The following is a 109,674-nucleotide window of genomic DNA, read 5'->3' on the forward strand; positions in this document are numbered from 1 at the left end:
CTGTTACATGAAACGAATCATGACAGTTACTGTGTGGAATATCAAGAAGCATGAAGTAAACTTTTCACCCTTAAGAGATTTATAATTTGTTCACGAAGAAAAGGCTAAAGTATGTTAAAACATAAATTGCAACATAAGAAAACAACACAAGAGCAGATGGTGGCAACACCTGATCAGTGGTCCAATCAGTGGTATAAACTCTAAATAAATGTGATACTTTCATAAAAGGAAGAAATTGCAGAACAAAATTTGGTCTGTGACAATTTCGTTATTTAACCAAGAAACTCTGAAGGACAGGCAAGTCACAGACCAGTGAGGCAAGAGGGTTCCCCTGCTCCAATGCTAAGACCAAACTAGGTCACAGCTATCTGAGTATTTACATGTCTTTAAGGTTGTGAATCAAGATTGTAAATGGGGGAAAGATTGGGGCGAGCAAGCTGTGATTGAAGAACTGAAATGGAGGGAGCCCGTTGCACACCTTCTTGGGAACAGGAAGTGGCTCTGGTGAGAGAACAGAAAGTGAAAACAAGAACGGACATGGTAACCCCTGAGAGCAGATTAAGGGGTGGGCCTGGGTCGGTCTCTGGGGAGACCTACAATATCTACTGCTTGAAATATTGGAAGCATGGTGCCATTAAACTCAGTTAAAAAAATTTTTCTTTTCTCTTTTTTTAGACACAGGTGTAGAGGGCTGAGAGTTCATGGCACACTGTTATAGACCATGCAATGCCCTCTCTTGTTTTTTGTTTTTCATTCATTTACTTATTCCCTTTTATCCCCATATTTCCCTCTTCCCTGGTAGACAGCCATTCTGATGCATTTGATGTGTTTGATGTGTTTGATGTGTAAACATTCACGTGTTCTTAGAAAATGGATATTATTGTTTTGTCTGCATATATTTTTGTAACGCTTTACCAAAATAAAATTCACATACCCTACAACTCGCCCATTTAAAGTATACAGTTCAATGGTTTTTAGTATATTCACAGAGTTGTGCAACCATCTCCACAATTTTACTATATTTTTATCTTCCCCAAAAGAAAATCTGTACCCATTAAGGAGTCACTCCTCATCCTCCCTCTACCCAGCTCCTGGCAACTGCTAATTTGCTTTCTGTCTTGATGGATTTGCCTCTTCTGGACTTTTCACATATGTGGAATTACATAATATGAGGCCTTTTGTGTCCGGCTTCTTTCACTTAGCATAATGTTTTCAAGGTTAATCCATGCTGTAGCATGAACCAGTACTCCATTCCTTTTTATAGCTGAATAATATTTCATTGTATGGATTTACCATATTTAGTTTTGTCCATTCATCAGTTGACGAACATTTGGGCTATTATGAATAATGCTGCTGTGAACATTCAAGCACAAATTTCCGTGTGGACATATGTTTTCAATTCTCCTCAGTATGTATCTAGGAATGGAATTGCTGCATCATACAGTAACCCTAAGGTTAGCATTTTGAGGAACCACCAAACATTTTCAAAGTGGCTGCACGGTTGTACATTCCCACTGGCAATTTCTCCACAATCTCAGCAACACTTGCTGTTATCTGTCTTTTTTATTATAATCATCGTGGTGCATGTGAAGTGGTATTTCATTGTGCTTTTGATTTGCATTTCCCTGATAGTTAATGACATCAGGCATCTTTTCACATACTTGTTGACCACTTGTATATCTTCTTTGAAGAAACGTCTATTCCAATCCTTAATCCATTTTTAAATTGGGTTATCTTTTTATTTTTGAGTTGTAAGAATTCTTTATGTATTCTTGATACAAGTTCCTTGTCAGAGTTGTTTTTTCAATTTCTTGATAGTGTCCTATGAAACAGAAATTTTTCATTTTGGTGAAGTCCAATTTGTCTCTTTTTTCTTTTGCTGCTGGTGCTTTTGGTGTCATATCTAAGAAATAAATACAAAACAGAAGGTCACAAGATTTACCCCTATGTTTTCTTCCAAGAGTTTTATACTTTTAGCTCTTATTTTGGTCTTTTTTTTTTTTTTTTTAAAGATTTTATTTATTTATTTTTTCCCCCCAAAGCCCCAGTAGATAGCTGTGTGTCATAGCTGCACATCCTTCTAGTTGCTGTATGTGGGACGCGGCCTCAGCATGGCCGGAGAAGCAGCGCGTCGGTGCGAGCCCGGGATCCGAACCCGGGTCGCCAGCAGTGGAGCGCGCTCACTTAACCACCAAGCCACGGGGCCGGCCCTCTTATTTTGGTCTTTAATCCATTTTGAGTTAATTTTGTACATGCTATGAGATTGGGATCCAACTTCATTCTTTTGCATGTGGATATCTATCTAGTTGTCCCAGAACCATTTGTTGAATATACTATTCTTTCCCCCATTGAATTGTCTTAGCACTCCTGTCAAAAACCAACCAACCCTAAATGTGAGGGATTATTTCTGGACTCTCAATTCATTCCATTGATCTATGTCTGTCCTTCTGCCAATACCACAATGTCTTGCTTACTGTTGCTTTGTAGTAAGTTTGGAAATCAGGAAGTATGGGTCTTCCAACTTTGCTCTTGAAGATTGTTTTGGTGCATATATTTTTTGATTTATAGTATATTTCATTTTTATTCACATATTCATTTTATAGTTGATTTTGAAATAAGATCCTAGAGATAATTCCATATAAAAGCTGCCTTTTCCTCTCTGTGGAGGAGTCCTGTCCTTCTCTTCTTTGGGTTGACATGTGTCAAGGCTCCTCTTGCTGGAACTGACTGAGGCAGCTCCTGAACAAAGCCTGTCTGTGGAGGTGGCAGTCCTTCCTTCTTCCTCAAAGTTGCTTCTTAGACCAGGTCTCGTGTGTTTGCATTGTTCTTTTAAACATTTGGGACCTTTAGGACAGTTGCTCTATCTCTGATTATTTCAGTTGAACTGCTCAAACTGAAACTGAGTAAAAGCCTTAATAGGCTTTTTTGGGTGTATTTTTAAAATATGTGTCTATAAAACATGCACACAGAGACAAGTACGTCATAATGGTACAGATGTGTCCATATATTTTTAATTTATGCAAATAATATCATGATAGATATAGATATATAGAGATAGAGATAGATATGTCTTACTTTTTTCCACGTAAAGTTCCACACACAACTCCTTTCATGACTGACAAAACGTAAACTTGATTCCACTCCCCCACCAGGCAGAGTATAAATTTTAATTTACAAACAAACAAAAAACTCTCCCTCATAGGGCATTAGGCTATCTCTGTCGACTATTTCTGTGTCTTGAGGAGCACGGGTTCCCTGGTGCCACCACGCTGGCTGTGCCACAACCCCTGACACCAGTGGCCAGCCATTGCCTGACACCATCTATGACTGTCGGCTAAAATTCTGAAAGCAAGTAATGCTGGGTGAGCGGGCTTACCTGGAATGAGAGACTGGTTTATTTTCTTAATTAAATTTTAAATTATCCAATGTATATATCAAAATTATCTGTTTTGAAAAATAGCAAAAAAGACTTCCAAAAAGCCGACAAGATACTGAAAACAGCAGATAACATTCTGCTAATATAAAAATTGTGGTGTAGGGAGAGGACCCCTGTGTCTGTTTTGAACAGACTTTGTAACAATCTCCATGTATCCTTAGCAATGTAAGTGACCAAGGCTATTTAGGTAAAAGTGACAGAAAACTGACATGAGACAAGTCCAAATAAGATGCTATCTATGCACATAATAAATATTTTGTTTTATACCACTTTTGAATACCCTCTTAGTATTTTGAAAATTAATTGAGGCATTCAGTTTTTATTAGTAGAACATTGCTTTTTCTACACTCTCATTAGATGTATATTGACCGAATATTTAAATAATATCTATTGGAAAGGTACTAAATCATTAGCCTGCCAGGGGGTGGGGGTGGGGGGGTTCCATAAATCTCAGTCCAGGACAACTTTCAGCAAAACAAATTTTTTATCTCCCACCAGAGGAGCTGACAAAGCGTTGGAAGAAAGGTTTGATGGGGAACTGGTGAGAACATGAGCAGAGATTTTCAGAAGGTGGCCACTATGGCATGTCACGGGATAGCTACTTGTTGCTAGCACAAGTAGCAGGTTTATGGAAAGGACCAACAAGAGCACATGGATGGGGTTCTCTGATGGCAGGTTCATTGTGAGGCCTGAATTACAAAGCACCTCATGGGTTTCACCTCTGGACAAAGGAGGACATTTGCAGGCGCAGGCCGCCTGGGAATTCTGAGCATGCAAATGCACAGATGGAGTTGCTTCCTTACTTGATCCTTCAGAAGAATACAAGGAAGCAGACATTAATATTTGACAGGGAATGTTATGTTACAGGGATAATCTTGGTGAATACACATTCCTGGGAACAAAACTGCTGTGTCTCTAGGGGTTGGAAGTAAATCCTGAGCTTCTAAACAATGAATTAACAACCACCCCTGAGGAGTAGAACTGGGTTAAGACATTTAGAAGCCCAAAACATAGCAACCACAACAACTTACACTAACTTCAGGGAAAACGACAATTGTTTTTCACGGATTAACTGTGAATAGTGGTCATAATAACGTAAACACTGAGTTCTTAGATAACCCAAATTACAATGTGACCCTGCTGGGAGGACGGGGCACGTAGGATGAGGATGGAGGGACAAAAGGGGACTATATCCTCGTCAGTTCTGGTGGAAAGACAACAGAGAATGCCTAACACGAAATAACGGAGAAGTAGCAATACAGCATGCTGAAAGACACATGAAGATAAACATAAAAACAAGCCGCCAAAAGAGGTGATGGTGGTTGCCTCTGAGGAAAAAAAAAAAAAAAGGAGAAGGAGAAGGGCAGAGAAGTTGGGGAACCACTGAACTCTAAACTCTGATAGAGAGGATGGAAATGGGGGAAAAATGGGAGAGAATTGCAAGTTTCTTAGGAAAACTGGAAAAAGCGTAGTGCCTGAATGTGGAGGAGAGATACTGAGATGGTTGAAATCTCAAGCCAATTTATTGTGAGAATAGTGTGTACCTAGAGAAAAATCAGCTAACGTTATATTGCACAAATCGTCCTTCTTGTGTGATTAACACATTACCGTATAGTGTGTTGTTTTCTAATCATGTAACTGTAGAATTTAGCACTTTCTTTGTACAGGACTGTCATTTTCATAAACTACTTCATGTTCATATCATCATTTTAACTACACCATAAACTACCTCGCTTTAAACCATTTTCAAATGCCCTCCTGGATCCGCGTAGCTAGGGATATAATGGATTCTCTGTAAACAATCTGTGATTAATTGATGATGTTAGGTGGAAAAAGCAGGCTTTAAACGTTGATAGCAGATAAGTGAAAAGAAATGCAAATCTATAAGTACTGAAGTTACTTTATAAGTCCTTTATACATGTTATTTTATATAGAAATCTAATAACTAACATTTATATAGTCTTTGTGTGTTCCAGGCACTATTTTAAGTGCTTTACATATTTTAACTCATTCACTCCTCTCACTGACCCCGCAAGGGAGGTACTACTATTATCCCCATTTTACAGATGAGGAAACCAATGCACATAGAGATTAAGTAATTTGTTCAAGGTTAGATGGCTATAAGTTGCAGAGTCAGGTTCAAACCCAGGCAGTCTTGCTCCAAAGTTTGCATTCACATATATATATCCTGTGTACGTGCCAACGTGATGTGATACTATTATGTGGTATAAATAATTAGAAAAAGCACAGCATATCATAACGTACAGTGTCATTCAGAGAGAGAATGTAAAAGGGACCAGAGAAGAGAGCAGTTCCCATGAAGGAAAATGATTAGAAAAGAATTTCCTAAGGAGAGAGGGTATGAGCATGTCACAAGTCAGTTTGCTCTAAGTCAATTTACCAGATGATTAATTTGACAAGTGATAAATTTGCTGAAATTTGTCAGAAAATTTTTCACAACTGTGTTACCACAAGAGCCATCCACATGGCCAGGGCCAGAAAGGGACAGAGGTCTGTAAATTGTGAGACTGAGAGCCAAAATTGATAGTCATTTGACAAGTCTAACAAACCTCTAGCTGCGGGACTATAGCAAAGCTTCAAGGAAACTAGGAAGTGGGAAAAGTCCCCAGTCAGGAAATGAATTGATGAGGCAGTGAATAGACCATTTGTGGAGCTGAGTTTTGATGAACTGGCTTGTGGCAAGTTCACCGTTAATGAATAGATTTTGCTTCATGGTCCTGATTTAACATCTAGAACCAGAATGTATAAACATAGGTTAGATTCTACAGTCCGCAACCCAATGATCTTGAATCCTTTTTCACTGCAACCTGTGGTATGGAAGACACTTTGCAGTGTGAGTACACACACACACACACACACACACACAAAAAGACTCACTTTTTGCCCTTCCTTCAGGCAATGAACTCTGATATTTTCTATCCTATTTCTTTTTCTTTTTTTTTAAGTACTAGTTTCAACCCAATAACATGATTTCCTAATCATTCAATTGGTTATGGCCTGCAGTTTAGAAAATCTTGTAGCAGAAAACCTATTGTAACTTTGAATATGTAGTACAAGGCTAATAGTCCTAAAGAACCAAACTAACATGTTTAATACCATTTTGGAGAAAATAATGGATATAATTCCAACTTAGTGTTCCAGGATACAATTCCCCACTGCAATGGAACAGGGAACAGTCTATCTAGTCTATATCCTGCTGTGGGACTATAGGGAGATCTTGCAGCTCCAAATCACCGAGATGGCCACCATGACCTGATGGGTCACCAAGGAGCTAGTTAAGGGGCTTGGAGGTATATGCCTTGATCGCCAGATGCCTCACTAGTGAGCCCTTCCTTTTCTTCTACCAACCCTGCCTGTTTCATTTTCCACTGGTAGAACTCGCCATCCGCTGCTCATAGGAATTGCTCTTCCCTTGTTCCACTAATAAACCAAACACCGTCTTAAGCTTTTCTCTTCCTCTGCTGTCCTGGAATCAAGTCACCAATCCTTTGAGCTTTCCTAAGAGGATATAGTGCTGGTATTAAGAAGGTGAGATGGCATGGAAGTTTTCTGCTATATCTGCCTCATGCCTTTCTTTTTCCCTTGGGCCCAGTAGGAAAAGACAGAATTGCACATAGATTCTTGTGGTGAGTTTTCAAGTACAGTAATGTTGATTCATCATCGTTTCAAAAAAAAAAAAATCAGACTTGGGCTGTTCTGACTGGGTGTCATGTCATCTAGCTAAATCTAGGATTTTATGATATTATTTCTAATTCAGTGACATATAAATATTAGAGGGAAAAATGACAAAAACATATGCCATGTGCTGTTGTATAATGTCTCCTCATTTAGCCCTGCATTTAAACAAATTAGATGCTGATTATACTTCAAGTGTAAAATGCTGAGGGCCTAGTCTGCCCTTTTGAATTCAATTAAATTTTTAATTACTTGGAAAAGGGAAGCGTTTCAGGAAGGAGAGGTGACATTTCACCCAAAGACTTTTCTCAAGTTATGAGTTGAAGAACAATGATGTTTTTATCTGCTGTCGTTCACTACCGACCAGCCAGTGATTTTTTTATGAGCCCATTTTGTTCAGTGTTAACCATCTGCATTTGTCCATCTCCAGTGGACCTGTATCAGCCTTACTGGATGCTAATAGAAAAGATTAGAGTCAAAGACGAAGACTCAGTAAAACCCTACCTGTTCAGCATTTGCAAATTTCTGAGATTATATCCTTTGCAGCTGGAGCTGTCCGTTTTGGAGTCAGCCCAAAACTTAATTTAGAGAGAAAGTTTGATTAGCATTGCTTCAGTTCTGAGGCCTTTAATAAAGCGAAGTGTTTTCTTGGCACCTTTGTTAGACTTTTTTTTTTTTTCTTCCTTATCCATGTAAGTATTTTAGAAGAAGAAGAAAGAGCAGAACGTTGAAACAAACTTACTGAGAAGGTGAATGTGAAGTATTCAATTTGCAAAACTGAGAACATACAGAAAACTGAGAGTATTCTATCAGTATTGAAGTATTCTGAATGCCTATTGCACATGTTGGATAATTCCAGTGAAATGCGTAAGAATCTGTTACGAAACTCCAGTCCCCCATTTTCTGGCATGGACCTGAAACCTCAGTGAGTTAGAGGTGACACGGCAGGCCTGGTCCCTGTTTGAGTTACCCAGCATCATTCAAACAAATTTTGTTACTTTTACCACGGACTGAACTTCTAATCCCGGTGAAATGCTGGGAAATTTTGTACTCCTGTTTGACACAGGACTGGTTGAGGACTGTGAGTGATTACACTATCGCTCCTACCTTCAAGTCCCTGGTACCTGATAGGCACTTGGTAAATATTTGTTGACTGATTAAGGGATGCCTGATTGTTATACAAAAAATACATTTATTCTTCCTGGAAGCAGTAACATATAGTGGGAAGAATACCAAATTTAGAACTAGCAGCCTATCCTGCCAATTTGCCAGCTAAGTGTTTTGGGGCAGGATAAAAAACGTCTCCCTCAATCTCCATTTCCAAGTCTGTAAAATGAGAAGAACTGTGTCTGTCTCAAAAAAATTGTGGGAGAATTAAATGGGGTGAGAGTGTGCAAAAACACCAGACACACAGGGGGCCCTCAGCAAATGTTGGTTGAATCGAATCCTAAATTACTCCTTCTCGTGAACGAGTGTGTGCCTAATTTTAGTCTTTCCACCAATAATTTTAATCTATATATTTATTTTGTTCTCTGGATTATCTAACATTCCTCCTCCCTTCAAAATAATCAATTCATTTTTGACAAAGTACGGATGCAAGCAAAAATAATAGGAACATTAAATATTACAATGTCAATAAAAAGGATGAAGACCTCCTCTGAGACAGTTGTAAGCTCACAGAGCAGCCCCAGGCTCCTGGGCGGATGTTGGTAAGGGAAGCAGTGAAGCCAGTAGTAACCTCCCTGGGTAAAGACAACGGCAGCTTTTCACAGAGAACCCAACTGATAGTAATTCTGTGCCATCCTCTCATCAAGAATGGCCTCTTGACAGTTACCTAGGCTGACATTATTATTATTGTTGATTAAATTAATATGAAAAGTTATAACAGATGCTGAGATACTTCCCTTCAAATAAAATGAAAATAGCATCCAAGGAAAAAGAAAGAGATACAAGTGAAGGGGCCAAAAATCAGGTGAGTTAGAAGGCACCACTCTGAACATATGCTCGGCCTCTTAGGAGACTGACAGCTCCAGTATGTGACAGGCCAGACTGTGTGGGAGCTGCCCCTTTTCTCTCCCGCCAGACCAGATGATGATCAGTAACTGTGACATGAATAGGCAGAGCTGGGCCTGGGCCTGAATCTGCAGTGAGGAACACTGGTCCCAGACAACAAGCCTGCAAAGCAGTCGGAGGATAGAAAAATGCAAATGTCCTGGGTCTCCTCAGGCCTCACTGCAGAATCTAAGTACCAACATATGGTCGGCTATTTCAGGAAGATAAAGAATTGCTTTTAGGAAAAGATGGCAATTTAAAAATCAGCTTAGAAATATTCTTCTATTTCAGAGGCTTTTGTTTTTTTTTAAAGATTTTGTTTTATTCATTTTTTCCCCCCAAAGCCCCAGCAGATAGTTGTATGTCATAGGTTCACACCCTTCTAGTTGCTGTACATGGGACTCGGCCTCATGCTGGAGGGAGAAGTGGTGCCTTGGGGCGTGCCCGGGATCCGAACCCGGGCCGCCAGCATCAGAGCGCACGCACTTAACCGCTAAGCCACGGAGCCGGCCCTCAGAGGCTTTTGATTTTCAATGATATTCCTTTGTAATTTTCATCCCTGACCATTTTAATATGTGAAAAATAAAAAAAAAAACCTAAATCTTAGAATTAGTTCAATTCACTTTGTCAATATCCTATTTCTAAAGAGGGAGATGAATCCTCAAACAAAATTTTGAGAGCCTCTGCGATATCAAAAGTGATTTAAAATAAGATTACAAGTTTTTTTCCATGGTCTTACTCTGCCTAGTCCAATGTTTCTTATCTTAAAATGAGTGGGCAGTCCAATGTTTTCATGTACACCAATGAGTTATAACAACAACAAAGAAGACAGTCTTGTGATTTTTCCCACCATTTGAAGCACTTCTCAGAGAAAAGCTGTTCTTAGTTTACCTTCCCTCTCAGACTGGGATAGGATACAACTTGCTTTGAAGTCTACGAAATTGAGGGGAGTCAATGCTTCCGTTTAAGCTTCCACATCTTGCCATATTCTCCTACAGCTTGGCCTAGCAGATTCTCTGCCCACTAAATCATCTGAAACAACAGATGTATCCCACAATTGCCAATAAATACGTGTGAAGAGGAGGGCTCTCTGCAGAGATTTCCTGTGTTTTAGAGCTGTGGCTACAATGACATTTTTACTTTTTCATCTTAGAAATTATTTTTCTTTGTAATTTAATTAGAGATGGAAGTCAATGATAGGTGTCCTCTGAGGAAAGGCAGAGTGGTACTGAACTCAGTCTAAAAATCAAGATTGTTTCCCCCATCTCATGAGTCATATTTCCTTTTTTAGTTTGTTTTTTAACTTAGCAAAAAGACTTTATTTAATAACTTAATGTCCAGAAAACCACGCTGTATCCACAGCATACACTGAATATATTGCAAGATCAATCTCTTCATTCTTATAATTTCAGATGGAAGCACCAAAGCTTCATAACCAACTCAACGTTTCAACACTAAAGTTTGGGGAAAATAAGTAAATAAAATCTGTTGTAAAGTTTTATGTTTCCAGAAGGGAACCTGACATTCTAGCCTTTAAGGTCACCCTATTACCCAACCCAAAATGTAAACTTCATAACATACGTAAATTGTTGGAATTGATATAGAAACACTTTCATTTTCAAAAGTTAGCCAAGTTATGAGTCTAACTAAAACTTAGTCAAAATCACTGAGAATAAGACACATTTTTGGAAAGATTTATTATTTTATATTTGTGTGTATTAAAATTTATTTAGATTTATTATTTACAAAAGGACATACATCTGTTTCAAGATGTACGAACAACATAGAAGTAAAAAGTGAAATTTCCTACATCCAACTCCCAAGAGGTACTATTAACCATCTTAAATATATTTGAAATATACAAAAATTTATATCATATTAGCATCATATATAAGTATATATAAAAATATGCATGTATAGACAAAAATGGAATCATATAATGTTCTACTTGCTTTTTCCACTTTATATCTTAGACACTTTTCTTTGTCAATACAATACATAGGTAAATAGAGCAAGCTATTTTACTCTTCATCACTGAATATTCATTTAGGTAGCATAATTTTTTTAAATCTAACTGCTACTAATTGGCATATGGTTTGTTGTTACTCTTTCATGAATGTAAACACTGCTCTAAATGACGTTCTTGGTTGTCTGTAGAATAGAAATGGTTCCCTGCAGAGTGGCAATGCTGCTTCAAAGCATAGGTTTATTTGAATTTTGAAGGATATTTCCCATGGCCCTCTAGCTACGGCAGCCTATTGGATGCCTCTTGTGCCCACCTCACATCTCGGCCCACCTTTTACTTCCACTGCTGCTGCAGCTCCGGCAGCCGTCTGCAGCCTGAGAGCGCCGTCTCCAGCCTCACCTAATTGTCTCTGCCCTCTGCCCTCTGCCCTCTGCCCTCTGTCCCAGGGCTTCTCAGGCTGCGTGAAGGGTGCCTATAGGACCCTGACCAGCTTTTCCACACGCGCAAACCTTGAAATGTGAAAAGTTAACACCTCCTGGTGCAACCCTTGTCCAGTGAGGACAGACGCTGGTGGGTAAAGGCTCCCCTCCCCCTCCCATTCTTCAGGTGGACAACAGTGAGGCACAATCTACACAGCTCCTCAGAAAGTCCTGGAGGGATCCAGCCCCCATTGTCCTCAGGGTGGTGACCAGCTGGGAAAGGTGCCCCTGGACTGGCTTTCCCCTCCCCTTTTTCACTCCCTCACTCACACCTGTTCTCCTGTCTCTGGGCTCCACTTTCTGGGGGGCCCTCAGCTAACACAGGTACAGATTAAATCCTACCAATGGTGGCTGTTTCTTCTTGTCCTCAGCCATACCAGGCATTATCCATCTTTTTAAATTTTGTAAACCTGATAGGAAATAAATAAACCTCACTGTTTTAATTTGCATGTCTGATTAATAGTAAGTTGAACAGAAAACACACTTTTCAAATTCAGCAAGTCAACAGCAATCAACAAGCAGTCATTTCTTCTAACATTAAAACTCAAAGGAAAAACACTTTGTTGCCTCCTTTTTTTTCCTCAGAGATGAAGATAATTCTTTCTGATGTCCACACAGTAATTGACACAACAAAGACAATAGCAAGAAAACCGTGTGACCAGAAGTCTTTTCCTACTACCTCATAGCCCCTGAAATGTTAAGACAGGACCAGCAAACGATGGCTACAGCATTTGAATTGGGGCCTTTGACCACATGGGTCAGACTTTCATAAAATGTTAGCGCTGAAATAGATGTGAAATATCATCTAGTTCAGGATCCTTACTTTGAAAATGGAGACACTAAGCCCTAGGGAAGGGAAGGGACTGAATGACTCCCCCAATATGACAGGGACAGAGGTAGCAACAACCTGGTTTGCTGCTTTTCCTACCAAATCATCCTGCCCTTTCTTCAGAAACTGATCATTTGGCTTTTCCAGAACATCCTCAGTCCTGGTGTCGGATGAGACCCTGTTTACTATTGAAATATAATAAGGTAAAAAATGTTATTCATAATTTCACCAGAAAGACATCACAAAGGACTATTTTTAAAGAAAAACATCCAGAAAGGTTGTATCTTTGTAAGCAACTTTGTAATGGTGAGCTCCTGAGAGAGCGTTCCAATGGTTCCCAAATTGGAATTTATTACTAAAATACTGGGATGCCGGCATACATCACTGTTCAAAGGCGACATAAAATATGAGGTCAACACAAGTATCTAAAATAAAAAACAAAAAAACCCCGAAACTGACAGTGGCTACCAAAAAAATCAAGATCAATAAATAAAGGGGACAGAGACTCTAAATTTATTAGGAGACTATAGCTACCAGCAACGTAAAGGGAGCCTGGAGATCTATACTTCATAAGACTAGATTCCAGAGTTAACTTTGTAAATCTCTTTGTTACAGATTTACCTAAAGTTTTCATATGTGTAGTTTTTATTTATTATGATAAAACTCTATTTAAAATAATGAAAGTTTCAAAAAGTCATTGAAAGTGGTTCATTAGGACAATTGAGTTTTAAATGCCTACTTTCAATTCCTATTATGGTTAATTAACCTATCATAACTCTGCCGAGTTTGTTTTAGCCATATATAATTTCAGTGTAGGGAAGAGCTAATATTTGTGGAGCACCTACTAAGTGCTATGTGCTTTACATAATTGCAACTTTATTTGTTGCTAGCCCTCCTCCTGGTTTGAGTTCTCCTAAAAGCAGAGCTTGAGACAGGATTCTAATGCAAATAGTTGTTGGGGAGTGGAGAAGGCAGGGGAGTGGAGAAGTGAGACAGGGAAGGAGGGTAATAAAGGTTGTATTTCCAAGCTGGCTACCACTATGGGGCTTAAGCCTGCTAGAAAAAAAAAAACCTAGAAATCATTGTAGAACACACTGCTGAATTATCCCACTCCAAGGGTAAGAAAGCTAGTATGTTGGTCAGTTTTTAACAAACAGCTCTGGGAGAGGGCGAGGAGTTCTGATTCCTAGCATTTGCTAATTCCCCTAGTGTAAATACTCCCATTATGGCCAATTTTAGGCGACCAATCTGACGTCACTGAACTGGGAGTTGGGAAGAGATGTGCACTCCAGCTTCTCATAAACTGGAGCAAACCATCTGCAGTACACCACTGCAACTCCCATCATCGGTCAAGGACTGCCCAGGATGGGGGTGTGGGGCCCTCTTCCAGCCGGCCACATAGTCAGCAAAGTGAGCTTCAGAGGCCAGAGAGATGCCATTGCTGGCATGGAAGTCTGGCTGGTGTGCACCAAAGTAGTGATAAGGGTGAGAGGAAAAGGGTGAGGCTCCAACAGCACGTCTCCATACTGGCAATGACTAAAGTGGCGGACAGCTTGCCAAAGGTCATGTAGCTAATAATAGAAGAGCTGAGATTCACACACAGACCTGGCTGATACCGATGCCCTTTTGTCTCTATGTCATGCTGCTTCTTGTATAGAAAGCTGTAAGTATAAAAATGCATTAGTGAACAAAGAAAATTGTATTGTATTACTTAGGGTAGATTAAACTGCTTTACCAAATAGATGCAAGCAAGCAATGGCACAAGACAATAGAATTTTATTCCTTGACCAACAAAATAGAATTTTATTCCTGAGAAGGAATTCAGGTTGTCTAGAGGGGCTGTCCTCTACCTAGTCATTCAGGGACCCTTTTATTCTGTTGCTCTGCCATCCCATGGGGCATTGTGGTCATCTGTATTCAGCCAGTGCCATTTCTTTAAAGCCATGGCTCACGTTCTATTGGTGAGGACCAGTCAGATGGCCATACCTAGCTGCAAGGCAGGCTGGGAAACATAGTCCCTGGCTGGGCAGCTGCTTCTCAGCTCCAACTGTGTGGTAATGGATGGGGAGACGGAATTTGGTGGGCAGCTGTCTCTACCACACCTTTCCAGAGAATATTTAGGCTGGATATTATTTTCAATTTCTTTGTATAATGAATTTTAAGATCTATTTTTTTTTTTTAAAGATTTTATTTATTTATTTTTCCCCCAAAGCCCCAGTACATAGTTGTCTGTCATAGCTGCACATCCTTCTAGTTGCTGTATGTGGGACGCGGCCTCAGCATGGCTGGAGGAGTGGTGCCTCGGTGCGCACCCGGGATCCGAACCCGGGCCGCCGGCAGCGGAGCGCACGCACTTAACCGCTAAGCCACGGGGCTGGCCCAAGATCTATTAATATACAAAGATTTTTCAAATATAAGATTTGAAACAGCTTGGAACTTTGGGTTAAAAAAATAATACAGCATGTAATATCCTTTTCCCCACTCAAAGCAGTCAGTTAGTCAAGACCCTCACGGTAAAATTTTCACTTGAGATGCTTACAACATTAGGGAATAAAAACTCCATTGAGGTAAGAACTCTGAAAAATCCCATGAATATTTTTACGTTCACTAAGAAAATAAAATCTAACCACTGAAAAACAACAAAAATATTTTTATATGTTATATTAGTAATAAGGATGTATATTGCAGCTTTGAGGTTAAAAGAATGGGCTGTGGAGCCCACCTCCACTACTTCCTGGCTGAATAACCTTGGTTAAGCTAGTTAACCTCTCTGTGCTTCAGTTTCTTCTTCCATAAAATGAAGATGATGACAGTGCCTACTTCATAAGGTTATTGTGTAGATTAAATAATATACATGAAGCACTTATCACTATACTGGCACATAGTACATGCTCAATAAATGTTTATAGTTATTAATAATTTTTAACATGCTTTGCTCCCTAGAAACATTTCAGGATCCTCTTCCCATAAACGTTCAGATTTGTTTCATGTGGTACAGATAGTATACCCCTAGAGACATTTTTTTTTCTTTTTATGGGCTTCTAACCAAATGTTCAATGCCCTTTGATTTTATGAGCCCCAGCACCACCTTGACCCCAGGTCTCTTCTCAGGGTTCCACCTCCTGCCCCTCACCACCAACAGTCCCTTCTTCCTCACCGAGGCCCCTGAAGTGCAGTTTTAAGGCCTGAGTTTACCGCTCTTCATCTTCCTTAAGTTTTCCTGAGGCTTCATTGCAAAACTTCCTGCTTCTTTTCTGCCATTCTCTTCTTCTGCTTTTCAGATTCCCACTCCCCAGTTCTCTTTCTCCTTCTCCTCCCTCCCTCCCCTCCTTCCCCCCTCTTCTCTTCCACCATCCCTCCCCACTGTCCCCAATAACAGACAATTAGAATACATATAGAAATAAATTCTCACACTTTTCTAAAGGGAGTACACAATTAAATTTGCAAATGAAGTAGTGTTATTTTAAGGAAAGAGAACTCCCTGTTAGGGAGGAAATGTTGTGACTGAAGGTCAAATCCTATAGGGTCTTAGACAGTTGGTGTTTTGTAACCACCTAAGTCAACTCCTGTTAACTGAGCATCTACTACATACAAGGCACCAAGCTAGGGACTCTGGGGAGGTGAGAATGATGAAAAGGAGATGGTCGTTCTCTCCAGGGTCTCATAAGCTGAGGGAAGATATGGACAAGCTGTGGACGTGGACAAAAGTGGCTCTAACACAGGCAAGCTCCAGAAGTTCTCTGAGGGAAAGAGCATTGTCTCATCTTCTCTATTCCCAGCACCCAGAACAGTGCCTGCCCATTAGCACGGGCTTAGCAGTACCTCCCTCAGACCTGGGCAGGAGGAGACTCTGTCCTTGGCCCTGTGTTTTACAGTGCACCGTGTGTCACAAATTTGGAAAAACAAATTAATTAAAGAACGCACAGCTGCCCTGGTCACTTGGGTCTGGGGTGCAGTGCTGGCTCAGCATGACCATAACCCTAAACACCTGCCTGGAGACCAGCACCTTTCAGGCCCCAGGGAAACACTGCCTCACACGCCTTGTCCCAGGGCCTTGAAATGTCGAGAAGGTCTGTGGGTGAGCTGCTGCAGACACTGGAGAACAACATTGCTTTAGAGTCAGGGAAGATCTCAGTAGTGGAAGTGTTTAGTAAGAGAAGAGACAAATGAGCTACCTTGTCAAATCTGTCCCTCAGATAAGAGGAATGCAATGGATTCCTGAATGACAACGTGTCATATCCTTGTCATCTGAGTGTCTATGTTCTTGCTTCTCTGTGTCCCATTTCGTGGCTCCCGAGCTGCTCACCCATTAGGGCAGTATCATTTTGCAATATTAAGCAATATATACCACTTAAATTTGTGTTTATGAGGGTATAGACAAATGTGTCAGGTGTGTGTCTATTCCTTATGTTGGCAATTATATGGGTATTGAATGCTAGGATTGCAAATAGTTTTATTATAATAAAATATTTGATATCATTTCATTAAATTTTCAAAAAGTTAAAAAGTTCGGCCTTATTTAAATAATTTTTATTTAAAATTTTGATATTCATCAAATTTGTATTTTAAAACAGAATTCTGCCTTTTAATAATAATAAATAATTGGATTGTTTCAAGCGATCGAACGAACACAAATTATGTGAAAATCTCCATTATAACAGCATAATTAGTAATTTTGTTGAAATAAAAGCTAGAAAATTAATGTAAGTCTTTATTTTATTCTACATTTGATGTCAGCCCATCAATGGGACATCCAGATAGGTGCAATTAAATACAACTGTCTTTGATATTTTATTGTGTCAGTCACGTAAAAACCATAACTTTACATATAGTATTCAATTTTGTCTTTATAAGTATATATTTATCAAGGTAGGGGCCTAGAACGTATTTTATTTACTGTTGGCTTACATTTTAACTTTCAAATAATTTAAAATGTTGTATGGGGCCTCCATCTGGACTCACCTGGGCCCTCCAAATGTTAGGAATGGGCCTGGCCCAGGGGTGGTGGTGGCCAGAGTTTAAGGAAGTGTGTTTAGGAGAAGAGGGCCCACGGGTGAAAACCTGGAGGAAAGAGAGCATGACCTGTTCCTGACCTGGGGGTCAGCTCGCTGGAGCCCAGGTCTCAGGACAGGGTGAACTATGGTGAGAACTGGACAATCCATGATGGAAAGTAGAGGGAGGTGGTAGACTGGGATTTACCCAGGAGGGTAGAAGGCATGTTTACTTTGATCCCTATGGTACTCCTGGACCTTGCACAGTGTCCAGCCCATAGGAGTCAGTACACTTAATATTGATTGAATGGATGAAAGAAGGAATTTGGATTCTATACTCTATGTAATGTGGAACCATTAAAGAGTTTGAGGAGCAGGGAAAGAATCAGAATTGTAGTTTGGAAAGATAACTCTGACAATAGTGCCTAAAATTTATTTGAAATGTTAGTTATTAGAATTAAAAAGATGAATTTACTTAGTTATATGTTACTAATTTATATCTATTGTGCTTCCTTATTTCCTGAACACATAAATGTGGACATTTTATGACACACTAATCTGGCCTAACCAGGCATTTAACAAACCATAAAACTCAAAAGTCTAAGGTACAATGGCTCTAGAGCTGTGCTGTCTGATATACTAGCCACTAGCTGCAGGTACCTTTGGAGCACTTGAAATGTGGCTAGTCCAAAATGATGTTCAAGAGATTCTGAAGTGTAAAATACACCCCAGATTTGAAAGATCTAGTACAAAAATAAATAGTAAAAGATCTCAGTAGTAATATTTTATATACTGATTACATATTGGAATAGCAAAGTTTGGATATATTATGTAAAATAAAACATACTATCGAAACTAATTTCACTTGTTCCTTTTTAGTTTTTTTTTAAAATATGGCTGCTAGAAAATTTTAAATTACATATGTGACTCACGTTTGGGGCTTGCGTTGTATTTTATTGGATGGCACTGCTCTAGGGGATGCCGATTTTGTGTACCTCTTGAGCAGCTTTGACCCCAAAACAATGTAAATCAATTGCAAAGTGAAGGTGGAAATATTGCAAAAGATGCAGAAGTTGACTAAGCCACTGGGCGTGGTACTGAACTTCTCAGATCTCATGTAAAGCCTTGTCAGTGTAGGATTCAGCACAGTTGGACCACTGGACCACAAAGGAAGAGAAAACCAACAAGGATATTGATTCAAAAAAAGTAACTGAATATTACAGGAGGACCTTGGGAAAATGTATGAAGTCTTTAAATATTTTTTGCAAAACTGATAGTCATGATTATGCCAGAAAAGTCAAATGGAAAAAGAATATCTCATCATACATCAAAAAACAGCAACCAACATGGCTCATTCAAAGAATTCAAAGATAAGTGCAGAGTTGTAAAGGTAAGCAGAATTTTGCTAACTGTGAGACAGATCAAATTTCATAAGTTGTAGTTTTATTTTTAAATATAAATCCCAATTCAACTGTTTTCTATTATTCACTACAGAATTCAGTTTTGGATTTTAAGAACGTGCAAATACCCGTAAAATATTTAGGTGGCTGGTTAAAAAAAGGGAATCATAAATATATACATATGTGTATATATAGACACATACATACATATATTTTTACTTTAGCTTAAAACATAAATAACAAGGTTTTGTTTTATATGGTGTGAGGTTTTGTTTTTTTTTTTTTTGTGAGGAAGATCAGCCCTGAGCTAACATCCATGCCAATCCTCCACTTTTTGCTGAGGAAGACCGGCTCTGAGCTAACATCTATTGCCAATCCTCCTCCTTTTTTTCTCCCCAAAGCCCCAGTAGATAGTTGTATGTCATAGTTGCACATCCTTCTTTTTTTTTTTTTTTTTTAAAGATTTTATTTATTCAGTTTTTTCCCCCCAAAGCCCCAGTAGATAGTTGTATGTCATAGGTTCACATCCTTCTAGTTGCTGTACGTGGGACTCGGCCTCACGTTGGACGGAGAAGTGGTGCCTCGGGGCGCTCCCGGGATCCGAACCGGGGCCGCCAGCATCAGAGCGCGTGCACTTAACCGCTAAGCCACGGAGCCGGCCCTGCACATCCTTCTAGTTGCTGTATGTGGGACGCCCCACAACATGGCCAGAAAAGTGGTGCGTCAGTGTATGCCTGGGATCCGAACCCCGGCCGCCAGTAGCGGAGCGCATGCACTGAACCGCTCAGCCACGGGGCCGGTCCCAGTGTGAGGTTTTTTAACCAGTATTTGGCTGTAGGACCTCGGTCTTTTGAGTGTGGGTCCACTATTTAGAGTCCCATGTATCTTTCTCACATATCTCGTTGTCTACAATTTTCACTTTTAATTCCTTTAAAACAAAGTGAAAACTGATGAATGCTTGCAAAGTTCTAATAGATTTGAATGCTTTTTCCCCAATCTTTTACAATCGTCATATCCACAACTAATTTGACAGAGACTTTTTTTAGTGTCTTACTTTCATTCATTCTTTCAAAGCATTTAACTTAGTTTTCATTGGAACAACTTTCTTTTTGCACTCACATACATTTTATTAATCCAATAATCAATTTAATAGTATTTAATTAAACATCATAGGGACAGTTATAATAGGTGTAATCAGGTTTGGGAATAGGTATGATGGTTTCTCTTGGGGCCCATAACTCAGCAGGTGGGAGCAGAAGTGTGTCGGTGCCATGAGCATTCATTGTGCTCTGGCATCCTCTGCATGTTGTATGCCACACCAGGAATGATAGGCATCTGTTACTGGGTGAGTCAGCTAAATGGAGGCTGGTTAAGAAACTTGCTACTATAGTGTCACCTACAGTGTCCTTGTAGGGGGCCAATTATCCCACAAATGATAAGATTTCCTGACTTAGAACTTCTGAAAACATCTGGGAAGTGTGGTGTCTGGAAAGAGCATGGAGAAACCAAGTTCTAGCTCCAACTCTACTGCAAGTATTTCATAATAAGTATTTACAAGCCTGATAGAACACCAGTTTTGGCTCTATTCTCAAGGTTACATTCTTACTCTTTATGTCTACCTAAGACAGATCTCACATACAGAGGCATGAAAACACACACACACACACACAAGTGATGGATCTGAAATTCTACCAGAGTCAGCCCAATAAGTACCCACTAATAAAAATATCTGTAGATGGGAATGTTTTATTTATTTAATTTTGTAAATACAAACACAACAAATAATACTCCCAGAGAAGAAGAAAATTCCTTTCATGTGCATAGCAGGTGCTTAATAAATATATGATGAATGAGGTACAGGCCGTAGAATCTGTTCATTCTAATGTCAGTGGTATTTATGCACAATGAGGAAATGCACCAATATTAAACTGGATCCTCCAAATGAATGTGGTGTAGGAACTGAAGTGTGACTTTGGCACTTCCCAGAAGCACTATGTGGAAGCAGTGATCTGTAAAGCACAGGCATAAAGGTTACTAAAGTTGTCATGGCATAAAGGAAATACTCACTGCAACGTTTCTATCTGAGAGGGGATGGAAATAAAGAGCTTGGAAATAGTAACTGGAGTGTTCAGTGTACAAGCAACCTTTGCGGAGATACAAGTCTCCTGTATGTCATTAAAGAAATCAAATTAAGGCAATTCGACATATGCTTTGTGCAGTAATTTAAAGCAGGACCCAAGAGCACCAAAACCAGAGCTAGGGTTTTAACCATGCTTAAGACACAGAAACTACAACAGCAATCATCTCATGGGTTAATTCTCCTCAAAGAAGACTTTGTATTAACGTATGACACAGGAAGAACACCCCTCTCAGTCAAGGAAATCCTCTATTTTTCTCCTTGAAAAAAAGTCAGTTTGTCAGTGTATAGATGTATAGTGACAACTGGAATATTTACATAAAAGATTAAGGGAAAAATGACTCAAAGCACCAAAAACTAGGTGAAAGACCAGCACTTAGGTTTCTCCATGGCAGTGTGTGGTGGATGGAGGAGGGCAGAGAGCTATGGCTAGTTGATAATGTTGCATTCGGTACCCCTCTCACTTGGTCCCATTTTCATCACTGTGTACAAATACAGAGGCAAAAGTAAGTTTTGCAGGAATCCCTTTCTACTTTGCTACTCTGGCCAAACTTCAAAATTGGAACAAACTTTTGAATGTCTTTTGAAAGGGATCCACTTACTTCTCTCATTCACAGGCACCTGAGTATGTGTATGCACATGTAAAGGTTTTTCGATCTAAATAGGAAACAGGAAAGTTTATCCTTTTCAATTTAGGATTTGGTGGGTGGGGCCATCCGGGAAGACCTGGGAAATAACTACTGTTTGGTTTGGATGGTACACTTGGCTACCATTAAAAGCGCGTATAATTAGAGCCTAAATGTAGACTTAAAATTTTAACAGATTTATCTAAACTTTCAAAATTTGTACCTTTGGATGTAACTATCTTATGGTAGATGTTGCAGCAGTATTTAAAACATTGAGCTAACATGAAATCAGGACAGTTTAAAAAAATCCCTGGGCTATCAACATCCTCCTCAGTTAACATTTACACTCAGGAAGGCGGCTTTCATTTTATCTACCTCCAAGAAGTCAAAGGAATTGTTTTGTAGACAGTGCAGACTTATGTCTAAATATATGAAGTCTGACAAGATACCTCTCTGCTTCCGGTTCTTGAGGAACCCTCCCCCTCTCCCTCCGCCCCGCACGACTTAAAGTTTCACAACGTCAGTCTAGGGACTCTACTCCCGGGTTGCGGGAGATTTCCCATCACAGACAATCTGGCTCGAGGAAAAGAAGGGAGGGGAGAAATAAACTTGACGCAGAAGCTCTACTCGCCTGAAGAAAGGTCGCAAAGCATTAACGCGTAAATGGTGCTTTTCCATTCCAAAGCACCTTATCGCCGAGACGCCCCCGGGGACTGGAAGGGTTGGGAACGCCACGTTAGGCAACGCGGCCACTGCAGGGGTGGGGGCGGAGGCAGCCCCGACCCTGCCGGGAAGAGGGACGTGCCGCACGCCGCATCGGATTCGAGGAGGGCCAGAACCTGGCCGAGGATGACAGCGAGCACTTCCTGGCACAGCGTTGGTTCCTTCCCTAAACGTGCTCTATCTGGTTCTGTATACCGCTGCCTTTCCCAAAGACAGCGGAGCTAAAAATAAAGATCCACAGGGACCCCCGCCCTTCCCTGTCTCTCTAGCCGGGGGCGGGGTAGGGGGTAAGAGAAGCGTCCCAAATCGGTGACTTTAGATTGCGAACAAGACATTCCAGGAAACTTTCAAGTTTTATTTGTAGCACGAGCCGGAGGGAGGGGGGAAAAGACGAGGAAAGCTTTTTTAAAAAACTTTTTTGGTGCGCGGCAGCACGTCTGCTGAACGTTAGGTTTCTTTCGCTTTGCAGCCGACGACAGCCCCGGGCGCCACCTGCGTGTCCCGCGCGGAGTGGGGGTTGGGGGGGTTGGTCCGCGCCCGGGTTCCCCGACGCCCACTGCAAAGGGCAGTGCGAATGACAGACTGCAGGCTCTCTCGCCTGCGTCCCCTTCAACGCACCACACACCTAAGTTCGAACTGCAACTCCCGTTGGGCGAGCTCCGGCCGAGCCGGGCCGAGATTGCGGCGGAGAGGAAGCGGCGCGCTGCCGCCCCGAGGCTCCTCCTCTCGCCGGTGCAGCCCGGGACTACCTGGCGGCGCGGCGGGTGCAGCGCGCAAAGTCCAGGGCGCACCCCCGGCGGCCCTGTCCGAGCCCACCTCTCCGGGCCGCGCGCGGGGCCCAGCGCACAGCTCACTCCCTCCACCTGCCACCCGCCGTCCCCCGCGGCCGAACTCGGTGCGCCACCCGCCCGTCCAGGCCGAGCGCCCGGCGGGCCGCGCTCACGCAGTTGGCGCAGGCGACCCTACGCTGGCGGCGCAGCGCCCGCCCGTCCGCCCGCCCCCTGCACTCTCCCCGCCCCCTCCCTCCCTCGCAGGGGCCGAGCGAATGTAGCCCGCGAGAGAAAATGGCGGCGGCGGCGGGGAATCGCGCCTCGTCGTCGGGATTCCCGGGCGCCGGGGCGGCGAGCCCCGAGGCGGGCGGCGGCGGAGGGGCCCTCAAGGCGGGCAGCGCGCCCGCGGCAGCCGCGGGGCTGCTCCGGGAGACGGGCAGCGGGGGCCGCGAGCGGGCGGACTGGCGGCGGCGGCAGCTGCGCAAAGTGCGGAGTGTGGAGCTGGACCAGCTGCCCGAGCCGCCGCTCTTCCTCGCCGCCTCGCCGCCGTCCTCCTCCACTTCCCCGTCGCCGGAGCCCGCGGACGCGGCGGCGGGCGGCAGCGGTTTCCAGTCTGTGGCGGTGCCGCCGCCCCACGGAGCCGCGAGCCGCGGCGGCACCCACCCTTCGGAGCCGGCGGCCGCCCTGGACAGCGGCGTCCCGAGCCCCGCGGGGGCCGAGCCCGGGGAGAAGCGGACGCCCGCCGCCGAGCCGCCTCCTGCAGCGGCCCCCGCCGGGTGAGCAGCGCGGCCGGGGGCGCGGCGGGGACTTGGGGGGCGGGCGAGCGAGGGCAATGAATGAACCCCGGGCACGGCGCACGGTGTGCCGGGGCTCCGCGCGGAGAAGCTGCGCGCCGCTCTCCGGGACCCGAGTCCCCGGGCACCCCCTTTGACTTCTCCGGGGTCGGGCGGCGCCCCGGACCTGGCCTGAGGGACAGAACGGGGGCCCGGGGCGGCGACGTGCCAGAGAGTTTGTTATTGTTTGCAGACATGTGACAGGCGTGCGAGGCGCGCTGCGGGGACCCGTTGAGATAAGGTGTGGGGGCCTGGGCTGGCTTTGTGGGGCTCCCGGAATCGGGGCTCTCCGAGGAGCCCCGGTGCAGGACCCTGGCGCTGCCCTTGGGGCCGGGCTGGGGGTCGGGCAGCAGCCCGGCGGCGGCCTCTCCTGGCCGAGGGGCGACGGGGATGAGGCCCGAGCCTGCAGGCGGGTGGTAGTCAAAAAAGGGGCGGGGTGGGTGGGGACCCCCAGCCAGAGGCCCGGTGGGGGGGCCGGAGGGCGTTGGAGAAAGCGGCGAGGTCCCCGCGGCCGTGACAGGCAGAGCCCCTCGGCAGGTACTGGGGGCCGGGCGCGGACGGAGGCGGCGCGCCCGCAGGGGGCTCCGGGTGCACGGCTCGGTAACGCCTGTCAAAGCGTTGCGGGCGGACGGCTGCAGACTCGCGGGGGCTTGCAGTCTTTTAGGAGCTGGTTTCTAATTGCGTGCCCCAGGGGGCTCCGGGTGTTCTTGGGAATGAGGACTGCATCGCTGAGACTCGAGTGACTTCTGTTTGGAGTTTGAATTTGGCCTTTGAAGTTTGCATTTGGCGGAGTGGTGTAAGAGCCAGGACCGGATGTGTCAGCCATTCAGTTTCAAAGCGGCGGGGACTGCGCCCCGCAGCCTCTCCGGCGTGGTCGGGGACCGCGGCGCGGGTGCGGTGTTTCCCACTCGGTGCAGCTGCGCGGGCCGCCGCCGCCGACTGCCGGATTCCGGGGGCCACAGCGCGGTGGGCTTCGCCTTAGATAGTCCTGTGGGGTCTGTACATTACGATGTGTGTTAGGTAACTCAGACCAGCGGTTCTTGGCCTGACCCTTTTTTGGCAACTGGAAATGTTCATGTTAAAGGAAATTCTTCTAAGTGTGACAGCCGTAATCCTTGTTTTAAAAAAAATCTGACTACTGTATGCAAAGCACAGTCTCGATGGGTATTTTGAGTTGCTGGAAGTGTTTTTGTGATCGTCACCCATTGCCCTGTAGAATTTTCTGAGTTTTATTCTGAGTATTTTAAAGACCGTGTCTTATGTTTGTTTCCCATGTGAGACGAAGTTGACAGTAGGGATCCTCGGTTTTGGTTAGTTATGTAAAGTGATTTGCCAATTTTTTTGAACTTGATTATTTATTTGTTAAAACTACAGTTCGTTTATTACTTGCAAGTTGCCCCCTCCACTACCCCCCCAACCCTAAAATATATGGTCAGCACCGTGCCATGGCAATATTGAGAGGAAAGGAGATTTGTGGCTGTGATAGTTCTGTGTGCTCTTGTGCGTGTAACTTAGTCTTAAACGAGTTATGTTCCTCTACACTTTCCTGCTTCTGTGCAGATTGGATTAAACCTTCACTAGAATAATTCTTTGGAGGCAATTGTTACTACGAATGAGTTCCAGATAAAAATATTAAATCCCAAATTTGAGAAATTAATTGTATCTATCCTCATGAGACCAAGTTTTTGGATGCAGTAAATAATTTAGCAAGTGTCGTGAATATAGTAGAAGAGCAACCACTGTAAAAATAACGTACAGAAGCTGGTTAGTGTTATCGCCACAGAAAATAAGAGGACTAAAGTGGAGGCACATAGAATTCAGGGACTAATTCATGCTTCATTCAGGAGTAATCCATGCTAAATTTTTGCATTTTAAAACCTAGGTCTTTTTCCCCTCTTTGTTTAAGGGGCGATAATAATCGCACAGTATATGAAATAATGGGCTAGTCAGCATAATCATTTTTTTAAATGAATTTCATGAGCCGCAGTGCTGTTTGTTCACTCCAAATGTCATACCTAAAGATTTCATTGATAGTAAAATGTTGATTCTCTGTCCTTTTGAAATACAGTGAGTTTTTCCCCAATATCCTTGTCAGTGGGGTTGAAGTATTTGGTGTAAACACTTTGATTATAAGCAGTTCAGTAAAATCTCAACTGAAACTTACGTTTTACTTTTTTGACACTATATAGTTACATTCATACTTTCAGGAGGAAAATCTAACATTGAGATTTTGGAATATTTTTATGTTTCTGTGGTAGTATGGGTCTGGAGATTCCTTCTGTCTAGAGACCTATGTTTTTTTTTAAAAGAGAATTCTATGATTTTTTATTTCAGAATTTCCTTCAGTTTTTGATATTTGTAGGTAGAAATTGAAAGTGTAGAAAATACATTTGTAAAGTGTAGATTATATAAATAATATTCATGTTAAAAATAGAAGATTTTAAGTTTGTCCGTCTTCTTCGGGGTAATAACTGAAATCAGTGAGAGTCTTGTGCCTGTAAGTGGCGCCCAAAGATTTGGAATTTTTACTTACATTACAGAATTAGGGGCTTTTTCTTCCTATTTACTGTCTTTGAAGAAAAATTACAGTGTTACTCTTCCATTGAACAGGCTGTTGTGAGTTTGGTAGATATAATTACTCCATCCTATTTTTGTAACTTAAAAAAACCTAACTATCAATTTGCCGGCCCCACGGAAGAACAAGATATGCTGTACTTGTTAATGTTAGTTTTTGTTTAAAACTAAAGCAATTTCATAGGCTGCTTTTATATCCTCATATAGCCCTCAGCTTTCACTTCCTTTTAGAAGCTGCTAGGCTAAAAATGTAATTTAGTGACTGTTAGTAGAAAGAGGAGGTATAGGAACGTTATTACCTAAAAATATGTTTTAAAAAATTAAGTTGGTGATTTTATAAAACAATAGTAGTTACATAAATTAGTCTTACATGAATTTTTAAGTTTTGTAGTTAGGAGTTGTCTCCAAGTTTTATCTTAAATCAGGTAAAAAAATTAATGCATTCTTCAAAGATTAATCTTATTAAATATAATTCTGAAAGAGAAATATTGAGCTAGAGTTGTTGCCAACTTTTGTTTTCTTTTCATATCTGATTTTGGCAAGGGTGACTGGCTAACCAACATTCCTTAATATATGATTTCCAATACACTATAATAACTCCATTTTGTTAGAGACAAAAAACAGGAAGTAGCCCTGTTCATTGATATCTCTCATGTCTTCTGTACCATCTCAAGTATATGTTGCATGTTTTAGAAATGGTCACTGACTTATGGACTTGAAGATTTCAAAATATGGAAAGAAAGGAGTGTTCTTTGCTTTTAACAAGAGCAAAAGGAACCAGCTACAGCTTGCCTAGGCTGTCTGCTGATCTGTCTTGACGCTGGCTGTGAGCATTCCAGAAGAAATGATGGGGTGGCAAGGCAGTTAATGGGGAATGGATTCCCCTGAGGAAAAATATGGGGCATTCAGAAGTGCTCTGAGTTAAAAAGCACAACTTTTGCATTTTGTACCCCATTTTCTTGAGCTGAGGGGTATTTCTCTAAGATGGAAATAGAAAAACATGGCATGCAAAAGTAATTGTCTCCAGAGGCTGCTTAAGAGCTGCAGTATATTGCACCTCTAACCTTAGAATGCTTTGCTTGTATCAGATAGACCAAATGTGTTCCTTAGACTTGGTTGTTTTCCTCAGTCCTGGCCTCTTTTTATATCCTAAGTTGAAAGTTAGAACTACTTAAAAATGTAAATGGGTAGAAGATTAATGTGAGGAAATGTGCAGTATCAGGAACAAACCCAAGTTGTCTTTGAGAAATAACTTAAGAACATTTTTAAATGTGAAAGAAATAATCAGGAACAGAATTAAAGTAAAAGGTTCATTGCAAAGCAGTGAGATTAGTCAGGGGCTCTTCTTATTGCAAGAATATAAGAGGATTTTAGCTGTGGCTAAAACATGTTCATTGAACATATAGATATGTCTTTTTATATAGTTGCTTTCCTTGCATTCTGTGTGTCAGGCAAGTTATACATATATTATCTCATTTCTCATCACTTCAGCCCTCCAAGGCATTGTAATTTCTGGTTTTGAAAGGTGGAAACTCGTCTGCAATGCTTAAGCCCCATGATCACTCAGCTGGAAGACAGAGCTAGAACTCAACCCAAGTCAGTCTGATTCCACAGTCCATTTTCTTTCCACCCTTCTATGCTGCCTCCATTTTCTTTTTCAAATTAATAGATGACTTTTAAGGAGGAAGTTGTTCTGCAGGAGCCATAATAGACTGATAGATCTCTACCCAGTGCCATCTGCCAATACCTTTGTCTCCTGATATGTGTACAATGCATAACTTTCTGTAACCTGGCGTTGTACATGTAATAGAGGTAACTGGTCTTAGATCACCTCATCATGTTAGGCAAGGACAATAGTTGATTAGTGTTGGGTGTTTCTTAGATATCTTGATTTGTGCTGTATTAAATCATAAGTGGAAGGAAATAAAGAAGCTGAAATTAACATCACTCACTCATCTTAATCATCACACATGGAGAGAAACTTCCAGTAATAGCTGGACCCTGCCCCTTTGTTATTGTTTTAGATTTCATTCATCCAACATTTATGAACCTCTACAAGGTGATGATGGTCTGGGTAGAGAAAAAGATCATCAATGCACAGCCTTTGTTTCTCTTTGTAGATTGTTGTATGAACATGTTTCACAATACCATCTTAAGTGCTGTAACAGAGATGGGAGTTTAGAGGGGCACCCAGATTAAAAACTAGTGCTCTGAATCTCATCCACAACGTTCCACACTGTATTCCTGTGGTGAAAGCAATGGTACTTCCCTTCCTTCCTGAGGAATTAATTGGCCATCCAGGTTAGTGGTTAAAGGTGGGAGCTTTGTTCTACTTTTTACTTGTACATTTGATGGTTTTTGCTCTTTTCCTTTGGTCTCTTTCCCTTTTCCTAGGACAGATACATGCTGTAATTTTTCTGTTTCAACAGTAATGGAAAAAGGACTCTAGATACAGGTTAGTTTCATACTGTTTCTGCCTATACTCTTAAGAGCACTATAGATGGAACTGCAAGTTCGGACGTGATTTTTTTCTTTCTTGAAAGAGAAAATTAGAATGGGGGTATAGGGAGGAATAAAATCAGTACATGCCAGTTTTAAAATTGTCCTTAGTAGTAGTAGCAGCAAACTTTGCTTGTTAAGAAAACGTTGGGAAATGTAAAATATGCTCTAGGGCATAAGATAAGACGACATCCTTGTCTTCATTGACTCTATGACACATCACAGTTGGTTTAGGTATGTTTGGTATGGAAGGGAGTTCTGTATTGTTAGTGATTGGGTCCTTTGGAATACCAGTCTGGTTAATTTGGTTTAATAGATTGAGATATTGTCGAGTGCCAAGAACTGTTAAGTTCCTAAGACCTACCAAGTGTGTATTTCTGAAAGTACAGTCTGTCATCTGGGAATTGTTGATGAGACCATTGGACCTCTTGAAGACTGGAGGACGTCCCTGAAGCTTACACAGTGCTCTAGTTAGTAAGTTAGCTAGTTTATGACATGTGAGCATGATGATGAGTGTTTGTGGAGTGCAGAGAGGGGAGATACTGAGCCATGGGTGGAGGCTTTACTCTTGATAAATAGATGTGATCATTGCCTTTCTTTATTGCCTGAATAATCATTTAACTGATATATTATCAGATAATCTTCAAACTGGTCTTACAGCATTCTGAATACTAAATATCAATTATTAACAGACAAGGAATTCTGTCTTATTTCTTTGTAGTATTGCCCAGCACCTAGACTAGTGTCTGGCACCCATGAATATTAGGTGCCCAGGAATGTTAGGATGAATTAATTTTCCCAAAGTGGTTATTTTAAACTTAGTATATCGGAAGGTTACAGTAATTTGCTGCGATGTGATTTTAATCATGGTTTAGCTTAAGGCAAGTTTTAAAGACAAGAACTATTTCTTATGAGTTTTCATACATTGCTTGATACTTAGTAGCAGTAGTTGGTATTTAGCAAGCTGTGTTTGATAATATTGACCAATTTTATATAATGTAAAACTTACAGTAATTAGTTTAATAACTAAGTGTAGTTACAAAGTAATTGGAGCCGTTCTCAAACTGTCAAATATTGAGAAAATCGAGTTTCTGATATTTAAAAGTGTCTTGTTATTTGGGCTGATAGGTAAGCCATCCTGATTTTCTTCTTAACCCTGGCATTTCTTCCTTGATGGCGCATCATCATCTTCTTGAACATTAATATTAGAAGATCCTCGGGGTGGTCCTAGGGCTTCTGTCATTCTGTCTCCTCCACCCCCACCCCAGTCTCATTAATGCCTTTAGATCAGTTATTGGCCATTCACAAATGATTGCCGAGTTTCTTTTCCTAGCCATGACCTCTCCTAAACTCCAGACCTACACCTACCCATCTGCATGACACATCCATACCCAGATAGCTAAAACCAAATTCAGGATTTATCCCTACATCTTGTCCTACAGATATGTTCCCTACTCATGAAGTGGCAGAACGGGAACCAGGGAGTTATTCTTGACAACTGCTTGTGTTCAGTCCATCGTCAGAGGCTAGTGGTTTGACCTGTTACCACATCCCTACTCCAGGCTGCCATAATGTCTCATGTGGACTAATGTAGGAGCCTCCTAACTTCTCCCTATATCCTGTTTTCTCCCTTCCAATCTGTTCTCCATATTATGTGGCCAGAGTAATCATTTAAAAATGTAAATCTGATTATAACAGTTTCCCTCTAGAAAAGTAAATAAAATTAAATTAAGTGAAAAACAAACCTTTCAAATGCTTTCCATTTGGCTAAAGACCAGAGAATCCTTAACATGTCCTACCGAGTCCCTGCCTGGTCTGGCCCCTGCCTGCCTTTCCAGGCCAGTCTCAGATCACACTCGCCCTTGTTCTCCCTGGGATTGCCTTCTTTCATTTCCTCACACTCAGCGCATGCCTCCTGCCATCGGGCCTTTGCTTGTACTGCATGCTCCCTCTGCTGGGAACACTTGCCCCAGTCCCATGTCAGCTCCTCATTTTTCAGATCTTAGTTCGCTCATCTTCTGCAGGGAAGCCTCCCTTCCCTGAGCTCCCTGACTGACTGTGTAGCAGTGTCCCCACTGCTGGCTGTTGTGATTTTACACTTGTTATCTCGTGTGATGAAGGCTGCCTACCACGAAAGACTGTTAGACTTGAGTGGGCAGGGCCTGTGGCTGGGTAGGGACCCAGCACCTAGCAAAATGGTCAGTGTGGTCTAGGACCTAGCTGAGATGGGGTTAAACAGCAAAAGCCTAGATGATTAGTGTTTCCAAATTGTTGGTTTGTGATAGATTCATTGGGAGGTATCTGGACTATTAGACACGCCAAGGACCTCGAATCAAATAGGACAGCTTAATGTGGTATAGAGGAGATAGCTGTACTGCATGATAATCTGCTGTAGGTAAGAAGAGTTTGCTATCTATATGGACTTCTTCTGCACTTATGTGAGTTGAGAATGTGTGTGTGCATGTACATATATTTGAATAAATATACACATAAAGGTGTTATACATTAATATAATGATTACTTTTTTCAGATTCTCAGAATGTTATCTAAACTTAAGATACCGTTTTTAGGATTCTTATTCTAGTGTATTCATATGAATAAATATACTCATAAAGGTGTCATGCATTAATGTAATTTCAGGTACTCAGAATGTTATCTAAACTTCAGATGCCACGTTTAGGATTTTTCTCCCAATAACCCTACTTTGTCCAAAATTTATTAATTTGTAATTGATAATAATTCAACTTAAGATAAATAGAAGTTCACATTTGCATTAAAGAAAAGATTTGCTAGGCAAGTACTATATGAGATTTCAGGAGCCAAGAACCCGTGTAACAGAAAACGTTTTCAAGTTTACTGGTGGTAACTAAACCCTGCAACCTCCCTTATCTAGAACATGGTTTAGCACTAAGAAGTAAGGAAAAAAGGCTCTGAGCCGCCAAAGGGCCTGTAACAAAATCTGTGCTTTGAAGTTCTTTGATTTTATACTTAGAAGAGTTCCAAGGGCATTCGCTCAGGATTAGTTGACACTTATATTTAAGATATTATTCTTGCATCTTGTCCATTTGGTGTCCCTAACATGCAGCAATTAAAAACAGCCAACTAGAAGAGCCAGCAGTGTGACCAGACCCAGGTTCCCTGAAGGCAGCAGTGTAGGCAGAGACCTGACCTCAGAGGAGAGAGGGAGAGAGAAGAGGACGTTAAAACATTGCAATTGGGGGCCACCTGGTGTCGGAACATTCAATTCCACGTACCTGGCTACCTCTAAGATGATAAATTTATTAAATCACAGCACTTTCCAACATTACTTTTTGGGCATCTGTTTCCTTATTTGTAAAATGAGTGTGATCAAGATTATATATGATTTTTTTTTTATAATGGCGACTGTATTACACGGTTGTCATGTTTCTGTCCACTCAGTGAACTAAAGTTAGAAAATTTGTAATTTATTAAGGAAGATTTCCATCCAAGATAGTTGTGGAAAGTATTTTGATCCTTACAGTGGTAAACGTCTGAATTATGTGGAAGAGGTAGTCCTCTAGCCTTGATGATACTGAATAAATGAAGTGTTCTTTAGAATTACATAAAATTGGATGTTGCTCATTAGAAACGTCTTGTGGCTTCTCTATGTGGGAAAATCTTTTTGCCTTATTTGTTGACCTGAGTCATTTTATACCCTGCAACTTCTTTAAAATAATTAATAATTAATCACCACCACCACCAATGTATACTGACCTTTCTCCTACTGAGACTCTGGGGAGTCAGGAAGTAACCTCCAGCTTAGTAACATTGACTAAGTTATTTAATTACTGCAAGGTTTCTGGTTTAATAAAATGGCTACTTGCGAAAGCATTCTTAATGCATGTATGCTCTAAGATGATGAGAGTTTTGAAACAGACATTTCACATTTCTTTTTTTCTCTTTCAAAATAATTAAGTGGCTACATCTGTTATTTTCTGGATTTCTATTGGTATTCTTAAATTCTTGGGTAATAAGTCAAATTATTTTCACTGAACCTTATATTTTAAAAAAGATATGACAGATTAATGCATATATTAATATTCCTGAAAAAGTTTTAGTGTTTTAATCTAAAATTATTTTGAATTTTGAAAATAAATTTCAATTATTCTGACACACTAGCACCTCCCTGATGTTTACAAAGTCCTTATGATGTTTCTGGGATAGAGTTTATAGAATTAAACTTCATTAATAAAATGATTAGAACAGAATGATTTATTTTTAAAAATTTGTATTTTTATCTTTAACAAAAAGGACTATACTATGTAGACAGCTATATAGTTTTCTTTTTTCTTAACACTATTTTGTTAGTTATCTTAATGATGAACATAGAGCTATCTTTTTAATGACTGCATAGTACTCCATCATATGGATGTCTTATTAACCGGTTTCCTATTTTTAGACATTTATATTGTTTATTTTTGGTTGTTCAGGCTTCAGTGACTACCACTGTATATACATTTTCATATATTTGTGCATTTCTGTAAATAAATATTCAGAAGTAGAATTGCTGAGTCAAAGGACATGCATGTTTAAAAATTTGATCATATAGCGTGATCACCCTGTAAAACATTGTGCCAGGTTATATCTACTTCACAGTATGTGAGAGTACCCATTTGCCCCACATTCTTGCCAAGATTGGATATCATCAGTCTTTCATTTTTGCCAATCTGGTGGATGAAGGATGGTTTGTTTTAATTTCCTTTTGTTAGCTTTTTAGCATCGTTGTACAACTGTCATGTTTATTGACAATTTCATATTTCTTTTGTGTATTTCCTTTCACACACGGGAGAGAATTGTTCATTTTTTCTTATTGCTTTGTGGTTTTTTGTGTGTGTGTGTGTGTCAGGAAGACTAGCCCTGAGCTAACATCCTATGCCAATCCTCCTCGTTTTTGCTGAGGAAGACTGGCCCTGGGCTAACATCCGTGCCCATCTTCCTCTACTTTATATGGGACACCGCCACAGCATGGCTTGACAAGCGGTGCGTCAGTGTGCGCCCGGGATCCTAACCCGCGAACCCCAGGCCGCTGAAGCAGAGCACGTGCACTTAACCGCTGCGCCACCGGGCTGGCCCCTCTACATTTCAAGTTTTGTACAAGGATTAAAAGAAAGTCATTGACTAGAGAGAAGAGAACATATCGGTAGATTATTAGCTGTATCTTTGCTGACTTGTTCTTATTGATATTTTGGTGCCTCAAATGTCTTGGTTTCAGTGACAGAACCCTGCATCCAACTGCCTCAAGGATAATTTCTCCAGGAGGTACAGCTCTGCCAGGCACTGCAGCCACCACATGTCCAAACTGAATCCCTGTCCTCCCCAGCCTCTCCATCCTCCCCTCCGATCTCCTGGTCGTTTTGGGTGCCCATTGGTAATCTCTGCTGCCATCTCTCTAATGCTGTGTTCTTACTCCCTGGCTTTCTCACCCTCAGCGTCCAGTCAATCTCCAGTTGTCTTGTTGCCAGTTCTCTGCTAGCCTTGGAATCCATCCCCCCAGCTGCTAGCTCAGGGTCAGGCCCCTGTCACCTCTTCCCAACTCGTGCAAAGCCACCTTCCTCACCAGCCTCTTGCTTTTGGACATGTCCTCCTCTGTCTTTTCTCTCCACTGCAGTTAGAGTGAGGCTTGACATTTCTGTCCATGAAACCTTTTCTTCATCCTCAGGATAAAGCCCAGACTCCTTAATGTAGTTCAGAAGCCCCGGGTGATCAGCTCTCCTCCCCGCTCAGCTCCCCCTTCCAGAACACACTGCTCCATCATTCAGTGCTATGTTCATGTTTTTGTTTCCCCAGCTTGCCTTTCTTTATTATCAATGTGCTAAATGCTGTTTCCTCTGTCTGGAATACTCATTTCATCTCTGCTGTGAGATATTTTCTAAATGTTTTTATTCCCTTTGCAATAAAAAAGACTGTTGTTACTCTACTAAATATAAATGTGGCTATTTGCAGAAGTCAATACTGTATTGTGAATTCGGCTGAACTCTTTGGTTTAAAGTTTCTCAGTATCTGAGTTAGATTTGCCACTTTTAAACCTTTTTAGTTTTCCCTCTGTCATCACATATGCAGTCAGGTCTTACTGAACAACAGTGTTTACAGAGAGTTGTTTGTAAAGTATAAATTATTGTAAAGTGAATCAGATTTTCCTGTTAGTTTGTGTTAAAATTTCAGAGGTGCAGTCTCAGGAAAATATTTTGGCGCCAGGCTATGTATTGTTGTCATCGAGATAATCCGAGACCATCTCAAGTCAAAGAACAAGCGTGCTCAAATGCTTCAAGTGCAGAGCTAGACTGTGGCCTGGGCACGGCCATCACAAGGTTTACATTGGCTGCCTGGCCTCCATTGGCAGGGTTCTGGGGAGCTGATGGGTTGTAGGGAAAAAAGCACATCAAGTGTGGGGTCGTTTCACATCTCCTGTGTCTGGTTAGTGGGTACTCTTTCTAGACGAACCAAAGGGCAGAGTAGTAAACATGCCAGGGGGAATGCCCATCATCAGTGCTGTCATCACTCCTGACACGGGCAGTGTCCATGGCTTCAAGAACACTCTTTGAGTGACTGTTGTGAGACAGGCATCCAGCAGGGAGGAAGCCTGTGAAGGAGTTTAACAAGGTAACAGTCGACCTGATGACAGGGGTGTTGCTGGCCTTAGTCAGCCGGGAGTGAGGGGGCTGTAGGGAGAGTTTTCTGGGAAAGGGGAGGTCCGTGCCAAGTCCTGAAAAATGCAGAGGAGTTAAAACAGGTGAAAGGGACTTGCAGGGAGGTTTCGTGGCCTGGGGGTAGGGGTGGAGGGATGGATGGAGAGCACACACAGGCCCAGAAGTCCACAGTCATGTGCTGACATGGAGAACTGCAAGGATTCAGGTAGCTCCGTCTGGATGGAGAGCAGGCGGCAGAGCAGGCTCAGGAACCGAGCTGGGGACGAGATGCCGGCTCTAGCCAGAGAACCACGCAGAGCTCTCTGCCGCCTTGTTGCTCCCGCTGGCCAATCCTTAGAGCTCCGTGCTTAGGACAAAATAAAAAGCCTTTGTAATTTGACAGGTAACCACAGTGCGCTAGGAATTAGGTCAGGAGGCCCAAAGAAGGACTGAGATCAGAGCTGGTGCAGGGCAGTCTGAGGCCACAAGCCTGGGAGCCGTGGCTCTTGCATTTCCAACAGCTCCCCATAGTTTCAGAGGTTCACGGATGGAGAAGTATTCTCGTGCAAAGCAATTCCATCCATTCTGGTTCTGCATATGGTTTTGGAACTGCACGTTTACATTTCAGAGACAGCACAGTGTAGCGATTAGGAACCTGCGCCCCAGCAGTCAGACCTGTTAGCCACTTTTGCCTGCTGGATTCTGGGGAAGTCACTTAACTTCTCTGAACCTCAAATTTCTCATCTTGAAAATGAGGTGAGTGTTGGTGAGTAGATGAGATAATGAAGCACGATTCTTGACCCAGAAAAACACTCTGTAAACATTAACTATTGATAATATTACTGCAAGTAACCATGAAGACTCGCTACATAAACCTTTGACTGTACAAATGAGGATGAAACTCACTTTTACCTTACTGGTTACCATTACTTAAGCAAAGGCAGTTTATATCGATTATGCATCATCTTGAGAGAGTTTCTTTTTCCTTCTTATTTTGAAATTATTTGGTAGAATAATGGAAAACTGCAACTCTCAGAATTGTGTGCTGTGGGATAGAGCATGTCATCAGCAGTCTGTCCGTCCGAGTTCTCATCACTTTGTGAGGACCTGAGGCCGGTCTCCTGGGTCTTGTTTTCTCATCTGTGAAAGAAGAGGTTGGTTTACGTAATCTCTTGGTTCTCTTCAAGCTCTAGCAACTTGCCAAACATTTAATTTGAAAATTATTTCTTGTGGCTAAATTTAGTTGTAATTACTGAAACAACAATTAGTTTTTTGAACTTATAAACTCTTGGAATTTTAAACCTGGGTACCAACTATAAAGAGAAATACAAATGAAAAGTGATGAAGGGTCAGAAAAGAGAGAAATAATATGTTAACTGACATTAAATGATTGGAAAATATTTTATTTTATTTATTTATTTATTTATTTATTTCATTATTTATTTTTGTGAGGAAGATCAGCCCTGAGCTAACAGCCATGCCAATCCTCCTCTTTTTTTGCTGAGGAAGACTGGCCCTGGGCTAACATCTGTGCCCATCTGCCTCCACTTTATACGGGATGCCGCCATGGCCTAGACATCGGTGCATGCCCGGGATCCGAACCCGGGCCACCAGCAGCGGAGCACGCGCACTTAACCACTACGCCACGTAGCTGGCCCCTATTTTATTTTTTTAAAAGCATATAACTATGCTGGGAGAATAGTATTTTGCAAAGTGGAGAAAATAAATTAGGGCAAAGTAGTTAGCATGTGTTGTTAAACACAAACATGCTAAGGCTAAGAGAGGAGGTTTTTTTTTTTTTTTTTTTTTGCTGAAGAAGAGTCGCCCTGAGCTAACATCTGCTGCCAATCTTCTTCTTTTTGTATGTGGACCACCACCACAGCATGGCCACTGACAGATGAGTGGTGTAGGTCTGCGCCCAGGAACTGAACCCGGGCCGCCGAAGCTGAGTGCTCCAGCCTTAACCGGTAGGCCACTGGGGCTGGCCCTAGAGAGCAGTTTTGAAAATAACTTAAAATCTAAATTTTGGTAACTACTGTTAAAAACTATTTTTTTCCCTTAACTCTAATTGTATAATGAACAGACATTCCCCAGGGATAACTTCTAATAAGCAAAGCAATCCCTTGACTTTTTCTTGTGTTTATAAAGACCTTTTCATAAATACACATATGTATACATTACTTTTTTTTTTTTTTTACCTAAAACTTTTAAAAATGTACTGTTTAGTGACAGTGTTGTTTCCTAATTGTGAAAATTCAGACTTAATTATATTTGGGGGGTTCTTTTCACATAATTTGGACAGAGTTGGCAATTACTGGAAAGTATGAATTTCACTATGAATCTTTTTTTTTTCTTTTTAGTGTAATATTTGGGGCTCATGTTCTGGAAAATTTTGACTTTCAAATAGATTTTGACTAGGACTTTTTAACCTATTTAATCATTGTGATTGTACCAACTTGAAGCATATTCACACAAAACTCTCTTGCTCATTGCTATTCTTCATACACAGATCTGAAGCTGCTCATAATTCATTGCTGAGCACACGGACACCCAACAGAAATTACTGTTAGTCTTAGATTCCTGGTGGTGAAGAATACTTGACCCTTCCTGCTTCCATCACAACCCATGCGGTTCCCTTGTTCTGACTGTTATGAACATTTATTCAGATATTTAGGAGCATTAACTGTATGCTCCCAGCACATGATTTCCAGACAAGGCTGTGATAAGAAATAGAGCGAAGTCCTTTAGAGTCTTGGTTGCCTGAGCACCATTCTTCTAGCCTATTGTGACTGATTGTGATAACTGGGTATAGGTTTTGTCACTAATAAATAAGGCAGCTAGACTATCAGTAATTTGCACAATGCCAACTGAAATCATCCTGCAGTGTTGTAAGTGGATATTAGAACATTCTCTCCTCTGCAAGAAGATTTGCTAGGAGAGTTTTAAGTAGTGCCAAAGACGATGAGAACAAAGCCTTCCCTTTTTGGGCTTAGGTCCATAAAGGCAGTTTTGGCATCAAAGAGAAAAGGTTTATGCTCAAGAACTTGCTTTCTCTTCTCCCTCTTACTTCCTGGGCCAAGTTTTGGTGATAAGATATAAAACCATTAGTGTCTGAAGTCAGTTTATATCTAAATACAGCAGCTTGCAAAAGAAATGTGTTCAGAATTACATTGTGTAATATAATGGTTTATTCTTGTTGAAGTTTTCCCAAAATACTGAATGTTGCAGATTTTAATTACTAAAAAAAAATTAGTAGTAATTTCTTATCTAAGTAGAGAATATGGGCATCTATACACTGAGCCAAGATGAAATTGTTTTTTCTGAGTTCTGTCTCTGTTTCTTACTCCCCCTCCCACACATACATGCCGTCTCCCCTGCATGCTTGCACACACACACACACACAGGTCTTGCCTTTTCACTCCATGCTGGCAAGTTGTTCTGGGACTTGCTGTCACAGGGTCTTTGGTGAGCTGCTTACACTGAATTCTGTGATATAGCAAAGTTCCTATAGTGCCAGTGCACTCGCACTTTTTCCTATATTTCTCAGTTCTTTATTAAAAATAAATCTTATTTTGTAGATCATTTATGGAGCATTGATAGGGTTTGCATTTGTGATCAAGTCTGCTTTACACTTGGGATTGCCTACACCATACTTTTACTCCTAAACTGACTTCCTGTCCTCGCACTGTTGGGTTACCTCTGCCCCTGTGTATCATTTCATGTGAATGTGGAGCACATGAGCTACATTTTGTATTGGCCAAAGCCAGCGAGTTTTTAAATCTGTCACAAAGGTTAGCCCAAAGACATAGAAAACTGGATGCTATTAATTAAAATTGATTTTCTAAATACCTAATCTAGGGTTTTTTTTTTTTTTTTCTTTTTAGTGTAGTATGGGAGATTGCTTATATTAAAAACATTGGGCTGGCCCGGTGGCATAGTGGTTAAGTTCATGTGCTCTACTTCAGCAGCCCGGGGTTCACAGGTTTGGATCCCAGGCGCAGACCTACACACTGCTCATCAAGCCATACTGTGGTGGCGTCCCACATACAAAATAGAGGAAGATTAGCATAGATGTTAGCTCAGGGCCAATCTTCCTCACCAAAAAAAAAAAAGAAAGAAAGAAAATTGATAATACTTTTTGTAAAAAATTTGTTTAAAGAATATATTTAAAATGTTGATTCATTTTTTCCCATATGCTTAGGCAGCCACATGTGTCAAATCTTTTTAAATACAATATTCTGTCTGCTTTCCGTAAACTGTTAAAATATCTTGGAAATTTCATAATTTCAGCATTCCAGCTCTGTCTTCCACAACTCTTTTACCTGTGAAAATGGGATAAAATTTTGTTTCTTAGGATCATGTATGTGAATTTGGGGTTCAGAGGCTCTGGTCACTGTGGAAACCTGACAGTCTTCACCAACTCTCCTCCCGGATTATGTGTCACTTATGATTGTCATGGGGGAAATGATGATGTCAGTGCTCTTGGGGGAAATGATGATGTCAGTGCTCTTAGGTGCTGTGGCTTTCAGATTCTTCCCTGCAGCCCAGTAACAATTTTGAAGTCTCTCCTATAGAAAGAGACATCTTTCTGTAGGAGAAAGGGAAGTGAAGCATCACTAGGTCTCACCTAGGATCCTGGGCAGCAGAGGGATCAGCCGCTGTGCTACAGCTGAATCCAGGGTGGACAGATACCACTAAGAACTGCTCTTCCTGAGTAAGCCTTGCTCAAAAGGATATTGACCCTGTTCTCCAGCCTGCTGGAGCATAGAAGCAGCCGCTGGGACGTTTTAGGAGACCAGATCAGGAATGGGACGGAGAGCAGGAAGGGGTGGTGGCGGCAGCAGTGGCAGCGGTGGTGGTCGTGGGGGCTAGAATCAATCTCTAGAACCAATGAACTACAAAACCTAATCAGGCTTCTTCCAAGGTAGTGAAGACTCTGAGAGAGGAAGATGGGCCACAAAAGACCTAGGCCTAAATTTTTTTTTAAACTCCTGGTTTGTAACTTAATGTTTTCCTAATCGTTCATTTTGTAATTCAAGTTTAATCAGACTAACTACCAGGTGGGCCTTTAGACTGCCGTTTCAAAAATTGGTAGCATGTTAACTTCTGCACTTAACTAAGTGATATTTGGGATCATTGTTTGTTTCTCTTAGAACTTTAGACTTTTTTAAAAAAAACCCTTTTGAACATTCTAGTCTATTTCAAAGTATCTAAGATTGCTTGTGTAGGACTAATAAAAAAATCAGAAACAAGTGAATTCCATGAGAATTCTTCTTTGACCTATGAAGAGTCAAGTAGCCCTACCTAAAGGTGAGAAAGTGTGGATAATAACTTTGTAAATCAAAATGATCCTCATACAAAACTTCAGTTTTCTTCACTATTTCAGTTAAAAATGAAAAGCCTAATCAAATTGTGGTTCAAACTCAAGAGTTCCTTATGGGCATATCTGATTCCTTCTTTCCCTTTTTAGGTATTGACTAGGGAGTTGACAGGTGTCTTTAGCTGAAAGGTATTTACCCTGCTTTCCGATTGCTTATTGTGGTTGACTAAGTCTGAGCATCAGCGCGGGCCGGTCAGGCTTGTCCCCAGTGCTGTCTTACCACTCCTGCAGGACATTGAGTAAGTTACTTTAACCACTTGGAGTTTGACTGTCCTCATCTGTGAACTAGAAATATTGATCCTTTCCTACTTCCAGAATTTGAGAAGATCAAATGAGATGACAGACATGAAAGTGCTTTCAAAGGGTAAAAATAAAGCATTAGGATTTATGGTTACAGCAGTTTAGAATTCAAAAGTGCAACCTCCTGACTCTCTAAGGATTGGAGTGGCATTAGAGAGGGTCAGTCCTTGTCAGGAGGTGGAGCATTGCAGCGCAGTACGGGGCTGGGTGGCAGGGCCTGGGTCACCTTGTTTCACCCTTCATTCCTCACCGTTCTCCTGCTGTGCTTGTCTTATTGGAAACAGCAATAATAGTTAACTTCTTCTGTGCCTGGGCACTGGGTACATTATATAGCTTGTCTCTCTTAGGCCTTGCAGCATCCTTGTGAAGTAAGTGCAGTTTTTATTCCCGTTTTACAAATGAGAAAGCAGAGACCCTAAGTGGTGAGGTAACTTGGCCGCTAGTGGGCAGTGAAGCCTGGATGTGAACCCGGCCGTTTGACTCCAAGACTGTGCTCTTAACCTTTATGGTCACCTTTTAGCGTACTTTTGTATTTTTTATAATCAGGAGATGAGTTTGAGTTACATCAGAGCACAAATTTCATTATCTATTATTCATTTCCTTGTCTTGGCTTTTATTCAAGTAAAAATCAAATCTAGCTATGACTTTAAATTGATGTGAAACATTTTAACATTTTTCATCATTACATGAAGTTCTTATAAAATAAAGCCAGTTGTAAACACAAATAAATTTAGACTTCATTGTGTTTACTGCCAGAGAAGAGATAGGCTCCAGGCTGCATATACAGTTGAATTTCCTTTATGGGCAGACCTTTGCCAGTGGAATTGGAGACGTGCTTGGAGGGCATGGGTATTAAAAGCGGCCATTGTTAATGAACCTTTGTGGAGCCTTCACCCTCTAGAGTGCTTGCACAGACTGTGTCCCACCCTGCCCTGTGACACACGCATCGTTCCCATTTTACAGTTGGTGGGAATACCTCAGGAAGGTTAGGTGGCCTCAGCAAGCCAGGGAAGTAGTAGGAGGCAGAGTGAGACTCCTGCCCCTCTGCTCTGTAGATACACACACTCCCTCCTCTGCCGCTGCTCCGCAGCTCACCCCAGTGTCCTAGTGCCTATTCCCAGGGAGCTGTCTTGGGTGCCTCCGGCATTTTGAAGTTTATTTCTTTACAACTAAACGTAGCTATTAGAGCTCTTTATAAATGGGTCCTGAAAAAAAAATAGCTAGTTTTCATTTCCAGTGGTTTTAAATTAAACCTTAATTCAGACTTCAGCATTTTTTTAGTGTTTTGTTAATTGTGCCTGTTTACTAATTTGAGTAAAGATATTAATATCTAAGGCTAACATCCCATATAGAGTTATACCTAAATGAATTTCAGTACATTTATTCTCTTATTGATGTTTGTTCTCTATTAGTAATATAAGTTAATGAATGCCTGCCTGTCAGGTGTGAGATCTTTATTTTGTGTTCAGCAGGCATCTTCTTTGATAATTAAAAGAGCTTAGTGGCTGTGAGAGAATTCAGTAATCTCCCCGACCCTATGCCTCCCCTACAAACAAAGGAGATTAGCTTTGAGTTTAACTATAGAAAGGTCACTCAGGTAAAACTGAAATCTCCTTCAAAGCAAGATAAATATCTTTGCCCTTAACTGTATCTCTGATATTCCTCTATTTTGTTTTCTTGAATAATAATAATAGTAATGTGTTTGCTGTCCAGTAAATCTTATATATGTGATGCTATGGAAACTTAGACTATCACATCAACTCAATACACGTTTACTGACATCCTGTGTGTATACTGCTGTGCTAGGAACTGAGTTATTCCCAGATAAGAGCTGAGGAGGTAGCAAAATAATTCAGTTCTTGTGTTCTCTAGCTAGTTATTGATTACCGGTAACTAGTTTGATGAGAAACTCTTGGAGAAAACTGAGGAGTAGTTGTAGGTTCTACCTGGATTTGACAGTATTCGTGTATACACTGGATATGAGGACAGCTTCATGAATGCTGCCTATTGATTGTCCTTTTAGGGTACAAATGATGTAGGCAATGATGAAAAAAGATGAAGAAAGAAATACTGTTGTACTTTAAGTCATCTCAATAAAAATGTGAGTTGATACCCCCCCCCAGAGAAACCAAGAATGATTCAATGTCAGACTCCTGAAAATGATTTTACTATGTGTATTTTATATATACACAGCTTTTAAGAAAATAATTTATGGGAAGTAAGATATGCTTAATTTTATATCTTATTACATTGATAGTAATTCCACCTTTGGGATTGACGTTTCATGGCTTCTCACGAGTGTTTCTCTCTAATGATACCTTTGTTCAGTTGAACCCTGGGGTGGTCAGAATCTTTCACAGTTGCAGAGGATTGAGGAATGAATGGGGAGTTCCTGTGGGGAATTTTAATTCCTTGATAGGTAGGCCCAGGCTCATAGCCATACCTCTGGAAGGGTAGTGGGGACAGTGTAGCTCAGATTCCTCCCTCTGAGTAGTGCCTGGATTTCCTGGAAGAGAGCAGAGAAGAACCAGCAAAGGAGCCTGAGACATTGCAGGACAAATGACACCTGAAAGGCAGGAGAGAGGACTTTGTCCAAGGAGAAAATAGTCAGCAGTAGCACTGCCACTGGGCAAGGAATGTAAGGGCGGCAGTGACTGTCTCAAGATGAGCAGTTTCAGTGGAGTGATGGGCGTCAGAGCCACTGTGCTTCGTTAGGGGTGCTTCGTGAGGAAGCACAGGCTCCTCTTGAGAAGCTGGGGGAGGAGAGAGGAGGAGAGAGGCAGAAGCCCAAGGATTTGCAAAGGCAAAGAAGCATTTTGGGGTTGGTTTGGTTGGTTTTTGTTTTAAGGCAAAATGAGGAAAGAATGCTTATAGGCTGAAGAGATGGAGCAAAGAGTGGAGGTTTTTTTTGTTAAAGTAGCGAGGGTGCTTTTCTGAAACACTCATTTCTCAAGAAGGAGGCTTGGAGGGTGCTTGACTGGATGGTGAGTAGGAAGCCAGTCTATAATTAAAAATTTGCCATGGTTATGAAATATGTAGATAGGAGTTTTCTCTTTGTTTAAATTATTGTTGCTCATCGTATAACAAAACATTCATTCACTCAACAAATTTATTAAGAATTGGCTATATGCTGGACACTAGGAATACAGCAGTAATGAAACAGACAAAAATCCCTACTCTCATAGAGATTATGTTCTAACAAAACTATGGTTGTAAGTGTGCTTGGAACCCATTTCGTGGTTTCTACTTGCATGGTTTTTTCATGTCTCGTGGACTTCCCTTAGGATGACATGAACATTTCTTTTAAAGTGACCTTCCCTGCCCCAGGTGTTCAGAGGATTGCTTTCTGTGCAAGCCCTCCTGGTGGCTCTTGCATTTCTCTACCCTCTTCCTGACTGTCGCTTGTAGTTACCTCATAGAAATACTGTCCCAGTCCCATTTTGACTTGGTCAGCATGTGTACCTGACTGTGTATCTGATCAGTCAGATTTTGATGTTGAAGGCGTAGGTGTGGCGACGTACCTGGGGAGGTGATCAAGAGTACTTTCTTGGTACTAATAAAATATCCAAGTTTTAAAATGATTTATTTTTAGAAAAATAATTTAGGACATACTTGGAAATATCCCTGTAAATATTACTTATTGTCATGCGTAACTGATAGGCTTTCTTGGATGGAAAGTGGTAGAGATATGGCTAACACTTGGCAGTTATGCAGTTTCTCTCTACCTCAGGTAGAGGGTGACTTGTCACTTAACATATGGCTAGTTGTTGTGCCATTGATAAATTATGTCCCCTAAACAGTTTTTTGAAGTTCTGTCACATCTTGTATATGTGAACATCAAATTGTGATGGGAACGTTGCTGAGAACAGCTGCTTTAGCTTATTGGTGAACGTTTTGGCCATCCATTCAGCAAACTTCTGTTGAAGAGAAAGGACCCAGGAGTGTCCTATGCAGCCTGCCATAACTGGGAATGCTTACTTAGGACAATGAACAAAATGGATTCAAGTCCCTAGTCTCATTGTTTACCTTAAGTCATTGGAATTTTATATTTTAGTCATGTTTATATTTTTAACACAAAACTATCATTGCACCCCTCTCCCAAATCTTGGAATAAAGTTGACTTTCTAGAAATAGATGCTCTATTTTTCGTTCTTATGCTGTGGTTTCAAATGCATCCTGCCAGCTGTATCCCCCCAAACTAGGAGAATCCAGGTTTGAGGAGCCTGGAATTGGGATTCTAGCACTGCCCGTTCCCTGGACACACCCCATTCATTGACTCCCTCAGCTAGTTCCCTTTCTTCCTATCACGTTGCTTCCTAATAGGATGTAATCTCATGGCTTCTGCCTCTCCCCTCCCAGGCACAAAATCTTTTGGGGTTTTCTTCAAGACATTTTATTTCTGTTAACCACAGGAAAATCAACAGGCATTAACAAAATTAGAGACGTGGACAAGTTCCAAAGTTATGAGAAAGTTTTATTCACTGAAATATAAATGTCTAGGCTTATGGTTCTTAGTTTCTTTCACCAACCATCTCTTAATGTTTTACTGGGGATGCAATAGGTCACTCTTCCCACAACTGGTTCCCAGCTCTTCACTCTTTCTGCAGTGTCCCTAGAACTAATGGTGGTTACTTGGTTTACACAAAGGCCTCAGTGAAGCATATTTACATCTTAGAGATCTTTCTGGTCTGGAGGCTCATACTGGAAAGGCACTGCTTCCTCACAGCCTGCCATGTACAAGTACCAGGCATTTGAGAGTCAGTACCGTTAGAATGGAAGATGAGGAAAACATAGGCCTTGCCCTCAAGTAAAATACAGGCTGAGGGGAAAGATCAATCTGTTCCTTTATTCAGTGTATATTTACTGAGTACTTCCTAGGACAGGGGACATAAAGTTGAGACCCATTTCTGCCCTCAAGAATCTCACAGTCAAGTAAGTGTTGGAGACAGATTAAGTAAAAGGCCATTATAATAGAGTGCTATTTTGCTGAGTGGGGATGGAGGAAGACACCCCCCCCACCACCACCCCAGACTGAGTTAGAGGGGCTGTGACCAGTGTGGGAGGCTGAAGGCAGCATCTGGGACAGTTTCTCAAAGGAGGGGGTGACCCTAGAACTTGACTGATGAGGTAGGAACTACAGAGTATTGACACCAAGAAATATACCTAAGGAAAACTAGACAAATTTTATTTTTATTTTTTGCTCCTTCTATATACAATCACATGCCACATAACGACATTTTGGTAAACGACAGACCACATATATGACGGTGGTCCCATAAGAGTTGTACCATATAGCCTAGCTGTGTAGTAGGCTATACCATCTGGGTTTGTGTAAGTACACTCTATGATGTTCCCACAACGACGAAATCACCTAATGACGCATTTCTCAGGACGTATCCCCGTTGTTAAGCGATGCTCGACTGTACTGGATAAACTCATATTTTATTAATTGTCAGCTGTGTTTCCATTTTTCAACTTAAAAGTTTGAGATTGAGTATCAGCCAGCATGATAATGAATTGAGTCATAGTTATTCTAGGTAAAAAGAATGTCCACATGCATGCTTATGAAAAAGAGTTGCTGTCACATTTTAAAATAGGAATAAAACAGTAATACAATTTATATGTTACAAGTACAGTCCTTTGCCCCATTTCTCTTCAGATTATTCTTTTATGAGTGAATTCATTAAAATTAGAAAATGGTTATGATGAATGTCTTTTGAAGCATCTACCAGGGTAAGTCATAAGTGTAAACCTGCCAGTTTAAAATAAATGCGGTTGTTTGGTTCTACTAAATTGTAGCTTTTGCTACAGTGAAAAGAAATTGGCGAATTTATGAACACCTCCAGAATTGTTGAAATGAGGAAGACCCTATTTAGGTAGACAGAAAGTAATGATTCAGACTATATTTTGGACAGGATGCTGGAATTAATGTGCCTTCTCTTTCAAGTGATTAGCGGGCAGCTGATATCTATATTAATATTTGCCTAAGTTACATTTTTAAGGAAAGAGTGCCACCTACTGAAGGAAGTTTTTTTCCTTCTCTCCCATTCCATTCCTAGAATGTTCTATTTTACTTTGAATTCTTAGTTTCTCCAACTCTGTGCTATATTTAATTCCAGTAGGTAGCTTATGCCAGACAGTGAACCAAGAACTTAGGTTCACTCCTGATCCTGTTGTCCAATGGATTAGGCAGAGTGGGTAGTATTCTTAGAGGGAGTTTGTGCCTCCAAAATCAGTTGTAGAAACAAAACCTAAACATAAGCATGATTCAGCGCTTTGCAAGTTTCAAAACCTTCCCATTATTTTAATGTACTCATTGGCCCAAAGGTTTTTTGTTTGTTTTGTTTTGAGATGGGTATATAGACGCTCAATGAGTATGAATAGGTGAGCAAATGGCTGGGAAGAAATTATTCCAAGGAATAACAGAAGGGGATTGAGGAACATATGACATGGTCAAGATCTACTGGGGATCTTGACTGGGGTCAAGATCTCAGTCTTCTAGGGGATAATATTAGTGTAGGATTGTTTGATCACAACTTGGCCATAGGTCATTTGGGGAGATTCCTGCGGTTGCAAATTGGAATACCTACTTAAGAGTAATTCATATGCTACTTGTTGGTAGTTCTTAACAAGAAGATATTATCTAATCAGTGAAAGGTTGAGAACATGAACTCTAGCAAATGCACCAGTATCAGAATTAAAAGATTTTATTTGAGAATTTTACATGGCCATTATTTGTAGTTTATTGGCATGTTTTTGACGTTTTGGCTTAATTTATTGCTAGGTATCAATCGTCTCCAGCTTTTTCTACTTGTTTATTGGACTGTGTAAGTAGAGAGCGATTTTTTAAAAAGGAGGTGGACTATATGCTAGATTGATTTATACTAGCTGATGTAGACAGATTAAGTGTACAGTCCACTGAAGGATGATATTTTATATTCAAGTCCTGAAGTAAAAAACAAAAAAATATACAGTGTGTAAGGTATTAGAATTCATTCTATATAAAATGTTTGTCGTCTAACCCAAATATGTCAAACTTGTGTCCCAAACACCAGAGGTAATTAACCAAAGGTTAGTCACTTTTCAGTTTAAAGAATAAATTGCATCTAAGAAAGTAGATCTTAAAAGTAGAAGGAGAAAAAAGAACAAATTGCAGTGACATCTGCTCATGTTACTTAAATAAGGAGTATTAACTGTCTGAATGGCAAGCATTCTCTAAAAACATTATAATTTTTAATAATACAAAGCAAAAATATTTTAGCAGTAATTGTGTTTTCAGATTAGCACTCAAAATGACTCATTAAATATTAACACTGTATCCCAGCTTTTCTCCATTTTAAAAAAGTAAACCATCACTTCTGTGATTGGACACAGATTAAGCATTTCTGAAATGGTGATACCAGATTATGAGAAAAGCAGGCTGCGTGCTGCAGAGAGCCCTAGACTGAGGGAGTCAGAATTCAGACTGGGACATTGTAACAACCGGAGCTGAGACTGGGCCAGAGGACCGCCACGCTTCATTTCTCATTTCAGACTACTACTTCACATCTTGTTGACCTATAGCACTTAAATATGCAAAATGGTTGTGTGTCTTTTAAGGAAGAGAAATTTGTGTTTCATTCATTAAAAAAAAAAAGACTGGAAGAGTTAATGTTTTTGGGTGAGATAACCTTAAAATCCATGTTTTGTGGTCTCTCCTTTCTTGAATGTTCCTCCTAACAGTTTGATCTTTCTGAGAGAGCCTTGATGGAGTCCCTTATATATAATACTCACCCCTTTTAGTAATTAGGTTTGAATTCAATTCAAACTTAATTTTTTGACAGTAACTATCAAGGGTACTGAGTCTAAAAGTTTAGTATTTCCGGGCCTGAGTTTTCACAGGGTCTGCAGATCTACATGTGTACCATGTCTGTGGTGACAGTAATGTTAAGAAAGGATTCTCACATTTGAAAACACTGGGAGCGGGCCGGCCCGGTGGCTTGGCGGTTGAGTGCACGCGCTCTGCTGCTGGCGGCCCGGGTTCGGATCCCGGGCGCGCACCGACGCACCGCTTCTCCAGCCATGATGAGGCCGCGTCCCACATACAGCGACTAGAAGGATGTGCAGCTATGACATACAACTATCTACTGGGGCTTTGGGGGAAAAACAAATAAATAAAATCTTTAAAAAAAAAAAAAAAACACTGGGAGCCACTGGATTATAGGAGTAGCAAAGAATATTTTACACAAATACGCTATTGGGAGGTAGTCTCCAGATTTAACAATTAAAGTGAGTTTATGAGTCCTGTTGAGCTTTATATATATATATATATTTGTTTTGTGAGGAAGATCAGCCCTGAGCTAACATCCATACTTATCCTCCTCTTTTTGCTGAGGAAGACTGGCTCTGAGCTAATATCCATTGCCAATCCTCCTCCTTTTTTTCTCCCAAAGCCCCAGTAGATAGTTGTATGTCATAGTTGCACATCCTTCTAGTTGCTGTATGTGGGACGTGGCCTCAGCATGGCCGGAGAATTGGTGCGTCAGTGCGCACCCGGGATCTGAACCCGGGCCGCCAGTAGCGAGCGCACGCACTTAACCGCTAAGCCACGGGGCCGGCCTGAGCTTTATATTTTTTGATGTTTTATCTTCCTCACAGGACTATAGCATTTATATAGTGGCATTAATAAATGAATCACAATGTGCACACTAGACGGCCCTAAAATATCATCTTGTAGTCTGATCTGATTTAGTAAGTTCTTGAATTCCAGAGAGGTTGTGAATTACTTAAGATCATGTAGCTGGTTAATGGCATAGTTAGGACGTGACTCTGAATCTCCCAACTCCCCAGTCCTATTATTTTTCTTTGGTTCCATGAAGCTTTCCACAGTGTAGAGAGTAGCCGTGCGGTTAGCACATGCTTATTTTTATTTTTTATTTATTTGTTTTTTTTTGTGAGGAAGATCAGCCCTGAGTTAACATCCATGCCAATCCTCCTCTTTTTGCTGAGGAAGACCCGCTCTGAGCTAACATCTATTGCCAATCCTCCCCCTTTTTTTCCCTTTTTCTCCCCAAAGCCTCAGTAAATAGTTGTATGTCATAGTTGCACATCCTTCTAGTTGCTGTATGTTACCTCAGCATGGCTGGACAAGTAGTGTGTCGGTGCATGCCCGGGATCCGAACCCCGGGCCGCCAGTAGCGGAGTGCGTGCACTTAACTGCTAAGCCACGGGGCTGGCCCCCAGCATGTGTTTATTTTTAAGGAACTATTTCAGCCATACAGAAAATATTGGAGAACAGCCATAAAACCTTCGCCTGTATTTAATTAATGTTAACATTTTATCATATTTGCTGCAGTTGGGTGCAAAGAAACAAATAGTAAACAAACAGTTGGGGCCTCCTTTGTCCTCCTACCTCTGTCCTGGCACCCCTCAAGTAGTGGACCACATAGTAGCCTTGTACAGCAGTCTTCGCAGTCCAGATGTCTCTAGTCAACATTGTTACCTCCTGAAACTAGAAAAAATAGTTGTATTTTGTTATTTTCATGTTTTTCAACTAACATATTATTAAAAGAAGTTATGAAGCAACGTAGTATAGGAGGAGGAGGACATGGCTTTGAAGCCAGAGAGACCTGGTTTTGAAACTCAGAATTCCCACTTACTGTGGATTCTTAGTAAAGTTACTTAATCTTTCTACAAGAGTTTCTTTATCCACACAATGAAGATGATGTGTGTTACCTTGTGGCCTTGTGTGCGACTTAGAGCCACTGTATGGACCACACCTAGCATAGTACCTAGTTTGGGAGGTGCTCCATAAAGAATAGCTTTAATCATCATCATCACCATAAATAATAATAATAGTAGTAGTTGTAGTCGTGACATTTATCATGTGCTTACCATGTACCTGGCACTGTTTTAAGCTCTTCATCCATGTTCATTGCTTTTAAAACTCTCTGAGGTGAGAACTATATGCAAAGGGCTTAAAACAGTGAAAGACACGTGGGAAGTGCATCATAAATATTAACTATCATCTCCATTTTACAGAAAAAGAAATTAATGAGAGGAAATTAGGGAGGTTAACTTCCTTTTAAGCACTTCACATACATATTAACTTATTTAATTCTAATAGTCACTCTATATGGTAGGTATGATTATCCACATTTTACAGTGAAGAAGTTGAGGTACAGAGAGGTTAAATAACTTGGGCCAAAGCTATATAGCTAGTAAGCGTCAGACCTTGGATTTGAACCCAGGCAGTCTAGCTCCAGAGCTCATGCCCCTGGTCACTGTGTCATACTTCTTGATTATGTTTATGGTATGACTTCTTACTTTATCTACCCTATCCTAGGACTACGTTCTTCAAGTTATGTCATCTCTGTTGAATAAGAAGCCGTTTTGGTTTTGCTGTGTCTACAACCCAGATTTTACTGGTTTGGGTGGCTATTACCCCATCAATACCCCTAATAAACTCCCCCAGTACTTTCTAAACTCTCCAGTGTGTGTCTCACTTGTGTTGGTGAATGAATTTGATCAGTTGCCCTGTAGCCATCTCTGGACAGCCATCGCCTTCACCTCCTTCAGCCATTTTGGTCTCCTTGCCACTGCTGGGCACCGATGCTGCTTCTGCTTAGACCCCCTTCCCACCAGTCACTGCCAGGAACACCGCCATCAGTGCCGGAGACACACAAGTGCTCCCGCTGTGCCAGAGCTCCGGGGGGTTTGCAATGAAGTGAGGACCATGCCTCAGGCCTCTTTTTTTATTTCATATTCTGGGGCTTTCCTCTAGGTGTACAGAGATTTTTGGAGAAAATGGCTTGTCAGAGGTTTTTTTGGCTGATGTCTTCTTTGTCTCCACCCCAGACCTAAGTCCTTGGCAGAGAGTGAGTAGACCGGGCCAGGGGCAGATCTTAGTGACAAACTCTGGCCTCCACTAGTAGGTAGATTGGGCCAAGTTTGAATGTCTGACTCCCACTTCCCTTAGGATGGGTTCATACCAGCTGATTTTACCTGTCTCTCTAGCTGGCTGTCAAATAATCTTTTGCCCCATATTTTGAATTCTTGGAGCCTTAGTTGCACTAAAGAAATGCTGAATTTTGTGATAGCTTGAGAAGTCTAAGATACCTGGCGTTAGTTTCTTCTCTGGATGTTTCTTCTTAGACATATTGACTAATTTGAGCTAGAAGGGACTAAAGAGATTATCTAGTACAGATTTCTCACAATATATCCTAAGGACCACTACTCAAAAGTATTCTGCTAAAAAGGACTTCCGTGCTAAATAAGTGTGAGGAATGCTGCTGCGTTTTTTTCCTCTTGGAGAATTATGTGCATAGGTCTTTAAATAAACCTATTTAACTTCATTTTATCTAGTGTTTCCTAAACAGCAGAATCATAAGCTGTTTAATATTTTACAGAACATTATTTTCACCAAAGCTGTTTCTTTTGTCTAGAAAATCTCCTTTCAGCCTTCATCAGCTCCATGTCTGCCAGTCCTGTTCTTTCCCTTAAAATTATACACGCATTACCTCCTCTGTGGATCTTTCTAGGACTCCCCTAGATAAAATTAAAGATGGAGATCCATTTCATCCTTGCAACTATTTATGATATATTAAAATTTTTCTCTTATAGCAGAGATGGCATTGTATTTTTCTCTATTCTACTAGACTAAGCGCCTGGAGGGATAGAGATCCTGTCTCATTTATCTTTGGTTTCTTGATCCCACTTGGTATTTGTATCTCTGTTGCCTAGCCCAGAGCTTACACTTAGCAGGTGTGCCAACATTCATTGAACGGGGTGGTAGATTTCTAGCATTAAAAGCATAGAGAAGAAAAGCTGCATTTGTCAGGAAGTCGTTCTTCTTCATTCTGAGCATCCCAGTTAACATGCCTTTCTGCAGCTAGAAGGAAGTGCTATAGAAATAGTACTAGCTTTTCCACAGGGTTTGACAGAAATCATTTTCCTAGCAAAGGCTGTAAGAGGGCCTTGTGCTCTAATTCAGCTCTATACCTTCTTATCCGTTAATCTGGGAACATTAAAAACAATCCAAGGGGTTTTAATAACACAGAAGGTACTCACTAAAAATGTTACATTTTTAAGTTTAAATCACTTTTCTTAAACATGGGAGGTGAATATTCCCAATTATTAGCTTTGTTCATTTGATATCTCAGAAGAATACTCAAACTGAGCTACCTTGTTTCTTTAAAGATAATTGACTGGGCCGGCCCCGTGGCTTAGCGGTTAAGTGCACGTGCTCCGCTGCTGGCGGCCCGGGTTCGGATCCCGGGCGTGCATCGACGCGCCGCTTCTCAGGCCATGCTGAGGTCGTGTCCCACGTACAGCAACTAGAAGGATGTGCAGCTATGACGTACAACTATCTACTGGGGCTTTGGGGGGAAAAATAAATAAATAAAATTATAAAAAAAAATAAAGATAATTGACTTAGTAAAAATGTAGTCCCAGACCCACTGGAGAAGGTTTCAAAGAACATACACTAGAGCCTCCCTGTGATACTGAGTTGGGATCTTTTTGATGAAAACCAAAATGGTGGAGTAGTAGCCATCTTTTCCCCCCTGAATACCTGCTTTGTACCAGTGCACTTAGATGGAGGACAGGACACACTGCTTTGTTGAAAACTGCCCCACAGTAGTGGTGCAGGGAGTTTTGATCTACTTCTCTAATGTAGTGTAAAAACTCACTACATTTATGCATCAGTTGTCTTGTAGACAGTCCCAACCCTAGATTTGTCAAGTAGCATGAAAGGGGAATTCTTGAAAGGAAATGCACATTTAGCCAAATACTGTAAAAAATTAGCATCCTTTTCCTTGCTTACTGATCTATGTTCAACAATTAAGGAAGAGGATGCTCATACGTCCCTTTTTTCCCCAAAGGTTTCTAAAGGTTCTTTGTCAAGTATCAAGGACACAACAAAGGAAGGAATAAACAGTGGAATTTTTAGCACTGAAAATCAAAAGAATACTAGCCTACAGGATTAAAAGTATTTGAAGCTTTCATGGGTTTTTGTTGGAAAGAAACAAATGAGAAATGGGACCATATTGGTCTTACACTCCCTCTGTAAACACTGGCTCCCAGAAAATAGTTTTATTAAACCTGGTAGATCTTCCAAGTTCATGCTGAGAAGAAAAGAATAGTGTGGATCTTTCCCTTTGGGAAGATGGGTGGAAGAATAGTAGTATTTAGAAATACTGTTACAAAGGTGATTACTTTGATGAGTAAGAAGAGTGTTTTTAAAAAATATTTAGTTTAAGTAGTAAACATTCCAGTGACCACTAGTACCCTCCAGTCCATTTCTTTTGTCTATCATTGGTAGCAAAACAGCATTCATTGTTTTTCTGTCATTAAGATTTTCATATATTTTGTGAGAGGATGAACCTTACAAAATCACAAAACTCATTTCTGTCCAATTCTGACCATTTTTTACAATTTTCTCTTGTCTACATAAATATTACCATCAAATTTTAGTTCATAATTTGTGATGTCAGTGAATTTCATAGTACTTGAGTCTTAAGTCCGTATAGAACTGACAACGTGTTGGTTTCACTTTAGTCTAATTTGTTTTCTTTTATGCCCGCATATGAGGGGTGTTGAGATGTCTGCCCTTCTCTGTTTTTTCTCAACAGCTTTTTTAAAAATAATATTTCTGATTTTAAGCTGCTCATCTTCTAGGATTTTCATTTCCTTACTAACCCGATTACTAACTTGATTCGTCTTATTTCCTTTTTTCTTTAAAATTCTTATTAATTTTAATGGTCCTTGCATATTCTTGAGTATCTCTGCATAGCTGCTTTCCCCCACCGCCCCCTGAATTTTGCTGTGTATTTGAGCTGTCTGAATTGTCTTTTACTCCTGGCACGTTTTAACTTCCATTACATTTTGACATTTTCTTGACTGGTCAGTTACATGCTTGTCAGTCCTTTTGATTGTTCCCTTGTATATCCCCCAGCTTGATCAAGTATACATAATTAGTTTCACTCTTATATAAATTTGCTGATTTTTATATTCATCTATTAGCCCATTTAGAAGGAAGAATGATTCTTTTTCCAGATTTGGATATCTCAGTTCCATTATTGAGTGATGTCATCAGTAATGTATATTAGACCGATTTGTTTGTGGTACATTAATAACTTGAATGTGGTGGCTTTTAATGGAACTGGTCAGCTACATTTCTGAGAGATATGGATGTAAGGAAACATCCTAACCAACTCTTTGCATTGCTGCTTTATATTCTTTCTGGGACTAGGCAGGTGTTAAGTGGTGATTTAGAAAATTGTTTTGCATTGTATCTTTGTCTTGGTTTATCTGGGTCTCAGCCACAGGAAACATAGCCCCTTTAGTTTGATGATATTTACTCGTACATAAGTATGTGCACCTGAAAGTCTAGCCTTGGTATTTTACCCTAAACTTTAGAAGCTGTTGAAGTCCATCCAAAACAATTGCACGTTAATTTTACAAGATTTACTTTTTCTGCAAGGCAGTTTTATCAAATTCATATTTGAATATTTCTATGAATATGTGTGATCAAGAAAGGTGCCTTTTAATCATAAAATAGTTTTGAGTGAATTTAAACAAAAATGTGATTCATAAAAGAAAACCTAGAATCTTTTTTCTTTCTGCACTTAGTAATGTATCATCTATTCATTATCACTATAATAGTGTCCTAGTTGGTAGTTATCAATATTTTATGTACATTTAAAAATATATTTTAATGGTGTCTGAATTTGTAGCATACTGATTTATAATTACCAGTAATAATTTACTTATCAATCCCTTAAAGTTTTATTCAGTATTCTGTAGAATATCAATTGCTTCAAATATATTCATACATTTCTAGCATACATGCTACATATAGTATAGGAGAACTATACAGTTAAAATACAGTTTTCTTTTTGATTCACTTGTCTTCTCTAAAGGAAGACTTCAAGACATATAGTTTACTCTATAGACTAGGTCAAAGGTAATTTACTGTAAAAAAAAATTCCACATAGTTGCCACCTTTAAGAATGGTTTGATACTGCCTTTTGCAAACTCTGTTATTATATTTGCACAATGATTGCTAAACCAATCTTTTACAAATTACTAATTTAGAAGTAGGAAATCTTTTGAATATTCTTCCTGTTCTCTTTGAAATTGTTTATGTGTCCCAAAGGCACTAATTTGTGGTAGAAGTTATGGGTTAAACGGGCTGTGTGTGTCCGTTATGTGTGCTGGGTGCAACATCTGCACAGTGTTATTTCCTGGATCTTTGTTGATCAGAAGTGATAACCAGCTACTCTGACTCTGAATCAGTGATTGTTTATTAAGCCCCTGGCATCTGTTGCTCAGGGTGCTTTGTTTGTAGCTGCAGGACATGCCAAGGGAAAGGCCCTACCCTCAAAGAACTTGCACTTTCTTTGTCTAGTTGGCCTCGGTCAGCCTAGTGAGTGAGTATTTGCAGTATGATTATCCATTAATACATTATTTTGGTTTAATTTTGGTTAATGCCATACATACTCTTTGTGTTTCTATACCATGTTCTACTTTTCAAAATCCTGTAATTTTTACTGGAGAGTAATTTTAATCTTAAATGGGATGATATTGTAATAGAAACTAATCCACGATGTCAGAGAAATTGATTTTTAGTGACAGTTTAGAATAATTTATAAAAATGAATCAATCAAAATCACTAAGGTGGTATTAAACTGCTTATAAGCATTGTTGGTAATAAGTTATATTGTCTTTGTTATTTGACCTCCGTATTATTTAACTTTTCTTTTTTTTTTTTGCGAGGAAGATCAGCCCTGAGCTAACATCCGTGCTAATCCTCCTCTTTTTTTCCCCCAAAGCCTCAGTAGATAGTTGGATGTCATAGTTGCACATCCTTCTAGTTGCTGTATGTGGGACGCGGCCTCAGCATGGCCAGAGAAGCGGTGCATCGGTGCCCGCCTGGGATCCGAACCCGGGCCGCCAGTAGCGGAGCGCGCGCACTTAACCACTAAGCCACGGGGCCGGCCCTATTTAATTTTTGATGTGGTTAACCAGAACCTGAGCTTTTTGAGGGTGAAATTCTGTGCCTGTATCCCTCAAAGGACTGAATAGGAAGGTTTGCACACAATACTAGAAATAGTTTTTCCCCTCTGATAAAGATTTTTGATAGAGATTCAACATATTATAAAACTGATTATACCATGGCCATACCCATATTAAGAAATCGACAGTCGTCTGTTGTGCTAAAGAGAGGATGTTTACTATGTGTGGGGAAAAAAAATTGCCTGTTTCTCATTGTAAATAAATAGTTGTTGTGCCATCTTTAGTTCTCAGGGTCAAACATTACTAAGCATAACATGGAATAAAATCTTTTGGGGACTAATTTTCATAATGTGAGCCATTTTTATATACTATTATTTCTTATGTCAAATTAGTTATATTGTAAAAGTTGCATGACATAAAGATGGAAGGGGTGCCCTTACCAATGATTTTATGTAATCCTTCTTGATCAGAAGAGGGAAGAGGCCAGCAGTTGCCAGTGACAATATATCTCTGGAGAAAGTTTCTTGACGGGAAAATAGAGTTGTTCCAGTATTGAGATACAGATTTTTTGGCCTCAGATCTAGGTCAGCGAATTTTTAAGCACTTAACAAATACTCATTTTCCTTTTGCCCTGTAGGAAACAAGAGACTGTGGAATCATTCATATCTGAGTTTAAATCCTGTATTTTTCACATATAGACTTTATCACCTTGAACACGTAACTTAACCTACTTGTCTTTTTTATTCCCTGCCAATGGGATAGTAAGAGTCCTATATCATGAGATTTGACTGAGATGACTCATATGGAGCAGTTAGCACAGTGCCTTGACCATGGTAAAGGATTGTTAGCCTTGATGTTTCACCACACACTCTCCCTGTTCTTACCAAAGCCATTCCTTCTCTTGCCTTTTACTGAGAAACTTAACTTTTAAGGGTCCCACAATGGATTAGTTTTGTTTTGGAACGTAGTTCCTCCCTTACTCTCCTCTCCCCTCGGTAACAAAGCTTGTGCGTTTTAGTATGTGAATTCCTGCTGCTAAGAGAACTTCACAAGTGGACCTCAGTTGGGTGGCTCTGAATAGTGCCTGTCCCAAATAATTCAGTGTATTTTCCAAGGTGTCTTGAGATTCCTTGGACCCCGAGAGAATTGAGATTCCCTCTATATAAAGTTATCCATAATCTAAACTGTTCTGGAAATCTTTATGTATACTAAGGTTAAAACCCCGTCAATTTCCAGAAAGGTTTCATATGATCATTTATAGTAAATATACAGTAAATAAATATACAGTAAATCTACGATTTACTGTATATTTCATTGAATCTAAAATCCCATTGGTTGTAAATTGTACTGTTATTTTATATATCATGAAGAAAGGAAATAAGAAAACTCTGCCAATTAAATGACAACAGCATTTGATTGTAAGAAGCGTTCAGATTTCAGAGATAAAAATGTGAAAAAATACACATTTTAGAATTAAAGATATATAGTTATTACGAAGACAGTAGAAAGAACACTTTGGTTTATATTTGCAGATTAATTTAGGAACAATAAAAATTGTTCTGAATAACATCTAAATTGCAAGTTTAGTCTTTTTTTTTTTTTTTTTAAAGATTTTATTTATTTATTTTTCCCCCCAAAGCCCCAGTAGATAGCTGTGTGTCACAGCTGCACATCCTTCTAGTGCTGCATGTGGGACGTGGCCTCAGCATGGCCAGAGAAGCAGCGCGTCGGTGCGAGCCCGGGATCCGAACCCGGGCCGCCAGCAGTGGAGCACGCTCACTCAACCACCAAGCCACGGGGCCGGCCCGCAAGTTTAGTCTTAATTAAATACAGCATTATAAAAAGATTAAATAATATGAGTAGTCATTAAATTTTAAAACTAGGCAGGGTCCTTAGGGCTGCCGAAGATGTTAATAAATGATCATTCATTTAATATATGTTTTAATACCTATTATAAGAAAGACATTGTTAGATGTTGGGTATATAGTGATGGATAAAACACAGGTCCCTGCCCTCGTTGAGCTTACAGTTCATGGGGGGGAGGGGAAATAAGTTGCAAATTGCAATGAGCACTTTAAAGGAAAAGTACCCTGCTGTGAAAGAATGGAACTAGGGACTCCTAATTGAGATTGGAAGCCTCTCTGAGGAGGTGAAGAAAAGCTAAAGAGTGGGTAGAAATTAACGAGGTGAAAAGTAGACAAGTAAGAAATAGCCCCTGCAAAAGCCCTGAGCAGGAAAGGTGTTGGAGTTGTTTAGGCAGTGAAAGAAACAGAAGGGTGGGGTAGGAGTCTGGGTGACTTCAGTTAAGGTAAGACCAGATGGTACAGGGCCTCAGAGGCCCTGTTCAACATTTTGGATTTTGGTCTGACCCTGGGGGGAACCACTGTAGCGTTTTAATGGGGGAAGTGAAGCTGCTCTGTGAAGCTTGGATTGGATAGGAGTAAGATTCAATGTGAGTAGCCCCCTTAGGAGTCAGTTGCTAGTTCAGAGCAGCTAAGTTGGCAGCTTGATCTAGGGGGCTGTGAATGGAAGATATGTTTTCTTGAAAATAATTGGCCAGTATTACCATAGTCTTCATTTGTGTACTTTTTGACTCAGCAATTCCATTTCAGGGCATTTATTCTTAAGAAATAATCTTAGATGTGTGCCCCGCTGCGCCGGCCCGGGGTTCGCCGGTTCAGATCCCAGGCGTGCACCAATGCACCGCTTGTCAAGTCATGCTGTGGCGGCGTCCCATATAAAGTAGAGGAAGATGGGCATGGATGTTAGCCCAGGGCCAATCTTCCTCAGCAAAAAAAGAGGAGGATTGGCAGATGTTAGCTCAGGGCCGATCTTCCTCACACACACACACAAAAAAGTTGAGCCACTAGTATGTTCATCCTCTCTTATTTATAATAAGAAATTGGTTTAAAAGATTATAGTATTTTCAAACAAGTGGAAAGAGGCAAATCATGCCAACTTTAAGGAGGCCACATCATCCAGGAAGATTTGTTTAGACAATCAGAGTCCTCTGCATTTTTGGCTGGCTGCCAGGGAGAGAGAGACTGAAAATACAGAACGGAGAAGAGATACTCATAAAGCATATTTGGGGGAGGAGAGACATCTAGGACCAGAGGGACGATAAGCACCTTTGTCAGGAGTGTAGGAGCTTCTGGTGTAAAAATGCACTGTAGTTCCACAATGTGACTTAATTTTTGAGAACTAGCCTGGGAATCTAGCCTTGCCTTGCAACATTGTTACTGAAGGGGAAAGTGTTTGCTTTAGAAACTAGAGAGTTGTGAGGTTTTGGTATGCAGTCAGCCCATAAATTCTGTTGCCTGTAACTCTAAGCTTCCCTGGGTGAGTATTGACTGAGCAGGATGAATTTTTGGGAAAAACCTCTCTCTCTCGGAAAACCTCTGTCTCTCTACCGTCTCTCCCCATTTCTCTCTCTCCCTCTCCTCTCCCTTTCCCTCTACCTTTGTTTCTTTCATTTATTTATTTATTTTTCTTCTTATATTGCCTCTTTCTTTGTGACAGCTTTTTATACCTGTGTAGTGGAAATATTCTACTACAGTCATGTGCTGCATAACGACGTTTCGGTCAGTGATGGACCACATATACGATGGTGGTCCCATAAGATTAGTACCATATAGCTAAGTGTGTAGTAGGCTATACTATCTAGGTTTGTATGAGTATACTCTATGATGTTCGCACAACGACAAAATTGCTTGACAATGCAATTCTAAGAACATATCCCCATGGTTAAGCGACACATGACTGGATATGGTCTTAATTTGCAAGTTTCAAATGTTATGTGCTCTTTGCATTCCTAAAAATATCTAGGCCAGTCTCTGGCACAGAGATATTTAACATACTGGTTTCCACTCCTCTCACAGTAATGATGTTTCAGTAAAGCCGGTTAACTATTTCCTTTCTAGTGCATATTTAGTTTTAAGTAGATTTTTTGCTTGTTCTCTGAAGATACTGCTGCTTTATAGTTATGATTAGCTGGAAAATTCCTAGATGAGTTTGAATTTGACTTTTTAGTAAGCTTGAGGTTATCACCTCTGGTGTTTCCTTAGTATTTCCTTTTCCTCTCAGTGTAGAAAAAATCACAGTTTTGTAGCTTTATAGAATTTCCAGCTTCATAGAATTTCCAAAATAGTTATTGAATTATTTATAAGTTAGCTATTTTTAAAATTGTTACTTCTTCCAGAGTGCAATTGCTTTAACTGTTTCCATTTGAACCAGAGTTTAAAGATCCGATGCATATGTGTATTATGTGTTGTACACATCCACATGTGGATATGAGTGTATTTTGAAATTAGTGGATGCTTTACGTATTAGGCTTTGTAGAATTAATTCTCAAAAGTTAGCAGCTTACAGATTATTTTATTCTGATAACTCCACACTATATTATGGAGTAAAGGTTAAAATGTTTGTATCAGATAATTTTTACTCTTTCTATATGGAGTACCCCAAATGCTTTGTGGTGGAATTATTGTTCTGAGAATACAAATTTAATCATTTAGGCTTTGAAAAAATAGTGTGGGATCATAGAAGATGTGGTTAGATTTTACCTAGCTTATTAAATATTTATTTAGCTTATTTCAGAAAATGAGGATATCCACCAGATTCTATCTGTATTGACTTAAATTATTGGAAATCCTGGGATAAAGGGTAGTAAAACACTCTTCTAAATATTTGTGTTATATGCTTGAGTATGTTAGAATGGTGTAATTAGAAACAATGCAATCTTCATAGTGTATTTGTTAATGTAGTGCTTAATGTCTTAGGATTCTTTTTAACTACCTAGAAACAAAGATCTGTATTTAATATTATTAGTAAGCCTGCACCTTTTACATAGAGCCTTTCTTTCAAAAGGCATTATTAAACTCATCTTATCAGGCATCATTCAACACTATTATCCACATTATAGATTCAACAGTAGAGTAGTATATGCTTCACAATGATATTTTCATACTTTGCCTAAATCATTTGGGGTTTTTAGCAGTTATCTTTTTAGTTACATGTCCATTGAAAGCATAAAATAGAACCATATTGATTTGTTTGTTCTTGGAAATTATTTTTCATATATAAATCTCATACTCCTTGTTTCTCCCTCCATTTTAGTCGCGAGATGGAGAATAAAGAAACTCTCAAGGGGTTGCACAAGATGGATGATCGCCCAGAAGAACGAATGATCAGGGAGAAACTGAAGGCAACCTGTATGCCAGCTTGGAAGCACGAATGGCTGGAAAGGAGAAACAGGAGAGGCCCTGTGGTGAGTGGCTGTGTGTTACCTTCTGTAAGGAAGAGAGCATAGGAGGAAATGGAAAATTAAGCATAAATAAATTCTCTTGTAAGCTTTTTTTTCCCCTTCATTTTAAATGCAGTAGCTTTATTTGCTTGATATTCTAGCCACTTGGAACAAAACATAGCTAAAACTATGCTTATTAAGTAACTTAAACTGTTCTAGGAACTAAAACTGGTTGGTTGAGTGGGAGAGGTAATGCTTAAAGCAACACTGCCCCCTAATGTCAGTATCTAAAATCCTTTTTTTTTTTAAAGATTTTATTTATTCAGTTTTTCCCCCCAAAGCCCCAGCAGATAGTTGTATGTCATAGGTTCACATCCTTCTAGTTGCTGCATGTGGGACTCGGCCTCACGTTGGACGGAGAAGCGGTGCCTCGGGGCGCGCCCGGGATCCGAACCTGGGCCGCCAGCATCAGAGCGCGCGCACTTAACCGCTAAGCCACGGAGCCGGCCCCTAAAATCCTTTTATTAAAGATTTATATTGTACTTAAAATTTTTTTTAAAAAAAAAGCAGTCTTTCCAATTTTATTTTGATGTTTTATCTCTAAGGTAGGATCCAAGGATCTTAATTCCAGAAATCTTCCAGGAGAGCAGAAAAAATTAAATAGATTCATCGAGTTTGAGATAAATTAGAAAGATGCCGAGGGATTGAGGAAAGAAAACCTAGATTCCTATATTAGGAAAGGCAGACATACTCCATCCTTTGCCATGGTTATTCCTTTTAAAGTATACGAATACTATGAAATGTGCTTCTTCATTCTTATAAAAGAAGAAGTAGATCTCAATTGTTACAGTGGCCCAGTGCCAGTCTGTACCAGCAAGTTTTTGTTCTTTATGAACAGAGATGACAATTTAGGATTCATTAGGAATGTGTGTGTTGTGTGTACATGTGTGTGGTGAGGGGCAAGGGGGGGTGGGTATAATCGTAAAAGTTATTGAGCAAATCACTCATTTGACATTTGAAACCTCTAAACTACACCCCTGCCAAATGATCATCTAGCCCCACATTCATCCCATTTGCCTATTTAAGTTTAAATTTAAATTAATAAATGTGAATAAAAGTAAAAATTTAGTTCCTCAGTCATACTAGTCACATTTCAAATGCTCAACAGCCCCATGTGGCTAATGGCATCTGTAACTGGGCAGTGCAGTTGCAGAACATTTCTATCATCTCAGAAAGTTCTGTTAGATGTCTAATACTAACTAGCCTCTTAAATATCTCAAAAACCCCTGAGATTCTATACATCCCTCATTGTTGAGCTGCAGTCCATCTTGCACATTCTACCTGCTTGTTCTAACCCATGGAGCTAATACAGAATATATCTGATTGTTCCTTTATATACCAGCTTTTTAAACTGCCACATTACCCATGAGTCCTTTACGTTCCAACTAAGCTTCCACATTTCTTCCATTTATTCCTCATATAAAGTAGTATGGTGAGAATCCCTCACCATTTTAGTAATCATGTCAGAGGATGAAGATGAAGAAATTAAGGCTTTATCTTAGAAAAAAGAAAGTTCTATTGAAACTGATAGCAGTAGAAGATGGCAAATTTATACCCAATGAATATAAAGAAGAATTTTTGAACAATTAAACCAATCTGAAGTTTGAACATGCTGTTTTCTGGAGCTCCTTGAGCTGGTGGAGAGTAAATCTTTTATTTATTTATTTATTTTTTGGTGAGGAAGATTGGCCCTGAGCTAACATCTGTGCCAGTCTTCCTCTATTTTGTACATGGAACGCTGCCATAGCATGGCTTGATGCACAGTGTGTGGGTCCACACCCGGGATCCAAACCTGCGAACCCTGGGCCACTGAAGCGGAGCGCGCAAACTTAACCACTATGCCACCAGACCAGCCCCCTAAGTAAATCTTTTGAGAATACCATAGAGCAGAACTTTTTAAAAAGAAGTCAACTCTTTATCCTTTATTTCATATGAACTAAGAACATCCATTTACCTAAGACCATATTTTGTTTTTTCTCACTGTCATTTTTCCAGCAAATACTTAGTTACTTTATCTGTGTAATGTATAGGACAGTGGTGAAGAGGGAAGAGAAGTGTGGAATAAAACACATAACACATAGTTCTTGAGCTCAGTTATACCACTCTACATTTTATAGCTGATAGATTTCATATTATGTATCATATTTTATTTTATCATATTTTATAGTCTACTTGGGAGGTCTGATTTTGTTTTTATTATGTTTTATGTAAGTTACATCAAATCCTTCTTGGAATATAAGTGAGGTATAAATATCTCTGATTGTGAAAGTAAGACTTATGCATAATAAATAAAAATAAAGTAAGGCATGAAATATCACAAAGCAGTTTGTGACTATGCACCAAATGCGTGGGGTAGGCAGAAAAGCAATAAGTACTTAGGAAAGAGGAAGAATGTCAGGCTGGTAGAATTACCTTCATAAAAGGTATTTACGAAGGATTTTGACTGAGTCTTATGTATAAGTTTTCACTGGGTGAAGGTATGCCTGGGGCGCTGCTGGCTGGAGATGTAGATTAGGAGGGAGAGTGTGAATGAAAGCCCAGGAAGAGGACAGGTTAGGCATGTTTGGTGGGCACAGCAACTGGCTAGTAGAACAGTAGTGGGAGAAAGGTCTTCTGAGCTTCCTCTGTGCTAAGGCTATGGAGTTTGGCCTTTTGGGTCATAGCTTAGGTTAGGTCTGAAAGCCCTATTAGTTAAAAAGAGCAGATCTTGTAAACTGCATTTCTGCTTGAGAGACTGATCTTTAAAATTCTAGCTTCTTTTGGTGTTTCTGAAATATATGTCTAAACTATCTATTGTAATATAACATTGCAAAAAAAGGTTTTATATTAGACTATTTGAGCACTTTAAATTATGCCCAGTATTGTTGCCAAGATCCTGCATTTTTTCAATACAAATGAAAAAGAAAACATCTACTTCAATCTTGTTGAATAAATTAACTGTAGAAGTTATAAGTGCTTATTTTTTGCATTTGTTTACTAATCTTTGTTGATTTTGAATATTAAGTGATTTAGGGCACATAATAACAGATAACACCAAATTCTAAAATTATGTACAATAACATTTTAACTAGTGATAAAGCCTAAATGAGTGAAATCCGTGTGGGTAAAAATAGTCTTACATTTATGGCTTAAAGTAATACTAAATAAAAGTTGATATATTGTCTGTTATCTTTGTATAATATTGCATAATAAAAACTCATTGAGTTCATTTCTTAGTTTATTATGTTCAAATTTACTTATTTTTTTATTTTTAAGTAATCAAAATATTGGAATTTTAATTTAGGTGGTAAAACCAATCCCTATTAAAGGAGATGGATCTGAAATTAATAACTTGGCAACTGAATCTCAAGGAGAGGGCCAGGCGAGCACCGCTTCACCAGCTCCCAAAGGCCGACGCAGTCCTTCCCCTGGCAGCTCCCCATCAGGTCGCACAGTGAAATCAGAATCTCCAGGAGTAAGGAGAAAAAGAGTTTCCCCAGTGCCTGTAAGTTAATGTTTCAACAAATATGTTAAGTTTCTACAATTTTTAGACTCATTGATAACAGAAAAGATTGGCTAGCCATCTGTTAGAGCTGCAGTTCTCAAAGTGTGGTCCCTTGGTTGGAGAGAGAAGGCAGGTCCTGAGACCCTTTCTGTGGACCTATTAGGTCAAAACTAATTTTGTAATAAAACTGAGATGTTATTTGCCTCTTTCACTGCATTGACATGTAGAGTGGTAGGTAAAGCTGCTACTGCATTCATGTGAATTAAAGCTATGACAATGGAAATTGTATTCCTTACTTGGGTATTTAGCAGACATTTTCCTTAAGATGAATTAAGTGAAACTCACTTCAAGGAAAACAACTAAATGTTTTTTGCACCAGTGGTAAAATTTGAGACTTCAAGCAAAAATTAGAATTTTGGAAAACATATCTACCACTATAAGCTTGATGGCTTCCCAGTACTTAGACTTTTCTAATGAGATTGGTGATATTATCAAATGTGATTCTTTAAAAATATCTATTACACAATGAAATGTATGAACATTTGGAAGATCTGCATAACTTAGCGAAGCACTATTTTCCAAATCACCAGTGCCTGATGAAACAAAATCATTCTTGGGTAAATGATCCATTCAAAGTGTGTAGGATATACCATCTGGATTTTAATATAACAGGAGGAAAAGTCTGTTGATGTGGTTTCAGATTCCATGATATAGCTTCCTTTATACTTCTTTGGTGTAGTATCAAAGAAGAATATTCATGATTATTTGAAAAGGCTATTAAAATACCTTTTCCAGCTACATGTCTGTGTGAGGCCTGATTTTCTTCATGTACTTTGACCAGAACATCATATCACAGCAGAATGAATGCAGAAGCATCGATGAGAATCCAGCTATCTTCTATATTAAGCCAGACATCAGGGAGATTTGCAAAAAGATAGATGCTAACTTTCTGAGAGAGAGAGAGAGAGAGACTTCTAGTGGCAGAAATGTAGGTTAAAACTTACTTTCTAACCTTGAAGAGCAAATGAGTGAATGGAAAAATGATTGAGATAGTGACCAAAAGGGGAAGATTTGGTTTTCCTGAGATCTGAGGTTGTTAAAGCATATAAATCCTTCCAAAAGTAAATTTTAAGTAAAAATTTTACAGTAAAGCCCAAGATACCCAACAATACTTATTGGCTTTTTGCTGACAGACCTTCGAATTAGCTATTTTTTTTTTTTTTTAACTTACAACAAGAACAATCATTTATTAGCTCATGAATCTGCAAATTTTCCAGGGCTCAGCAGGAGTGGCTTATGTCTGCTCCCCATGGCATTTGTTGAAGCTAGAATATCCAAGACTCCTCCTTCACTCACTTATCTGATGCCTTAGCTGGGATGCTAGAACAGTTGGGGGCTGTTGGCATCTCTTCCTCATAGCATGGAAGTTGGGTTGCAACAAGAAGTGTTTCAAGCTAGGAGACAGCATGGAATAGATTCTCTCTCTCAGCCCTCAGAAGGAAGCAACCCTGATAACAACCTTGATCTTGGACTTCTAGCCTCTGGAACTGTAAGATAATAAATTTCTGTTAAGCAGGAAAAAAAGCGTTTTAAGAGGGCAAGACTCAATATGTGGAAGCTCTTACCAAGCTGCCACTTGCTTATCATGTTTGCTAATGCCTTATTGCCCAAGGCTAGTTACATGCCCACATGTAGAATCCATGTGGTAGGGGACTACACAAGGGTGTATATACTGGAAAGTGTAGTTCATGGGGGCCATCAAAGTAAAAGTTTACCACAAGTGTATACAGAATTGCACACACACCCCCCGCCCACTTTGGGATATATGCTAGACAAAGTTACCCCCTCATTCCTTTTAACAGCTACAGAGCATTTCATTATCTGGATAAATTATAGTTTGTTTAATGAAATACATACTAATGGACATTTATATTCCTTCTTAACCTTTCATTACTAAAAACAATGCCACAAAAATATTTTTTATGCATACATCATTGTGCACATCTGTGAGCATGTCCATAGTCTGAATACTGAGGAGGTCAAATAGCATGTGCATGTGTTGTTTTTGTTTTTTTATTTTTTACTTTTTAGTAACTGCCTACTAAAAAATGATGGCATTATTGAGATATAATTTATATACTATACAATTCACCTGTTTAAATTGTACAATTCATTGGTTTTTGGTATATTTAGAGAGTTGTAGCTATCACTACAATCAATTTTAAAACATTTTCATCACCCCAGAAAGAAACCCCAGACCAATCAGCAGTCTCTCCTCAGCCCTACACAACCACTAATCTGCTTTCTGACTCTCTCTCTCTATATATATAATTTGCCTATGCTGGACATTTCATATAAATGGAATCACATCATATGTGTGGGGTTTTTTTTGACTGGCTTCTTTCACTTAGTGTCATGTTTTCAGGGTTCATCCATGGTATAACTTGAGTCAGTACTCCATTCAATTATAATTGTAGAATAATATTCCATTGTATGGATATACACATTTGTTTATCCCTTCATCAGTTGTTTCCACTTTTTGGCTATTATGAATAATGCTGCTGTGAATATTTGTGTACAAGGTTTTGCGTGGACACGGCTTTTCATTTTTCTTGGGTTTATACCTAGGAATGGAATTGCTAGGTCATATGTTTTCCAAAGCAGCTGCACCATTTTATATTCCCACCAGCAGTGTATGACGGTTCCAATTGCTTCACTTTCTCGCCAACATTTATCATCTTTAACTATTCAGTTAGGCATCAAAAAGAACTAGAGGGCCGGCCTGGTGGCGTAGTGGTTAAGTTCTCACGCTCCACTTCGGCGGCCTGGGGTTCGCAGGTTCGGACCCCGGGCACAGACCTACGCACCACTCATCAAGCTATGCTGTGGCAGCCATCCCACGAATAAAGTAGAGCAAGATGGGCATGGATGTTAGCCCAGGGCCAATCTTCCTCAGCAAAAAAGAGGAGAATTGGGAACAGATGTTAGCTCAGGGCTAATCCTCCTCACCAAAAAAAAAAAACAAAAAAGCCCTAGAATTTCCACTGGGTATTAATGGAAAGACCAAGTTCTAGGGAAGTCAGTGGAGTGGAGTGAGAGTGACATATATCACCCTCACCACAGGAGAGTTTTTGTCAGCCTCCAATGAGATGTCTTTTTTTTTTGGTGAGGAAAATTGGCCCAGAGCTAATATCTGTTGCTAATCTTCCTCTTTTTTCCTGAGGAAGATTGTCCCTGAGCTAACATCTGTGCCAGTCTTCCTCTATTTTGTATATGGGATGCCACCACAGCATGGTTTGATGAATAGTGTGAGTCTGCACCTGGGATCCGAACCCGTGAACCTCAGGCTGCCGAAGCAGAGTGCACGAACTTAACCACTATGCTACCGGGCCAGCCCCCCAGGAGATGTCTTAATCTTGAAAGAGTCACTTGCCATTAGTTCTCTACAGAGTGTATCATGGGAGGAATTCCATGGCAGTGTTTGTAAATAGCAGTTGCAAAAGAGCATTTAGTAATGCCTTAAGTGGAAACCAGGAAATTGGATGTTTAATTTTTATCACTAGCCATGCTGCCTGCTTATGAGGTATATTTTTTATGCTTTTTATTTTGGTTTACATAATACTTTTCAAAGAACTCAAATACTTATGATTTATAACATTACCACATGGGTTGGTATATATATACAATGGAATACTACTCAGCCATAAAAAAAGACAAAAATCATCTCATTTGCAATAACATGGATGGACCTGGAGGGTATTACGTTAAGTGAAATAAGCCAGAAAGTGAAAGACAGACACTGCATGATTTCACCCGTATGTGGAAGATAAACTAACACACGGACAGAAAGAACAGTCTGGTGGTTACCAGGGGGCAGTGGGGGGCACAGGGTGCAAGGATGCATTTATATTGTGACTGACAAACTATAATGTACAACTGGAATCTCACAATGTTATAAACTATTATGACATCAATTAAAAAAAAATTACCACATAGTTGTCTCTCGGCCAAAGATTTATCATTAGTTATAGGGATGACTGAGATTTTAGAAGTTTACTTGTGATAAGTATGTCAGACAAAAGCATTTGCAAAATGCTTTTGTCCCATCATATTATATATTGAGGCATTTTTTCAGAATATAAAATGCCACATGGCCATCTGGTGTGACCTTTTTTCAGTAATTGTTTCTTATTGAGAAGTTAATAAAAAAACAATGTTGTGAAGTTTCAGAGTGGGAGAATCACACCACCTCGAAGAGCCCCTTCACCAGATGGCTTCTCACCGTATAGCCCTGAGGAAACAAACCGCCGTGTAAACAAAGTGATGCGGGCCAGGCTGTACTTACTGCAGCAGATAGGACCCAACTCTTTCCTGATTGGAGGAGACAGCCCAGATAATAAATACCGGGTGTTTATTGGGCCTCAGGTAGGATTTGTTACCATTTATATTTTATTAGTAACTAGTACTAACTCAAATTGAAACACTATAACATTCTTAAATTTAGATCAGTTAATTCTCTTTAGTAAACTAAAGTGAGTTTAAAATATATTTGGGGCTAATATTTTTATTTAATGTATTTATGAAAGTTTTTACTATGACTTAATATACTTCAGACTATAGAATTGATCTATTTTAATAAATTCACCAAAAATAAGATTGAGATTAATTCATGGGGATAGCTATGGACCTTTCTTGTGTATCCTTATATATCTCATTATATAAGGATAATGAAGCAAATTAATAGAAACTTTAGTATAATAAACTTGGAAATATAAAAAAAGTGATCAACTTAGGAATTCTAATAGACGATGGATTTATTAATCCATAGGTTTTCTTTTAACTCTTTAGAACTGCAGCTGCGGACGTGGGACATTTTGTATTCATCTCTTGTTTGTTATGCTCCGGGTGTTTCAACTAGAACCTTCAGACCCAATGTTATGGAGGAAAACTTTAAAGAATTTTGAGGTAATTTTTAATAAATGCTTCAGATTAAAATTGTGAACAAATTTTTATTGTATACTCCTGAAGATTTTCCATGAGCTCTAAATTTAAGTAGACAGTGGACATTTTGAAGGTGTGAAAGTGTATAAGAATTATCTGATGCTTATAAATAGTTCTCCTATAATCTCTTGACTGGTTTTTAGACTGAAAAAAAGTAATCACTTGACCTCCTGTAAAAAGCTAGATGTATTTTTATTTTTGAAGCTCTTAAATTGGCTTTATGAAAAACTTATGAAATAAAAGATAATTCAACCTCTACAACTCTTCATATGTATATTATGGCACAAATATCATTGTTACTGTCTTTTTTCAATGTTAGGTTGAGAGTTTGTTCCAGAAATATCACAGTAGGCGTAGCTCAAGAATCAAAGCTCCATCTCGTAATACCATCCAGAAGTTTGTTTCACGCATGTCAAATTCTCATACATTGTCATCATCTAGTACTTCTACATCTAGTTCAGAAAACAGGTTAGTACTTTTTAAGGAATTAAAAGCATTAACCCAGTGTTACTTTTTAATTTTAGGGGTAATTTTTTATATCTACTTGTTAATTGCTCTAAAGTGATTTAACTATTGGATCTTGGCTTTCAAGTTAAAATCAAGAGTAAAAAATATTAAATGTCATCTAAATATATATGTATGTGTATATATATATTATATGTATTTTGTCCTGAAAACTACAGTGTTGAAAAATAGCACCTTAAATATCAGAATATAATAAATGTCCATTTTAAAAGAAAAATCAGATGGCAGGTATAAAACATTAAGTGGCTGTTGTTTATCAATCATTACTTTGTGCCAAGCAACTAATATGTTGTCTCATTCTGTTCTTACTACAACCTCATTAGATAGGTTTTTATCATTGTTTTGCAGATAATGAAGGTAAGGCATGGTGTAAAGAATGTGTCTATAGTTCTTTTACAAACAAACTATATCCAAGGCAAGGTGGTTTTCCAAAATCACTTTAAAATATAGGATTTTAAAATTGTATGACATCACTACTTCTTTCATAGATACTTTCAGGGAATCCTCATTACAGACTGTTTCACCTGTGAGAACATAAGCATGCTCTTCTAAACAAATAGACTAATCAATTGTAATTGAGATACAGTAGCTGTTAATCATAGTTATTACTTAAAATCTACAGTGCTTCTCAAACTTTTCCATTGCCTAGTTGCTGATAAAAATTTACTGATAACCCTGAAGGATCTGAGATGTAGCCCAAAATGACAGGTATGAAAATTTTTTCACGTCTCTAGTATTATCATAAAAATTCACGTGAATTTTCTTTCTTTTCTAAGATTTCTTTATTGGATTTAATGTAAAAATCAGGTTTTTAAAATTACTCCAGAAAGGAGTGCTGCTTCTCTTATGAGGGCACCTCCTATATGTTCTCAAGATGCCCCAGTTTGAGAAGCACTGCTCTAAGTGATTAAGTCCCATCCTCATTCCAGCAATCTTTTAACTCTTGTAAATACTTCAAAATTCATGAAGAATTGAAAGTGATGATATCAGGACAAGGGCCTGGAGAAGAAGAAAATTGAGGGAGAGGTTTTTTCATCTACGGAAAAAGTAAATGTTTACATTTTCTTATTTTTGATTAAATAAAATTGATTTTAGAATCATAGAATTTTACAAGTTTTTTGGGACATTAGCGATTTTCTAGTTTGCGTGGTTGAATGATGAGTGAAGCTGAAAGAAGTCAAGCAGCTCATTTGAGCAAAGGCAGAACCAGAATCTGAGTATCTTGACTTCTAGTTCAGGACTCTTCCTCTTACCCCTCGTCTCCTCTAAATAGAATGAAAAAATGAGCTTTATTTCTCAAGCTTCCTGACCCAAACTTATTTTAGAACCTTTCTCATTTTGATTGACGTTTCTGTAGCTTTTTATTTTGGAAAAAAATAAATGCTTAAAATCAGGTAGCCAAAGTTAAAATAGAAAGTTTCTCTCTAAGGTAAAGAAAGGCACATTCCAGATACGGGCTGGCCATAATTTGGGGGTTTTATTGATTCATCCGGATTAGTGTATCCGTGGGGGAATCCACAGAAGTTGTAATCTTGATATACTGAGATGATACTGTGTAGGTAAGTCTACCCACAAACTGATTTGATGATCTTAGGCAACTAATTTAATATCCTAGAGCCTTGTCTTTATGTTTCAATGGAGAAATACTGTTACTGATTTTAAAAGCCACTCATCACATCATGAAGGTTCAAACAAAAATTTATGAAATAGGAAACAAAACCCCTCTCTCCAGTTTGTGCTGCATACGAAACAACTACTGTTAACTGCTTAATACAACTTTTAAAAATTATATAGAGCAAGGAAATAAAACTTCTCTGCATTCTGTGCATATGCAGACACATACACACCCTAATACTTAACTCATCTTTGTTTTTTAAACAAACATAGTCATGCCATATATTTTGATCTGCAGCTTGCTTTTTTAAAAAATTTTTTTACTTTATATATCAAGAACATTTTCCTGAGTCGGTACAAAAATACACACTAGTTTCGTTTCATGGCTGTGTAAGATTATGTGGATATGCCACAGTTTGTTTTGCCATTGCCATAATTAATAGATATTTAGTACACCTCTGATTTTTTTGTTTGCCTATTAAATGCAACAAATTTTCTAGTTTTTTATTTACATACATAAAATATTTCTGTAGGATAGCATCCTAGAAAATAGGTTTTTTAGGTCATGGATCTGTACATTTAGTATTTTAAGAAATATTAGCACATTTCTTTCCAAACATTTCAGTTTTTACTCCCACCAGCAGTATATATGAGAACCTGTTTTCCAATGCCATTATCAGGGCCAAGTGTTACCAACCTATTTAATTTTTGTCAATCATATTATCTCCCCCCAAAAATAATAACAATAATAATAATAGTAACACAAAATAAGATATGGCTTTATTAATTTAATATGCATTTTGTACTTCTTTTTTTGTTTATTGGCTATTGGCATTTTTTTTTTTCAATTGCCTTGAGTTATTAGTAATTTTCTTACTGATTTTTAAAAGCATTTTGTATATTAGGAATATTCAAATATATACAATATAATTTAAATAGACACAAAAAAGTTGCAGTTTTGCCATAAGTGGAATCATTTTATATGTTAGAATTTTATCATGGTATCCTCTTTTTTCCACCATATAGTAGATCTTTGTCATTATTTATGGATCTCTTTTTGGTCATTATTTATGGATCTCTTTGATCCTTTTTAAAGGCTTTATAATATCTGTGTATACCAGTTTTTTAACATCCTTTTGATGTTCACTTGGTTGATTTTTTTCACTATGCTAAATAATACTGCAGTGGACATTCTCATACATATATCTTTATTATTTGTCTCTTTATTTCCTTATGATATATTCCTAGTAGTTGAAATGTTGTATACAGTACAAAATGTGACGTGTTCCTAGATTTGTTTTTAGGAAAGTTGGACCACTTTATACACCCACCAAGAGTGTCTGAGATGGGCCTTCAAACTTAGGGTGTGGAGTAGATGAGCTCTAAGGTCCCTTCCAGTACTTGAAATCTTGAAACTGTTGGCATGTAGTGTGTTTGTATATAGTCAAATCTTATAGCAGTTTGTTTATTCAAAAGGTACAATAGCAGAATTTTGGGGATACATAACTCACTTAAGATTGTAGTTCATACATTGAATTGTGGTGATAGCAAGGAACAGTTAACTCATACCCACAATCTGTAAATACATAGTGGTGTGAATCTGATTTAAAAATTACTGTATGTTAATAGAAATAAATATTTTTCAGTTATATATAAGATGCTCCTCAACAAGAACTTCTAATTTTTTCATATTCTAAAGAAGCAAAAATTGCTTTTAGCATATGGCATTAATTCTGTGTTATATTCTTTTGTGCTTAGTGCTTTCATTTCCCCTTCCTTATAGTATAAAAGATGAAGAGGAACAGATGTGTCCTATTTGCTTGTTGGGTATGCTTGATGAAGAAAGTCTCACAGTGTGTGAAGATGGCTGCAGGAACAAGCTGCACCACCACTGCATGTCAATTTGTATGTGGCTCCTTTTTTCTCTATGCTTACTCAACATGGTTACTCTGTGAGCTAACTGTATTATTTAGGATTTTAACATGGCTTTTGGGGAGATTGGTGAGAGAAGAAAAGAAGTATATCTAGGCCCTATGGGAGTTTTTTAACAAAGTGGAATTTAGGATCTATAGGACATGAGCTGTGTGAGCAAAGAAACATAATATAGTATGATACATATGGTAGTGGAAAGAGTGCACAGAATTAGAAACATAATTCTGATCTGGAAGGTGTACATGGAGGGAAGGAGATGGAAGAAGGCCTGGGCAGCCATTACAGAGAGGGTAACATCAAAGCAAGGTTTGGAATAACATTACCAGGTAATCAAGTGGGCAGAATGTTTTGAAAAATAGTAAGCAAAGTACATAACTAATAAAATAGCATTTGCAAAAGTACAAGCATCAGAATAATTTAACCTGCTGTGTTTGCCTGCTTTCAGGTAAATATTATATCAGATTATTTTTTAAGGTTCCTTCCATAGAAATCCTATACTAGCCATTATGAACAATTACTACACATAATTACTTAATGTTAAGCATTTATATTTTTGTAAGTTTTTTTTTTCTTTAATTTTTAGGGGCAGAAGAATGTAGAAGAAATAGAGAACCTTTAATATGTCCCCTTTGTAGGTCTAAGTGGAGATCCCATGATTTCTATAGGTAATAGTTTTGAATTAATGATTTAGATATGTTTAATAAAAAATAAAATGTTCTCAAAGTGTTATTTAAATCTATTAATTATTTTTTAGCAAGCTCTGTTAATTTTTCATTTAGCCACGAGTTGTCAAGCCCTGTGGATTCCCCTTCTTCCCTGCGAGCTGCACAGCAACAAACCATACAGCAGCAGCCTTTGGCTGGATCACAACGAAGGAATCAGGAGAGCAATTTTAACCTTACTCATTATGGAACTCAGCAGATCCCTCCTGCTTATAAAGATTTAGCTGAGCCATGGATTCAGGTAAGTAGTTCTTGTTCTTCATTTCTCAAAGAAACACTTATAGACCAAATAATGTAGTTGTCTCCCCAGTTGTTTATAATTTAAGAAAGTACTTTTGCTTGCCTCCATCATTACTTTTATTCCTTCGAATATTTTAATTTTACCTTTGGTGTTAATACTATGCCACTTATTATAGAGCTTAAACTTAAAAAATTCTTTGTAGTCTCACCTCCCATCTCTAGAAATATCTCTATTCTGAACTAACAGACATAAAAAGTTATCCAAGGATAGACACTAGAACCTTTCAGTGCTAACTTGTTCCAGTGTTTAATCCCATTCCTGCTAAGAATTTGTCATTTTTCTTCTTCGTTGCCATCTGAACTCAGTTTCTCCTTTCTCTATCCTCGTGGCTTATAATAGGTGCTTAATAATTGCTGATTAGATGAATGAAAAAAATTATGTGGTACTTACCTTATATTAGTCATTTGTATTTATAAGACAGTTTCCATTCCTTTACCTTCTCTTCTGATTAAATGCTTTTTTATCCTCAGTAAATTGAAATTTCTGTTGGTTGGTTGGTTGGATTCTAACGATTTTCTTTGTTGTTGTCTGCTTAGTTCATTATTTTTAAAAATGTAGAATCCAAAACCAGACAATGTCTCCAATAGACAATAGTCAAAATATTTTTGATAATCTGTTAAATTCTGTTTAATACTGATTTGTAAACAGATACAGTGACTCATTAAGCTTGTATATCATTAGGATTTGTTTCCTTTTTCTTTTTGTGACGGTTATAGTCCTGCAGCTTTTGAATTCTCTTTTCTCAGCATGTTAGCAGCCTGTTATGAATCTAATAAAAGTTGCAGACATAATAAATAAATCTTATTTCTTTTATCTATTTCATTAATGGCATTTAACATAGGCCCTCACCTGCCCCTTCATGAGTCCTCAAGAGAACTCTCAAGTTGATACTGAGCTACTGCATGCCATTCTTTCAAGGCAGTGGTTTAGTTTGTTCTGCTTAAGCTTTAAGTTGGACTAGGTTATATATTCTTAGTTTTTTATTAAGAATATTAGGTAAGACAGAATTAAGACTTAGACAGTGGTATGATATTTAACAGTGTATATAATAAGTTTACTATATTCTAGTTGATTTATTCTCCTTTACTATCACCTTGTAACAGAACACATGTAAATATGTCATGATTTGTTTTCCCCCAAATTGTTTATTCATCTATAATATTTAGAAATTTTTCATATAAGAAGTTATCTTAGGTATAAAGTTTACTTTTAGCTAATTGGCTCATAATGTCAAGACCAAGTACCCTTTCCTTTCTTTAAGGACTGTATGGCTTTGCAGGCATGGTGATGATGACTCTCATGACATGCAGTTTAATTATAGGTCTATCATTATCCTTTGCTGATTTGAACACAAGAATTTTTTTCTTTAGTCTTTTGATTTTTCCAATCCATTCATTATAGTCTCACCTACTTTGTCTAGCTTTTTTTTTTCCTAACCTTTTTGTACAAGACAAAGATCAAATAAAAGCCTTTGACTTATCACTATCATCTGTAGGGGAAATACTCTATATCTCTTGAACAATCACTCCAGTGCCTTTCTTGATTTGGCTTTTTTTGATCTTGCTTCAGTTTTTTCTCTGTAAACTACCTTAATAGAATACAAAATTGGGGTTCTCCACAGATTTGTTTTGTTTTGTGGTACGCACAGGAGTACAGAAATGAATGTATATCCATCTAATTACTTAATTGAGTTCACTTTTAATTTTACTTAACTAATAAATGTTAAGGACTTTTGATAATTACCAGTTAAACTTGAGTATAAAATTCCTCCTTATGATTTTTAAGTGGCTGGACATATTTGAAATTGTGTAGTACAGTGAAGATTTAAGAAATGTCCAATTTTCCTTTAGTAATCAGAAATCATGCCTAATTCAAAATACTGTAGGTTCATTAGTTTTTCTTCACATTGAATTCATTGTATTTGTTTGATTATAGGTATTTGGAATGGAACTCGTTGGCTGCTTATTTTCTAGAAACTGGAATGTAAGAGAGATGGCTCTCAGGCGTCTTTCCCACGATGTTAGTGGAGCTCTGCTATTGGCAAATGGGGAGAGCACTGGAAATTCTGGGAGCAATGGTGGAAGCAGTCAGAATGTTGGAGCCGCCAGTGGGTCTTCTCACACCAGTATCTCAGGAGATGTGGTGGAGGCGTGCTGCAACGTTTTGTCAATGGTCTGTGCTGACCCTGTCTACAAAGTGTACGTTGCTGCTTTAGTAAGTAGCTTTATTCCATAACCATAGCATTATTGGTTTTTTTCTTTTTGATAGTTTGTAGATATCATTTTTTAAGATCCAGTAAAACTACCTTATCTAATTTAATTTTGGAAAATCCAGATTTTGTTTTAATTCCATAATCCCAGGAAATTGCAATTTTCCATTTAATCTCTTCATTTGGATTTTACTTCCTTTAATCTGTTCAAGTTTTCTTATACAGTCATGTATCACTTAACGATGGGGATATATTTTGAGAAATGTGTCATTAGGCGATTTTGTCAATGTGCAAACATCATAGAGTGTACCTACACAAACCTAGATGGTATAGCCTACTACACACTCAGGCTATATGGTACTGATCTTATGGGACCACTGTCATATATGTGGTCTGTCGTTGACCAAAACATCGTTATGCAGTGCGTGACCGTATACTGTTTTTCTCCCGTCGAGTAGCCATGTCTTGCCGTTCATGTCTTTACATTTTCCTTACATTACACGTGACCAAATTAAAAATGCTTTATAGGATAGCAAAGTGATCAAAGTTACTTTTTTTTTAAATTTGGTATTAGCAGACATTAAGGGGAACTGATTTTTAATAAACGTTGTATGGAAATTCAGGAGCCTTTTCACAGAAGAGGGTTCCATGACATAGATTACTGAGTTATTTTTCTAGTTTAACCTGTAAGAAGTTGCTTTTCATGAGTGGGATGGAATGACAAGGAGGCTGTTCTGTCTTTAATTTTGGAGGCTGATTTGACTTTCTCCATTCTGAGTATACATTTCTTTAGAACAGGGTTTTTCAACCTCAGCACTATTGACATTGAGCCAAATTTGTTGGGGGCAGGGGTGCTGTCTTGTGCATTGTAGAATGTTTAGCAGCATCCCTGGCCTTTACCCACCAGATACCAGTAGCAAATTCCTCCTCCCCCAAGTCATGACAACCAAGAATGTCTCCAGGCATTGCTAAGTGTCCCCTGAGGGTCAAAATCACCCCCAGTTCAGAACCAGTTCTTTAGAATAATTCTTATCTAGTTTGTTTTTTAAACTCAATCTCTCTGCTTCTACTCTCAGTCTTTTTCTAATCCATCCTACAACAACTAAGCCTAATGAATCTTCTTTTTGAGAGGTGGTATAGCATGATGGTTATGAACAGGAGTTTGGAGTCAGAATTGAGTGACCTCATAATTTATCATCCAAACTGGGATACTTGAATAATCTGCTAGTTAAACTGGGACTAGCCTAGGCAATCTGGACAAAAGGTCAAGATTATAGAGACCTTGATTCAACTTTTGGTTCTCCTACTCTCACATGTGACTTTAGGACTCTTAAACTTCAGCTGTCTCACCTATAAAATAATATTTACCTCTTTGGTTTGAAATGAGATTGTATAGAAACCTCTCACCATAATGTCTAGCACATTGTAAAAACACTGAATATATGAGTAGCCATCCTTATTCCTTAAACACCACTTTGATTATTCCCCGGCTCAAAAACCTTTCTGTTTCTGTTTCTGTTGCTTCAGCAGCATTTCCTAAAGCATGTTCTGTGGAAGTTTGGCAGGACTATGAAAAGTTCCCTGAAGAGAGTTCTGTGTTGAGTTAAAATTGACAAACACTGAATTACACGAGGTTGAATGGGTCTGTTCACTGAAAGGCTTCTAGGAACCTTCAATATGCTAATATACATTGGGAATCCATAAGATCAAGAGGCAGGATGCGTTATTTCCCAAATTAATTATTTCCCAAAATTATTAACATAAATGATAAGCCATGGTCTGTTTTTTCATGTAGTATCTTGAGGGATTAGCATACTATAGAATGTTATAGAATAAAGACCAGCATACTGTAGAATAAAGACCAATGTTCTTGGCCTATTTTTTTTTTTTTGTGAGGAAGATCAGGCCTGAGCTAACATCTGTGCTAATCCTCTTTTTTTTTTTTTTTTTTGCTGAGGAAGACCAGCTCTGAGCTAACATCTATTGCCAGTCTTCCTCCTTTTTTTCCCCAAAGCCCCAGTTGATAGTTGTATGTCATAGCTGCACATCCTTCTAGTTGCTTCTAGTATGTGGGACGCAGCCTTAGCATGGCCGGAGAAGCGGTGCATCGGTGCGCACCCAGGACCTGAACCCAGGCCGCCAGTAGCGGAGCATGCGCACTTAACCACTAAGCCACTGGGCCAGCCCCCTATTTTTTTTTTTTTTACCTCTTACTTCTTACTATTTTCCAACACAAACCTTCAGACATACTTGATTGCTCAATATACTGCCTTACTTTCTGGTTGTCTCTTCTTAAGTTCAGATGGTTTCCCTACTAGTTTGTGAGCTCTTAAGAGTGCAGGGACTTTGTGAATGAAACTATATTCTGATTCCTCTACAATTATTTAGTGTGCCAGGCACAGAGGAGACAGAAATCGTTCCTGCCCTTAGAGCTCTCCTTTCCCTTTCTCCACTCCCTCTTGCCCTTCCTTTTTTTTCCCCTTCTCCTTCCTCCCCATATATAATTTTTTGCTGAACCATTTGTTGGGTTAGGGTTAGGGTTAGGGTTGAGAGTTATTTGCAGGCATCATCACACTTCTCAAATACTTTAACGTGCATCTCTTAAGAACAAATACATTCTTCTGTATAACAACGATGCAGTCAGCAGACTCGGGAAATTTAGCATTAATAACAAAACTATTATGAACTATAAAGTCCATATTCAGATATCCCCAATTGTCCAACAATGTCCTTTATAGCTAAGCTGCAGACTTATTCAGATTTCTCCAATTTTTCAATTTTTTTTTCTGATTTAGGATCCAATCTAGGATCTCACATTGTATTTAGTCATCATACCCCTCACTCTCTTCTCATCTGTGACAATTCTTCAGTCTTTCCTTGTCTTTCATAGACCTTGACACTTTTAAAGTGTGCTGGCTAGTTATTTTGAAGAATGCCCTCATTTTGGGTTTATTTGATACTTTCTCATGATTAGACTGAGTTTATATATTTTTCTCAAGAATACCAGAGGTGATGTGCCCTTCTCAGTGCTTCGTCTCGGGGTACATGATGTCGATGCATCTTATTACTGGTGATGCTATCTTTCATCACTTGGTTAAGGTGATGTCTACTGGGTTTCTTGCTGTAATATTATTATCAATAAACGTCTTGGGAGGGATACTTTGAAACTCTGCAAATATCCTGTTTCTCTTCAATATTTTGCCCACTGATTTTAGCATTTGTCAATGGACCTTGCCTACAGCAGTTATTACTGTGGTGTCCTAATGGTGATTTTCTATTTCCTTCATTCCTTCTACATTAATTAATTGGAATTCTTCTATAAAGCATAGCTGTCTCCTCTCTCCCATTTATGTATTTATTCAGTTTTTTTATTTATATCATATAAACTCATGGGTTTTTATTTTATTCTGTGGGTTATAATCCAGTACTATCATCATTTATCTTGTTGCTCAAATTATTCCACCTTTGTTCCACGTTTGACCATTGGGAGCTCTTTGAGGTTGGCACCTGTTCTCATGTTCTTTTTTCTTTTCTTTTCTTTTTTTTTTTGGTGAGGAAGATTGGCCCTGAGCAAACACCTATCGCCAATCTTGCTCTTTTGGTTTGAGGACGATAGTTAAGCTAACATCCATGCCTGTCTTCCTCTACTTTGTTTATGGGACGCTGCCACAGCATGGCTTGATGAGCGGTGTTCAGGTCTGTGCCCGGGATCCGAACCCGCAAACCCTGGGCTGCTGAAGTGAAGTGTGCGAAGCCGATCACTACGCCACTAGGCTGGCCCCTTCATTTTCTTTTTAAAATAATTTTTTTAACTTTTCACTTTGAAATTAACTCAGACTTTTAAATATTGCAGAAATAGTTCAGAAAGTTCCTTTCTACCCCATCTGTATTCATTTATTTGTATCAGTATGGTCTCACGGCTGCTTCTTTTATTTATGGATTATAATCTATTCCTATCATTTATTTTGTTTCTCAGATTATCTCAGATTAGGCCATTGTCTCTGATGCTTTTTAAATGTTGTTAAACTGACCTTCAGTTTTTTTTCCTCCTAGAAAACATTGAGAGCCATGCTAGTATATACTCCTTGCCATAGTTTGGCAGAAAGAATCAGACTGCAGAGACTTCTCCGGCCAGTTGTAGACACCATCCTAGTCAAGTGTGCAGATGCCAATAGGTAAGGTCCTACTGATGAACTGTTTCAAACCCTCTTGTATTAAAAGCCTAGCACCAAGCCTTACACCTAGTGAGTATCTGATACATATTTATTAAGTGAAGCTTTGAATGTTGTTTTCTAATGTGAGATTTAAAATTAAAATGTAACTCTTAAAGCTCTTAAGGACTAGGGAGAACTGATGGCAAGTAAAAACCAGGCTAACAAACCACATGGACCTCCACATTATTGTATTGTGATTGATTCTTATTTTAAAGTAATATTCTTAATCTGGAGTCTAGTTGGTAAGAACAGCAGCTGATGTATATCTGTAAGGCATAATCTCATTTTAGAGAATGAGTTTCACAGGATTACAACCAATAAAATCATTATACCTACTTTGCATTATTATCAGGACCCCCCCCCCCAAAAAAAAACCATTCCATTATTTTCTGTGTAATGGAATTTTACTCAAATTATGACAGTTTATGTCAAAAACAACAACAAAAAATTCCATATTTCCCTGCAACATCCTTAAAAATGAAACATTCAAGAATGACCCTAATTGGAGGGGTAAAGATATGAGGTAGAAAAGTGAGGTATGGTGATAGAAAAAATGAGCACAAGCTATGCTTTTATGAGACCAGGTTCTCTTTTATTTTCCCTTTCCATAAAGTTTTGCCTCTGCCATTACACCCATTTGGAGCTCTCTCAGTCCAACCTTTGTCTTCTCCCTAAGTCATATGATATAGTTTGTAGAGGGTCTCAAAAATTAGGTACTTAGCTTTGACTTGTTTCTTATCTCATGAAGTCTATCTTTTTGCCTCCATTTTTTTCTCTACACAAGCTAACAGATTGAAAGTATTAGAGGTTTTCTTGTTGCTTAGAGAATACTATAATATCTGAAAAACATTAGGCAGATTAACAAATAATTTGCAAAATGCATAGAAAAATCACATAATTTTTCAATATGAGAATAAGTATTTTTCTGAGAACTTCAGTGCTTTTGTGGCATTTGTTGTGTTGTCCACTTTCTGAAATTCCAAAATTAGGTTGTTTACCTGGTCACTTGAATGACTGAACATTAAAAGAAATACTGTAAAGAGATTTTATGATATTTGGAACTCACTCTGGCTATATAAGAGAATATAAAAACAAGGTTTTGGATGGGAATGTTTGTTTTTAATTTAAGAGATTCTTCGTGAACATTCATAAATCAAAATGTCTTAGTCTTCTCTTTTTAATATTTTAATAAGATATGATAATGAAAATAAGCCTTTTACCTGGTTTGATATTTAAATCAATACTTGCTAAGAGCCAGTAGTGAAGATTCTGTGCTTAACATAGAGGATGAGGTAAAATTTATGAAAATAGACCTAATAATATTATTATTTATAGTGACATCATCAATGCAATGTTAGTGGTGGAAAAGCAAACACTCTTGAAAACATTTTTTCCCACGGCATTACGTTACTACTATCTTTTTAATGTATGTTTTATCCAAGATCCAAGCCTGATGTTGCTTCCTTTCATTTTTAGTCGCACAAGTCAGCTGTCTATATCAACACTGTTGGAATTGTGCAAAGGCCAAGCAGGAGAATTGGCAGTTGGCAGAGAAATACTTAAAGCTGGTAATAACTTTTTACTTAAAATTAATATTGCATGTTGTATCATTTTCCTTAGCAGACTGTCTAATCTCATAAACTCTGATAGGGTAGTTACAGGATTTTGAAGTAATTTTATAAACTGATTCAGTCAGCTAACATTAGAAATATGAATTAATCTAAGAAATTCTTGAAGTTAGTATAATTCACAGTATTTTTCTTGGCCTTATGCCATTTGATCATGTTTTGTTTTGGATTTTAATATCACTATTTTTCAATTATTTATTTTTACCTTCGTTTTTGTAGGATCCATTGGTATTGGTGGTGTTGATTATGTCTTAAATTGTATTCTTGGAAACCAAACTGAATCAAACAACTGGCAAGAACTCCTGGGCCGCCTTTGTCTTATAGATAGACTGCTGTTAGAATTTCCTGCTGAATTTTACCCTCATATTGTCAGTACTGATGTTTCACAAGCTGAGCCTGTTGAAGTCAGGTAATTTTTCTTCGAAAATATATTACTTTCCTCTTCCTTCCTACCCCATCCCACCCTCCCTACTCCCCAAGAAGAACACATTTTAGATTCATAAAAGACTCAGAAATTAAAGAGCATATACATGTTACTAATATTTGATTGACATAATATTATGATTTGATTGACACAACCTGAAGTCTAGGCTATTTAAATAACAATTTATATATCCTTCATACTGAAATGATTTTTTATTTTGAAATGTACAAGCTATAAATTAGTACCATTTTCTTTTTATTTGTATATATTTTGCAGTAATTTTAACTTGTCTAGTAACTGAATGTTTTTTTCTTTCAGGTATAAGAAGCTGCTGTCCCTCTTAACTTTTGCTTTGCAGTCTATTGATAATTCCCACTCAATGGTTGGTAAACTCTCCCGAAGGATATATTTGAGTTCTGCGAGAATGGTTACTGCAGTACCCCATGTATTTTCAAAACTGTTAGAAATGCTGAATGTTTCCAGTTCCACTCACTTTACCAGGATGCGTCGTCGTTTGATGGCTATCGCAGATGAGGTGGAAATTGCTGAGGCCATCCAGCTGGGCATAGAAGACACTTTGGATGGTCGACATGACAGCTTTTTGCAGACATCTGTCCCTAACAGCTATCCGGAAACCACAGAAAACAGTTCTCTTGAGCGCACAGACCATTTAGAGAAAACTGGAAAAGTATTGTGTGCTACAAAACTGAATGCCAGTTCAGAGGACATTTCTGACAGACTGGCCAGCATTTCAGTGGGACTTCCTAGTTCAACACCAACAATGGAGCAACCAAAGCCAATGGTTCAAACAAAAGGCAGACCCCACAGTCAGTGTTTGAACTCCTCTCCTTTATCTCATCATTCCCAAGTAATGTTCCCAGGCTTATCAACTCCTTCTTCATCTGCCCCATCTGTCCCAGCTGGCACTGTAACAGATGTCTCTAAGCATAGACCTCAGGGATTTGTTCCCTGCAAAATACCTTCTGCATCTCCTCAAACACAGCGCAAGTTTTCTCTACAGTTCCACAGAAACTGTTCTGAAAACAAAGACTCAGATAAACTTTCCCCAATCTTTACTCAGTCAAGACCCCTGCCCTCCAGTAATATACACAGGCCAAAGCCATCTCGACCTACGCCGGGTAATACAAGTAAACAGGGAGATGCCTCAAAAAATGGCATGACACTTGATCTGAACAGTACTTCCAAATGTGATGACTGCTTTGGCAGTAGCAGCAATAGTAGTAATGCCGTTATACCCAGTGATGAGACAGTGTTCACCCCAGTAGAGGAGAAATGCAGATTAGATGTCAATACAGAGCTCAACTCCAGTATTGAGGACCTTCTTGAAGCATCTATGCCTTCAAGTGACACAACAGTAACTTTTAAGTCAGAAGTTGCTGTTCTCTCTCCTGAAAAGGATGAAAATGATGATACCTACAAAGATGACGTGAATCATAATCAAAAGTGCAAAGAAAAGATGGAAGCTGAAGAAGAAGAAGCTTTAGCAATTGCCATGGCAATGTCAGCGTCTCAGGATGCCCTCCCCATAGTTCCTCAATTACAGGTGGAAAATGGAGAAGATATCATCATTATTCAACAGGATGTAAGTATAGAGTCTTTAAGAGGTTAGAGAGTTTCCTTGGACCATGCTAAAATAAATCTAATTCAGAAATGCTGCTTTTAACATGAATTAATCGTTACAAGCAGGTTTTTCATATAGAATTATAAAACAATGTTTGTATCACTGAACAGACATGATTCCTTGCCTATTTCAAAGGCGTTTCTGGTTGATTCCATAATGGTGATCACTTCTGCATTTGACATTGGTCACCAACAATGTCCATTCAGAAGTCAAGTTTATAGGTGGTTTGGAAAGCCAGACTGAACAAGAGTAATATTTTGCCAGGCTAATTTCACAAACTCTTACCCTTTTAACTTAACAGTAAAAAGATTGCTTTCATTTACTATGTAGACACCAGAGACTCTACCAGGACATACCAAAGCAAAACAACCTTATAGAGAAGACACTGAATGGCTGAAAGGTCAGCAGATAGGCCTTGGAGCATTTTCTTCTTGTTATCAGGCTCAAGATGTGGGAACTGGAACTTTAATGGCTGTTAAACAGGTAAATATCTAGTGAGCATATAAATGATTAAAATTATAAAAATAAAACATGAGCAAATAAAAAGAATGAAGGATATGTCCCTGTATATACATTAGTTTTTTAAGTTTTCAGAAACCTAAATTTCAAAGTAGATGTTGCCAAAGCACCAAAAGCATCATGAATTCTATTTAAAAATTGAAGCATGATTATTGTAAGATGCAACATCAAGATGAGTGTTGTGGGGGCCAGCCCGATGGTGCAGCAGTTAGGTGCGCGTGCTCTGCTTTGGTGGCCCGAGGGTTCGCAGGTTGGGATCCCAGGCACGCATTGACGCAGTGCTTGTCAAGCCATGCTGTGGCGGCATCCCATGTAAAATAGAGGAAGATGGGCACAGATGTTAGCCCAGGGCCAATCTTCCTTAGCAAAAAAGAGGAGGATTGGCATCAGATGTTAGCTCAGAGCTGATCTTCCTCACAAAAAAAAAAAGATGGGCCTTTTGTAGGTTTTTTTTTTTTATTTGTGCTTTTTATAGTTGATAGAAGTATAATTCCATACTCTTTTCAGCAGTGTTACTGGTGCAACGTTATCTTGGGATTTCTGTGGTTTACTTTTTATAATGAATACGCTTATCAAGATATGAAAATGATAAAGCTTTCATTTTTTTTTTTTTTTTTTTGCTGAGGAAGATTCACCCTGAGCCAACATCTATTGCCAATCTTCCTCTTTTTGCTTTAGGAAGATTTGCCATGAGCTAACATCTGTGCCAATCTTCCTCTATTTTGTATGTGGGTCACCACCACAGCATGCCCACTGATGAGTGGTGTAAGTCCGCGCCCAGGAACAGAACCCAGGCTGCCGAAGCAGAGCACGCCCAACTTAACCACTAGGCCACGGGGCCAGCCCTAAAGCTTTCATTTTTAAATCATGTTGATTCTTCTCTCATGATTGGGCTTTTCTCACTTTTTACCATCTTCAGACAGTTTTGGAGGATTGGCTATGTCCCATGTTTTTGTTGTTTTCCTGCTATTTCACTGCTTCTTAAGCTAGATTCTTATTGTCTAAAAGAATTTGACTTGGTTTTTTATTAAGTATCTACATTGCATCCATGAGCATAAATGCCATCTGCTATTAATATATAAGCTAATTTGGATTTGTCCATTTTAAATCAGATTGTAAGTGAAATTAGTGAATAGAAACTCATCAGAATTCAAAACTTTGTAAACACGTTTACTGAAACAGGTGACATATGTCAGAAATACATCTTCTGAGCAAGAAGAAGTAGTGGAAGCACTAAGAGAAGAAATAAGAATGATGAGCCATCTGAATCATCCAAATATCATTAGGATGTTGGGAGCCACATGTGAGAAGAGCAATTATAATCTCTTCATTGAATGGATGGCAGGTATGTTCACATCGTAAATTACAAATAATACTACATGGATTTAACTTTCTGCTTGATATTAAATTTAGGAAAAACAGTTTAATGAACACTTATTTTTATTAAATAGTTTGGATTTCTAAAAGCAAATTGCCCCTAACATAGTAGTATGAACTATAAATACTTTGTTTTGTCTTTCATTTAAAAATAAATAAAATATTCATTACCTCTACCTTTTAAACATTTTCAGTGTTTCTTTTAAAATGATTGTATAACATTGTTTTATAGGAATAATTTTTTTAAACCTACTATGTAGAAGATCCATATTTTTCCAGGTGGTCATCATTAATTGGACAGATTTAGATGTTTTAACGTGAAAATATAAAAATAAAATTAAGATATTACTTGAAAAATTTATTATAGGTAAGCTAGCATTGAAGCATAAAGTTGAACCTTGTCATCTACTTGAACAATAAAGACTGAGTTTTATTTTGTATCATACAGTGTATACAGTAAAAAATGACGGGATGTAATAAATAGATAAGTGCTTGGTTTAAATTCTTAGGTTTTTTTGTGCTTGAAGAGTGTGTCTCTATTTACAAATCAGTTCTTGAGTATACTCTCTGATGTTGGTTGTAGCTGGGTTGATTGTTGTATTTAGGTTGACTATTATAAACACTTTTAAATGAGGCTCATTGAGTTTGTGACTTGTCCCAGGTCAGAGCTAGTAAATAGTAGGATATGAAGCGTAACTCTGGGTCTTCTGGCTCCTTTTGTTCTCGTTACCTTCTGCTAAATAACATGTTAGCAGTGGTTATTTAAGTCATTAAGAAAGGTATTTTGTATATCTTGGTCAAAAAGAGGTGAATTGTACATTTCAGAAATAGTTCCATCCAAAATTGTTAACTTTTAAAGCTTTCTGCAATCTTGACCTTCCAGAAAATTAGTTCATGAGGGTTCCATGAAAATGTCTCCTAATTGATAGGTTTTGAGATTACTGGAATGTGTTAGTTTTTAAATCAGTTTCACTTCTAATGCAGAGTATAAATTTAACATTTCAGATGTGAATGTGAGCTCATGCAGTGCAAGCTTATGTAACCAAAGTGTAATAAACAATTTTAATTATGATAAGTTTATGATAATTATTATTTGTCCATCTTATAGGGGGATCTGTGGCTCATTTGCTCAGTAAATATGGAGCCTTCAAGGAATCAGTAGTTATTAACTATACTGAACAATTACTTCGTGGCCTTTCATATCTCCATGAAAACCAGATCATTCACAGAGATGTCAAAGGTGGGAATTCTTTTAATTATTATCTACAAGCAATAAGTACAAAACAAATGTAATTTTAAAACTTGGACCTTTGTTGATAGTTTCTAACTTGAGATCAACTATAGGATTTTTCTTCTGAGTAATTCAAATCACTAGAATAATTGGAAGTGAAACGAACCTTTGGGGTCATATAACCAGCCTTCCTCAGAAGGGTTGTGACTTTTCCAGTCTTACTGCTAACTGATGGCAAACCAAGTATAGAAGCCAGGGCTCTGATTCCCTGTCTTGGTCTCATGATGTACTGTACCCAAAAGTTCCCGTTCCTGGTTTTATTTAGAATAATTGGGATATTATAAACTTCTTTTAAGAAAAATCCTTTCAAGTCTTTTGCAGTCCAGTTTATTAAGAGCAACTTTGGTTTTCTGACATGATTCAAGTAATTTTATAACATTAATTTTTTATTAAGCTATAATTATGAAATTACAGTATATAGCTTAAATTGGTCTAGGTCAGTATGTTTCAACAGAACTTTGTCTTAAAATGTAAACCACAGTAAAATTGGTACTTGGAGGAAAGATTTTTGTTGAGAATCATTATATTAAAGGTTTTCAACATCTATTATTTAAAGTTTCACTAAATCTCTGCCTTTATCTCCTTATGCCTTGATACTTGGTCCTATTTTCCCTCTGAGGCTTTGGATTTTATTTATTTTGTACTGTAGAGACCCGTGTGCCTTTAGCAATAATGAAATGAATTGAGAGAGAGTGTAGATTTCTCTGAATCTCTGACATGTAGTCCACTTCTTCTCTTGTCGTTGTCCTATTTCACTAGTAGTATTTTACTGAGTTTTTAATCTATCCTTTTGTTTTTAATATACAAGGTCATTTGCTGTTTTTGTTGACAGGTGCCAATTTGCTAATTGACAGCACAGGTCAGAGACTGAGAATTGCAGATTTCGGAGCTGCAGCCAGGTTGGCATCAAAAGGAACTGGTGCAGGAGAGTTTCAGGGACAGTTATTGGGGACAATTGCATTTATGGCACCCGAGGTGAGAAGCAGTTTTGAGTGTGATGAAAGAAAATATTTTAGAGTTCTGTGTGACAGCATGATACCAAATTATTTTGCAGTGTTATCCATTATGTGCTTACCAATTAGAAGTCCATGGCCCTAAAAATAAGGTTTTAATGATATTCTTGATTTCAATCCCTTAATCCTTGTCTTTCCATCTCCGTCTTGAGAAATTTTAAAAGACAGGTTTTAATAGATTTGCTTAAAGGCTATTTCTAACAAAGAATTGTTGGAGAATTGTTGGGTAATTTATAGTAGTTGCTTTCTAGTCAACCCAAAGTACACATAATAGAAATTTTAAAAATTGTTCTCTCTTTATTCCAAAGGCAGATGAGCACACAGAAGCAGGTCTTATTAGCAGTGGAAGAAGTTTAAGTGTTGCTATTCTGAAGTCGGCCTCTTCTGTTGTGTTCAAGAACTCTTCATACTCATATATAGTGATTACTGGTTGTCTTCTTGCCCTGTAGTTTACTAAGTGCACTGGGGCTGCTTTGAAATTCTTTGATGTGACTCTTCTTCAGAATCTCACAATTCTCCAAAATATTTTTTGTGCCACATAGGAGATTAAGCTTGTTAATGAAATAAATGAGACATCAGGTAGTCCATGGAATTGCTATTTGTACCAATGTTTTGCTCTGAAGTAAAAAACTAGAATCCATAAGTACAGAATGGCTTTCTCTTTTTTTTAATGAGTCATATTTCCAAATGAACTCTCTGCTTTATTTTAGGTACTAAGAGGTCAGCAGTATGGTAGGAGCTGTGATGTATGGAGTGTTGGCTGTGCTATTATAGAAATGGCTTGTGCTAAACCACCTTGGAATGCAGAGAAACACTCCAATCATCTTGCTTTGATATTTAAGGTAATTGAGATAAAAATTACTTCTGCTAAAATTGGAGGAGACAAATTTTCACAGGTTCTCTTTAACTGTGATCTAAAATGAAGGCATATCTTCCTTGAAATAAGATATATGTATCTCCAGGAATTTATATGGTATGGTCAATGTTGGCAGCATGTACAGTCAGTTCTCATTATCTTTTAATAGCCATGTGACTAGGAAAATTACTTATTCTGTCTACCCTCTGTTTTCTTGTTTTATAAAATGGGTGTAGAGATAGCATCTACTTCATGGGATTATTATGCAGATAAAATTACCTCTGGGCCTGAGTAAAGCACTTAATACACACAGTCACCTCTGTGCAAAGTGGCTGATATTAGTCCTTTGAGCTGGCCCCCAGCAACTCTAACCTGCAATAATCTCCTCCATTCCTCCCCATGCTTATATAACTTCCTCAATCACCTGAAAAAATCAGTGCACTTGTGTTTCCAGTGTGCTAAATTGACTGGCCAGGTTTAGTCTTTCTCACTCTGAATAGCTCTCTGTGCTGAAAAATAGAAACTGCAGTGAAGCAAAGAGGACAAACCATCTTGGAGAGTGAATATGAGGAAAGCAGAATTCATTTGAGTGAATACTTTACCTGTCTAATCATTTTGATGTACTTAGTTTTGTTATTTGAGACAGTAAGGAAAACTGTAGATGCATCTGATCCGGATGTACTGGATCAAATTCTAAAATCCTAAAATTTGAAGGATTCTTAGAGGAAACCTCCCATCCAGCTAGTGAGATTTTCTGTAGACTCCTTCTTAGCAGAAAGTTCACCCGCTTCTGCTTCAATTCCTCTGTGTACAGGATGCATATATAGAGGTTATGAAATATACATGCATGTATTTCTATACCAAAAGCTCCAATTTTGGAAAGCTTCAGCACTCTGGTGTTTTCTCCTACAGATTGCTAGTGCAACTACTGCTCCATCAATCCCTTCACATTTATCTCCTGGTTTACGAGATGTGGCTCTTCGTTGTTTAGAACTTCAACCTCAGGACAGACCTCCATCAAGAGAGCTACTGAAGCATCCAGTCTTCCGTACTACATGGTAGCCAATTATACAAATAAACTACAATGGAGACAGGATGCTCAATAAGAGAAAAAAACTTTTGTGGGGAACCACGTTGATAATCTGTTGGCCTTCATGCCACTGAACAGCTATGAACAAGAGCAGTGGGGAACCCTAACCTAAGTATGTGATTGACAAATCATGATCTGTACCTAAGCTTAGTATGCAAAAGTCCACAATTTGTGCAGAAACTGTAAACCGTGCCTTTCAAAGAACTGGCCCTAGGTGAACAGGAAAGCAGTGAAGTTTGCATGACTAATTAACAGAAGCATAATTTTTTTTTGGAGCACTTTGCAGCAATATTAGCAGCTGAGGGGCTCAGGATCTATTTTAATGTTCCATTATTCTTCCATTTCATATTGTGGTCAAAAGCAGGGGGTTCTGCAATTCTGTTCAGTTTTTTGTCACTGGCTATAAAAATCAGTATCTGCCTGTTTTAGGTCAGAATATGCTATGAATAGCAGTAAATAAATATATTTTTAAAAGTTGATAACTTCTTTATGACCCACAGTTGACCTTTATTTTTTTTAATGCCTGGGCAGTTGTGGTTCATTGTGCATTTTACTGTTGGCCCATTCATTTCGTTTTTGGAACTTATGGTTCTATATTTTCATTTCACCTTCATTTTTGTTTAATATTCAGGGAAAGGTGATCTTTTCAAACCAGAAAAAAAAAAATAGAACTAGGTGTGAACTAGAGTTTATTAAATATCTTGCTATTGCAAGAGTTTTTTTAAATACAGATTTGTTTTTAAAATTGGAATATAATAAAGTACTACCTTCACTGAGTTAGTCACTGCTCTTCTCGTGCAGGTTAAATATAAATTAAGTGAAAATCAACTATTCTCTGTGATGCAGCTCACAACCAAGATCAAGATTACCTGAAAATTTATTTGAATTTTTTTAATGTATCAGTTTCTCTTGTAGGAAAACTTCACACCATTTAAGTCGTACTCTGTATGTAACAAACCATCATTCATCACCACTGATAACAACATATAACTGCTGTTTTCCTTCTACCATGCATCATCTCTTTGCAGTAGGCCTGGCTGCTAGGTAATTTAAAAAAATTACTTAATCACTCAACTGTCAACGAATAATAGTGTTTTTAAACAATAAATTTGCTTTTAAGTTGGAAAATGTGTTCAGAACGAAAAGTGAAATTGAATTTCATTTACACACTAATTCTTTAGATTTTGCACAGTTATCTAATGGTTTTCGTCTGAGTTGAATTCAGATGCATGGAATCCTGAAGGAAAATGGCAGCTCTTTTATCCTTTTTTTGTGAGTCTTTTAAATCAAGTACTGATTAAGTATTTAATACAACTTCTTGAGATGTTAAGTTTTAACTCTTCAGAAGCCAGTTGAATTATTGCAGAATGAAATAGAATTGGTTATTCTCAAAGACTCAGGATAAACTAAATAAGCTATTATATAAAGTACATTTTAAATGTACAACACAAATTGGAAGTAAAATAAGTTACAAGATAAGTTTACAGGGATATATTGCATATAATTTTTAAAAGGCAGTTTTTTTTTTTTTTTATGTGAATGTGTTCCTTAGTGAAATTTTACATTCCTTTGTTTTGGAAGATTGGCAATATTTGAAGAGTTAAAAATAGTACTGAAATGTGAAGTTTGGTAGCTCTAAATGTGTTGTACTTGACCTTCTTTTTTTTTTTTTTTTTTTTTGACTACTTAGAATTTTCACAGTTCTAATAAGATTGTTTCCAAGTGTCTCATGTGCAAGCTTTAAAGGATGCACTCTTGCCATTTTATGTACTGGAAGATCATTGGTCAGATTAATACTGTGTCTGACAGAAATGTAAACTGTATAAACTGAGGAACCTCAGCTAATCAGTATTACTTTGTAGATCACCATGCCCACCACATTTCAAACTCAAACTGCCTCTAGATGTCAAAATCCATTGTTTGAGTTTGTTTGCAGTTCCCTCAGCTTGCTGGTAATTGTGGTGTTTTGTGTTTTGTTTTTTGTTTTGTTTTGTTTTGTTTTCAATGCAAATGTGATGTAATATTCTTATTTTCTTTGGATCAAAGCTGGACTGAAAATTGTATTGTGTAATTATTTTTGTGTTCTTAATGTTATTTGGTACTCAAGTTGTAAATAACGTCTACTGCTGTTTATTCCAGTTTCTACTACCTCAGGTGTCCTATAGATTTTTCTTCTACCAAAGTTCACTTTCACAATGAAATTATATTTGCTGTGTAACTATGATTCCTAAGACTTCCAGGGCTTAAGGGCTAACTTCTATTAGCACCTTACTGTGTAAGCAAATGTTACAAAAAAAAATCTCTGGGTTAAGAAAATTTGGCTTAAATGTATCCTTTGTTATTTTAAATATATCGAGATATTTTAATTAAAATTTTTACCCCATTGAACCAATTTTATAGTATTTGTACCTATTTTGGTGTTTTGTCTTTATAGTAAATAAAAGTTTTTGGACAAAGGTTGTTACTTTTGTTTATTTTGAAATAATTTCATATTTACAAAAAAGTTCTAAGAACACCACAAAGAACTCCCATATACCCTTCACCCAAAGGCCCAGGTTTTGCCAGCTGCCCAGTTAGTTATGTCCTTTATAGCAAAAAGATCCAAACCAAGATCACGTGTTGCTCTCAGTTGTCGTGTTTCTTCAGTCTCATTCAAACCAGAACCATTCCTTGGTTCTTCCTTGACCTTCATGACCTTAATATTTTTTAAGATTACAGGTTGTTTTATAGAAGTCCCTCAATTTGAGTTTGTCTGGTGCTTCCTCATGATTCGATTCAGTGTATGCATTTGTGACAGGAATATCACAGAGGTGATGCTGTGCTCTTTTCAGTGTGTCATACCAGGAGGCATATGAGGTCAATTTTTCCCAACGCTGGTGATATTAATTGTGATCATCTAAGTAGGCTTTGCCACTGTAGTTACTTTTTCCCTTCCATCTTTATTATAGTAAGCATTTTGTGGAGATGATACTTTGAGACTACCTAAATACCTTGTTCTTCACCCAGCTTTAGCTCTCTGCTCTTAGCTTTCTTGATTGAATTATTATTACTCTGATAGTTGCCAAATGGTGATTTTCTAGTTGCTGCATTCCTTCTATATCTTATTAATGGCCATTTTGCTATAAGGAAGAGCTTTCTCTTCCCCCTGTTTATTATTCATTTATCTCAAAATGGATTTGTAGATTCCTATTCAGTGAGATAAAATCCATTACTGTCATCACGTATTTGCTCAAATTGTCAGATTTAGCCATTGGGAGCCTCTGAGTGCTAGCTTCTCTGTCCAATGACCAGCCACCATTATTTGAACAATTCCATACTTTCAGACCCGTCTTGTGCATACTTTGCTTCAGCCCTGGGATCGTCCATTTTCCAAAAAGCCCTGATTCCTTTGATGGAGACTGGTATTTAAAAACTGTTTGCTAGATGTGCTCACTGCTCCTGGGTGTCACTGCTCCCAGGCCCTCTTAGTAGACAAAGCTAGAATATAATACGTATACACAGGTTTTTTTGCACACGTGAAATTCACATACATACACACACATAAACCATGAGTTCACACCAATCTTCCAATTCCAATTTACCACTACCAGGGTTCATTCAAGCTTTCCCTCTTTCCATATTTCTAACTCCTTTCCTTGACAGTGAGAAACCTGCCTCCCATTTACCTCAATATATTGACTTACTTGCTCAAGTCCTCCCCCCAGTCTCCCCCCTCCCCCCCCATGTAACCAATCTCCTGATCCCCGTCCGTCAGGCTCAGCTACCTTCCCTGCATGGGTCCCAACCCCTGCTGGACTGTCCTTGTTCCAGCTTGCCTAAAGGCTTTAAAATATAATAAATACATAACACATATAATTTATTTGTAGCACAGTTTTAGGTTCACAGCAAAACTGAGTGGAAGATTCAGAGATTTCCCATATACCTTCTGGCCCCACATACACACAGTCTCCCCTACTATCAACATCTCAGGGCTTTTTAACAAAAAGAAGGAAAGGTTTTTTTAAAAATATCCCCGTGGCCTAGCGGTTAGGTACGCATGCTCCATTACTGGCGGCCTGGGTTCAGATCCTGGGCGCGCAGCGATGCACTGCTTCTCTGGCCATGCTGAGGCCGCGTCCCACATACAGCAACTAGAAGGATATGCAACTATGACAAACAACTATCTACTGGGGCTTTGGGGGTAAAAAAGGAGGAGGATTGGCAATAGATGTTGGCTCAGGGCCGGTCTTCCTCAGCAAAAAAAAAAAAAAATTTTTTTTTCTTTTTTTTTTTAAATCTTAAGTGAAAATCATACCTCTTTAACAATCTATCTTATGTAGTTTGACATGTTATCTACTTTCACATAAATACAACTACTGTTCCCAGGCAGCACAGATTAAAATTAATTCTGTTCACACAACTCTTTTTATATCATACGGTATTTTAAAAAGCATAAAAACTGTCCTCTTATGTTAAACTGCTAGGAAGGGAAATGAAGATTTATTCACCAACTATTATTTGTCAGGCATACTTTGGAACACAGTGATTATACTCCATTTTACAAATGAGGAAATGTAATTTCAATCATTCTGCAATTGAAGCTGCAGCAGGGAACTCACTCGGCCTACCTCATGGTTTAGTCTGCGATTGTACCTGGTTGTTGTGTGCTGCTGTTTTCCACTTTCATCCTTCATAGTCTGCTCAATAGTCGTTTCTCACATGATCAAACTTAATCAGAAACTAGATGATCCAACTCTGCAAGACAGGTAATGTCACCGAATAACTGAGTTCAGAAGCCACTTTGTGTCTCTACATTTGTTTTCAAGTTTCTTTTAAACGTACATCTTTTAAATAGACTGGATATTTTTGCTAAGGGGTATACTTATGTCATTTCAGGAAAATATTAACTTTGAGAAAAGCTTTCTGCTTCAGAGGAATTAAGAAAATAAATTAATTCTATTGTTCCTTTATTCTATTTAAATGATACCTGTAATTTTATAAAATGACCAAAACTGCAGGTTAGATAGAATCTAGAAAAATGTTGGGGTATCATGCTCATATGGAAATGCCAACAAATGCATTTGTGAACTGATACAGTAATTCACTTGTTATAAAACAAAATGCATGAAAAACTGCAGTCATTGGGGAAAACAGTGACTAACAGCAACTTAAGCAAACTGCCATCTTTCTATGTCATGGCAATTTTTAGGTTTGTCATTTTCTAAGTTATGCTGTAAGCAAAAATCTCAGGGTGAATTGACATAAGGGATGAAAGGATGGGCCTTTTAAAGTAGGTGATGATGATGGACCTGATGACCACAGAGCCTGAGACATAACCTGGGTCAAATCTGGCTACTTGCCAGCTGTGTAACCCCCGTTTGACTTTCTGAACCTCCCTTTCTGCATCTATAGAACGAAAGTGACAGTGTTGTGAGAAGTAAGAGAACTTATGTAAATGGCCTAGAACAGTGCCAGGCACACTGGATGCAAAATATATGTTTGTATGAATGAAAATGAGTGACCCAAAGGTCACAGACTGACCTGAGAGTTCATGCCAAATTCATATCCAAGGGCTTGTCATGTTGGAATGAAAAAAAAAGCCCAGTGTTGCCACAGCCTCTAAATTTTCAAAAGAAGCTGGAAATCTGAATTTTATGTGCAATTTTCTGATGTTTAAACATTGAAAACTAATTTAAAATATTTATTAGGAACTGTAGGGTAAACAAAACTCATACGCTGGATTTGGCCTTTGGCTGGCCACTTTTTGACCTCTGACCTGGGTCCAGGCTTATAAAACAAAAGAAAGAAAGTAGAAAATTGGAGGGGAATCTCAGCTTTAGAAAACTGAATCTAGGACTTTTGTCTTCTAAAATATATGAGATGAGGGGAAAGTAGAGATGGTGATACAGATGCTGGAAAACTAACCTCTAAAGAGAAAATGTCTAATTATATGCACTAATGTGAAATGCTTACCTCTAAAGCCTAATTATCATGTAGGAAATTATGCATGTGTAGCATTCAAATATGGCATCATAGTGGTATAGTTAACTTTGTGAGTTTTATTTTATACAAGATACTCTGTCTGCATGATCTGTGACTAAAGAACTCCATCCATGACTGAAGCCAGTCTCACCACTTTGTAGTCAACCTGGTGACACTATAGCCCATGCCTCATGACCCTCAGTTCACAGCTTTGCCAGACCTGTACAGATAAAACTAGGCTAAGCTGATGATATGAGACAAAGCCTTCGTGCCCCAAAGTTCCCACAATGCTGAAATTCCCATTTGAGTTTATTTCTTGAGATAACTAAGTGCTATTTTCCCTTAAAGTCAGTTTGCTTAATGAGATTTCTCAACATCTATGCAGATATACTGAAAGGATGAGGGTTGTAACTAGGGTAAAAGGGAAAGGAAGGAAAAGAGGAGAAACAACGAGGTATGGTGAGATACTGAAAAATCTTAGGCAGTAGCCTGATCATATTTGTATTTTATAGAGATCACTCTAGCAACATCTTGAAGAAAGAATCAAATGGGGTTGTACAAGAGGCAGAGAGAAAGTCAGAAGACAACTGCAGTATCTGGATAAGAAATTATGAAGGGAGAGTGACATCAGTATCATGGCAGAATAAGATGTCCCTACCAAAACTGAATCATGAAGAAAACAGAAAATCTGAACAGACCAATCATGAGTAAGGAGATTGAAGCAGTAGTCAAAAACCTCCCAACAAAGAAAAGCCGAGGACAGGATGGTTTTACTGGTGAATTCTATCAAATATTTAAAGAATTAATACCATTCCTTCTCAAACTCTTCTGTAAAATTGAAGAGAAGGGATCAATCTCAAACTCATTTTATGATACCACTATTACCCTGATACCAAAGCCAGATGAGGACACTACAAGAAAAGAAAACTACAGACCAATATCCCTGATGAATATAGATGCAAAAATTCTCAACAAAATATTAGCAAACCGAATTCAACAGCACATTAAAAGGATTATACACCATGATCAAGTGCAATTTATTCCTGGAATACAAGGATGGTTTAACATATGCAAATCAATAAATACACCACATTAATAGAATGAATGAGATGATCATATGATCATCTCAACAGATGCAGAAAATCACTTGACAAAATACAAAATCCTTTCATGATAGAAACTCTCAACAATTTGGGTAGAGAAGGAACAGACCTCAACATAATAAAGGCCATATACGACAAGCCCACAGTTAACATCATACTCAATAGTGAAAAGCTGCAAGCTTTTCCTCTAAGATTAGGAACAATCAAGGGTGCCCAGTCTCACCACTCCTATTCAACATAGTACTGGAAGTCCTAGCCAGAACAATTAGACAAGAACAAGAAATAAAAGGTATCCAAATCAGAAAGGAAGAAGTAAAACTGTCTTTGTTTGCAAATGATATGATCTCATATATAGAAAATCCTAAAGAGTCCACCAAAAAGCTGTTAGAACTTATCAATAAATTCAGTAAAGTTGCAAGATACAAAATCAACCTACAGAAATCAGTTGCTTTTCTATACACAAACAATAAAATATCTAAAAAAGGAAATAAAGAAAATAATCCCACTCACAATAGCATCAACAACAATACTTAAGAATAAATTTAACCAAGGAGGTGAAATATCTGTACACTGAAAACTATAAAACTTTGATGAAAGAAATTTAAGTAGACACAAATAAATGGAAAGATATTCTGTGTTCATGGATCAGAAGAATTAATATTGTTAAAATGTTCATACTACCCAAAGCCATCTATAGATTCAATGCAATCTCTACCAAAGTTCCAGTGACATTTTTCACAGAAATAGAAAAAACAATCCTAAAATTTGCATGGAACCACGAAAGACCCCCAATAGCCAAAGCAATCCTAAGAAAGAAGAACAAACCTGGAGGCATCCCACTTCCTGATTTCAAACTATACTACAAAGCTTTAGTAATCAAAATAGTATGGTACTGGCATAAAAATAGACACATAGACCAATGGAACAAAATCAAGAGCCCAGAAATAAACCCTTGCATATACAGTCAATCAATATTTGACAAGGGAGGCAAGAATACTCAGTGGGGAAAAGATAAGCCTCTTCGATAAATAGTGATGGGAAAATTAGATAACCAAATTCAGAAGAATGAAACTGGACCCTTATCTTACACCACTTATAAAAATTAACTGGAAATGGATAAAGACTTAAACATAAGACTTAAAAGCATAAAATTCCTAGAAAAAACACAGAGAAAAAAGCTTCTTGACATTGGTCTTGGCAACGATTTTTTGGATACGACACCAAAGCACAAGCAACAAAAGCAAAAATTAATAAGTGGACTACATCAAACTAAAAATCTTCTATACATCAAAAGAAACAGTCAACAAAATGAAAAGGCAACCTATAGAATGGAAGAAAATATTTGAAAAATCATGTATCTGATAAGTGGTTAATATTCGAAATATATAAAGAACTCATACAACTCAACAGAAAAAAAAAAGCTGATTAAAAAAAGAGAAGATCTGAATAGATGTTTTTCCAGAAAACACATACAGGTGGCCAACAGATGCATGAAAAGGTGCTCAACATCACTAATCATCAGGGAAACGCAAAGCAAACCACAATGAGCTATCACCTCACACCTGTTAGAACGGCTATTCTCAAAAAGACAAGATGCAGCCTCTGTGGAAAACGGTATGGAGAGTCCTCACAAAATTAAAAATAGAGATGCCCTAGGATCCAGCTACCCCACTACTGGGAATCTACCCAACGAACCTGAAATCAACAATCCAAAGAGGCGTATGCACCCCTATGTTCATCGCAGCATTATTCACCATAGCCAAGACATGGAAGCAACCCAAGTGTCCCTCAACTGATGACGGATAAAGAAGATGTGGTGTATATATATGCCATGTGGTGTATATATATGCTACTCAGCCATAAAAAAAGACAAAATCGTCCCATTTGCAACAACATGGATGGACCTGGAGGGTATTATGTTAAGTGAAATAAGTCAGAAAGAGAAAGAGAAACAGTGCGTGATTTCACTCATATATGGAAGATAAACCAACACACGGACAGATAGAACTGGTTGGTGGTTACCAGCAGCTAGGGGGATCAGGGGTGGGCACAAGGGGTGGAGGGATGCACTTGTATGGTGACTGATAAACAGTGATGTACAACAAAAATTTCACAATAAAAAAAAAAAAGACAAGAAATAACAAGTGTAGGCAAGGATGTGGAGAAAAGGGAACTCTTGTGCACCACTGGTGGGAACATAAATTAGTGAAGCCGCCACGGAAAACAGTATGGAGGCTCCTCGAAAAATTAAAAATAGAACTACCATATGATCCAGCAATTCCACTTCTAGGTATTTATCCAAAGAAAGCAAAATTACTATCTAGAAAAGATATCTGCACCCCCGTGTTCACTGCAGCATTATTTACAATAGCTAAGGCATGGAAAAAACCTAAGTGTCCATCAACAGATGAATGGATAAAGATGTGGCATACACACACACACACACAGGAATATTATTCAGCCATAAAAAAGAAGGAAATTATGCCATTTGTGAGAACATGGATGGACCTTGAGTGCATTATGCTAAGTGAAATAAGTCAGAGAAAGACAAATACTGTATGATGTCACTTATATATGATATCTTAAAAAAAAAAAACTCATGAGAACAGATTGGTGGTTGCCAGCAGGGGGTAGGGAGTGGGTGAAATGGGTGAAGGTGGTTAAAAGGTACAAACTTCCAGTTATAAGATAAATAAGTCCTGAGGATATAATATACAGCATAGTGACTATAGTTAACAATATTGTATTGTATATTTGAAAGTTGCTAAGAGAATATATCTTAGAAATTCTCATAAGAAAAAAAATTGTAACTATGGGTGGTGATGAATGTTAACTAAACTTATTGTAGTAATCATTTCACAATATATATGTACATATATCAAATTAATATGTTGTACACTTAAAACTAATACAATGTTATATATGAGGGAAAAAAAAACTTGTCTAAGAATAAAAGTCAAGGGAAGTAGTCTAGAGTAGGCATAGTCCCAGAGAAGGAAACACAAATGCTTAGCATCGCTTAAAAGGTTCTTTTCATGGTATGGCTTCTGCTCAACTCTCTCACCTCCTGAACTATCACCTTCTCATAGCCAAGATACCTTACTAGCCATTGCTATTTCCCAGCATAGGGCATGGTCTCTCTTGCCATCACACTACCAGAACATTCCGTCCCTCTCTTCACTTGATTCATTCCTGCTTTTCTTCAAGACTTACTCTTAATTACTCCAGGAAGTCACCTCTACCCATGCTGAGTCAGATGATTCTCTCCTGTAATGCTTTAGCACCCACGAGTCCACTTCCACTACAATGTCTGGTTACTTGTCTTTTTTACTCTATGGGACTGTGAATATTGCAGCTGTAGGAACAGTATCTTATTTATTTCTGTGTCCTCAGTGACTAATACAGGGGCTGAAACATACTCGACTTAGGTTTGTTGAACTAAATGGCAAGGAGAAATTATAAACTAAAAAAATAAAGTTGATTTCTAACAATAAAACATTTATAGCTTAAGTAACTAATGAAAACAGTTTTCTGACTGTATAGGTTTAGTGGGATATATTCAAAGGACAAAAAAAGCAAATAAATATTTGGTTTTGGTAGTGGTGGTGTAATTTTGAGAGTATTTTGTGTACTGCAGGATAGAGTAAATAAATATATTGATGTCATTGGGAAAAAGAGTTTTCACTGTGGGAGAAGGAAAATAAAAATATGAATGGGAGAAGGTGAGGAAGAATCAAATGGTATTAAATTTCAATTGGATATGAACTCATGGTTTTTAAAATACAGTTTTTAATAACAATAAGCATACCTAGCTCCCAGATCTTGGCTTCTAAGGCTGACCCCCTAAATAAAAATAAACAGAGCTCTTTACATAAATATCTGGTTCCAGATCTGGAGCAATAAAACTGAAAGTGAGGGGCCAGCCCGGTGGCATAGTGGTTGGGTTCATGTGCTCCGCTTTGGTGGCCCAGGGTTCGCAGGTTCGGATCCCAGGCACACACATACACATCACTTGTCAAGCCATGCTGTGGCAGGCGTCCCACATAAAATGGAGGAAGATGGGCACAGATGTTAGCTCAGGGCCAATCTTCCTCAGCAAAAAGAGGGGGACTGGCGACAGATGTTAGCTCAGGGCTAATCTTCCTAACCAAAAAAAAAAAGATAAAACTGAAAGTGAGCCTTGTACATAAGCCTAATGGGGACATATCAAAAGGACACAGCTTGATAGGGCTCCTACAGAACAAATGTGGGGCAGTCTGATCAAATGGAATAATGATAATACAGTGAATAAAAAAAAGATCCTTGAGTCCACAATTATCACCAGAGGGCAGAGAGTAAGAAAGGGAAAGCTGTTTTTTACAGAAGAATATTAGCTAATAAGCTATCTAATAAATACAGAAAAAGGATAGAATTAGAAACATCATTTTGTGAACCCCAGTGTAATAACTAACTCAGGCAAAAATCCTCGATGACACTGAAATCACTGAGTGAAATACTGTTTCGAAACAGGATATTCACATGGCCTCAGAGAATCACTCTAGAGATTACTTATTAAATACAAAAGGAAACAGTTATCTTCCAGTGGAGGTCTGTTAGCTGTCATTTTTAAAAGGTGGCCACGTTTAGCATCAACAATAGTAAGACAGCCTGAAATGATGTGACTCCTAATGTGATGCAGTAAGAAGTATACATCATATATGATATATATCTTAAATATATTTTTTTTGCCAAAAGTGTGTAAGTTGAATTGAATTATGAGGAAACAATCAGAAAAATACTGAACACCAAATATTATGCAAGACACCAGGCCTGATCTCTTCATAAAAGTTTTATGTCATGAAAAACAAATAAAAGCAGAAGGTAGATTAGACTAGATTAAAATAGACTAAATGCAATGTGTGAACTTTGATCCAATTTAAAAAACAAATAACGGGGCCAGCCCGGTGGCGCAAGCGGTTAAGAGCGCGCGCTCTGCTGCGGCGGCCCGGGGTTCGCCGGTTCGGATTCCGGGTGCGCACCAACACACTGCTTGGCAAGCCATGCTGTGGCGGCATCCCATATAAAGTGGAGGAAGATGGGCACGGATGTTAGCCCAGGGCCAGTCTTCCTCAGCCAAAAAAAAGAGGAGGATTGGCAGATGTTAGCACAGGGCTGATCTCACAAAAAAAAAAAAAACAAATAACAAAAGAACAAATAGCTATAAAAGTCATTTTTGAAATTAAAGAAATTTAAATATGAACTATATATTCATGATATTGATTAATGTTCATTTTTAAAGATGTGTTAATGGTATTGTGATTATGTAGAAAAATGTTATTCTTGGGAAGCTGATATTTGGAACTTACATTCAAATGGAAAGGAAAAAAAAGAGAGAAAGAGAGAGGAAGGAAATATTCCAAAATGTTAACAATTGGTGAACCTACAGAAAAGACATATGGTTGTTCATTGTACTTTTCTGTAGGTTAGAAATGTTCAAAATAAAGAGCTGGGAAAATATTTCTAAGTTTGTATATTTTTTGGTTTGGCTTAATTTCTTTTTGCATTTTACCTTAATTTCCTTTTATTTCTTTTTCTTTTTTTGCAGCTGAGTTCCTGTATTTCAATGGCAATTCAGCCTACACTAACAGACCACCAGAATTATTGTTTAGGCAATTATACAACATCCAGAAGAGGGCAGCAGAGTAAAATTTTTCTTCAATTAAAGGATGATCTTAACAGTACGTTAACTTTGCCAAATATCTGAAAATCAGACTTTACCTCACCTCTTTCTCAGGATTAAAGCAGTCATCTCAGTGTTCCTCTTAGAATATTTAAAAAAAAACTCAAGGCAATCACTGATAATTCCATTTTTCCAATCTAAAACCTAGACTCATTGTTTATCTATTATCTAATAGGATATTCCCATTCTCTCGCCCTTTCTGACAGACAGTCACAACCAAGGAGAATGTTCTCAAGACCACCCTGCTCTTGGCTGGCCATCCATCCACCCATCCATCCATCCAACCATCCACCTACCTACCCATCCATCCTGCCAACCACTGTTCCTCTGAGCTTCCCAAACTACTACTACATGCTAGTGCTCTGCTTAAGAACCTTCAATGACTACCTACTGCCTACTACCTCAAATCTCAAGATTTTCCAATGGTCTGGCCTTACTCTGCCTAAAAACCTTATTTCCTACTATTCCTAATGCAAATTTTTGCTCTACTCAGATCATTACATTCTTGCTATCTGAACCCCTTGTATTCAATCCTGCCTCCACACCTTTGTTCATGCCAACAGTTCTCAAACTTTTTGGTCTCATAATTTGGTCTGAGAAGCAGCTGAGAACCAATGGCATAGAATCTTCCAGTTGATACTCAAAGCTGCCACAACCAGCTGTGTACTACACAACTCCATCAGGCATCATTCTCACTATAGTCCTAACAGATTTGTATATTTATTACAATCATTTTCCACTAGATGGCAGTAAAGTGGCCAGAAGAAGAGGTAGCTTTTGTGAATTCACACAAAGACTAGCAGAGACCACTTTTTTTACCCTTTTTATGTAATATTTTAGGTCCTGCAGCACAAAATAACTTGAAAATACTTTGTGTCTAATTTTATCAATATGCAATATACTACTGTAATTCACAGAATTGACATTAACTTCAATATCCAATGAAATGCCTAGTCACAAACTTCCTCAAAATTGTGCATCACAATATGTGGTTCTAATACTCAATTCTCAAACATTTTTGTCTTCAGACCCCAAAACACTTTTAAAAATAATTGAGAGTCCCCAAGGAGCTTTTGTTTTTATGGGTTATATCTATTGGTATTTACTGTATCATATTAAAACTGATAAGTTTTAAAATATTTACTTATTAATTCATTTAAAATAATAATTTTAAAACCTATTATATGTTAATGTGGATAACATATCTTTATGAAAATAGCTAAATTCCCCCCTAAATAGTGAGAAGAACGGCATTTTTTATATTTTTGCAAATATATTTCACTTCTGGCTTAATAAAAGACAGCTGGCTTCTCATATCTACTTCTGTATACAATTTATCTTATCACACATCATGTAACCCCTAGAAAACTCCACTGTACCTTTGTGAGGGAATGGGAATAAATAAAGACAAATAACATCTAATAGTTTTGATCTTGCAGATCTCTAAAAAGATCCTAGGGACCTCCAGTGTTCCCAGGCTACACTTTGAAAACTGTGGCTTCTGCTATCCCTTCCCTTCCACTTCTATCTATTTCTCTTTGAAGCACTTCTTAACTCCAGTAACTCACACTGAAATTCTATGGTAATTAATATTTAATTTTTCTAAATTGTGTTTTTCCAACTAGACTGTAATCTTTTGAAGCTGTACCTAGGCACACAGGTATCAGCGAACAAATATTTGCCAGTTATGTTACGCACACTAGACGATGTAGCTATTCAAATAGCCTCCAGAATATCTACTGTCTTTAAATATCATCTCTCTTCCAGAAGACAACTGTGAAATCAGAGTTCTGCCTCCTACATCCTCTGCCCCCCTCCCCGTCAACACACACACACACGCGCGCGCACACACACACACACACACACACACACACACACACACAAATTACACTCAGGGAAAAGGAAAAGGGACTAAAAATTTATTATCTGATTTGTGCAAAGTAAGCCTGTCCTATAAGTAAGCTTATAGCTTGAAAAAAACTTCTTTCTTGGACAAAGTCAAAGCTCTACAATATTTACTGATTCTGACCATAAAAAATATTAAGTGGATAAATACTGCCAGGATTTCATAAAATGTCTAGATATCCGCTAGTTTGTCAACATAAACTCAGTCTTTTCATCATTTTCCACATAGAGAAAACCTTAATTCCCTCCTCTGAAGATGGGGAGAGGGAAGAAGACCCCTCCTTGCTTGCCCACAAGCAAAAAAACATTGGTGAGTTCACTCAAAATAGTTAAACAATTCCTTGCTGCATTTCGTTACAAACTTGGCTTTCCCATTCCGGGCTATTTTACATCTCATCTTCTCATCTCAAACCTCCAGTAGTCCCCCATAACTCTTCTCAATTGAAGATCTTGCCTAATAGGTCACTGAGAAACTAGAAGCTGTCAGATTTAGCCCTCATCTTTCTCCAGCCAAATCCACTAATACACCTTCTGCTAAGCCCATACTCTCTGCCTTCCCTCTTGCTACGGTTGAAGATGCATCCCTGCTCCTGTCAGACGACAACTTCTCCACACGTGCTCTGAATCAGTTTCCAGCTTCTCAAGGACTTCATTCTAGAAATTGTGCATACATCTACAACAATTTCCTTCTCTCTGTTGGATCATTCTCATCAGCACACAAATATGCTAGATCTTTCATCTTACCAAATTCCTCTCCGCCTTTGGCTCCATTTCATTGCCTCCCTTTCAGTATAACTTACTGAAAGAGTTGTGTATCTTTGTTTCTCCTTCCTCACCTCACATTTTCTCCTCAACACACTCAAATATACTAAAAATTTTCACCAAAACTGCTTTTGACCAAGTCATCATGGACAAAACTCATGGTAACTGCTCAATCTACGTTCTTTGCTGTCTCATTTTTCTTTCCAGGTGATCTCATCCAGTCCTCTGGCTGAGGACTGTAATTTCATCTCCAGTTATGGCTTCATTTCAAAGCTCCAGATGTGGATATTTAACTAGTCACTCAACATTTCTCACAGGCATTTCAAAATTTCAACCTCCCACATCCAATCCATCCGCAAGTCCTGTTGACTCCTCCAAAATATAATCCTAATCCATCCACTCTCTCCATCTCCACAACTACCATGATAGCTTGGACTAGAGAACTACTCTATTAGCCTCCTAATTAACCTTTCTTGTGTGGTAACTGCCCACCTATTCTCCACAAAATACTCAAAGTGACCTTTTGAAAAACAAGAACCAGATCGTATCATTCCCCTGCTGAAAACTCTCCAATGGTTTCCCATTACATTAAGAATCTCAACTCCTCTCCCGGACCTACAAAGCCCTACATGACTTGGCCTCCTCCCTGATTTCATCTTTCTCTTCTACCGTGTTCCAGCCTCACTGGCCTTCTTTTTCTTGCTCGAACACATCAAGCTCCTCCCTGCCTCAGTGCCTTTGCATTTCATATCCAGAGACTCTCCTCACAGATCTTTCCAACTTTGGTGCTGTCTTGTCATTTAGGTCTCAGTCATTCATGTCACCACCCTGCTACCCCTATTCCCACCCCCAAGTAACCCTTATACAGAGAGTGAAGTCCCAGCAGGAAACAGATGACACACACAAAAGTTATCCATCCCACTCTCTTCTCAGTACCTGCCTCATTTTCTTCAGGGTACTAATCACTGTCTGACATTATTTATGTGTTTACTTAGCATCTGTCTCCTACACTAGAACCTGAGATGTAGTAGATGCTCAATAAATTATTTGGTTTTTTTTTTTTTTTTTTTTTTTTGGAGAAGCAATTCACAGCATTTTATTCAAGTTAATCCATTTCACTCACTAATCTACTATATTGTTCCTAGCACAATTAATATCCTCATTATTTATCATTGAAGAGGACCACTGCTTCTAAAAAAAATTTGGGTTGGATTTCCATGAAGTTTAACTCTACGATCAAAAATCTTTTTCCTTACCAAAAAGCAACCCCTTTATCAAAAGAGAAACAGAGGGAAAGACTGATATTAATTTGCAGAAATTGGTCTCCATCAGAAACAAGTCATAGTCCATAATCTTTCATTGTTGTGCTTTAACTTGGGGCCTTTTTTGGGGGAGGGGGCTATTTCTGACAAATGCTTACTTAAACCAAATAACATGCCCCACTGGATCCTGGAAGGAAAATAAGGTCTAGGCCTTAGAGAACAAGCAGGTGGTCCTCCAGGAAAGAAGCCCTCATGGCTCCTAGAGGTGACAGAGTCATTTTCCCAGGGTCAGGGGACACAGTCAATGACCCTCCTGCCCCAACCAGTCAGTAGTAATAAGGTACAACCAGATGAATGGGAGCAGCAGTAACTAGCTGGGTAACCCATGGGCTAGAATCTCTAGAACAGGAATGTTTGTGTTTGAGTAAGACAGAGCTGGAGGGAGGCATCTAGAGTCTGGAGAAAGTGACCAAGAATAGCAAAG

The 109,674-nt window shown here is 38.6% G+C and overlaps 1 protein-coding gene across 1 annotated transcript; it reads left to right on the forward strand.

Annotated features, from left to right (window-relative positions):
- Positions 1-23,399: 23,399 nt before the first annotated feature.
- On the forward strand, positions 23,400-94,938 carry MAP3K1 (mitogen-activated protein kinase kinase kinase 1). The gene is made up of 20 exons (XM_004422831.3): positions 23,400-23,881; positions 62,450-62,600; positions 65,920-66,120; positions 70,345-70,545; positions 70,969-71,085; positions 71,441-71,589; positions 75,044-75,165; positions 75,776-75,857; positions 75,972-76,155; positions 78,151-78,429; positions 82,478-82,599; positions 84,115-84,206; positions 84,486-84,675; positions 85,009-86,293; positions 86,663-86,815; positions 88,034-88,196; positions 89,337-89,468; positions 90,352-90,494; positions 91,243-91,374; positions 92,301-94,938. Exons 1-20 carry the CDS (start codon positions 23,400-23,402, stop codon positions 92,448-92,450), a joined length of 4,530 nt encoding a protein of 1,509 aa, XP_004422888.3. The 3' UTR covers positions 92,451-94,938.
- Positions 94,939-109,674: the final 14,736 nt, after the last annotated feature.

Source organism: Ceratotherium simum, chromosome 18 (genome assembly GCF_057802395.1).
Source record: "Ceratotherium simum simum isolate JZ-2026a chromosome 18, ASM5780239v1, whole genome shotgun sequence".
Taxonomy (NCBI): domain Eukaryota; kingdom Metazoa; phylum Chordata; class Mammalia; order Perissodactyla; family Rhinocerotidae; genus Ceratotherium; species Ceratotherium simum.

Excerpts from the sequence above, each read along its gene's own strand:
- MAP3K1 (XM_004422831.3), top strand. The coding sequence starts at position 23,400 with ATGGCGGCGGCGGCGGGGAATCGCGCCTCGTCGTCGGGATTCCCGGGC. Across the intron at positions 75,166-75,775 it reads CCACCACTGCATGTCAATTT|GGGCAGAAGAATGTAGAAGA; the intron begins GTATGTGGCTCC and ends TTTAATTTTTAG. Across the intron at positions 86,294-86,662 it reads TCATCATTATTCAACAGGAT|ACACCAGAGACTCTACCAGG; the intron begins GTAAGTATAGAG and ends TTTACTATGTAG.